Raw genomic sequence first — 109,801 nt, 5'->3', positions numbered from 1 at the left:
CAGTAGCAAAGAAAATCAAATAAAGGAGCAGAGGGGCCCCGGTGCCACCGGAGCGCGCGTTGAATAGGCGCAGGGAATAAATGTGCCGAATCGGAACAATTGTGTGTAGTGGTATGTGGTGGTGTGCTGTGTGTGGTGATATCCTTTTGGAGAGCCGTAGCATGTGGAATGAGCCCGAGAGAAGTTCTCAATCGCCCCACCAGCAAGAGAGCGACGGGGTCCTTTCAGAGTGAGCAGGTAGCAGGAAGGTAGCAGGAAAACAGGCAACGGGCCCCCTTTGCCACCCCGCCGAAACTGCGATGTTGAACTGCGCTCTGGTCCTCATGGAACCCCACCCACTGGAACTCCCTCGAGAGCTCAATTGGGGCTACGGGATTGTCGGCTGATGCAGGATTCCGAATGCCAAAGCCGAAACGGGGACCCGAAACAAAGCCGCCCCCACAACCAGAAGGAAACACCGAAACGACACCGGCTCGGAGCTCGGCTCTTGCCAATGGCTTTTTGAATGTTGCAAATGGGCCAGCACGAAAAGGGGGTTATTGGGTGCGTCGGATATTAGCGAGCCTCCAGCCGCTCGCTCGCAAGGACACCCGTTCGTTCGATCGGCCGCTGATCGTATCGCGAATATCCGTAACAGCGGTGATATCAAATCAAATAAGGCCATAAACGGGCGGGCAACTGGGGTGTTGGGCTGGTGTGCAGTCCGGGGCCGTGTTTCGTAAATATGTAAAGTAAGCCCAACATGATGCTATAAGGTCTCGTTTACGAGCGCCGGAAAAAGTGAGCGACACTCGGTTGGATAAAACGCACTCGACGACTTGCCTCGACTTACGGCAGCCACAAGGACAGAGGGCCACCGGGGGTCCTATAACACGGCTGGAGGAGGGCACTGGTTCCTGGAGGATTTTCGAGACGAGGATTCAAATTCACCCGAGATCTGAAACATAATCCGGACTCTGGTCTATCTGGTCTCCGCACAATCCATGGTGCGGTTTGCAGCACGCTACACGAATTTGTATGCCGATTGAGGAACTCCCCGGGATTCCTCCTTTCGTATTGTTAGGTGGCCGAATCCTCGCCAGCAGCCAGCTACATCAAAGCGAGGGCAGCTAATTGCGCCACCGGACAGGGACCGATGGGGTTTGCGTCACACTCTGTGCTCACTTGAGACTTCCGAGCGGCCGAGTTGACGAGTGCACTTGAGCGGGAACGGTATTTTTCAATCAAACACTACTCACCAACACGAAACGGGGCCCCACCTCGAGGTGTATTCGCCAGTATCGATTGTTTCAGCGCACCGGCGTAGTGTTTATGTCTAATCCGCAAATAATGACGCACCCCGGAAATGGCTGGCCACGCGTGGGCAGGTGAAACAAATTAGGCCGGCCTTTTCCACGGAAACCACCAGCCACACTGGCCGGCACCTCTGATCCGCCACTAATGCGGTGGTGAGATATTAATCCTCGGTGGACGATTGGTCGCCGGCAATCTATCAGATCGATCGGCCAGGAATCGCTTCGTGTTCGTGTTGATTTGCCACCTTTATACTTATTTCCCCGGTGCCCGCCATTTTTCCGATGCCGAAGATCGAATTTTCGGTTGCTGTCCGGTCTCCTTTCGGTCCTTTTTCCCAGGTCCCCCAGAAAAGAAATCCGAAATGCGTTAGATTTAGAGGTTGCGGCGGCCGGGTTGAGGTGTTGGCGTCGTGTTCGGGAGTAGGCAGGTGTTGTTGAGGTTGGTTACGGTCCCCGAGTTGAGTTCATTCTTTCGAATTTCCGCCCGTTTGTTGTTGCGTCGAGGTCACAGTGAGGGGAATCGATAGAAGTCTAGAGAAGCACACAGAGCTCGCTCTCTCGGTGGGTATGAATTTATTACTAGAAACGTCTTCCAAATATGTCGATCGTAAATCAAGGTTTACCGGGGGCCACGGGATAACATAAACACATTTCTCACCGGATGGTCACGGTTCTCTGTTCCTGCTGTGTGTCTGGGTGGGTGTGCTAGGTTGGAAGTTATCTTGTTTCGTGTCACCGACGGCTGGTGGGTGTGCGACGGGCTGTGGTATTTCTTCTGATGGCTAGGCACGAGCTAAGAAGCTCCCGAGGCCGTGTCGGCCGGCAAGGGGTTTCGGGTCGATTCGATGAAATGTTGGCACCGGTCGAGACTTCATTTGTGAGTGTTGCGAGATTGGTCCGCCTGCCGCATCTTGAACGAATTTATTGCGTAAGCTGGACACACTCGCCCTGAACTGGGGACGAGATAAGTTATATTTATTCGTGCGGTTTATGAAAATCAATATTTAATCTGTGCGTGCACTGTATCGCCTCTGCAGCCTGAATCTCCGGATTGGTTTGGTCAACAAACTTAATGCCCGATAGAACTGTTTGTGAGCGTCCACTAAAAGTGTTTCACTTAATTATTTGAAAGTTAGGGCAACGAATTAACTGATTTCGCGATTTGTGCTCGATGGTGTTTGTTCTGCTACTGTTTGTATTCCGAAGATTTCAGGGTCAATTTCACCGAAGAACCAATCGGCCAACATTTCTCGGTAGCGTACGCCATCGACGGTTACGGAGGCTCCATCCTCATTTTCTAAGAAATATGGGTCGATTATTCTGCCAGACCACCAAATCGGTGCGAAACAGTCACTCGGTGTGGGTGCATTGGCTTCTCTTGCAAGACGTGTGGGTTTTCCGCGCGCCAAAAACGACATTTGTGCTTATTAACATAAACACCGAGGTGGAAATGAGCTTTTCAAATTTTGTACAGTTTGAAATGAAGACAAAAGTTTCAAATATTTCCCTAATTTCTGTATGCGTCAAGCGTCCCATTTCGTGAATGTCAAAGTTGTTACAAAATGTTTAAAATTTCCAGAATGAAGTCAAGTTATCGGTATTTTACAATCCAAATAATGTGATGGATCACCCTGTAAAATCAAGCATTGTTCTAAACTCGAATAAAGGGGCACTTAAAACCATTCGGTGCTCGTTTGACTCCTAATCGTTAAATAAACAGTCAACTGAGGAACGGATTAATGAGCGAAACGTGCGCGTGGGCGCATCGTTGGGTTTCGGTTCGACGGTGGAGCACACGCCGTGGATTCATTCTCCTCATTAATAAAACCATCGACTTCCGGTTTTGGGTAAGATAAATATTTGGCGAAACAAATGATGTGTCTGCTGCTCCCATCGACACATGTTTCAAATCAGTGCTGCTGCTGCTGCTGAGCCACGTTTTATTTATTTTTTTATCCCGTTCCGAGCAAGATTCTAATGTTTTTTTCTTCTTCTCTTTTGCTCCCATCTTTAGACTCTCGTTGGCCAAATCACGTTTCGTGCTTCCTGCTCCGTCGTGGACCAATCGAAACAACGCACACAACGCGGCGTTTGTTACTATTTATTGGCTACCCACACACTCACCAATGAAGAACAGTCGTCGCCGTCGCCGTAGTGGATCCGGTTAAAATAAGCAAACTGTTTCAGCAACACCCATAAGCGAGCCGCACGTGGACGTTCCCGGATCACAAGGACAAAGTTCGGTCTCGGGTTGGTTGGTGGTTTGGAAAATTGGGTCCTTCTTCGAGCCGCGCGCGCGCGAGCTGTCCGTCGTCCGGGTGTCAAGGTGAACCAATAGAATGGCTATTGGGTGCAGGCTAGTGGCCCCATGATGGGGTGGCCGTGAAACTTATCCAATCTTCGTCCGGTCCGGCGCGTGTCTGCTAGTTTGGGAGTTTTTTGGTGAGGAAAGTTTCATTGATTGATTAATAATTTAGTGTGTCCCGCCGCGCCCCGTTTGGGGAGTGATAGTGATCCGTGGTGTTGGTGTCTGTGTTCCCCCCACTTGTGTGCGTGTCCTTGTGTGTGCCGCAGTAGTTTATCAAATGTCGAAGCAAGTGGTGCCCGAAGATCTATGGTCCGTGCTGCGGCGTACGGTTCCCGGCTGTTGGTGCCGTCGGTGGTGTTTGTGAATCGAGTTGTGGGTCAGCCCCCAAACCTAGTGTTTCCTGGTGGTGCTGCTTGAGTGTCACGGTGCGTGTGAAGAGTGTGTCACAAAAGAGAGAGAAAGAGCATTCGAAGTGATCCTTCTAGTCGAAGGGAAGCCGGCAGTTTCCGCGCGTGGGGGGTGCTTCGCAAATTAATCGCAAAAGCAAATTAAAAGGAAACCAACCGCAGCCGCCAAAATGGCTGCCGCCGCCAAATCGAAACGATCCAGCCCCGGCGCAGGGCCCCGGCACTGGTGGCAGCTTCCGGTCGCCGTCAGCGGTCAGCTGCTGGTCGGTGCGCTCGTCGTGATGGTGTTTGTTGTTGGTGACTTATGTGCCTGGCAGGAAAACGTTCGGCCGAAGCTCTACGTCTCGCTAGGTGAGTACGCGTGGTGGACATCCGCCGACGACAGACGATTACACGTAACCGAGGCTAAGGGTGTCCGAGTGTCCCGGGCTCCAGGCTCCTGCTGCGCCGGCTCGTTTCAATATAAATTCACGACCCGGGAGTCCCCGGCCCCACGTCAAGTGGTATTAAAGTTTATTGTCCACTGTCCGTGTGGCCGTGGGAAAGAAGTCGTCTATGCTCTCTGCAACATGCTGCAACTGCTGGGCTGGCTTTTGATGCTCTCGTTGCTTGGTACGAGTGTGCAGTAATCGGCGGCTACACATCGTGCCATTATTGACGAGTGCCCTTAAGTGGTCCCAATGGTGGATGAATTGGAATTGCCATATTGTGTAGCGAGTTTGTGGGCCTTGTTTCGTTTTGCTATGGAGTCGCGTAAATTTAGAAACATGCGTTCGTAATTAAATTTGTCTAGACGTGCTGGAGGATACGCGGCAGTGATGGCGAACCTTCGGGCAGGCCCGTGTTAAGTTCAGACTCTATGAACTTTTTCGACTTTTATGATCGATATTATTAGTTCCAGTTTCACGATTTATTTACTAACCAGGGAGCCCCACGAAATAATTTCCTTTTGTGAAGTTAAATGAAATTTAAATGTAATTTAAGGTCTAATGTGTTTCGGTTTCTTTAGCGGCTGCCGGTTGTGCTTTGATTCAATCTGGCTATAAACCTCCAAGCTGTAAGATAATGGAATAAAGTTGATGGCACCACGGCAACATGATAACGACTTCAATTTGATGCGATGATTTAAAGTATCAGGACGGTAAACCACTGCAGCCTTATCCGTTTTAGAATCTCGTGTAATAACCGGGCCCGGAGGTCCTGTGCCCCGGAGGTAGTAACGCCCAGTGGTGAACTAACGTTCGCCAGCACTGGCCGTTCCGAGTCGAGAGCATACCCATGGGCCATGATAGTGCACGGGTCTTCTCTGCGTCCTGCGTCCAACCGTCGCTGTGCAGCGAAGTAGATTTACGTGGATCGCCCGAGCCCCGAACCCCCGACTGTTGTGTTGTGGTGTGCCGTCTGTGCAAACAACATATGGAAAGCGTAATTATTTTTATGTCCACATCAACCGCTCCCGCTTATGGCCGGACGGACGGAGCGGCGCGGGCTTCTGCAAACGGAAACGACTCCGCTGCGTTGGAGGACGATGGGAAATGAGACTTTAAAATAGATCGAAAGGCGAGTCGGCGAGTGAGTCTCCGATGAGAGATAGAGCATAAAATTAAACTGTAAAACTTATGCTGCTGACGCTCCCACTGGTACGCGCGGTGACGGTTGTGTGCCCCTTCACTGGAGCGCGGTGGCCTAGACATGATGATGGGGTTCTTTCTTGTTGGCCGGCCAGCCCCACGCTCTATTTGTCTCTGTCCACGTTGCGGAGGACCGTCTGAAGGGTTGTTTGGGAAGCGTTCTGCGCGCCATCGCAGTCGCTGTGTCCGGGCGCCGAAATGTAAACGAGCTGCCTCGTCTAACATGTAACATATTGCTGCTTATTTAAAGCGAAGGCGTGTGGAACAGCAGGAGCCAAGCCAGCACCCGAAACGGAAATTCGATCTTCGTTTCGTTTTCACAATGGTGGGTCCTATAATCGGTTCTTTGTGTAATGTTTTCGAGTGGAAAAAGTTGTAATTAAACATTACAGTATGTAGAAGACACATTTTTCCATTGCCCGGTGTGCATGTTACCCTGATTCGCGTTGTCCACGACCGGATGGGCAGTTGATCAGGGCAACAATCTAATCTCGCTAAAGGAACGCTCCGATCGAATCGAATCGAATCAAGAATCTTTGATCAGGAAACCCAATCTTGAGGTCACTGCATAATGCAGCCTGTGTAAGTTATAACTTCAATCCGTACGCTAAGCATAAGTAAATATTGGGGCAAGATACGAAACATAAATACCATGAATTGAGCCACTGGCCCCTGTGACCCGTGGCGGCGTAATCTTATCTTATTTATTCGCTCCTTAGCGATCGTAAATGTTGAATAATCATAAATAAACCGTTGGCACACTGGCAACGCTGGCCAGTTTTATCTCCAAGCCTTCGGCTACCCGTTCAAACATGTTGACCGAAACAACTTTTATGCATAATTTTTTGGTTCGGACGAGTTTGGTTTTCGACTATTGAGTGGCTTATAGACACGTATATGGACCATCGCATGTCTGGTAATTATTATGCAAATCCTCTAGCCTTTGAAGTTTTGTCTTGTTAAGAAAAATAATGCTCCAAAAGAACATTAAAGTCACCTATTATTCACCTAGTGGGCGTGTAGGATTACGAGAAGTTTAATCCACCCGCCGGGTGGCGGCTATATTCGCTATTCGGTGGTCAAAAAATGTACCTTTAATTTTATGACCAAAAGTTCCTTGTGACGAGGTTATGGGTGTTTGTGGGGCAGAACATGTTTCACGGCGTCCGTCGTCCGATGTCATCCAATTAGTGATGACTTGAATCGTACGGCTTGCTGTGTCGAAAACACGGTACTTAATGCATCTCGCGTTTTTTACGAGCCCGATAAGACCCGAAGGCCTAAGGCCACGCAGAAAAAAACGGATCAAGAATCAAGTTAACCTAAATTTGTTCGAAACGCTCGCGGGCCCTAACACGTTTAACGACCTCGTTTGGCTTCGGGCCGGTTTCGCTGGTCCACTAGCGCGTAGTATGACGTCCTGTCCCGTCCTGTCCTTAAAACCTGTGGACTCTGTGGTTTGAACCATAAATTAATTTCGGCATTTCTCATTCGGCCACGAAGACGCCTATCAGCATGTAATCAGAGCACATTAAGGCAAAGCATTTCATTTAACTTTCGCGGCGACATTCGTCAGTCGCTCAGCGGGTTTTTGTGGGGCGTTGAATAAAGAAAGAAACAAAAAAAAACCGGAGACACGCGGCTCTCACTTTCAAAGGATGGCGTCCTCGGCGATTTACGAGACATTTAGCATTTTTTCGAGCGTGTTTTATTTTAATTCCCACATCCGCTATCTGATACGCTCCGCGGACGGCGTGGATTATAATTCGGGTCGGCCACGCGCGCACTTTGCGCTTTCTTGCGAACGCTTCGAATTCCAGACCGAGCCGCGGCGGGTTGTGGCTCGGGGCTCGCGGATGGGGAACCGCAAATCTTGGGCGTGTACGGCTCCGGCTGTTCACGGCTGACGTCCTCGACGGTTTTACGACGTTCCATAAGAAAAGGCGTTACTTCTAGGCTTTCGGTGGTTCTCCCGGTTTTTCGGCTTCCGTCTCCAGAGGGATAGGGAGCGCGTCTCTGTGCGATAATTTACTACACTTTATTGCGTGTGCCAGCGAAGTGGTAGCTGTTGGATGCCCTTTTTTTCTTCTCCTGGTTTCCGAGGTGGAATATCCTTGCGTTGTTTGCTTAATTCGCAGATTCGGCCGATTTTGTTCGAGGTCGATCAAAGAAAATAGTGAACTCGAATCATTTAGTTGTAACACTAGTACTTTATAGTTATATTAGTGGCCACAGCTTTGCTTCAGTCATTTTCGATTTGCCTTTTATCGTGGAATATGGTGCTCTAAACAGCTTTTCATATTTTATTGCAACATTTTTTATGTTCGTTTTAGAGATCAGTCTTTGGCGTAAGTGGCCTCCAAAACATTTTATTGACCGGTTCCAGGAAGCTTACGATGGTCCCAGTGATGGGGAAAAATGGTTGCTTCTGTTTTTGAGTTTGTTTTATGAGTTTATTATTATTATTATTTATTATTTATTTATAACAGAATGTTCGCCGTTCAGGCTTAACAAATGCTCAAAAAAAAAAAAAAAATTAAAAATGTGCCCAAAATTAAAAAAATGCCCAAAAAAAAAAAGTGATGTTTTTGAGCCCCTCAACATGAGGAGGTTTTTGAACCGGTGGAAGCTAATGTGGAATCTGCCAGTGACAGCCGCTTTCTGTGTTAGTCTGGGCCTCAGGAAGTCGTTCTCAGAAGTGCTCTCCGAAGGGCTCTCAGTAGTGCTTCGCCTGCCGTGGGACGGTGTGTTCCACCTTCTGCTCGCTCTGCACGGGAATGCTGCGGAATCGGTGACTTTCTTTGGCGGTAAGGATTCACGTTACACCCTGAACAGCCCAGCCCAGACCAGGTACACGGCTTGGTTGTAATTCGTTGAACCGTAAATGAAACAATGTTACAGAGACTTTCACTCTCGAGCTATGGAATTTGTGTGCGTTTTTTCCGTTGCTGAGGATTGAGTGGCAAACGTCACTGCTAGGGATTCGCACGGACCCCTGGGTTAACCGGGCGAATGGCGAACGACAGCGAAGCAACGTACTAATAACACACTTTCCAGGCCAGGTTTCTTCGTCGAAAACTTCTGCGGCACGGTCCAAATTGATGGCGCCGAAACCTTTAAGAATTCATTTTCGTTTCAACGTTCTTTATGTGAGCAGATACGGCGATAAAACCGGTTGCCTGTCAGCCAGCCAGCCTGCGCCTTCTACTTTCTTCTGGGCGCGCATGAAGGGCGGTCAGGTGGGCGTAAAATTATTTATGTTCACGTGAAGTACTACCCCCGCCGGCTGACGGCCGGAGGCTTTCGGTGCGGGGTTTCAGGGCTCGCCAATCACTGGCCCTAGTCGCCCGCTTTCATGTTGTGTGGTGCCCTTTTGAGCGAAGCACACTACCCGCCGGCCCGATGTACCGATGATGCTGCCGACGTACGGTCGCTCTTCGTTTGGCGCTGTGGCACATCCTCCGACCGGTGGGCTGCGGCCACTGTTCAAGGATTCCTGGAAAGCAAGAGGATAACTCGGAGATGTTTTGCAAAGCAGCAGAAAATTAGGACGAAGACAGGAAGTTGGCGCCGCGCCACGACACCGGGGATGTGCCGGGCCTCCGCATGTCTGAAGTGGGGAAAGATGCCTACAGCGCACCGGCAAGTGTCGGCGAAACGTTGTTACTTTCTTCCATTCTTCGTTTAAACGATCAATTGTTAGAGAGTAGCTGTGCTGCTGAGTGGCGTCTTTAGACACATCATTTTCGCCTTTGTGTCTGGAGGCGCTGTACCTATTCTAAAGTATTTTTTCTTGCTTAAACCTAGACTTTATGGAGTACGCTGCCAGCATCCGATTACGCTCGGTGCCGTTCGAAGACGATATTGAATTCAAGGTTCGTCAAGGCATTCTTCAAACTTTTGAACCGCTCCACGTGCCATTAATACGTGACACTGTTTTTCCATTTTTATCCATAGTCTTTTCCATGTTTATCCTTTTCTTTGGTGACTGTTAAGGTTACATTAAATTATTATCTTCTTTCGGGGTTTATGCAAATGAAAGAACAAGTGATGTCAATTTATCTTATATGTACTATTTTTTGAACCTATTGTGCAGAGTGCTAATTGGGTTGAATGTGTCTCGTTTCTGTGTTTTGTTTTGACCTTAAGCAAGTTAGTGTGTTCCATCTGTAGCCAACTCGAAATACTAATATCGGACCGATCCGATGGCTGCGTTACGTTCTGCGTACATTTAATGCCGCCCTAATGCGTGTTGAGTGTTTCTTGGTAAATTTCCAAGAACGTTCACTCCGGTTCGGAGCACGAGATTGATTAAAAAAGTTATTAGACTCTATCTTTTTTTTGTATGTTTTTGTGCGCGTAAAATATCGTTAAAAGTTTTCCACAAAATACTCGACCGGCGTGCTGCCACCGCCAGGGGAAACGTGGACCTGAGGGTGACATGCGGTGCTGCGCGCCGCTTGCTCCGGAGAAATTATGGCGTTCGATGGCACCGAGCGCGCAATTAAGCATCGGTCGGACAGGATAGCATGTTTTATGCTACCCTTTGGTTGCCTTTGGTTTATTATTTTAAGCACGGCAGAGCGGTGGAGAGGTTCAGTGCCCCAGAATGTTAGTTCCGGTCGATGCCCGAGGACTTGCGCGGCCCGCTGCGGACTTTGCCGAGTGCTGCTGTCCCAGAAATCCGTTTCCAGCGGGAGCGAAGTACCGCTGTCGCCGTTGGGCCTCGACCAGCCACCGCGATGGACCTGCAAATTAATTGTTTCATTTAAACGTTCCGCATGGTTTGTTGGCTCGGATGGTTGCTGGTTTTTCCGCGCGAAGTCGTCCGCGAACGGCGTGTCTTTCGGAGCGTATTCGAGCGGACACACTCCAACGGAAGGAAGCATAAGCTTTAATGCGGACAATCGTCCGATCGCCCACCGCACAATGCAATTATTGGGCCAGCTTCGTAGTGCTGGTAATATTCCCTTATGCTCTATGCATTCTGCTGACTTTTTTGGCAAAGTTTTTCAATTAATCCGGGCTGGCCCCGGCAGAATGTCGGTTGAACGTTTTTAATATGAAACTGTTTTTTTTGGGTTCTAAGAACACCAATACTCACCAAGAAAAGCCGTGAGTTGGGTGGTAGATCCGGGTGACCACACATCCTTCGTATATAGCGTTGCCTATTAGGTTCGAGGTTTACATATGCATCGCCTTAGATGTAGCTGCCGTTCTGGGTCCCGCGCACTACTTTCTATGGTAAATGATGTGCATAGTTAGCACGTAGTTCATATGCAGAGTTTCGGGTGTTCTGGCAAGACGAGGTCGCTCCGTATGTGCCGATGCTGCTGCTGCGCTTGGGGAGTACGCCATCGGAACGACGGGGGAACATTTTGATTCGTAAAAGTTCTATCCCACTTTGCAGCGGTTTTCGGGACGAATGTTTTAAAAGCCACTAAAGAGAGCGAGAATGCAGGCGTGATGCTTCGAAAGGACAAAAAAAATAACGTGAAAAACGGGAAAGAAAAGCGCACCACAAAAGGATCTCATAAATATGCAAGTGCCGAGTGTGTGCGGGCAGATTGAACGAGAGAAGCTCGCCGGTCCCGGTGTGTGTGCTCCGTGGTGCATAAACAAATGCATACTTTATGCTGTGTGTATGTGCACCCGCGCCAACCGATTGAAGGATGCTTCGGTTAGTGCCAGCGGTGGTTGGCCGTTAGAAGCACTGGGGTTGCCGAAAGTGTTCGAACAGGTCTAGGAAAATATGTACGATGTACGCGGTTTGGGTAATTTATGAGGATGCGAAAGGATAAGAACATTCGGGAAAATGCGTTACGATAGCTGTTTGAATTGAAAAATTCTATTACGCAAAATTGCCTCAATGTTTAGAAATTATTACTCGAACCGTAATGTACCGGTACCCAAAATGTAATGATTGATGATGACTTTGCTGTCAAACATGTTTGAATCAGATATTTGCTTGGGATATTTAATTGAAAGTGTTAATAAATATACAAAACATTTAAAAATCACTTTCCAATATCAGATCCGTCACTGCTCTTATACTTTTGTCGGTTGGTGTACGATCCACGGAAGACATTAATGTGTGATTAAATTTCGGAACAGACTTTTCTAACGCAGGAGCTGTACTCGTTCTCCGAAAGCACACCGAGAGCTTGCCAAGCGTACGTTCATCTAGGGTTCAGTAGAAAGAAGTTCGCATTTTAAGTAATGAGTGTTTTTGCTTATTTCCACCGTGCAAGCATCACATCATTTATGCTTGCCGCGGCGCCCAAGACACACTTCTTGTGTGTCTTGAGATAAATGCTCTTACGTCTCAGGGCTTTCGGCTCCCGGTTCTTGTGTGTGCTATTCAATGTGTTGTTTCGAGCGCTTGGAAAGTTTTTCTATTTACCCGAAATCAATTATCTGTCGAACTCGTAGAAAGTCGATTTATCTACACCGAGATACGCGAGCGCAGGACGCAAGATAGGCGAGACCCGTACACGCACCGGTGGCCGGCCACTCTGTGCGCTGTGCGGCATCGTTTGCCCGGCACTTGGGAGGGGCCGTTTATCTGTTTCTCGGGTTCAGGACAAATTTATGCCTTTCCGTTCTCGAGCATTTCCGGTGACCATCCCGAGCTGCCGGCGATAAAAGTATCAAAATTAACACCATTATTGTTGTGTTAGCGATAGGAAATCTCCCTCCCGGGAGCATTAATTCTCGCTTAGAACAATATTTCATTCGAGGACGAGCGGTATCTTCGCTCCCTTGAGGGGCCATCGGTATCATTTTTGCCCAATACTTTCCCTTAATGATTGGTTTTGCCAAAGTTTACCGTCCCCGTGTCTGCCGGGAGTAGTGTGTTCTCGCCCCTTCCGGTTCAGGTGGCCCAAGGGCCCACCCGGAAGAGGCTGGCCATTGTTTACGGAGCAGCACCACCCGCTAAGAAGAGGGCTTTTCGGGGCGCTTATGTTTGCTCAAGAAGCACTGCGTGCGCAACGTCCGGAAGGACCCATTTTGGGACGTCCCCTCTCGCGGTCGTCACAATCGCAGCATATTTCAATAATTGTGCCCGGTCGTTCCCAGCTTCCGGTTGCGATAGCTCACGCACAACACCTCCCCCGCCCGGTAATGGGGACTTCCGTTTGGCTGCAGGACACGACACGGCCCGGTTATCATTCCGGTTTGCTTTATGTGGCAGCTTCGGCCGCCGCCCCGGTACCTGGGCTTTTGGAGGCGTTGAGGCGCCTATTCTTTAAGAGGCCCGGTTGCCACAGCAGCCGGAGCAGGAGGAACAAGAAGCCAAGACCGAGGGAGGAGGACCCTTTTGGACCTTGTGCGCCAGGGGTTATTTATTTTTACTAGAGTATATCCCGGCTTACGACGCGGCCAGACACGCCACCGTAGGAATTATATGTCGACGGGCGGTCTCTGCGACATTGGGCGACGAAGCTTTTGTCCGTCCACATGTCTCTTTCTCGCAGGATATTGATGGCTTAATGCGAAACGACGCTGGACGCTGCCGGTCGAATGGGGCCAAAATTTATGTTACAACGCGTGGACAGCAGATTGTTGGTTTCCTATAGTTTCGCGCCCTCCCTAGCAGGTTATGCTGGGGCATTGTTCGTGAGGTTATTAAAATCGTTGAAGATCTTGTTAGTAAATTTTCTAAAACCGTTTTCGATCACGCTTTGTTGGGGAGAAAATGGTGGCACTCTACTGTCATTTCATTCATGTTAACACTTATACACAATAATATTAAGGAATTTTCAAAGAGTCACAATCATCTAATGCAGTGGAAATATTTGAATTCGATGTTGATAGGACTGTACCTGGACGCTGGACCGTTCTCACCGTGCTGTTAAGTTCGCCTTAGAAACACTTTGAACCGATTAATATTGGATTAACATACTTTACTTCGTACTTTACTGAGCGCCATAAACAGTTCAATCGATCGAATTCACGATCGAATATTTTCCATAAATTTGTCTAAAGAAAAAAATCCAATCTCAATGGCAATATGTTGCCTCCCAGGGCATGCAGATTCCGTTCGTGCTAAGTGGGTGACAGAAAGTTTATTAAAAAGTTGCACAATAAAATCGAAGAAACACTTCATTCTGCGCAGGGGCGCAGGCGTGTGTATGGGTGCCTTCGTTCGGCGAACAACAGAAACTAGCCAAAGTATACAATAACATTCATTCAAAGCGTCCACAACACAGTACACTGTGTTCCCGTCTCGAATCCAGGATTCGTCGCTGTGTGGCATCTTCGGCCACAGTGGAATCGAATGCCATTTCTTTGTTTTCCTCTCTTTCCCACCCGCCTTCGCCGCATTCCGGGTGGAAATCGGAGATCCGGCTGCGCCCGTCTATAGGAGTGTATTGCATACTTTTTCTTTTAATTTATTTATGTATTTGTGTTCACTTTTGTGTGGATCGAGCGTGTGATGTGTGTCGTCTCCGCCGCCGCCGCCGTTGGAAGCTTTTCGAACACGATCTTCGAACTTCGTTCCCTTATCGAGCTTACCGAGCTCGTCCTTTGCGCCCATATCCGTGCGGCTGGAGGTGTCGGAGCCGGGTGGTGGAGGTGGAGTACACAAAAATATGATTCTGGAAACGAAATTTATGTTATGAGTTTCCAAACTCAATTTACATTTTCCATCGCCGCCGCCGCACTGGGCTGCAGTTTTTCTCAGGCCCCCCCGCGTCCAGGCGCGTGTTCTGCTTCAACAGCCCAGAGCCCTGCCAGGGGTGTTTCTTTTTTCCTGAACTTCAGAGTATCCTGCAACACCCTGAAGTGAGTTCTATCGGTGTCATTCGTTTTCGATGTTTTGCAAAATACGATATTCATTTTTCTTTCGCGCGTTCCATCCGTGCCCGTGCTGTTCCTTTCGTTCTATTGGTCACAGGCACACACAGGACACACACAGACTTGGGATGTTGTTGACTGCGGCCCGTAGTGTCGTCAGCTTGTGTGGTCGTTCTGGAGACGATCCTCGGCACCAAGAAGCTTCGCTCACACGCCATCGCCTCCCGGCCGCGATGGTGGCTGTGGATGCGATGGTACATTGTAAAAATGCGCGCCGATCACCCGCCCATCGGGGGTCGCCAAAGCGGGTGGCCAAAAGGGCTACCGGCATATCGGCGGAGGTTGCTGGGATGCGGGGCTCGGCAAAATCCCAGCATTAAAATATGCCGTCCGGTGTTGTCGCTTGACAGTTCAATGAATCTGTCACGCCGACGGCCAGCCGGCTGGCCGGCCGGCTCCGAGTGCAATAAGCTCGTCGAGTAGAGCCCTCCAGGCTGTCGTGCTCGTTTGGGTTTCCGTGCTGTTGCCGCTGCTGCTACTGCGGACCAACACCCAACCTACGCGATAAGCTCTCTCGGACGACTAGCGCGCTGGTCCTTCGGTGACCGATGAGCAGCGAGCGAGGGACAGCGATTTGGGACAGATTTGAATACTTGGCGAGCGCAAGATGGCGCCTAGGCGGCCCCGTGCACGACCGGGGCGCATCGTGGCATGTGTCGTAAATATTTATGGTTCGTCGAGTTTTGATGTGCGGGAAATGAATTTACTATTGCTCTCCGATCGTGTCCTTGCCGTCGGAGGGGCGAAAAAGTTTGCAGCACCCACCCCGGTCCGGCAGCGATAGCAAAGCTAATGATGGCAGCTGGTGGGAGCCCTCTGGGGCCGTCTTTTATGCTTCGCTAGGCATACCATAGGATCCTAGGCCCAGAGCGCCGAACTATGCTTTGCGAGCGAAGCGACGGTTTCAGCGTAAAATGTGGTGTGGCTCTTCCGGTTTTGGGTGGAACGATTTTTATGCTTTTTATGCTAATTCTGACACTCTGTTATGCCTCCGCCCGTCTGATGGATGCAAATTATTTTCATTATGTTCGCAGCGAAGCGAAGGGCCCGGGCCCGAAATTGCTTGTCGTCGCCATTTTTGAATAATTGTGTTTTGTGGGGCCAGAATGTCTAAAAATCGGAAACCAGCTCAATTTGGGCTAAGCCAGCGGCTCTCTAAAGTCTCGTCAGGTCAGCAATTTTTTGTTTGAAAACATTCGATTTCGTATTCGAGCTTTGGAGCTTTTTTAAAGCTTTGTGAAGGTGTTGTTTACAAGTCTTTAGGTTGCGCGTGTCGTGACTACAGTTAATCAGTCTTTGTAGAAAGGTTTTGTGTTATCTTCCGAGTCGGGCCATCGTCCTTGAGGCGGTGAAAACCTTCCTCTTGGGTAATTATGTTTTATTTAGCACCTCCAAACTGTGAGTAATGTGCCGACGCATTATGCTCCAAGCGTCGCAGTAGGGCAGGCGCACAGTAAACTAGCGTTCGCCTCGAAAAGTGGGAGCCACTTTTTTCAATTCCACACTTTTCGAGCGACGGAATGGGCCGCACGCCATATCGCGCCCAGAATTATTACACGTTTCGACCGTAGAATGCGGTTAAAAAGCCGTTATAAAAAATAATTGCTTTTCGTTTCCTGCAACGCAATCCACCCGCCGGCGGGCGGCGCTTCTTCGGAGGGCGATCCCAGTGGATTAATTCATTCCTGAACCGCCGCTCCATCATTAACACTTCCGCACGCGAGAGAGAGAGAGAGAGAATTAGACGGGAACCCGGATCGTCTCTGAGTAACTCGGAAAAAGGTTCTTTCCTCAGTATCCCGACCGGGGTGTGACGTGTGGTGTTTTCCCCGAAGAGCCGTTGTGACCTGTTTCAAACTTTTCGGGCTCGGGTTAGCCGAAATTGTTGGCCATGGGCCTTTCGGGTCAGAGAGTGCAAAATAACGAACGAAACACATTGCAGGTAATTTCGTGGAAGGCTTACAGCACGGGGCCGTCCCTGGTCGGCAATATTTTCTGTCCTTGTTTTTTCTTCCATTTTATGTTTCATCTCTTGAACGTGAAGAAGGGGGGCGGCCCGAACATGAATATATTTAGGGAATCGGGAAAAAAAAACTTGTAAAAGATGTGGAAAAACATCCCTTTCGTGAAGGGGAGAACGTAACAAAAATCGAACATGCTGAGGTAGGAGTTATAAAATGAAAATTGAAGGTTTATGTTAGGTGAATAAAAAGCAATAAAATAAAGTAGTGGAAGCAAAGTGGAAAGTAGAGTGACGAGTCACGTACGGCAATACGGCATCAGGTACTATCAATCTTCATCATTATTTCGTATTCTACTCTCGTGTTTCACCGTTTATGTATAAGGGTGGCGCACACTGTGTAGTCTTCAAGATCAGAAATTTCTATTTAAATGCTCTCCAATTTCACGTTAACCGTCGAACGATCGTTCTGCTGGGCCAGGATCGGGTTTTGGAGTTATTGTTCCCTTATTGCCACTTTCCTCAACATTCAGCATCCTCAGCTCCAGCGAGACGGGTGTCTTACGAATAATTTTCCAACAAGCGAGCAAACCGCGGAAAGAACATTTGAATAAATGATTTCGAGATTGGCTCCCCCCCGGTTCCCGAAGCTACTTCCCTGCAGCCGCCGCCGCCGGTGTGCAGCGACTTAGGCGGGAGCTTAGAATGCACATTCAAAAGACTGTACTTTTGGCGCATTTTGCATTGCGGGGTGGTTCTGCTTAGCCTTAGCCCTTTCACTTCCCCCCGAAGCTTAGGTGGTGCTTTCGCTAGATTTCGCACTCGCTCAAGACGCTCTCTTTGTGTCTCGCTCTGCCCTCGGTCGGTTGGCGCAGAGCTCGATAAATACTTGAGAAAGGGTGCGTGAATAAGTGAACAGACTAGCAGGGCTGGCCGACGCCAGCCAGCATGTGAAGAGAGCGACAGCGAATGAGGCTCTGCTGGTTTTCTCCAGGGTTCCTCCAGTCGGCCGACAAAACCCCAATGCTTGGAATGTAAATAATATAACTTGCATAATTTAATAAACGGTACGGTGCTACGGTACGGTTTCTCAATCGAATGAACCGGCTACCCGGCCACCCGTCCGCCCGCCCGGCCTCGACCGGCGGTTAGTTGTTTGCATTGTGGTCCGTGTCTCGGTCTTTGCGCAGCTAGCTGGCACAGAGCACACCGACGGCTCCTCACTTCCGGAGCGATGCGGTCTGCGCCTAAGCTCGCCAAGATGCTTGTCTTTAGAACCATAGCGTATTCCTCCAGCAGAACGCAGAACTACTGCTTCCTGCAGGGGCTCGGGGGGAGCGCACATCGAAAGGGGGAAAGAATCTTCGATTCCGTAGCAGCACTGCCTGTCCCCGGCTTACCCAAGATGCTCCGGGTGCTGCGGAACGTTTTCGCAAATCAAATCGAAACCGAGCTCTCGAATGGGCTTCGGGTGGGCCGGAGCCGGAGAAACACATTCCACCGTATGCTACGCTGCTCTGCTGGTCGGTATTGTGTGGCGCGCGTATGGATTCGGGACGTGCTTTACATATCAACCGGCCCCGGCCGGCGCACGGCGCATTAGAGCGCGGGGTGGATAATTGAATGAATATATTCAAACGGTTTCTCTTCTGTCGGCTTCAAACGTTAATGGGTGTGCGCTGGAATGTGGTGCGGTTCCTACAAATGGGGTGCGACGTTCGTGTTCTTGACCGGTGTAGTGCATCAAACGCATCGTATGGGGCGCGGTATCGCAATTCTAGCAGTTTCGAGCAGTAGCAATTTAAGGCATCAGGGTTCGAACTGTTATACGTTCGAGCCGTTACGTTTGAATACTATTTCTTCGAGCCCGTTTGACACTGCTCGAATTGACAATCAAAGTGACGTTATCAAAGCGTTACCGTGATTATGGACTATGGCTTCCGTTATAAAGATTGTGCGAAGTGCGCTTAAAGGAGCAAGATTCGAGTGATTTCAAAACGTTCCTCAACAAACTGACCCGAAGGAAATTTGATCTCGTGGTTAACACAGTTCCGCTGTTGTTGAATCGATCGAAGAAACCCCTCCGGGATGCGGTGTTTCCCGTTCCCGTGTGGGAAAATTAGGGAAAGTTTCCCCTTTCCGCGGTTGCAATGGAAACTGCAATTCATTGGTCGGTCCCCTCGCCGGCGTTTCTTAAACTTCTTGGCAGGGTTTCGCAACCGGCCGACGTCTTTGAGAGCGAATCAAGATACAACTCTGCATCTCTGCGCGTGGCCGGTGTCTCACGTCCCACGGTCGGTCGGTCCGAAGCACTACCGGCACCCCGGATGATGCATCAATCGCTGCAGCAACGAGTTTCGCGTGGTCGCCATCTTCGTGGCCCCTGCACCGAAGTATGCCCGGGAGTCGGATGGTGGCGATGAATAGGCGACCCATCACTTCCGCCTTGATGCTTTGAAACCGGAACCGGTTTGCTCGTCGGGCTGATACTTAATGCCTTATGACGTCTTTTGTCGATTCGTCAATGGCATCGGAGGCAGGACAAAGTCAGCTGCGAAGCAGCAGCGCCCACCGTCGGACCGTGAAGGTGGTGATGGTCTTCTCCCATCGCAAGCAGCAGTCGGAAGTCAAGATGGAAAAGCGCAACGTGGATAATGTGCACTGTGTGGACCGGGACCGGCGCCGGGCTAGCGATGCATGAAAGGATTGTGCAGTGCGCGAGTGACGAACAAGAAGAAGCCCAACGATTGCCCGGTCCGACGGGCGACAGGCGAGCGAAAGAAAAAGGGTGATTTTCTTCTATCGATGCCGGTGGCGTTTCTGAAACGACCCCTCAATGCAAGAAGTGAAACATGATATAATTCAAAGTCTTTATTTTCTCGTGGCCATGCAGAGATGCGGAGCCCTTCAGAGCAGCTACTATTGCTGTGCTGCTCTTCGATCGGTTCGGTCCCATTGTCGCCACCTTATCGGCCTGGCGGTTGGGGAGGTCCGGACGTCTTCCGGCCAACATATGCTGTTCGGCGCCACTGTCCTTGGCTGCTTTCAACTGTCATGCTTCCATTAAATGAATGTTTTTAAGTTATCAATTTCATTCAACGTCGAATATTGCACTGCTCGCCACTCCGGTGTGATGCGGCACAGTCAGAGAGAGAGAGAGAGAGGAAGCTGTCGGAAAGTCGACCCAAATGGGGCGGTGGCTGGTGGGAGTGGAGACCGGCAAAGGGGTTTACAAAGGGCCGTGATACGGTGGGTACGGTGCATTGTGTTGCAGATGATGAGCGGTTGCGGTGACGGGATGCCCGAAGAAGCTCCAGTGGATGTCCTGGAGGGCTTCCGGGATCGTCGCCATGGAATGGCAGGGTGGCCATAAACGTGACACTTAGGACGGGACCGGTTTATCGGTCGTGTTACAGTTAGTTGCCTTTGACAAAACATTTTTGTGATTACACACCGAATAGCGACACCACAAACATAACTTTGCGCTCGTCGCGTCGGGTGATGCTACAAAAGGACACTGCGGCAGACGAGAGAAGCATGGGAACTAGTATATACGGTATGTTCTCGTTTTATTACATTTCTATTTCGAATTGCACGAAAACGACCTTCAAGTTTAAAACATCGAACTTCTTCCACAATGCGCCTGCAGTTATGCAACCAAAATTTCCCTTCAAGGTGCAAGAAACTCAACTAAAAGATAAGGTGACATGGTAACGGAAAGGAGGGGGTATGGTGATACAGATAAGGTACACTTTTAGGGGCGTGGCAGAGGTTCCGTTTGCGTTTGATAACGATACAAGCAGTGCTGGTGTGAAGGAATTTGCTTTTATTCGTATAGAGAATCATTAGTGTCTTTATTCGTTTTTTTCCAAATACATCTTTCGTAATATTATCTTTTAATAAATTGATCATTCGTTGAGTTATGATCATATGTTGATGAGGCCAGCTCTTATGTTTACCGGATGGTAAAATCATCACTTCAAAGCTCGACGATGGATTTCAACAGCGCCACTGACAAACGCCCATTAGACGTGAAATGTAGACCTTTATTTTATCATCACCTCAACACGGAAATGGCTCGTATAATTCACGATGCGCGATAGTGCACTCTACCGAATGCTGCTCTGACTCCCGGGATGCAACAGCGGAAACGATTTTGTTCCAAATTTGGTCCCGACCCGGAGACATGATGAAATTCAATTAAGCCGACCGCTTGAGCGACCATATTCCATTCACAGTGGTTTTCATAGGAAAGGTTAATCAAAATCATTGCACTGCTGTCACCATTTTTGGGCCCAGTCCCAGTTGTTGAGCAGAGAATGGAGAGCCCTTGCCATGAATGGTGGCCTAGTGTGGGACGGTCGTGATGGACGGCGATCGACGCCTTAATCCAGCCAACGCCGGAATCAAACGGGGTCGTTCCAGCATTTCCAGCACTGGCCCCCGTGACGGGAAGCAATGGCAATTTATTCACTTAGGTTACGGGTTCGATTTGGTCGGCTTCGGTGTTATGTTTTGGGATCGTTTCCGTTTCCGTTCGGTTCGGTGTTGCGGTTTTTTTCCTTCGCTTTGCTTCTTCGCCTGGTAGCATCAACAACCATCAAAGCGCGGGCACGGGCAACACCTGAGCCATGGCAACACCAAATCGGAGTTGAGTAACGAGTTTAGAATACGCAACAACGCCGTCGCCCCCCAACATACGGACTGCGTCGTCGTCATGCTCCTCCGCCTCGGGTCGATGCGGAAGGTGATGCGAAAACAGCGAATCGATCTCTCTCTTTCTCTCGTCGGTGGTCGCCTTTGAAGACACACATAATGTATTTATGATGGGCCGGAATCACACCGCGGTGCGATCGATGTTGTGTGCGCGCGCCTTTTCCGATGCCTTTCCGGTGTGCAGGCGGAAGTTACCGCCTCGCGCCCGTTTCCGTCTGCTGCGTCCGTTGTCGCCACGTCTTCGGTGGGCGTTTGGGTGGTTTGCAAAATAAATAAACGGGAAAACATCCTTTTCAAAAATTGCTTTTTTGTGTGGAAGAAGCCATGTTTCCGTAAGGAGCTCGATTGAATTGTTCGGTGTTACTTGGGATGCTTGGGAATTGAATTGAAGTCGTTTTGGGGTCGCGGTTTTGTGCTAATTTTGCCACGGAGTTGGAGTCCGCAAATGAAAGTGTGCAGCCGTGTATTTTCACAGTTTTTTTTTCTTCGGTTTATGGTCTATGGTGGTAATTTAAGAAGTTTTTTTCAGAAAGTGACAATTTTCATACTTCAATTCAAGCCAACCCCTCTTCAGGGCAAGTTTTTTAGTTATAAACCATGGCTCGAGACAACTCATTTTATGCGCTCTTATCTAGCTCTTGAACTAGCTAAATGAACGTTTCTATAAATGTGATAAGGGTGTGAATTGTTTTATTGATCGATTATTTCATCGTTATTACAATACCGCAATATTTACGAAAAATTCACTATCGTTATCAAGCATTTCCGTAAGCCAAAAGCAAAACTGCCCGAAAGTGCTCGAATCGCGGATTTTCGGTTGTAGTGAGCCGCCGTCACTGGAGTTTTGGAGTTTGCAGCGACTGAAGCGCTGGTGGTGATTTATTAATTTATGCCTCTTGGAAAGTTTCGTAACATATTTTAAGCCCTAATGGGCCACCATACGACCTCCTTTGCTCTCCATGTGCCAAAAAGCCGAGAATGGAAATATAATCCGGAGCGGTGGCGGCGGCGGGTGATGTTGATGGTGTTGTGCCCAGCGATAGATGCCCACTGTCGGCGGTCGGGGATGTGTTAAGCATCCATTTCCGTTTTTAATGCGCCAACTTTCTTACTGGGGACTGGGGACCTCTCTCACACAGACAAGACTAGTACAGGGCTGGGCGTCATCAGCGATAGCAAACAGAGGCGTCCGAAGACTTTACCCGAGACCCGAGCCTGGTCTGGCCGGCTAGCTGACGGAAGCTCCACACGACGGCGTGCGCTATCGCCCCGATGCACGCCAAAAAGGCTCGAGGTTTATGTTTTATGCTTGCTCAAGGGCTCTACCGTTTACACCCTGCAACATGATCCTTCACGGCAGCTTTCGGCCATTATCGGCCGGTGGCATGCACACCTTCGGTGCTTTTATGCCGTGACGTGCGTACACCACTCCGCACCGCTCCACACCGCTCCGGAACCGTGACCGTACGAAAGCCGGCCCTATTCGATGGACCTCACATCCCTGATACACGCAAGCTCCGACGACAGGGCACATCATTTAATGAAGAAACAAGTCGGCAAACAGCAGCGCAGCCCCCTCGTCATCCCCGCGGCAACTTCCGAGCTGAAGATTTGGCCAAGTTTTCGCAACTCTGCGCAACTACCGTCCCACACTTTACTCCGGCAGAATGGTTGCTGGTTGGGTGTTGTCCTTAATGAAAATACTCGCATAGCGAAGCACCTGACGCGGCGGCGCACGGTGCTGCTGCTGTCAGCAGAGGCAACATTCCGTCTGGGGGATTGGATGGAACCGGTTTCGGGATCTCGCGCAGGGGAAGGAAGGTGGAACGCGACGGTACAGCACATATCTGCAGGTGTCATTCGGATGGATTTCTAATGTTTTTTGGTGTGGGGATGTGAGCCGAATTTCGTTCGAAGCACACGTTGCCGTCAGTTTCTCTAGCCTTTTTGTGTGCTATGCTGAGCGTAACACCCACACTGTCCCTGGGCACCACCCAGGGAGCATCCGCGCGCCGCTACATTCCACGGCCGCTGTGCTGTGCTGTGTATGCGTAATTTTCGTAAGCAAATTTGCCGACTGAAGAAAGCAGAACCCTCACCGGTGCTTGTGGCTGTGTGCTGTGTGATCTGTTCGATGTTGCTGCCATTCGTTTCTAGGGCACGTCCTCGGGCGTGCAGGGACGCCGGCTAGGGATACGATGTTTGGTAAACTTTTCACCGGCCGAAAACCCCCTCGTGGACCGATACGCCGAGTGATCCCCGGGTACGGTCGAGAGCGACCGAATGTGATCCTTCGCACGTGGAGGTGCTTGTGGGAGAGCTGTGCGGACCGGACCTGACCAGTGCCATGAAGAGTTATAGCAAGCCCGTGCCGGTCTGGCATTTCGTTAAAAATAGATTAAAGTTCCCAGTTCTCTGGCAACCAGTTTGTGGTGGCGGCACCCCTCTCTTTGGGGTCGGTGTGGGCCAGTCAGCCCACCAGTCAGAGGAATATCAGGCCAGGCTTCTATTTTCGGTCAACCGTGGAATATCGTGAGGGTCGTCGATGGTGCGCGCAACGCCTTTGGCCAGGACCGACTGACGGGGAAGACTGAGTAGTTTTAGGTCCGGTGCAAAGTTTACCGGGTCCGGCTTTTTTTTCTTTTACGGTCTTGGCTGTCTTGGGAGGCGTGGGAGGTAGCACCATCCCCGCCCTGTCGTGACCTAACGCGTTCCTCTGGCTGAACCAATATTTGAGAACTACTTTCGGTGATGATGTATGGTCCGGGAGCTAACAAAAGATGATCCCAAAGTGTTGGAAGAAACATCACAAACTTGTGGCTTTCTATGTGTCTGTGTATGGACGACTCTGGTCGCTTCCTTACGTGCTCAGAAAAACAATAAAAAACCCGGTAATAGATGGGTGCGCCCACCGCTTGTGCGCAAGATACAGTACTACGTATCGAGTGTGTCAAAAGTTGGCGAGTGAGAAACACGTGACAGCCCGACATCGCCAGGCAGCATAATCTATCATTTAATATTCAACACCGTGGCCGACGGGCACCGATGTTTATTGCCCTCGGGCATGCCGTTGGTGGACTATCTTTGATTTTTTTTTGAAGAGTTGAAACAAAAAAACACACAAATGGAGGTGGCCCTCCATATCGCGTCGCTCGTTCCCGTTTTGCTTCATTAGTGGTTGATTGCAGTTGGTCCGAAGTCGTCCGAAGAGAGCGCCGCAGGGGTCGTGTGTCCACTTTTCCCGGCGGAAGGAAAATGGGTTTCCCCGATGCAGCCGGTTAAGAAAAATGGCGAAACGGTGAAAGCCATTTGTCTTCTCTGGCCGCAGCACCGGTGGCAAGAGTGATGCGCTCGGTGGACGGATGCATTTATCGCTGCCGTGAGTGTCTGACAATGTACGGGAATGAGGGAGTTGAGTAAGGGAAAAATATGCTGCAAGCACTTTTGGGTGCTCTCCACCGTTTCGCTTCCGGTTCCATTGAAATGTGAGCAAAGAGTTTCTATTCCGATTCTTGTGATTTAAGTAGTTTTAGTAGTAGCATTTTATACTTCGAAGCTAGTTGTTCTCTGTTCTTCTATTGACTGATTTTTTGTAATTATTTCACAATTGCTTTGTGGTTTTCTGTGACTCTTTTATTTGTTTCGATTTTTTCTGTTTCATTTTTCCGTTTTTCGCATCAATTTACATTATTGTTTTAATTTCGCTCTTGTTTCTGTTTGTGTAGTGTTTTTTTTTTGAAAAAAGCACAGTTTTAGTTGATTAATTTATCATTTTACAGCTTGAATACTACTATGCGCTTCTTTTCATTACCATCTAGGTCACTGTCGGATCTCGCTTTCCAATTGCCGAGATGCATTTCGATGCTGACGGTGTCGTTTTTCATACATCCATCAGAATGCACTTGTTTCGCTCCTTCGCTTCTCCTGCATCTCTCGCCAGCGTTCCTGGAATGGTGCTAAATCTTTGCGCGTTTCCCTTGCTTTCGACAAAACAATTTTCTGTTGGCGAGCTGTGGCATCTACGCGGGAAGACCCGTGTGGCGCGGAGAGGAGTACATTTGTCTTTTGGCACGTCCCGAATGTCTTTGCTTTGCTTTTTTTCGCCCACCAAGAAGCGCACAGCAGGCATTACTTTGCGCGTGGGGGCAAGTCGATTGGTTGGGCTGTAGCCGGCTGGCCACGCCGTCAAGATGACGGCGTCCAGCAAGCAAGAAATAAAACACAAACCACTCCCGCCCGTCTGCCGGCCGCGGGACAAGGATAAACACCGCTCGTGTGCGCCACGGCGCCCACGAGCGGTTCCATTCCGGGGCGTAGATCTGAGAAATGGTTTACTGCGAACGAACGACGAATGGAGCGCTTTAGAAACGCGAAGCCGAAAGCGAAGAAAGCGAACGCCGTGCGCTGAATGGAACGCAGCTAATGGTATGAAAACAGCCCGGCGGTTCCTACGTTCCTTTTGCCGAGTATTAGTAACACTTCTTGGCTGAGAGCTATGCGATGTTATCACGAAACTTATGTGACCGCTATATTTCTCCGCGCGGGACGGGACGAGCTTGGAATTGCATACGAGTTATTCTTTTCTTTGGTTCGGACCGAGCGCACTCGGTCGGATCGCGGCGGGACCTTGGAAGCTCGTTAAAGTTGCTAGAAAATTCAAAGCAATCACCTTCTTCAACAAAGCTTCGCAACTTCCTGTTTGCTTTTTATAGGTCTTACACACAGGCTGTCATAATTTAGCAACTTGGCCAGGTGGAGTACCTGGTCGGAAGTGTACTTTCCGCGGAACTAACATGATCCACAGTTCATTGTTGTTCATGGTTCATGGTTCAGGTTTACCACTTGGCTCTGAAGCTACATTATTGAGTGCTGCTTTGTGGAATCATTTCACTGCTGTATTTGTCTGCAATGGAACTTCTATTACTTCTTCTATTTACGATCAATTTGTTGATAATTCTGATGATAATCAAATCAATGTTAACTTTTCATCGTTCTTTTTAATAAATGAATCACATCAGTCGAGTACGAGTTCACCAAAAAGTAAAAGACGAAAAAAACAAATCATAGGGATCGCTCAGCAAAATAAAGATGATTACAAAGTTTTAGCTACAAAAGGTAACGATTCTGCAATGTTACTACTTTTTGGTTAACCTTTTTTATGCTACCGAACAGTGCGCACAATCTCAGCCAGGTGTTTCTTGATGAAACCTGGAACTTGGGTAAAACAACAGCCAACAAGAAACGAATGCATAAATAAGCAGCGAACCGCTGCTGCTGCTGCTGCTTCTTACCGATTTCTACCTTCCTACTGACACCCGGTGTTGTGTGACCACCGCGCAACTTTCTGCGCGTTCACCCTTCGTTAATCCTGATGGAGGCGCCTGGTGGCCGGTGCTTGTTTTAATTAGTTCAACATCTTTGTCGGCGATGGCCGCTTTTGCATCGAAGCTGTGAAAAGTAAATAGGAATGCCGCAGATATTTCAATGCTAACAAGCTTTTGCTTCTTTGTTTCGTTGCAGGTAAGATAATCCGGCCGTGGCAAGGCATTGATCTACGCTCAAAGCGCGCCCCGAGTGGTGGGCTAGAGTGGGCTTAGGGGCGCGTTTCGTCGGCAAACACCAGGCGCCAGGATATTGCCTATCGCAATCGGGTGCTACCCGGAGCTACCCGGAGAGGTAACGGTGTAAGATAAAAGGCTGCTGTGTGGCATTTCGGATCAGACCGTTCGCCGTAAGCCCACCCCGCCCCGGTGCTGTCTCTTTACATGATGGCTCTTATAAGCTTCGCTCTATTTGCGTTGGATCAGCTAACAAACCGGAGGCTAGTAGAAGCCCGTAACTAGTACGTGTTTGTGGAGTAAAGTCGCACAATAAAGTGTTGCTTTTTTCATGAAAATTCTGCTTGCAAAAGGAAGAACGGTGGCTTACCTTGGCTGGCTGGGAGCAACAAAAAAAAAAGGATGACGCCCCCTGGAGTGGAACCGAACGGCCATGTGAAAGCCAATGCACTTGCCTTCTCGAAGACTGCGGGCTCGTACCGACCCGGTGCTCTCTCTCTCGTGGTACGTATTTTTCGATTTTGAAATTCCGACACCGCGCACCATCGATTGCGGTGAATTGGAACCGCGGCGAATTCTGCCGATGTTGTGCTTTTTCCAATTGGGAAAACGTGACAGCGGAGGAAAATATTAGATTCTGTCGTTTTGATTGCGTTGCAGTGGAGCATCGTCGTTACATGATGTTGCCGCGGCAGGTACGTTCCGTAGAGCGGAACGAACGTTACGTCGGTCCGTCGGTGGAAATGTGTGCCCGGCCGTGGTTCGATCTGGAAAACCCGTTGAGCTCCTTTTAGGTCGCCCTTTTTATAGCCCACGCTGGTTTTCTGAGGGCCTGATTTTAAATGTAAAGCAGCACGTGGGGCTGTAGGTTATAGGGACTACCAATAACATTATTAAAAATCGTTTAGTAGTGTCAGAGTTCCTGCTGCTGCGAGTACTCAAGAGGAGTGCGGTGCTTGAAACAGCGAACGGCAGCTCAAACTTAATCATTTATTAGTTTACGCTAATAAGCTCTTAACCTGGATCCCACGGTCCTTACGTAGCGTGGCGGTACCGGGGTCGGTTATTGGGTGCAACAGGTCTACTAAAAGGATCCACTTACACGTTTCTTAGCACCCATATTCGAGACGCAGATCATGGTAAATCTGCTATAAATTCAATTTACTTAAAAGTTAATCAGAACTTTCTCCAGCGATTTGATCCGTGCGCAGGACGTTACTCTGCACACACAAAATGATACCGTGCGTTGTCAACCGTATCGCCTTTGAAAGGATCACCGAGTCAGGCGAGTCGCTATGTGTCTTGGTGATACGGAAACACGTACCAGAAATGGATCTCAGTTAATCGTTACATAAAGTAATGAACCAACTGTGCGAATAAACTGTACAAAAGTATACCTATACCAGGATTGAACAAACTTGTGTCTTTTATGGCCACTAGCCACTACTCAGCCAACCCAACCAAGAGGTGTGTCATCGTTCTGCACTATTTTCCTGAAACATCCATAGACCATAATGTACCCAGGCGTTGGAAAAGGTAAAAAGTGAGCTATTAATTCCAATTACGTCCACTTTGTTCACCTGATGTCGCTCGGTCGAATCTGTTCTTGCCGGCTCTTGCTGTCGATAACGGGCGCTTGTCGGGAGTAGATTTTTGCACATTAGCAACACATTTTATACTTCATTTAGCACCACCAGCAGAGACATAGGCTGCCGAAGGAGATGTTTACAAAAGTTTAATCTCTCTTTCTCTCGCTCTGTGGCTCTCATGCTGAATCGGTGCTGACGATGATGCTTCTGCTCCTGATGGGCCGTTATTGCTTTTTGTCCGATGTCTCCCAAGGGCTGCTGAAAGTTTCGAGAGCGTGTGTTGGTGTCTTTGATACAAGGCACAGGACGCTGCGAACAATGTTTGCCAATTATGACTCGTTAGCGTCGGCTGCCTTTGCCCTTAAACCCTTCGATATAAAAGTATCGTAACTTCACGACCTTCCGATTGGCAGCACTAGGTGGCTGCTGCGTAACGTTTTTTTGGGTACGATTTTAGTTCTTTTTAGGTTAAATAAATAAAAAGTGTTAGAAATTAGAAAATGTTCCATTTTGAGTTTGACTAAACAAACGTTATCAGAACACGTTCGCAGTGCGTGGGCTTCCGAAAAGTGTGGAAAACGGGTTGGTGCCACGATCCGGATACTTCAACTTTTCAGGAAGGAATCTGATAAACATCACGCAATGAAATGTTTTCCCGATACACTCGATATTTTCCCGCTCGTGCGTCCGGCGTCCAATGGACGGCTTAACGAGCGAAAAAGTTTGCTGGTAAGCTTTTTGTTAAATTGGCTATCTATAAAGGGGGCACTTTTCCTTCGTTTCGCTTTTTCGGCCACGAAGGAAACGTAGAGAGAAAAATCGAATCGCTTATGAACGGTTCATCTTGCGGATGGAAACATGCGCCCTCGCTGCTGAGTGAATATTTTCCCCTAAAAGGGAAAGATTAAATGGAATATTTTTCTCACTTCTTCGTGTCGTCCTGTCTTCCGTCCGGTCCGGAAAAGTGTAGCCTCTTTCGTTTGGCTACCGTCTCAAGAAGGAGGCGACACTCGCCTTGGCGCCTTCGAGTTGGCAGAGGTGCCTGCCCGTCGTCGGCTTCTGTCGCTTCGTCCACCCCACAGACACAAAAAGCATTTCAATAAATATAAATGATAATAAATCGTGCGAATTTATTTGTATCGAATCGATTCTTTGGCCACCGCAGCATAGGACGGTGGCTCCGCTCTCGAGTTGGTGTCCTCTTAATGATGAAAGCATTGCCGCCCCGGGGTTGGCCACACAAGCGCCATAACGTTGGGGCCAAAGTACAGACATCAGTCATGGTGTAACCACACACGGACGATTCCCCCGATGTGAGTTGGCCACATGTGCGCCCGGGGCCACCCATGGCGAGTGTGTGGTTTTTAGTCACATGGTGGGTGTAAACCACAGTAATGGCCGGTTGTGGATGGGTTTGCATTAAACCACAAAAAGAATCCACCCTTAAGCAGAATTTATGCCCATTTATGTAAACAATTTTATGAGGCACTGCAACGAGGCTGGGGAGAACCAACACAAAAAAACACCCGATTTGTGGCCTCACACGAAACCAATACGAGCAACTTTCTAGTGGTTTGCAAAGCATATAAGTTTGATGCAAAATGCCATTCTTGTCCTGAACAATCGTTCGATAATGATTTTGCCCTTCAAAAAAAAAAAAAAAAACGAATAATGTGAGAACAGAACGTCATGCTTCGTTCCCGCTTCGTGTGTCGACGATGATGACTCGACATGTCCCTTTCGAGCGAAGGGGACGCACATGTTCGCCCTTCTGTCAGGGAGCAAATTTATGGTCCGTGATTTATGACTTCGCTCTTTGCGAGGCGCGCGATATCGGCCGTGTCAGTTGTCGCGCAAATGGATTAGCTGGTGATGGCGTACGGCGCTGCAGGTGCATGAAACGACTTTTTTCTTCACAAAATTAATGTGCTAAACCACGTAATCCCTCGGTGTGCGAGTGTGTGCGTGTCTGTGTGCTTTTTATGAGCGAAACCTGACCCGCGTCACTGATCGCGGGCGAGCTAATTGCTACTTGGAACTGCTTTGAAATAGAATAGAAATGTCGGACGCTTTTTGGGTTGTGGAGCTTTTTAACTGCTTTGGGTTGTTTTACTGTTCTTATCCCTGAAAATGTGCCACGAAATGTTCGTAAGGAACTAAAACTACAATATATCGACCGGCCTCACCAGGGAGCTTCAGCTTGAGATATCTCTGAGGTTTCCTCCTATTATTTTTTCCCAACGTTCCAAAGACTAAGGTAGCGTGCTCGCTAACCTTGGTTGACAGTTTAATAGGGCTTAAGTTCACCGTGGCGCAACTCACGATAGTTTTTCAGCCACTAACACCCTGCATGGGCAACAAAAGAGCGACAACGACTAAGCTAAGGCTTACAATTTTAAGAAAAAATTACATCAACGGCCGCACGGCCGGGGAGTTTACAGCCGCACCGCAGGAGCCGCGTCATTGTCGTCATGCTAAACCCCGTCAAAAGTCGTTATCATCCGCACAATTGAACGTCCGCCGGGAACGTCCGTCTGACGAAGATGCGCACAGCGCCAATCGCATAAATGCACAATAACGAAAACATAAGGCGATTTGTGCACCGGAGGCAGTGGCGCATGCTGTTGTTGGTGACCCGCCACCAATACCCTGGCTGGTACCAATCGTGTTCAGGTTATCGTCGATGGCGCGTTCACAAACGTAACGCTTGAACGAGATGATAAAACTTTTTTCAAGCTTAAAATAAAAAAAGGACGCGGCCATAGCGGGCTTCCCGCTCTCGGCTGTATAAACAACGCAGAGCGGCAATAAAATTCTCAACTTTCGGTGCGACGAAGGCTGACTGCGGGTGCGGAAGCGGATGCGGAGCTTGATGTCGAGCTTTTCCAGCTTCCAACTTTTCCAACAAGCGTTCGCTGGAGGTCGCACGGGGTGGCAGCAAGGTCTGAAAGGAGGGCGATGACTTTTGAATGAACTTTTCTTGGCCCATTTCCTTCCCGAGGGTCGGGTGGGGCGCTTCACCACGATGGATCAATAAACGTGATCAGCGGCGGCGGCAGCAGCAGCATCGTCCGTGTCCGGGCGACATCATCGGAAATGAACTGCGATGTTGCGAAAAGCTGCGCTCGGCCGGCCGCCGTGGTTCCCGTAGGCGCCGTAGGTCGCACTTCTTCGTGGAGCGTGGATATTGAAGTGGTGGCCCGGGTCGTGGCCTGACCGGGCGAGGGGGCGGTGCAAAAGTTAAATTACAACATTTTGCCAACTATAGCCGGCGCCGGAGCCGGAGCCGGAGCAATCGGGCCCGCCGGGTGTTGTTTCAGGGCACGAAATGTAAACGCTGTGGCTTCACTTTAAATAATGCGCCATTATCGTATGGTAAACATCCTTTTTGGTTCGGTTTTATGGCATCGCCTTCATCGCAGCGCCACCGTAGCTCGCCTAAATCGGGCCACTTTTGTTGGGCACAGCTTGCCGGGCCGGATGTTGAATTTTAAAGCATCACCATGACATCGTATCGTAATTATTTTACGAGTTATTGTATATGATACAATAATTCGTAAAATAATCATAAATACAACTCATTCTCCGCGAGCTAACGGATGAAAGGCTGTGCGAGGGTGTCCTAAATATCTGCTGTAAGCCCAACGTAGCCAAATGGTTCTGGCGTAATTGAATATCCCAAAAAGGCGATCACGAGCTAACTTTTCAAAAATGGCTTCCACTGGCGCAAGTAAATTTTCCAATAGACGCACGTAATGGTGTATCCATTTTCTGTTTCGGCAATGATTTGACGCTTCTCGTGGTTCGCTTCGATGAGCTTCGTTATTGACCTATTGAATAGGAACCTATGGTTCCTATATTCAGCATATTTTCTAGGAGATCTGTAGAAATAGTCTTATTTATTCAGTTGAATTGTAATTCCGTCTGCGAATGGAAAGGCCACCGTCCGATGTGTGTTGTTCGATAATAGTATGTTGGAGCGGCGTTTCAGCGGCGTTTCAGCGGCGTTTGCGTAACAAATTGCTTCCATAAGGGTTAGAATTCTTCTTCGCAGAATTGTTGTCAACTTCTAGACCCCGCTGAAAGACATGTTGTCATACTCAGTTCGAATGATTCGATCGAACGAACATAGTAATGGGGTTTTTTCTGCCGATCATGCACCGTGATACTGTGTGACGTTCCACTCCATCACGTGGAAGATCATAGAGGGTTGCGTGAAAAGCAGAAGCAGCATCTGCTGTGAAGGGGGGAGGCGAATACAAATTCGTGGTCACCCGAGTGTAGACTATAATCTGAACCGTTCGATCCCGAGGACCATGAAGGTGCCACACAGCAGCGGTACAGCTGATGGTCCTGTGCAGGACGCGCACGGGAGAGGAAGCATTTTTTTGCTCCTTGACACTGTCAGGGCCACTAACCTTTTGCACACGGTGTCGTCGTAGCATATGGCCGCACCACCGAACGCTATCAAAGCCATCGACCCGGAAAATGCGATCCGCGGGCTGCTAGTCACAGCTCTTCTGGGTAGTGCTCCCTGGTCTCTCCAAAGTAGAATAGCGCAAATGTGTGTTCCCTTCTTGAACGTGGAGCTTTGGAACAAAAACTGCTTCTCTCCAACAACCGGTGCCACCATCACCTGGACGGTGAAGAGGAGACGGGTACAGAAGAGCGACAGAGCGGAGCGAACTTACAGAAAAAAAAAGTTTCTCATTAACGCCGCCGGTAACGATGCAACGTGCCGTGGGGTAATGCATATTTCATTCGCCACACAAAGGTCGTCGCCCTTCGTGTGATGGCCTAGTTTTCCGCGAAAGTTATCCCGCCTTTCCGCCCGGACAACAACCCCCGGATCTGTGTCTGATGGTGGTCCGCCGCTGGGGAAGGTCGGCTGGCCCTCGGCTGGTTGCTGGGATGCCGGTGACGGTGCAACCCCTTGACCACGGTACCCCGCGGTCCAACGCCTCCCCCAGTGCGCCATCCTGTCTGGGTCGATTTTTCCACTCCCAATTTCTTTCGGCATCGTTATCGTCTGGTCGTTTCTCCTGGCACGTAAATAGCACCCGACAGGCACGCCGGTGAAAACCTTGTGTTCGTGAATCTGTTTTCTGTTTGCATTTTTCGGTTGACTATTGTGTATTCGTAATGCAATTGCCGAAACTGTTCAAATTTATCTCATAACAATATTCCCCAAACAGTTATTTGTTATCTCGTGATAGTTTACTATGTGATATTTGAATTAACTTATGATGTTTGATTACATTCGCATTTCATGGATTAAGTTCAACTCACTCTGATGACAACAGTCACGCCATAGTTTTTTGCCTCAATTCTTCATAAGCTTCTGATACAGCTTCATACGTTTATTGTTTTTGGTTGTAATTATGCAATGAATTTTTATCGTTTGATTATTTCAGTGGCAGTTTCGTTTTTATATTTTGTCAGTTTTGTTTTTTACAGTTTTATAGTTTCACGCTTTTGATTTTATATTCTTATTGAAATTTTCACAAATTTCGTTTGGTTGGGTTTTGGTTTTCTTTTTCTCATAATAAGTAAGTCGACTTAAGTCCCATAGTGCCAGTTACAAGTAGTTATTTCAAGTTCATGTTTTCAGTGTTGTTTGATCAGCATTTTCCCGACACAGGATTTTTCATTAACTTTGTCGGGCCATTTGTGTTTTCGATAACGGAAATGGTACTCCACTCGTTGCATGTGCAGTGTGTGAATGGACAATGCAATTTTACCCCAAAATAGCTTAATCTCCATAACAAATGGAAAGGGGAAATTTATTCCAGGGCCGCCTCCAAACAACCGATGCTTATCGCGCGGCCATGGAAAGGATAAGGTCCGGCCTGTGGTCGTTCGCCGTCCGTTGTTGGGTTACCTATGCGGAAAATGTTGTATATTTTGATTTCTGCTATCCACCGACAGTCACTTGCGGCCCGCCACTCAGTCGCAGCGGCTCACCTACATGGGCGCCCGGAACGTAGCTAGAAGTGATCATAGTTTTATCGCAACATCGCAGCATCGGTCGTCACAAGGTGCCGGCAAGAAGCCCTGGGAAGCCACGGCCAGCACGAAGCTCGAGGAGGCTTCACTATCGTACTCGCGCAATCGATGCTCATCCAGTTGGTGGAGAGTCAACCGGTCGGTTACGGCGGAGGCTCATGCGGATCCCAGCCCAACCCACTTCGACGGTCCGGTTGCAATCCGAGCTTATCTTCTCCACAACCGGGCCCCTCCCCAGGGGGTGTGAAATGCAGTTCGCACAGCACCCACCACCGGACCGGGGCGGAATGGACCAAACTTTGGTGGCCAAATTTTGGACCCGACTCGAAGGTGAACCTCAAGTAAGGTTCGTTTCCATTTGGCAAACTTTCACTGATAGCCTCCGTAAAGGGTCTCGGTCTGCGTTGTGAATTCCTCTACCCGTTTTCGGTCCGAGTGCTCAGTTCATTGCAAAACTATAACCAACAACGATGCTAGCGATAGCGACCGGGGGTCGTACCTCCGATGGGACTGGGATTGTGGGGGACGCATTGGTACTGGACTGAAGTTCCACTTCATGGCACCGGACACTCTCCGGATGACTCCGGTGCGAGTACTTATTTATTTCGTCCGGACTTTCGGGTCCAGGAATGCTCTCCCTGGTGAACGCGCGCCCTGCGGCCAATTTTTCGGTGCAAAGTAGGCTCAACATAAAATTATCTGCGAACCTAATCCCCGAGGCGGACCGAACGGACACACCGAATACTGGGTGCAAAACCTCTTCGATATTTGCCATCTAGATGCGGGGGAAGGCCCTCCGGCCGATGCCGCCGGTCCACAGACAGCGGCGCGCGGATGTATCAAGTAACTGAGCTGCGGACGTACCTTCACTTCGAAACTTCGCCGGTGTCTGTCGTTGCGCTTCAGAGCGAGGAACGACTTCACCATCTCGCCGTGGACGTGGAATGCTGATTGCATTTCGAGTCGACGGGACTTAGTTCGGAACCGACGGAAGGGTCGGGGCGGATGTATTCTGCAAACATAATCCGCCGAGTTGTGTTTCACCAGATCGGTAGCCGTGCCCCCCGACCCTCGCACATCGAGGGTCGCCGCACCTGACTCTGCAGCAGATTATCGTGTGCACCAGAATTTCTTACACCACACGGATTATGGCCAAAAACCGCGCACGCCAACGACCGAGCAGGCGAGTCCGTCCGCAAGAGGGCGCCACCGGAGACGTGTTGAAGTTAATAATTGAAATGGGTTTCGGATCCGAAGTCCCTCGTGGTGTGCGCCTTCTCCCAGCCAACCAGTGCCCTGAGTGTGGCCGAGATTGGCAATTAATAATGAAAATTTTCATTTCGCTGCATTCGTCGAAGTCGTTCACCGTGCGGCGGGAGGCACTAAATCCTGTGGCCTGGGTGCGCCTGTGTTGTTTGAGTTTGAGTGTTTACCACGCTTCGGATCGGTACAGGTAATAGATATGCTCCATTAGGGTGGTGGTAGTGCGTCGCTCTCCAGGGAGTGGTCAGGTCCATTATGTTATCGTTTCGATGTCCACTATATCACGATACCGGGCCCGGGATCAAAATTGCAGCTGGGCTTCTATTGCCGAGAAGCCATGCGATAGGCATTATGATTATTTTACAAGAAACTTTCGCAAGGTAGAGAAAAGGAAGGATCAATTGTTTACGTACCCAAGCGATGACCAACGGACAGAGATGCTGTGCTGCAAGTGCTGCCAATGAAATGTACCAAGGTTTTAATCACGAACTAATGCGAACAAGCTAACAAAGCAGTGCCAAAGAGTCAGCAAAATTACTGAGATTTTGAATTAATTCATGCGGTGTTTATTCGACGATTACGACCACAACTACACTAACAAAACGTACCATTGTTTTAATGAAAGTACTGATATCGTTAGCTACTACTTTCTCCTATCTTTCAGGTAATTCCAGGATTCAGTGTCGGTCCTTTTTTGACCAAAGTCTTGCTTCAAACGCATTGATTGTTGTCCATAGGGTTATCCATTAATAATTTCATTAGGTTAAAAGCTCACAGTACACCACACCTTTCTTATTCCACCATATGCACAGCATAACAATTGCGGAGGGAATATTTCGGTTTGATTGCGATGAACCTGGATCACCATGGTGTCCCCAGTTTTCTAGCGTTTTGGATTCTCGTAATAACTTCCCTTTTTGCCACCAGTAACGATTCGGTACAAGAAACCCTTTCTTTTCTGCAGCGCAAGCAGTAATTCGCAAATGCTTTTCCTTTTTTCAGTGTATTTTTCTTTCAATTCATGTGGAACCCTATAAGAAATTTTACTGATTATGTTTTTTGGTGGTCCAGGTCGCTCTTGGCCTTGCAAACCAAATTCACCTCTTTTGAACCGCGCAAACCACATCTGACACGTTATCTCAGCATGAGCATGTTCACCATAAACATCCATTTAAATGGAATCCATCGAATGAATTTAAATGGAATCCCGTTATGCTCATTCGTGGGCCACCCAAATGCTCGCTGCTCATCAGTTGTTGTAACTCCACAAAAGAAAGAAATCCGCTGCGATGCATTCTGCACACTGTAAATCGTCCTTCGGTTAACCTTCGCGTGCCACATCGCTTCGTCCTTGAGCGCCACCTTTCTCCCGGGTCGGGAAAAGGACGACGCTGAGCTGCCGTTGTAGGGCGGGCATCGTAAGTGACTCTTGCTCTGTGCAGTGTTGTATTCGTAGAAACACTATCAGCACAACGATTTGCGGACGTGGAAGCCTCATCCACTTTCTCACTCTCTCTCTCTCTTTCTTCCTTTCTTTATTTATTTTTCATCATTGTGTTTCCCTTTGTTTTCGGACATACACCTTTTACTTGCGCCTTTCCGTCGCCGGCGGTGGGTAGCGCAAGGACTAACGCCTTCGACGAGACAACCGAGTAGTGCCCAAGGCGTGCGAAGGTTGTGAAAGCTTTTTGCTGTAAACATGAAATTGAATTTGGCCGGTAGATGATACAGAATGTCACGTCCTCCCTTGCTCGTTTCACTTCCCCTCGGCCGTGCAACCCGACGGCACCGGCGGCACTCGCTTATGCGCTGTCTTATGTTTTATTGTGTTACGGCGCCAAGTTTCGCTTACGTTGGGATAAAATTAGGCGTCCACAAAATTTGTTTTAACACGTTCAGGTGTGCGTTACCTTTTCCCGAGGTAATTCAGATGATTTTGCAACAGAAAAAGCGACCCCATAAGAGGTTGCCATGTCACTCCTTGCCGCATTGTTGCAAAAACGACTACATTGTCGGAAGGTGCCGCAACACCCAACACCGATGCAATTGCACTGAAATGCAGAAGTTGGTAAAAATTGCATTTTTCAAACCCTTGTTGCCCGGGCTCTAGTCGCGCACCCGCCCGCTGCTGGGTGTAGATGACAGGTCCGCTGACAGCCTTCCAGTTGCCTGTCAGCAGCCAACTCGCCTCGTGCAGGCGGAGGGCGAGAAAATGATTTCTTTATCCTCTTAAGCGAACGGGAAACGAGAATGGGCCACAGAACTATTCGGAAAAGATTATTTTTCTTTTCGACGCCAGTCGCGCGAATCGCCGGGACCACCGACCGAACGGACGATGAATACCAAATGACTTGTGTACTTTTGTTCGCCCGCGCACCGTTCGGGAGGGAATTGGAAATTTCTTTTTGTCGAATTTTTCGTTTCTTTTCTGTTTGGTTTTTCTACCGTTTTTTCTGGTCTGTGGTTGTCTGCCTTGCATTTTTCGCTTCTGTTCCTTTTTTCATTTTTCCCCTGTTTTTTTTGTGCATCTCGAGGCGGTAAAACCATTTTGTGCGAATCGCAAAGAAATCAAGTCTTGTTCTGTTGGGTTGATCCGTAGGTACCGAATTGAAGAGCACTTCACCGTTGTGTATTTTGCTACAGATTTGTTTTTTTTTTAAATTAGCTTAAGTTTGATGTGTTCATAAATATTCATTTTTATTTGTTTGTTTTAGAATAATATCCAAATTTATTGATTACTTCTCTCACAATAGATCATAATTTTTATTTTAAAATATTAGCTGCCCATACTAACGACCATTGGCAGTCTGCATGTCGTATGCTTTAAGAAACGGCACATTCGGAAAGGAGTTTCTATGGTTTAATGTGGGAACTAACCATTCAAATTTGGTCCTTCTTTATGTCAAGCCATTAGCAATCTAATCGCCTCAAGCATCTTCACTTTCATCAATTGATTTAGTGATTTGATCTTTAAAATGACTTAATGTGTGGAATTGGAAAGATTTCTTTTAAAAGTTTATTGTTGATAGCATGAGGATCGCATTTTTAATGGAAAAGGTAGTTGATTCTCTAACTTTCGGATTTGCCCAATGCTCAGCTTTTGAACTGTACTGTCACCAACGGCCACCTCCGACATTTTAATGCACAAGCCTCACCGAGCTGGTTGCATACTTGTGTGTGTTCCTTCGCTCCTATGTTATTATCTACACTCCGCCGGCCCATTGCCGAGGGAATTCCGAACTATCCCAATTCTGCAGGCGGCAAAGAATAGTTGCTGGAGACACCATGGCAGAGTGGGCGAGCCGAGGCTCTGCATTGCTTCTTGTTTCACCTGCACAGGACGGACTCGAGACTTGGATGATGATTGGCGCAAATGGTCCGTCGTCGTCGTCCGTCTCGACCGAGAGCAGGGCATCGTGTTTTGTGTATTTTCGTGCTCTGTGTGGGCACGGAACGAATGCTACTTGACCGTGCTGCTGCTGCGGCCCAAAAAGGTAGCAACTGTCGAATGTTCTGCCTGGGGCACTGTCCGCTGGGTAGGGTAATTTTCTCCAGGGATTTCATTTTTCATACTCCTCGGACGGAGAGGTTCTTCTATGGCCACCGGTTTAGCCTCCTGATGAAATCCGCCACGCCGGAGAAGGATATCCTCGCCGGGCAGCAAATAGTGTGCTGCTTATCTGCGGACGATATGATGCATCACGTGCCGACTCGTTGCACCGTCAGCTGCACAATGCCCCTGGACCGTTGGAAGCGTTTTATTTTGTCAGGATCTTGACCCCAGGACTTGGGGACCGTGGGAGTGCCCCGGGCTGTGGGCTGAGCACATCGGAAAGTAACCCATCCTTCTGACCCGGGCACCTGTGCGATGGTCTTTCATCTTACTTCACACCAACATCATGTGACGTTGGTGGCAACCCGATTCAAAGGGGGTCACCTGCGGGCAAGGAATGTTGCGAAGAGCAGAAGGCCCTCTCCAACACCGACAGCAGGTTCTTTTGTCGTCCACTCGCCGTACTGTGTCGGCTTTCCATCTGGCAGCCATTTTGCCTAAATGGCCCAAAATGGACGTCGGTCGCGGGGCCAGGGCACCGAGGAGACTCTGTATTCAAAATGTGAATATCGTTCCTTTCCCTGACAGCTGGGCATTTCAAAAGCCGTTTTTGCATGTCCCCGACTGAAGACTCAGACTGTGGAGGGAGATGGCGTTTTATGTGGCCGCATATATACATGGAAAAAAGATGGCGCGCGCAATGAAATGTGCCAGTTGTTTATTTTCTTATATCCTTTGGCGTCGGCGCTTTCCGCCGTGCAGCCGAACTCGTGGAACTCGAAAGGATTTAGCGAACGAAAAAGGATAAAGTTAATTTGAGTGGCACACAAAAGCGTACGCACGCCACAGAAACCCGGGGTGGTCCGCCGGAGCCAGTTTCTTTCGTCCCCGCCGCCCAATCCCGTCGTCTGCCGAGGCCTGCCGGACGACCAGCCAACAGAAGCAGAAATGGAAAGTGAGCGCTGAACACTGTGCGCCTTAATGCGGAAATCTAGCTGCTAAAGCGGATGTGGCGTTGACAGTTTTGCGTGGGGAATATATTTTTCCATCCTTTCCCCTTTTTGTCCTGTTTTGGTCTTTTTTCTCGCTAACTCTCTATGTCCCTCTCATTGACGTCAAAGCGCCTGGGCGTCGGTTTGAACCAAACTCTGACTGCAGAAAAAAAAACAATCGGGGTTGGGATTGCCAGTTACGAAGGTCCGGCCTTTGTTTGGTGTGGGGTCCTGTGCTATCAAGAGGACACGCGCAAAAGGAAGTTTAATCAAGTTATCCTTTCGGCGGCTGTTCGTGGCAATGATGGTGGCCGCACCGGGCTATGTTGCCGGGGATCAACTGGAATGAATTAGAATCATAAGTACATAAATAATGCTTTAAACGGCGAACCTTAAACTTATCATGTTTCATCATCTTCTCGTTCCAGGTAAGCGCACGACCCACCGGGAGCCGCTCCGTCGGCCGTGCGAAAACTGGCCCGCAGAGGAATGCCAATGATTTATGTCTGAATGGGAAGTTAATTTCAAACTCCGCCCGGCCAGCGGGTGGTACTGCATTGCGCCGCGAACGGTGCGCATAGGAGCGCATTCCTTCACAGCTGGCCGCCTGCTAGTGCTGGCCGAACAGGGCGCGAACACCCGCAGGTGCTGGCCGGAGAATTTCATTTGACACTATTGTGTGTAGAGGGTCGACGTCAACCCGCCACGCGTCCCACGGACCGTTCCTTCTTCTTCTTGCGCTGTGAGCGGCGGCGTGGCTCAAAGGGTTGTTTAACATTCTTCTCCATATTCCCGCAGGACGTTAGGAGGGCGATGGTCACCAACACCATCCGATGCTCGGTTGGCGGCCACTAGCTTCTCAGCGAACGGTCGCGTGTCGACGACGCACATGTCCTTGGGTGGCGGCCGCCCCTTCCGAAGGTTGGGCGTGCGTTTTCGTCCTTGATCCTTGGTGCAGCCCGCACCGGAACTTAATTACAAGCATTGTTGGCATTTTTTGTCCACTCGCGGCGCCGCGCCCGGATCAGTGATTTCCTGCTGCAGTGGAGCGCAGCAGCGTACCATTGCTCAAAATGACTGTGTTTTTTCGCCATTAGCTGTTTCGGGGATTTCATGCGAATGGGAGTGTTTTGTGTGTATGTGTGTTTAATGGTGTAAACGAGAAAATTGCATTCTTCATGCAACGCTTGTTGGGCCGATTGCATACTTCATGCGCCGTTTAGTGCAGCTCCGATGGAGGCGCATGGTGGCTGGTACTTTTTTGCGGCCCCTACAATTCGTTTGATAATTTAGTTCATTCAGCCAATCATCTCAGTGCAGCTCATTTGATGCAACAACCACTTCATTTTAAATTAAATTATCGTAAAACATTCGCGCCATGGTCTGTGCTTAAAAACTCTTCAATGGAGGAACCGTGAGACCAAGTGCAGCTGGTTGGTTGGTTTAATTGTGCGCCAATCTCCATCGGTCTCTCTGGCCGCTTCCATTCGTCCCGTTTGCTGCGTAAGGCACCGTAGAGTGGGCTGCTGCACCCTTGTCTCGACGGATGTACGAATTTTAAATAATTCATCGCTTCCGGTGCGAGTCGGATGGCTGTCGGATTGATAGGGCTCCCCTGATGCATAACGATCCACGGCTGTCTAGACGGTTCCGAAAAGACACAGTCGGTTGCGCTTCGGGATTCCTCTGGGGCGCTAGAGATTTGTCCCGCATCCCCGGGTATTTGTGGACGATGGACCGTGCACCGCGGTCCTGGTTACTGGTACAGCATTTGCAATCTGAATCCGGAATGGTTTGGCCTTTCGAGAAACTCTGTTTGGAGTCCGGCCGTATCTTGCCAGCGAAAACCACACACCCTGGCTGCGGCACTGGCCAATGCAAAGCGGCTGTTATCAGAAGTTTGTCCATGCTGAAGACGCAGTTTGCTTAGCGTGGCCTGAATGGCATAAAACACTGAGCGCTGCTATGCAGAATGTTGACGAAAGCTCAAATGATACCTTTAAAAATGTCCAGCCAGTGTTTCGTTTGCACGACGGTTTCAACTTTTAGAAAAAATACACTTTGTGCGAAGGCTCTGGTGTTGAGAATTAACACTACGTGGAGTGGAGTGGAGTTTTTTTGGAGTTTTTTTTCACTATGTGACATCCTCTGCGCTGCGCCTGCTCATCGAATGTCAATCACTTTTATTTGCATTCCATTTCATTTTTGCGAAGGTCAAGTAAGAGCAAGTTGCACTTTTGCTGTTGATTTATGGGTGTTTCGACCATTAAACGTTTCAGTGCCATCGTGTCCAGAGTCACGGTTGCCGCCTTCGTAATGGTCCTCTTTGGTTGAAGTTTTCCTTTTTCTATCGTTTTTCGCACCATCGTCTGGTTAAAGGTGTCCGACCCAGTTACAATGACCTCAGTTATGTTTTGCAATTTTTATTATTTCTGCACGCTTTCGGATGGACGGTAGGATCGTGCGCCGTTGTACTGTTTTCTAATAACTGGCAGCTTGCACCTTGTACTTGATTTAAAGACGACAGGGAAAGTGTTACGCGCGGTTGGTGTGATGATCGCTTACAGCGACGATTGAACGACCTGAACTCACGTAACGGTAATGGTTCGATCGATCCTTCATCGCCCGTGCCCTTAACGTCCTGACCTTTCTTCGTCTCCGTCGGAAATTGCGGCACTAGAAACGAAAGCAAGGATGGGCACAAAAGCAGCTTCGATCGTATCGCCATTCCGTGCCGGATGTTTGGCTGCCATTTTCGCTAACGACGCTCCACCCGAGAGACAACCGGGTCGTTATGTTTCAATTCGTTTCATTTATTTCACCCAACCGACGGGTGGGTTCCACCCCGGTTACGAGTTGGATGGCTGGCCAAGCGTTCCGGCAAAGCCAGGCCTACTTCCGCTGCCACTGCGTCAGGGCGCCTTCCACGCACTGGTGGCGTTCGATTTCGAGTTGCGGCTCGCAATTTCCATTCTCTGCTCCAGGACTCCGGGAGCCGGGTGTGGAGATTCGAATTTTATCCTTGCCTTTGTGCCGTTCCGAGGCCTCGTTCTTGTGCTCCAGCCTCGGATCCGTTCGGTCGGTTGTTTCATTGCGAATTCAGCACGCAAGACCTAAGAGAGGGGGCCCGTTCAGGCCACTTCAGAATGACAGCCTGGTGGGGACGGTTCCAATTGGATTTGTTGAAAATTTGCTTAGAAAGCATATCTACCGGGTGCGGTGGCTCAACGGGCGATGTTTCCTGCCTTAAGCCCCACCGGTCCTAGTGAGGCGACCCAATCATCCCGTGGGGGCTGTCGAATCTGGAATGAGGCGGTTTTTAATTCCCCTACAACTTTTTCTTGGGCGGTTGCTTGAACCTTCAGGTACCTTGCGTGACTGCAATCGAACTCCGGACGGGTGTTCGGCTTCGGTCAATCCATCAGGTACGGATTCCACATTAGGGATTCTCATTAAAATATAGAGGGTTCGACGGCGATTGATGGGTCCGGTAAAATCGGTGGTGCAGAATTTCAATCAACGATTTCGATCCGCCAATAGAGTCTCGCCGGAGCATCAGCATAACGAAGCCGATCGGATTTATTAAATTTTGAGCACGTTCCGTAATGCTCGCTCGACATAATAACAAGAGAAGATTAAAATCGTCGAGCGATTCTAAGGGTTCAATTAATCGAACCATAGCGAAATGCCTTGAGCCAAAGAGTACTCGGGTTTGGAGCGAATTTGTAAAACTGCAAATAAAATTGATATCTTGCTGTGAAGAGTGGATGCCACCAAATCGTTTGTGTTCAAACTAAGTGCAAGCTCCGTTTGAGAGGATCGTTTTTATTTATTTTAAAACCGTCCCATAGACTGACACTTTTGTGAGCGATTCGGCAGTTGGTCGCACGAGTCCAAATCGTGCTTCTGGGCAGTTGAGCCGCCGGAAGGACATTCCCGGATGTGCCATTTTCGGTGTGCATCTTTGCGGAATTATTCCATCTCCGGGCACATAATCTACTTATTTATAGTCTAATAACTATTTCAAAATTAAATTTCATTCAAACATAATATAAATTGTTCAACCCATCACCGAGGCCAGGCTAGGCTTTTAGTTGCCCCGGGACCGGGCTAACGTCTAGGCTCTTTCTGTGGCTGCCGTGCTGGCAGAGTCGTCCGGCCCCAGAATCCCACACGTACCCAGAACCAAGGCGGGAACACTGGGTCCTTCCGTCCCGCCCACCACCCCAGGCACGTGGCCATCTCCATCATCATTGGCCGTGCGGCCTAGCTGTAGGGAGTGACGACCCTGTTCCCAATTCCATTCGGTGCAACCACACAAAATGTCGTTCGGCCGGCCGTTGTAGTGGATGATAGTTTCGGCATTAAGACACTCTCCCAAGGGGGGTAGCTTCGCTGAGGTGCGTGGAGCTCTTCCCTCTCAAGCCGGTCGTAGGGTATTCGAATAATTTGCCATTCAGTGTGACGTGAGTGGTTTGCAGTTGAGAGTAGCCCCGTATAGGTGTCAGGCGTTGTGCGTCCCAAATAGACCAGAAAACCGAGAAAACCCACAGTTACGACATACGATCGCCGCTTCTTTGCAGAAAGTCAACCATCGTGAAATTCTACTATTGCTCTTCCATCGAACGTTAATCTCTATGTGTTTTGCTTGTTGTGTGTGACTCACGAGTGGCTTGAATGCTAATCGGTAAACATAACACTAGGAACTAACTAGGAATACGTGTCTGTGATGGTGATGGACGTAAAAAAACGTCCTCAACAGTTTCATCTTTTATTTTTAATATCGCTGGAATTTCGCCCCAAAGTCCCATCAGTTTCCGGGACGGTCTCAGTCTGCTTGATATTGCAAATTGAAGCCGAATGATGGGCGCTTCCTCAAGGATTTATTAACTAACGGCAAGTGTCGCACTTACTTTGGCATGCATTTTAAACCGAGCGAAATGTGTCAATAAATCACCAACATCGTGCGTGCGTGGTGAGTAAAATGTTTTATGCTGCGTGAAATGACGCGCCGCGAAATCGGTGTTTCGCACACCCCTAACACGCCTCAAAACCGTGTGCACGTGTTTCGGTAGATAAATGAGTATTAATTCTTCCTGCACCACACACACTCAACAGAATCTCAAGCGAGGCTCGCCCTAAAGAAGTGGAATTTAAGGCTGACCCGGTGAGTGTCGAACCCGAGAAAAAACTTCTAAAATATAAACCTTCGCAGACCGTATACCGACCGTACCGAGGCGTATATTGGCTAAAAAAATGTAGGTCGATGCTTTTATACCGATTGGTGACGCTCGACATTGGCCAGCTCAGAAAGAGAGAGAGAAAAATTTAACGATTTCCATAAAGAAAATCAATGTACCCCGAATGTCTCGTAAATAATCTTTGCGTCCTTTTCCGTTCCGCACCGAAACCGGAACACGATGAATCATTGCGACCGAAAGCGCCGCAGCGCAGTCGCTTATCGGTTGGATGGCTGGTTGGTCACGTTCTGTCCTGGTGGCAGGCTCTGACTGGTTGGTGCTGGGCTCGGTGCAGAAAGATACGAAAGCCACCGAAAGAAGTTACGCCGGAAAAGGGCCACGGAGTCGTCCGGGTGCTGGGCCAAGACAGTTTGCGGAGCCGTGCCGGAAAAGAAAATGTCCAAAGGCGCTCTCAGCAACTCCTTACATGGGGCCAAGGACGACAAGACAATGTGCTTTAAAATGTGCGAGAATATATATAGAGAGAGAGCTGAATGTTAGCGATCGAAGGTAATTGCGGTTAACGAGTCGAAGGTGGATCACCTTCTATTGGATAGAAAATTTATTTTTGGAGGTGTTTTGGAAGGATCTTTTGTATAGTGTCTGTATCCGCCAACTGTTTGGATTTTGATCCACCGAATATTTGACTTTAAAAACGTCAAATTTCATTTTGGAATTTGTAAAAATTTGAATAAAATGTTTGACATTAACGAAATTGGACGCTCCACGCTGACAGAAAATAGGGAAACTTTTGTCTTCGATTCAAACTGTACGAAATTAGGTAAGAGCTTGCTTCATTTAAGCTCATTTCCACCTCGATGGCTTTGTTAATAAGCAGAATTGTTTTTTTGGGGCTCAGAAAACCCACACGTCGTGCAAGAGAAGCCAATGCACCCGAAACGAATGACTGGTGCGGTGCGAATTTTAGTTTGGCGCTTTTTCTTCGACAATGGAGGAAGAGCCCCCGTAACTCTAGGTACCATAAAGCGACAGCCAGAATCGATTGTATGCGCCCCACTTTCGGAATCCAAACACTAGATGGACCTACCTATATTTTAAGGATGCCATATACGAACGCTCCAGCAGCAGCATCCAGTAGTATCCTGACCTCAAATGTTCGATTCAGACGATTCGAGTGCTTAGTTTTTGGCGTTTGCATTTTTTCCACCATCCAATTCACTGGCACGCGCTGCTGATTGATTGCCTTGATTAACTACCTATCATTGCTTTATTGTAAGAAATACATTCAGCGGCTTCGGAAGCAAACATCAATCGAGTCAATAAACTGAGGTAAATAACTGAAAAAGAAGGGATAAATGTTATCGATGTTCGAGCGGCAACATTAACAGCCAGTGATTTAGCTCACTTGTTCAGGTTCAGGTCATGCGATCAAACATACGATTGACATTTCAGCGATAACAGGAAACCAAGCTGCTGCTTCGAGATAAGCGATGGTTGGTTGCGACTCACGACTTCACACCAATATAAGGGTGTTCCCTTGCGTGACGACACATTTTCTATGCCCGGAGCACCGGAAGCCGCAAATAAGAAGAAATGGTACCTTCAATTCGTTGGCTTCAAATTAAAGAAATTAATAAATTTATCACTTCCTGCGTGTACGCGCGGTTCATCCGCGCACGACGACCTACCTGCCGAACGACATTCATTCACCCTTGAGGGGCGGTGGCCCACAACCTCTCACGAAACCGCCGTGCCCGACGTCCGCTTTCGTGCTCCTTCCGTGTCGTGAGTGGGGCGAAGAACCCTCCTAAGAAATGGTTCTTCGATTCGAATTCGCTCAATGAGCGCTAGGCCGTGCTCGCGCCGTGCATACATTACTGCTGGAGTGGAGGGCCGGTGGTTGGTGGTGGCCCGCCAGTGGAGTGGCTGGTGATTGCAATATCTCGTAGCACCGCAGTCTCAAGAAGTTGCGCCAGTAACGAGTCGAATCACGAGTCCGTACGTGCCTTGTCTTGCTCCGGGCGATGCGTCCTTTCTGCCGACGACTGGCTGGCTGGCCGGTCACGTCCGCCGAGAAAGAAGAACGTCTTGGCCCGCAAAGAGATAGGGTCGGCGTGGCGTTGAGATTGTTGAAAAGTTGTTAGGTAAATTAACTTCGGCAACTTTCTGCCGCCACCAGGCCTCGACTCCGATCCAATGCCTCCAGCTATGTGTGTATTGGTTGGTTGGTGACCGAATTAGGAAGGACCTCCAGCAGCAGCAGCAGCAGCAGGAGCCGCCTGGCGTCTTTAGGTTTGCGTGATCATGTCCACGCTTCGTGACACTTCCTCGGGGCGGCGAGATGGTTACTGGCCGCCCGTGGCATTTGCTTGGGGTGCTTCTTGATGGAAATGAAATTTTCTCTCTAATGACTGCTAAGCTGCCACGGTTGACCGGGAAAGTAAATCACTTGCTGCAATGTGGACTCGCCTATCGCCCTGTAAAGCGGCCCGCCGGCCGGCCGGGGCTCTCCGGAACCGTTTATCTTGTCGATGATTTTCAATCAGCTCCACCACCTCCACGGGAGCCACGCGTTGGGTGTTGAAGTGAGTAATCTCCCCACGCGGGGCACTCGGTAGCTTCGAGCAGGCACACATTTTAACGGCCTCGCGCTCCGAGTAGTGCTTCAAATCAATATTTTTAATTGAAAAGGGAAGCGAAAGCATAAAAACTCGATCGCCAATTTGGAAAACGAACGCGTCCTGCTACGTAGGCTCGGAAGTCCCTTATCGCACAGTGTCGACGGATCTGAAAATTCAGTATCTTTTACGAAGGACGCATTTCAAGAGGATACTCAAAACCGGCTTAAAAATATTAATACTTAAAGACAAAATTTGAAAAATATTATTTTTTAATACTGAAAAATATATACTGGGGGGTGATTAATTTTGTCTTTGATCAAGTAAGTTAGATACTATACTCGGTTCTATAATTCTAAACACCCTAATGATTTAATTTACTAATCCCACGGCTAATAAATCATCCAAATAAACAATCCATCTGTCAAAGCATCTGTCAGACATCGATTATTTTAAACCCCATTGTTTCGTGTCCATTCGAGGCGAAAGTGACCGACATAAATCTTGCCCAGTCATACCTAGCCATCAATCTTAGCCTGTCGCACGAGATTCGCCACTGCTCTGCAAACCATGTAGCAGCAGTAGGGGCCATTCTTTCGGAAACTCATCAAAAATTCAACATGCATCATTTTTGAGCCAACATTTAGTACTCAGCCTACCGTGCCGTGGGTCGGCTTTACTCGGGGAGGTGCGTCGAACAAAGCGAAGCGTATTTATGCTGGCGTGACACCGAGACCCACCCAAGGACACGGACAGGAGGATAATGAGGACCTTGGCTGGGCTGGGCTTTCACACCTTTCGCGCTCTCTCCGCGCCCCTTTTCTCTCTATTTCGCGAGGCGCGCTGGTGACAGCGAAAAGACTTGCCGCTGCCGGTAGCATAATTTGACAGTTAGATAAGAATCGGTTCGCAGCAGCAACAGCAGCAGCAGCATCAGCATATATATGTAGGGCCAGCAGCTAGCCTGTGGCGACTGGCCGGTTGGGAGGAACATGCGACGCCCACCTAGATGGCCGACGCCGGGGGCGAGCTTAACTTTCATCCTTCCGGACACGGTTGATTAAGAATGAAAATTTATGCATGGAATTTTTTATCCCAAAAAGCGCCGGACCTGCAACGGCCGGACTCTCACCTCACCGACCGACCGGCCGGCCAGCCGGTTGGCTGGCTGGCTGGTGACCGGGCGCGCTCAATAAGTAATAAGGTAACAAGCCCCGTAGTTTTGGGCCCAGTTTTCCCGGTTCCCGACCGGAACACGGCGGCAGACGACCGAGTGCGGCGCGTAAAATATTGTGTTCCGTTTGGCTGTCAACAACGGGGCGGGTCGAAGGAAACAATGGGCCGTGTGACCGTGGGGGGCAAACGTGTTTACGGTTGCCTTTTTGCTGGGGGGTGATTCGCGTTGGCGTACATTCAAAGAGTGACGCCATCTTTTTGCCAAAAGTTTCCGGTCTTCGGTCGCCCGCCGGGTCAAGTGGGCACCAGGGTTCGTGTCGGGACTCAAATAGATGTCTTCGAATTTGAGGAAATAAATGCCAGAAAGGCTTTTCTAGGCTTCTTCAACTATTTGCCTTGCCTTAACATAGGAAGCAGTGAAAGGTGGTGCTTACTTCTGCATAAATTCATGGGACAGTTCGAAAGTCGGTGGATTTGGAAAATGGGTTTGGAAAATTATTTTCGCTGCACTCACACTACGATGGTGTGCCACCTCAAATCAACCGTGGAGAGACCCTTGTTTTATCGCACCGACCGACCGACCGACGAGGTCTGTTGCAAGGACGCACCCAGTGTTACTACTTCTCGTGGCCAGACACGAAGTGTCAACGCGAGAACCGTTCGTTCCGTGGGTAGTTTTTGTCCGCAGCTGCGATGACACTTCGAATTCGAATCGTAGAATGGCTTCCTCTTGAAAGCTCTCGCTTTTGCGGTTTCGAACCGCACTTGAACCAACCGTCACCGGTTCGGACGATGTTTGTTTTGCGCTCCTGCGAGCTGCCCCGAGCGGTCTTGCAGAATGCAGTAATCTTCTTGCGTGGGATGTGAAAACCCTGATTCCAGCCCTGTTTGGCCGGGACAAAACACGGTCCCGTCCCCGGCCCTGGCCACATAATGATGAAACACTCGTGCGGCTGCCAGACGAGCAGAGACTGATGGCTCTCTTGTTCGCCCTGCATGTGCCGAGAGCCGCCGCACCGACGGTGACGGGTGTCAAAGGATTAAATCTAGAAAAAGTGCCAACTCGGCGCAAAGTCGTCACAGCGGCCCGCGTGATGGGCCGTACCACCGACAGGAGTGGGCCGTTTGTTCTACCGAACGTCGGGAATCTGTGGCGTGGCCATCATCCTGGGACACGGGGAATGCTGGGCGCACGCAAACGCATCTGTCATTATTGCGCACGGAGCCTGCTGCTACGGTGTTGGTTTTTAATTTTTCAGAAACCGACTCGGTTTTCCATTTTTTTTGGCGCGTTCGAACGGAAATGAAAATTCTGCCGAGCAAATCGTGGCGTGACGTGGCGTGGAAACTAATATTTCACAGCCCGTGCCGTGCGCTCGGGATGAAGTGGTTTTTAAATACGGGCCTTTTAATTTGACAGTCGACAGTGGGCGGGTGGCAGCGCGAGCCGTGGTTCATTCATTTGTCAGAAACACATTGGAAGTATGTTGCTTTTGGCATGAGATGAGTTGTTTTAGAAATAACGTTTCGTAAGATAAATGATAAAATCCCTAGACCATTGACCAGTTATTGAAATTCTCCCAAAAGCCCCAATAGCTCTCCCAATAAACATATTTCTTTCATCCCAAAATATGTTATATGTCCCCGTTTTTCCCAACAAATAAGCATTCATTTTTAGTCATTTCAAAGTGACGTCTTCACTTTGAAAGCTCACAAAAAATGTTGCTCGAAACTGCTCGAATTTGCGACGGAAAGTCAGTGATTGGGCAAAGTTAATCACGCCGGTCACGTGTGACGTTGACGGCAATCAGCAGCACATTTGAGGTTTACATTGTTTGTTCGTTTAAATTGCGTAATCTGTATTAAAATCGGTGCATTGTTCAGCGTTTGAGTTTTATTTGCAGACGACGCACCCCTTATTGGCATATCTAATGATTCGAAGCATTAAGCTGATATGCAAATAGCCACACACCTATCTCGCTGTGGTGCTGTGAAAAGGGCACATATTAAAATAATGTTTCATTTTCCACACTGCTACTGTCAGACCAACATACTTTAAGGCACTTTGGCACAAGACTTTTTCAGTCTGCGACACATGCGACTCAATTTCGCAACATTTGGGACTCGGCTACGGTCATTCACCGGAGGCGCAACCGCAATAAAAAGCGTGCAACAATAGTGCATTTATTGTGAGCCTTCGCTCACCGATACAATGTACGCACGAGCAAACGCAATAAGCCCCACAGGCAGGCAGGCAGGCAAGCAGGCAGGCAAATCACGACGGAGCCCCCTCGTAGTGGACTCGTTTTAATATTCCAACCAACACACAGTGAAGCAAAAAAAGGGACAATTCAGGTGCGACACGACACAGCAGCGCCGCCGCTGGTTGCCTTTGCACCGTAGGCGAAACATTTTTTGCTGCCATTTTTGGCTATTTTTTTGTCTCTCACTTTTCCGAATCCTTTCGGGCCACGCTATAGTCGCGCACAAGATTTTCATTGCGCCCCCGGCATAGGCGGTGGGCCTGATGACGACTAATGGCGGTGGGTGGGTTGGTTGATGCAAATTTAATCAATTTTTTCATCCTCGAAACAATTCGGTGCCACCGGTCTACCGGTGGTGCCGAAACGGATACCATAAGCCTTTTCCATTCTGTGTCGTTCGTGGAGGCCGAAGTGGGAATTTTTCGTCCCGAAATTTTCGCTCCCTCTCTCTGAAGTGTGGTGTGGTGTTGCTTTAATAATTTTTGAGCGTTTTCGGTAGCCGTCCAAAAAGGTGATGCCACATGACGTGGCCGTATTGTGCTTTTGTTTTACTTTAGTTAGGGCACTCAACATTGTGGCGCTGCTGGGCTGGGTTTTATCCGGGAGCATATTTTTGTGTGGACCGTCTGTGGCAGTGAATAGTTTCGTGTAGGTTCGATGTGAGCAACTTCATCATTATCGAGTCATGGGTCGATTGCCGCCGGCTCATGATTGATAGGTTTTTGCTGAATGGCGAAAGTGATGTGTAAAGGCTTTTGAATGTCGCTGTATGGAAAAAAGAAAGAACGAAAATTTAAAACATTGGCACAAACTGCGGTTTACAGCTGTTCGGGCTCCCGTTTATTTTCATATCAGACACCATGTTTTGTAGTGGAATTGATTAGGGACGTCAGCAGTTTCGAAGTACAAAGTTTGACAGCTGACTGAAGGAGTGTGACACTAGCGTACAGCATGAGATTTTTAAAAAATTCCACTTCCAATAAGACCACAAAGCTTTTTGGGGGGAGTATTTGGCCACTCTAGTTAGCAGTGCTTCACCAATTCGTATTCAAATATTTATTGTTTCTCTACGTCGAGCCACACTGCACCTAGCAAGACATTCCACAAAAGGTAGAATTCGATAGGCACGATTTTGTTCGTTCTACTTCAACACAAAAAAGTGACTGCTGTAGTTGACAACACTTTCTTTTGCTTCGATTGGCCCTTGACATCCTTCCGATGACATATTGGTGGCTACGGTTTCGTAGGGCTCTCAAAATGTCTATTGATTGAGGGCAAGGAACACAATACCGCACGTAGCCTGAAAAGCCGTAACTCTAGCACATCACCGAAAAAGGGCCGCAGCAGTACGGAAAAGGATGGCCACTCTCCTCCATCGGCGTTTAAGCATATCGGCAAACAGTAGCAGCGAACGAGGAGCCCTTACAGAGATGCGCCCTTCTCGATAGTGTGTCACTCAAATAAATCATTTCCAGAGACGAGTTTTCATCGCTGCGGGTCGGGACGATGCTCCGGGATGCACATGGTGTGCTGCGCTACCCATCCAGAGAGTGTAAGGGTGTGCTGATGCTGCCACAGAGCCGCCATAAGCCAATGAAAGCCAATCAATCGGCAATGTCAATAATCTCCTGTGTGTTTATGTGTGTGCGCGCCATCAATTGACGGCTGAGCGTCCCTCTTTTATGCTCATTATACTGCACGAGGGGCGACCACGATGAGTCACATTGCTTCCTGAGTTATGGAGAAAGATGAACCGTTTATTGGAATTGGAAGACGCAACACGGGTCGGGGGTTTCAGAACTTAAACAATGTACTTTAAGACGTGAAAAAACATGTCTCTTTAAATCGAACAAATGTAGACTCTTGTGAAGTTTCACAATACTAAATTGCTTTCAACTTTGAGATAAAAAAGGCATAGAAATATGTTTGAAAAAGACATCAAACTAAGAAGATAGCACAAAACCAAGGCACAACGATTGTTGGAAACAAAAGAATGTGGCGATAAAGTATCCTACTCATCAAGATTCTTTTTGCCACTGAGAATCACGCCATGTTTCAGCGCGCCTCAGTCCGTGAGCCGGACATTTCTCATTTTCCCGACCATCCTCGTTGCGCACAAAAGGCGGTTCGTTCTCCCACTTAATGCTTCCATTTTCCGGAACCGGCGGAACCGTCGAGATTCACCGTCGATTGAATAAAACGACTGACGCAGTCGCAAAAAAGGTGTGTCTGTCTGTGTGTTTGCTACACTTTATTCCGGTGTTTTGCGTCGGGGAAAAATCTGCGCTTCTTCCTGTGTCGCCACCGTACCGCCGGCTGGACAAACCGGGGAGGGCCGTTCCGGTGGATTCGGAGATGGAAGCCGATGGCTAGGAATTAAGTGGCTGGCTTGTTGGTTCTTCAATTGGCCACCGGACGACGGATACGGGGCGAAACGCTGCCGTGCCATCGGATTCATTTTGCGGCAAGTGGCCGGTTGTTCGGCAGGAGCAACTTTTGATCCGCTACTAATCCCCGAAGAGTGTGTGTCGCCATATCAAACGGAATATGCATTGAATTTCAATACACATTCCGCCGGCCATTGGGGGGCTAGCCGGGCTTGATGATGGTACACGTTCGAGCAAATGACATTACGTACGGACCGGGGAGGCAATCCGGGGCCGCACGGTGGAAGTCGTTGGCGAGTGCGAATTGATGTGCGAGAATGCATCAAAGTGTCTTTCAACGTGCCAATTGCCGGGGAAATGGAATTCATCAAGCGAAGTGACATTCATCTTCTCTTAGCTGCTGCCCTCACCAGAAACCCATCGTTCGAACAGTTTCGAGCAGTTTCAAGCAGATTCCATTTTAGGAATGATGGCTGGAATGATAATCTGGCTTTCTCTATAAACAACCAAAATCGTTGATATGGTCACTTTTAGTACATGTTCGAGTGAATCGTGCAGTACTCTCGAGCAAGGATGCGATATTTCCGATGCACCACTTGAATCTTCCCAATCTAATTTACTGGCTACGCCGTTCTTTGTGGAAAGCCCAATTGAAAACTTGATTTCGTCCCGTGTTGCTGTGCCTTTGTCCGGTACTTTGCTTTGTTGTCGGGAACAAGTTCTTTTTTAATTTCGTTTATTGCAGAACAAAAAGGAACAAATCGAAAAGTCGCAACAACACTTAATTGTTTGCCGTGCACTACATCGTGCAATTCTTTCGAAAGTGATCCTTCTTTTCTTTATTTTCTTTGCCAAAGCAAGGTCCAGAAGCAAGTTTTCGTTGGTACCATCGATCGATCTATGTATGGGTGTGCTGACCATCCAACAATTATAAATTCGTCTCGCTAAAGCTATCGATATTGAATTTAATTCATTATTTGTGGTCTCTGCTTTTTCTCTTTCTAGGTATGCGCTCACATCCGCCGGCATTCCAATTAAGGGATGATAAATGCCCCTCATTATGCCGTAAGTCTGTTCCAATTTCTGCGTTCCCGCCCCGGCCGTTGAGTGTCCTGTGGTTGCAAAGACGAAACTTTGCGAAAGTAAATTAGTATCAATAGCATCGTCCCACGGCGCGTCATGATCGGTGCCCGGGCATACCAGCGAGTTTCTGTGTGACACAGGGTGTGGAACACAATGGCCAAGTTTTTCCTGAGCCACCAAGGACACAGTGTGCTTATTTATTTATCTTTTTTTTCTCCTTGTGGTAACGTTTTCGTCCGCAACCAAAACCGGGGCTCTGTCTCTCTCCCTCTCTCTAATGTAATGCTGCTCCCCGGCTGGCTGCAGCAGCATAACCTACGCCAGCCCCAGCCCCAACCCGTCCCATGCCCTCCGCTTTCCATTAGTCACATTCCACCGAGATTTGGCCCGGGCGTTTTTCCGTGTTGTTCATTTATCTTGATAATGGATTTGGTTGAGGTTCCGGGCTGTCCTCGTTCGGTTCTCGGTCCTTCCCGATCCCGAGAACCGGTTTTCGGGTGCATGGTTTTTTTCTTGCCCGGCTCTGTCAGAATGTCTCCCGCGCGCGCTTTTGGTTTTCTTGTTTCACTTTTCTTCAGTGCGTTCGTGGGGGACACGCCAAACACAGCCACAGCAGACTCCGGGACGCTCCAGGACCTCCGCCGTCACCGCGATAACATGCAAAAACAAATATATACAAGTGTCCTTCGTGTTTTCGTCCTTCTGTATGCCTGCCTGCCTGCCTGCCGTGGGGCGGGGGTGGCGTTACACCCGGACCGTCGGTGTACACCACTCTCGTTTATCATCTTTCGTCCTTGCGGCCACCGCGCCCAGACCACTCCTAGGGTGTCATCATTTTTGCAATTTCGCCCAAGCCTGAACTGGAAAAAGCTGTACGCAGATATCGAACGCGTCCGGTGGAGGAGAGAAGGGGGCGCTTATCCTTATCCATCCAACGACCGATCGACCGTGCGTCGTCGACAAACGGTTCCGAGGGAGTCCGGGAATTCCGAACGCAGAGCCTGCGAGGAGGAATATTTTCGATTACTGGAACATATGTCCGTGAGATCGAAGCGAGGCGACGCAATCCTTATCGCTCCACCGTATCTGTGGTGGATGCAATGGGAAGTCGGTTGGCTGATACTACGCCGTTCGAAAACTTCCGAGTCTCGTGCCTTCCTAAGGGTCGATAAGTGGGTCTCGTGACGGCGGGCTCAAGTCTGTCAAATCATGTCAAGTCTCCTGACGTCTAATGCTTTTTCATGATTACTTCACCTCAACCACGAGATAAGGAGCAGTTTCTCATCACGTTATAAATCAGTTGTAAGATAAGGTCAACGGCGGTCTCAAGGAACTTTCAATATCCAGTCATTGTGTTGAGTATTTGTTATTTACGCTTATCAAATCAATTCACGGTTTAATTAATTATGTCATATTTTATAAATACTTTTTCCAGTCATTAAATCGTTCCTGGTAATCTAATTCGGAAAATAGGTCATTGCAATGGGTGTTGAAAGAAACCTTTTTCTCGTGCATAGACCAAGAAATGATGGACCAACGTAGTGGTCGATTCGGCTGCGTTGGTCAGGCCAGAAAGGTAGTCGGAAAATTTCCAAATTTGTCCCCCAAACCCACCACGATGAGTCACATACGGTTTCCGCTCACAGGGACTCGGTGTGTGCCCGAAGCTACCCATTAGCCTGCGTCCCAACCATTGTTACGTCACATTGATTTTCCTCCCTCGGGCAGGCTGGTGGTGTAATGCATTCGATGGAAACCCCCCCGTGCGGTGTGCCCCGACGATACACGGACAAAGGATTATAGCATTGCGACTCCGAGCTAGGAAGTATTTTCGGAGTTCACCATCCGTTGTCGTGGTCGTTGATTCTGTTTTCCTCCTTCGGGACAGACGGACACGGTACGTCAACAGTACGGTTGGCCCGCGGCAAAATGTTCCATTATCATGAAAATGATGTTTATGCACACACACATAGCGGTGGTTGGTACGAGCCTCTGGAGAACACAGGGAACGATTTCCGAATCAAACTAGTGGAATCGCTCTTCCGGGAAAAATGGCGGTAGTTCCGGGAGAACTACTCGTGAGTCTGGGTCGGGGAATTGTTATTTTAATTCGATTCCAAAAATGCTTCGACACTACTTCTTGGCTCGGTCCCTTGGGTCCCCCCTGGCACCGTGGTTTAATATTAGTTCAACAACTTTTGCATCGAAGCCAGGAACGAAAGTGGAAGAACCGCGCTGCTCAAAAGCGTTGTGTTCCGTGAGCAACTTCGAAATCACGTCAGACGCCAGGCGAAACCGAGCGGAGCGTGATTGATTAGATTTTCCCTGGCACGGCGGAGTGATGTGTTTTTTTTTTCTCCTGGGGGTAGCTAGTCTGGAAAATGAGGGCGGAAGCTTCCGTTCCGTTCCGTCGGGTCCTCAGAATGCCCCAGAGAACGCTCTGGAAAGTGTGCGTGATTTTTCTTCCTGTCAAAAAGTACTCCGGTTTGGCTCCCGGACGTCGATTGTAGCGGCTCGCTCCTGCTGCATGGAGATTCGTGTGGAGCATTGACAAAAGTGGCAGAAGAACGTTCCGTGAGGGGCATCACCGAAACGAGTAGCTTGATTGACTATCGATACGGTGCGGTGTGGCGGCGTAGCGATTTTCCTTGCCAAGATGATCCGTCACCGGCTGATGCAATTCCAATCGCGCTCACAATCGTTGGGAGCTAAAAATGTGACGCTTCGTTTGAAAGTCCGAAGTTGAGCTACGATTAGGCTAAAATGTTTAGAGTTCGTTCGTGTTCATTTGTTCGTTCATTCAACAATTTGCTTATCGATTCAACATCGCTACAACACACAGGGCACTAAGGAAGAAAAGTAACGGACAACTTCTAAAGGTTCTCCAAATCGCTCAAAAGGCAAAAGGTCCTTTGATGGCTCTCTCCTCGAGCCGTAATCGTTGCACGTGTATGTGGTTCAGTCGGCTTCCCTTACGTAGCCCTCACCAGCCCCAGACGAAACAATTGCGTAATCCACTCGAAATCGCCCAATTCGCCAAATCAAGTTCCTTCATGGGTCTAATGAGTTAATTTTCCCATACTTTTCTCACTCACAATCGTATAATTCATTTTGCTCGCCGAAAAGTTGCAAGCTTCCGGCAAACCGAGCACCTCGTTCGCCAAGTCGCCAACTTCCGAAAGTTGGCGGATTCATTCACGATTGTGTTTCGCTCGCAAAACTCGGCACTCGGCAGTTGACGGCGTGGCGCATGCGCACACACCGGCTCTAAGTCTTGCATCGTTGGGCCGAACAAAAAGGAATAGGATTGGAAAAAGGGACGGAAAAGGAAAACTGTGCCTATGCGCCACCGGAAAAGCCTTTCTCATTTGAATTCCTCTTTATGGTGCGCCACCACACGCGCTCTCCAACTGTGCGCCCCCCCGTTGTCGCAGATTCTTAAACGATTTGTCGTCATCTTCTCCCTCTGTGTGTGAGTGTGTGTCCTCGCCGGGAGTCAGACCGAGACGAAGGCAGCCACAGCATGCCAGAGAGACAGGGCCAAGGGGGGGAAGCGGAAGAAAAACCATCTGCCCAAGTTTCCACACGAACGCACGGTCGCTGCTGCTGCTGCCGTCTACCAGTTTTAGGCCGCAGGCGAGCGGAAAACTCGACGATAAACTCCTGGAAATTTCATGCGGCCGCCAGGAAGCAGCCGGCGCTGGAACTGGAGTCTATGCGTGTGTATGTGTGTGATCGCACATAAACTTTTGCACAAATTATTCATGCGATTTGTTGTAGCGCCGAGTGCAGCACCACAGAGAGAGAGAGAGAGAGAGAGAGAGCGAGCGAGCGAGCGAGAGAGGTCACACAGTGTTTGTTTATTGCGACAAAAGCCAGGCCCCGGGCTCACGACTGGGTGACGTGCACATAAAAGCAGCATAACTCGGTATGAAGGGTTCCCCCCGGGCAGCAGCGCTCCGCCGGAAACGCTGCCCACTACTAGCATCAGCACCGTTCGGGCAAATACTTTATTGGATAATCACACAGCAGCAACTTGGGCGAATACGCCATCAAACTGCTTAAAGTAAAGCTTTTGCTCCCATCAGCGCATAATTCATGATTACGCTGCTTCGGGAGCAGCCTGCCCGACATGATGCCGCCTCAGGCGGACGACCTTTAGCTATATTTCTCTAGAATTCCTTTAAAACCTTTGAATACAGGTCGATTCGAGAAAGTTGCAAATTGCTTGACAGGTTTCCGGACAGGTTGCCCTTGCCAATTGGATTGGCTTTGATCGGTTATTTGCTGACCGTTTGTTGATGGGAGGGTTGCAATTAGATGGCTGCCATAGTGAGAAGCCCGTTCTCACTGTGGTCAACGCAGCTCATCTCACTGTTATTGAGCTCATTGAGCTTCGGATTCCCCGCATCGGTGTATTTCAACAACTTTTAATACAACAATCAAGTTCAGTGTTCCTTGGGCACGTTTTACGCTGGAAATCAATCAATCAATCAATTAGTTTTTCAATTGCTCGAATCGAATCACAGCGCCCAGATTTGTCCGTTCCATCCAGACATCCATCAGAATGCTGCGTTTTGCCCTGTCTCCGGTTCGGTCAATTTCGATCGCCAAAGAGTGTCCTTTGGGTGGTGTTTGTAGGCTGCGCGCATAATTACATTCCCGGCCCAAGAACCCAACACACCGTACGACACTTTAACCCAGGAATTTCGGGCAAGCCGGTGTCGGTGGCGGGTCCTGGATCCCGGGTCGGGCGCGCGCTATATATAGAGAGTGATAGTGGATTCTTTCGTCTCGCCGCCATCGTCGCCGTATCTCCGGACGGTGCGCGATGTATCATTTCACCGAAACAAAGGTTCATTTCTTCGGAAAATTGGGCTCACACAACCTATTTCGAGGCTCGGTGCTGCCGACGACGACGACGCTAAGGCTGAGCCTGGGCCCCGCCATGATGAAGTGACTTGGCTTGGTTCTGGTATGCGAGAACTGATTAAATTAGCACAACCTACGACCGCCAGCAGCCCTCGCGTCCCGTGGCTCTACCGCCGGGTAATCAAAAAGAAGAAGACGAAGGTTGGCCGCGGCGACCGGCGGATGTCTTCATGAACACGCGGACGCGACCATTTGTGGCGGAATAGTTTTCGTGCGTGAAATGTAACGAACCTGCCGGGAATAAGTAATGCCCATTCCGGTTGCTGCCTTTCGCGGCCGATGATTGGGCTTAATCTTCGCAACGAAATGGTTAACGATTTTCGGCGAACCCCGAACTAATCAAATAAACCCATCCACGTGCCGTTAGTTAGTAAAATGCGCTGTGCGTTTAGCTGCGAGCGCCCCGTGAGCTGCGGGCGTGTTCCGGATGAGTGTTTAAAATTGTGCCCGGGAACGTGTTTAATTTTGTGACGGTCACAAAAGGCGCACGGAAAGGTTGTTTCACATCCGGAAATTGCCAAAGGACGGTAGCTTCTTTGGAGTGTAGTTCTATGTTAAGAATGGTTCATCTTAAAGCCGCTGTTGAGTGAAATCGTAATATTTCGAAAGTATTATAGTTTTGCGGTTTTGTGGATCAGTCCCAAAGTGGTAATAATTTAGAGCTGTCTGGTTTTGGCTTTCAATCAATTGTCTGCCAATGTGATAGGATGACAACTCAACATACACAGGAAACTGGCTCGTTTGAATGGGGGAACATTTTAAACCAAGATTAAGAAACTTTGAAAGAGCACTAAACTTAACAACAGTAAAGAGCAGACTACGAAGGATAACAGTTTTCTTCACTTTAACCGTTGGTAACTCTTTGATTGGTTTCACTTAATTGCGTGCTCGATTTGCGTTGTTTCACGCAGAACTAACTAACGACCTCCAAGATGCTCTTTCGTGCGGTTTTGCATCCTCGCAATCGATAGCCCACGGCGTCGTTCCGTTTGGCCACCGTTTCTCCCGCGAGGATACACCCAGTCAGTCAGCAAACCGGTCGACTGGCCAGTGCCAGCAGAACAAAATAACGTTGCTTCATTTCTCGATTTGCTCAGCTTCGCTCCGATCACTGCCTTTTTGTTCTTGGGGTGAGGCCTTTTTCTAATTGCATTTGCCAGTGCCGCTTCCGTCCGTCTTGCTGCCTCGTGTGTCACACCGGCCCATCCCGCCAGGATAATCACACGATTCGTAACCAATAATGCACCCAAATTGCATTTCACTGTCCAGAGGTTTCCGGAGATGTGGAAATGAAATTATGCAACAATTCAATTGAACATCATGCTCGGGATCGCTCAGCATTGGTCACTCGCCGGGACCGGCGAGGGTGGTCGGTCCGTCCGAAGCATCACTATGCACCATTTGACGTCCGTGTGGGGGGGGCTTTTGTGTGTTGCGGAGGATAATGTAGGTCACAGATTGAGGGCACGGGACGAGCAGTGGCAGGTTGCGGTTGCGAAAGGAGCATCCTTTCATGTTGCAGCTCACCATGCCTGGATTCCGCTTTGGTCTCGGTTGATGACCCCTGGTTTGGATTGAGTGGGTGACGGTGGACGAGCTGTCGGGAGCATATCTTTTGCATCTCTGCACCCTACCTCGTGCAACAGCGGTATCAATCAAACCAGCAATCAAGCACAATCCTCCGAAGGACTGGCCACATCCTTAAGCCCTAAACTTTGGGAATGAGGGGCCCCTTCATGACGAAACTCTCCATGGACGGATCCGTCGACCGTGTTTCATATCGTCCTCTAAATTACGAGCTTGGTCAATAGGTTGTGCAGTTATAGATTTTCTAATGATTGTTCAATGGATTCATATCATTTAAGAGTTGCCTAGCTTTGGGATGGTTTCATTTTCTGGTTGTGTTGCCGCAAAAGAGTGAGTGAGTGAGTGAGCGAGCGCAAAAGAGAGTTTTCACTCAGAAAAGTAGTTTCAAAACTTTTTCAACAAACAAGGTGCAGCTTCACTACTTATCAACCAACGTCGGCGATGGTCGTTTCGGCATCCACAGCCCTGCGTCTGGCACCCCATCGGTGAAGGGTTTCAGAGTTTTTGGTGAATTTAATTCCCGTTTCTCTCGAAAGCGAGCAGCGCGCTGGACACCGCCATCCACGCCAGGTCGCAGGACGTGAATGTCTGACGTGTATAGGGGTAATTAATGTAATTTCGTACAATTGAACTTCTCCACCGTCGGAAAACTCGGTTCCGCACGACGTCGTTATGTTGCGCAGCCCGCAGCATAAGTACGATGCCCCGATATGCTGCTGCTGGAAGTCAGATGTGTGTAACCAGATGGTTCGCTCTTTTCCCGTTTAGGTCGAGCTGGGTTGGAATGATGTTCCCAGGGAAAGCGGGTTGCTGCCACATTCAATTGCTTCCCTCAGCCGGAGGACGTTGAAGGGGTTGTTGGGTGTTGCTTTTTTGTTTTCGGGAACATTTGCAGTTTTTCGCGCTCCACACAGCGCGCCCGCCGGTGTTGTGTAGTTTCAGTCACGGTTGATAGATAATCCTTGCTAGGGCTGGAACTGCAGCGCAGAGGGTGCTGCTGAAGCGACCGACCGCTAATGGTTGGTGTACGAAGTTTCTGTCCTTTTTAAGGAGACACGGGGAATGTGTGCGAGTGTGTTTGAGAATGTAGCAGTTGTCGGGCGCAGAAGAGTTTCGAATAGTCCTGCAAGACAATTAATCCTCTTTCATTTGTACAGACTCAGACTGCTATCGAGAACAATCGACGACATCAGGGAACGAATGGTAGGTCAACGCGAAAGTTAAGGCGCGTTGGATTCAATCATGGAATAAAAATCAGAAACTCTGTTGCAATAATTTTGAGTTTTGAGCAAACTTCAGAGGAACTCGTTAAAATACACAATAACAATTTAATTTTCAATTTTCTTTCAATTTTAGTATATGCAAATAAAAAGGTAGTGCAAACCCATGGCAGCGTATAGTATCGATCCTCTTCGGATTTAAAATCGATGTTGACAAGAGTGATTCAACAATAGCCCTCGACAAATGCTAGACAATGCTCTTGGATCACCCTGTTGGTCGATGGCCGAAGAAAATAGTTGGCTTGGAATCAATCCCAGGAAATGATTCGTTTGTTTCGTGAACAAACATTTCACTTCACTTCCGTTGGACTTACACCGGAAGTGTACAGGACTGTGTGTAAGGATATCTTAAGATTCCCAGCGAGATGTTGGGTTCCTTTTTCTGCTCGACTCGATTTATTGCAAACTTTCCGCGTACCGCTTCTGGTTTTCCAACCATTTCTTTCCCCTTCTATCCTAACGATTCTATTAGCGTCGCGAATGTAAAGGGCGTAAAAGTACGATGTGACAAATGTGCACAAACCTCCTGTGTAAACACGGACAAGCTCATAAATGTATAAGGGGCAAGTCACCCCTCGGTCGCGGCGCACACTCTTTCTCTAATCAATTACCGCTATCGTCGCCGGCAGCAGCCGAGGGGACCCGAAATAAGGAACTTCCCTGGAAATATGGTCCCTTTTCTAGGATTCGCCCATGGCATCTCGACGCAAAGGGTTTGCCTTTTGCGTCCTCAAGCGGGGAAAACGATAAACCAACATACTGTGGAACGAAGGGGCAAGTGAGTGTTATCCCGTCCCGGGGCGCTAGCGTATCATTTTGCGGCCATTCACCCCGGGCAGGACGAAGAGTCGCTCCCGTGCGGTGTTCGCGTGTGTACGTTACGGCGCAGTTTAGAAAACTCCGGCCCTGCACTTGCCGCAGGAAATGTGCACGCAAATCAGGTCTAGTTCGCTGAAGGATTTGTCCTCGCGACAAAGGCTGTTTGATTTCTACGCTCACGAGGGTTGTTTGCGACGTTGAATTAGCTGCCTATTTGCGTTAGTGTTTCGGAGCTCGTTCTTTAACCGCCTATTGTTCCACTTCTCGATAATCACTTTGAGAAGCACCATTTGTGGCCATTTTATGGAGCAATGCAAGGTACCTGATAATGTGCCCGGGATGCAAGTCAGGGCAGTGGGATAACGGAACCAGTGGCTTTAGTACGTTCGGAGAGCTTACTCCGATGACTTTCGGTAACATGAGACGGGCCGCCACCGGTGTGACTTTAAAGTGCATCCAAGCTGCAGACAGACGATCTTTCCGCGTTTGGAATATTTTAAATCGCTAATCCCTGTGGACTTTGTGACTGTGTGTGCGTGCCAGTTAACTGGGGAGACAGGTTTTTGGTGCCGGGAAATGTCCGGGAAAGGATGATCACCCGACCATTACGGTAACGAACGGCACAAACGTCGTCCATCGCGTCGTTTGCTGATCCGACCGGAGGCGGCCGCTCCTCCGTTCGGTCGGTTGGTCGGTCGGTCCGTCCGGTAGGGGATGAAGGGATCCCGGTGAGCTGTCACCACTGCCGGGACATAATCATCAGTTTTATCTCGCGCTTTATGCTCACCCCGCCTCACTACGCGCTTTGCTTGCTACGTGACTCGACAATCATCGGGCTTGGTCTCTTAAAAACTTGTTCACTTTGAAAACCAAAAATTATTCAACTTTAGCGCAACGTTCTAAATTATTCAACTGTTTCGAATATTTGACATTCAACAAGCCAACGAGCCAACAAAGGTTCGTAGCAAACGATGGTTTTGCTATGCTCGAGATTTATTGGGCCGTGCAGTAAATAGTTTTTGGAAGGCTTACCGAACCACGGAGCTGAAACGGGTCTGCTGAAACAGGCAGACGGATCCAGACCCGCATCATAATCATAATCATCATCCGTTTTCGATGCTTTGTCCGGGCTGTCCTTTCCGTGCTTGTCCCCTTTTCCTCCTCTCTGCCTTAACCATGGGCGCGTTTAAAGTGCAGGACTCTACGATTTCCCAATGGCCCCTCTTCGTCTCTCTCTCGCTCTCGATTCGCGGGTGCCGCCACATAATGCGCGACAGTGCGTGCTTGTCATTTGTTTCGCTGACGCCATTGGGATTTGGTTGGCCCTGTGTGCCAGCAGCCGGCGTCGGTCCTCTCGAGGGACACCGGGAGAGTTCCGAAACGGGAGCCCACAAGTCCGTGAGATATTATGGCAATTTTTAGACCATTGTTTCGTAATGATTATGATTCGAGTTTAATTAATTTTATTCAAATTTATTCGACTAAACGAGTGTGGCTGAGTGGGCCGCCGGTGATTGTAATGGTGGCGTCGGGAAGTGCTGAAAAGCACCAAGCTTTCACCTATTGGCTTCGTGAATGGTGTGGATGTCATGAAAACTCATAGACAGCGTCAAACAAGTAGTGTTCCTGTCGTGACGTTGCGTTAACCGCAACGGCTCCAACAGCCGAATTGTGCACTGTCGCAAGTGTGTGTTGATTTCAGCTATCATTTAAGAAAGAACAATTGTTTCATGACCATGCCAAAAAATTTATCATAAAAATTAAAAAAAGGTTTATGCTATGAGGTAACAAGGTTTCGAAGAGTTGTTGTTATCAAAGAGCTTTTGCGTTTTTTTGCTACTTGTGTCGTGAGTAATTCGGTAATCCATACTAAGATTGAAAATCCCGCGATATTTCGTCATCTATTATAGTCTATCTATTATCTACATTATACACATCGTATGTGGTGGTTCCGGTTCCACGTTTTCAGCGACCCAGATCAACCGAATCTGACGCAAAATTTCTTTCGTTATCCACCCGAGCCCTTTTTGCCTTGTTCGCTTATCTTTCGGGGCTGGTCCCTGCTCACGCCGCTTGACCCTGATCGTTCATGGCTGCGCCATGGTTTCCACCATCGCGTCTTGGATTACAGAAGCGGAAGATTACTCTTGTGACACCAGCACCCACTTCCCTCTTCGCTGAGCCTTATTAGAGTAGATGCTTTATTGCAAATAACATAATTTGCGTGAAACGCACAGTACTGCGTCACGAATTACGGTACACCGCACATCTAGTGCTCTTTTGGACACTCCTGCGTGCCTTCTGTTGTTCTATTCCCTCCAACGCCAGCGCAATCAGTGCCCCAAGAAAGTACATAATTTCCATCAGCGTCTTGATGCGTTGGCATTTGATCGCCTTCATCACATCGATAACCGGCTTCGGGAGAGCCATTGCTTAACTTTCCACACTTCCGTTGTCCTTTAAGTTCTTTACAGTTTTTCCAGAGTGATCGTAAACGGTACAGACAGTCGATGGTGACGAGCCGGGGGTGGTCTTTAGATGAATGTCAGCCGCAACCGCTACCCTTCACTCAAATTGTAGCCTATATCCGGAGGTACGACGCCGTCTTCACAGCACCGCTCGTAGAACACCCGTGCCAAAGAGTTGTGCTTGGATGCTAAACGAGTTTTCTGCAAAGAGAACGCAATAGAAACATGTGTTGCATCAGCTTTTTGAAAAGCATTCACAAGTCACTGGGTTCGTCGCTTGACAACACAAATACACACTTTTACGCTTCGCATTTTTAAATCATCTGTCGTACTGAGTACACCGAAACTTGTATAAACTCACACTCTTTTCACAATCGATAATTAACCACGACGCGCTGCGCAACGTCGGACTGCAGACAGGATTGAACACGGTTCCGCGGCGACGCGGCACGTTGAGCTCACTTACCTCATCGTCCATGTTAGTACGCGACGCTCGTTGAAAGGCTTGTTCGGGTTGCCCGGTCCAGATAAAAATGATATTCACCGGGCAACCCGGCTTTGCTTTTATTGGCTATGCCTTCGCTCTCACGGTATCAATTTTGGAGGTGTGTTTTATTTACTGATAATTCGCGTGATAAATATATTGGAAATGGGCGATTTTTATTGTAACAGGTTACGTGAGCGTTCTGTTATCACAGAAATAGGGGTTTGCAATCGGACCAATCGGCGTTTCCCGTTCGTTGTTTTCCGTATTTCGATTCGATGACTCAAACCAATTCTTACGAGTGCGCTGCGTACGTGGTGTGTTCAAAAAGTTCTGTTTTGTTTGGACGTGTTTTGGCTCATCGACGACGACGACGACGACTATTGTGGCCAAAAATTCGCACAGAAACAACAATGTGTGAGCAGGGGCGCAAAAGCCTTCCCACAAATCCGGGCGATTGTGGCGCATTGCTTCGGTCAAATTGCGCACAACTTGCAGGTAATATTCCTCATTGACCGTTCTACCCTTTGGCAACAGCTCATGATGCAAACGTGGCTCTGGGCCATAATAGCTGCAACATGAGACACAGTCAACATTTCGATTGCGTCCGCGCTCTTAATTTCGTTTTTTCACACAAAATTTGATAAAGATTCTTTGCCACTCTTTTTCCGGAGTAGAATCGACGATGAGTCAAAACTTGTCCAAGCAAAACAGTTGTCAAAAATTGAATGATTACTCAAAATGACCGAACTTGTCACCATAAGTGAGTGACATGAGTAGCAACATAGAGCCATAAAAATCATTAATCGAATAGAGGTAGCCCCCGTCAATACAAAATTAGCAGAACTTTTCGAACACACCACCCATCGCTTCGAAGCCTTTACCCGTTTGCACGGCGCACACCAATACTGGCTTCGCGCAGTTCACGTGACTGGTTGAGCCCCCAACGTCGTCCATCTGCACGGAACAGGTGTGTTCGTCAGTCTCAGCTGTAGATGTGTAGACTTGCGATTTAGAACCCGAAGACGCTCGCGCATGGGCTGGGCGATCGTGATTCGTCGCGAGCCGGCTTTCTGCAGAATTGAGGTCAACGAATGGTGATACTATGAGTCATGCAGCGTGGCAGTCGGTGTGCAGAAAACGGGAAGCGTTCTCCAAACGGCCTTGAGTTGTGTTTTTGTTTCTTCTTCTGGTAAACATCCTTAGACGACTAACGGGTGACGTGAATATCAAATTGTTGAATGAAAAGTCATAGTTGGGCAAAAGTGCACCGTAGCATCTAGTAGCAGTGGTTTTCCAATCGTTTTCCGGCGGTGCGTCCCCCGTCGAGTGAAGGCGTAGTTAGTATGAGTATTACACGCGATTTTGAAGATGAAGATAGAGTTACATGACTCTAGATTCACCACAGTGGCCACAGTTGATAACCTGCTTCATCTGAACAAGTGTTGAAAGTTTGAAAGTGTTGGATCGAAGCTGTTCCCCAATGGAACCAGGCGACAGTGAATTGTTCGAGGCTATGTACACCTACACCCGAGTAGGACCCCACATTGTTGTTACCTAACTTTCTATATGGTTCATTGCAACGCTAATCAACGACAGGTTCTAACACTAATTTATGTCTTTCCTATCGTTCTATTCTCCGTAGCCGACAAGGAGTACCTGCGGTTCCAAGGAAATGAATCAACGAGTGATTACTTCAAGCTAGTGCTGCGCGATCCGAACTCCAACAGTCTGCTTGTGGGCGCGAGGTAAGTTGCCGAACGTCAATATATTCACTTTCGCCCTCGTCCGCACCGACGATGTGTACCAATCTTCCGGTGGGTGCTGCTGAATCGATGATCGGATTGGTTCCTGTGATGGTTTTCCGGGATGCGGGACTCCCAAGGACGGACCGAAAGACCGTTTCGTTCACCGGAACAGATTTTGGTGGCCGCACGGACATTAACGCTTCGCGCCCCTTGTACTCGCTGTTTCATAGAGCTGGCCATCGGTTGGCAACCCAATGGCTGCGGGCCATAGTTTTGTTCAAAACGTTAAATATTTCTTGTCATCCGTGGCTCATGTTGTTTTCCTTGGGTCTCTATCTTTCATGATCGCGGTGGGATCAGCTAGCATAAGCTGCATATGCTATGTGCAAACAATTGTGCATTTCTATATGCAATTATATTCGGAAAAGGTGACACATCTCTGGCTGAAGGATGCGCACCGGACGTACGCGTGGCATAAACGCGGAACGCCTTTTTACCGAAGACGGATGCAAACCATCCAGAGCAGACATCCGGACGTATGATTGCTGCGCTGCGAAGGGAACCGCACAGCCTGATCGTGATTGGATCAATCAGGACCAAAGCAGTTTTCTTCAGCGCCCCGCCATCTGACGCTGATTGGCACGTGTGGGTGAAGCTCCGGCAGAAGCATAATAATGCAATTTGCTCTGCTCCCGGGTACAACAATGTTTGCATACCCGATTGGCTTTCGAGGAAGAAGAGTGCATGGAAAAAGTGGGTGTCGTCCCATTTTTTTGAGTTGCGCTTTCCGCGAAGACTGCAGCATTTTTCGGTGGAAAGTCCTCGTTCCACGCGGATAATAATTCGCGGATAATTCGTTAAAAAGTAAGCTTTCGCTTGAGTCGTTATAAATTAGCTTACAGTCATGCATTATTATAAAAAAATGTATATGTGGAAATGTACGAAATACTGAGGCACCATTTCGCCGCGAGGGGCTTTGAATGTTTCAAAAACGTCGAAATGCAACTCGTAAGCTCGGCTGTACTGAACCATATTTGGCTCTGCCGACAGGCTAGGTTTGGCACTCCGCTTGGGTGCAGCTTAGGTATGCCTTCCCACACGGTAATTTGGCTGATAGGCGTTAAAGTAGACGCAATTAAATCCGGAATGAAACTAATCGTTTGATTCTGTTGACTTGTCTGATAAAGCTTAAAGCTTAAATGAGCCCGAAGCATGGCAAGTTACCAAATAAGCCTGTGTTCAAAGTTTGTGCACACTCGATTCAGTCGTCATCCAACTGTACGGAAAACTGCAGCCACTGGAGGGTTTTTGGCCGCGGATGGACTACTGCTTCTCCTTAACTTTTCCCGCTTTGTACTTTTGAACAATTCGAATCGCCATCCGAGTATTGAGCAAGCTTCGTCGCAAGAGCAGCGTCGCCATCGATGGCTATGCCCCAGGGCCAGCGCGGCATGATCGATGATGACAAATTATTTTAACGTTCCACCCATTTGCCGGAAGAATTTCAATTTAAGTAGGAAAGTAGTTGAGAGATCATTTAGAACATTCATCAACCCTTTGAGAGCTCAACAGCGAATTGCTGTATTTGATAACCACCTCTTGCAGCACGTTGGGGGCCCTGGTTTTTTGCCTCTCCTTTTTTATGCGCTTGGTCCTTGCGTCCTTGTCGCTTCGACATGCTCGCTATCCCTTTATCTTTACTGTCATCGCCTCGTCATCCCTCCGCAAAAGACTAATGACGAGCTGTACGTCTCTTTCAGCGCGCCGCCGAAAACTACACCCTTCCGGAAGATAAACCACCAGAAGACAGGAGCAGGGAGAGTACGGGTCTGGCGTTGTTTTTGCTCTCCTAGAATTCGCTCTAGTTTCACTGGTTCTTACCATGGTGCGAAAGCGGGTTTCTGATGCCTTCCGGTCTTTTTTTATGTGTTGTCCGCCCCGAAACGAAACTGCCTTTGGATGGACCGGAAAAACGAGCACTCTCGGCGTGATTGATGAGCCCTGTCAGCTGGTTACGCCCGTCACGCGGTTACTTTTCCTCTCCGGAAGCTCGATAAAGATGCCCGAAATGAAATATGCTCCGGTTCGCAAACTTTCATGCAAAGCGTAACAATACACTCCGTTCACTACAATTTCTGCTAATCATACTGCGATCGAACGATCCGTTCTGCGTTTTATGATATTTTTTATCAGACCATCAGAGTGTTAGTTGCAACGGACCTGTAAACCTTATATCAATGGATGATTGCATTGTATTGCAGTACGATTTCAATTTTTCCCCGAATTGCGACTGTTTATCACAGGGTAAGCACTAACGCCATTGGTTAGCCACGAATGGCGTTACCGTAAACACTCTAACGCCATTGGTCAACCTTATCTGGTTCAAAACGGTAACGGAAGTTTATTTTCATTCGCCTATGTACTTTGCGCCTCAATTGCTGGATTTTTAGGTGGCCTTTGCTGTGACGTTTCAGACTTTCAGTGCTCGATGTGTCTCCAACAGCAGCCAACGTTTGGAGAAGTAGCTGCCCTATGTAATTTCGCCTATGTAATTGCTGTGCGCTGCTGCTGTGCGCCTCAATTGCTGGATTTTTAGGTGGCCTTTGCTGTGACGTTTCAGACTTTCAGTGCTCGATGTGTCTCCAACAGCAGCCAACGTTTGGAGAAGTAGCTGCCGAGTAACAGCTCCGGATGCCACGGTTTCCCCGACCTCCCGTTGGTTTGCGCACGTGTTGATCCGCTGTATATCAACCATGGGCGTTAGGATCCCAGGGTTGACGTTGTTGCTTCTATTGGGTGCGCATCTGCACCTGCCACGGTTGCTCCTGTTCCAGCTGCGGCGTCGTTTACGATCGCGACAAAAATGTTTTACGAATGGTGTTGCAAAAATGGATGATATGTTAAATCAATAAAAAAAGCGCTCCGCCCGCGAAGTCTGCTTTTCGCTCCATGGAATGACCAGGATTTACAAATGGTGTTGCGTTCCATTTGTTGGGTTGGCTCACTCAGTATAGGTGCGGTCAATAGTGAGGAACACATTCGGTCAGAACTTGTATATCATGAGACTTTAATGGCCCTAGAAACCCATCAGAGGCCCTCCGATAGCTTGGCGCGAATCTTCAAGGGACGTGCTGCGTGTAGGCTCCGGCCGGAGGCAGCGTTCCCCGTGGTCATGCTTGTTCGTTAGCCGGCTCGTCGATCATAATCAACGGTGCAGCATGCATGTGCTTTCGTGCGAAACGCACACCCGACAGCGACGCTTTACGTTCTTCGGTTTGGTTGAAAATCAATACGAGCCCTCATGTCCTGTCGTGCCACGTCGCGGTAGCGGTCCCTGTGGGCCGTCTGTGCGTTTCCGGTGGTTCCGGGTCGTACCTGCACTGCGCTGGCCCCCGGAGTCAGACAGACATAAATAATTCAGCTAAATTATTGATCAAATAACGCACGCTCCCGGGAGGGCTTTGACACATGTGAAATCAGGCCTTAATTTGCTTACGGGGACCATATTAATCATTCAGTCGACGTGCTGCGTGTGTGTGTGTGTTTGCTTTTACCGGAAAAGGTGTGACGATGCTACGGAACGGCAATGGTGACAAGCTCACGACATATTGATCCTTGCATGAGAATAACGAATAACGGCCTCGCCGAGAAACTGGCCCGTTCGCATTTGCATGTTGTTGAGTATTCGAGTATTCTTTCGCCAAGTGTTTAATTAATATCCCTTCTTGAAACCCTTCAGACATATTGTCCACGGGGTGTGTTGTTGTGAATTCAAAAAGATTACAACCCGCCCCTGAGAAGGTTGGCTACGAAATAGTGCCTCGTGTCAAACAAGCTCGTTACTTCCTCCCTATCGCGGCGCTAAACCTCTTTTTGTTGGTTCCAAAGGTTGTGCAACAACGACCACCAACGATTGATTTCTAAAAAGGATATTCATTTCGATAACACAAACCGGCGTCACTTAATTCGATCCTGCTCTTCCTTTCGTTTTCTTCTTTCAAAGAGAAAGACGTTGACGAGAAAATCTTGTTTTTCTTGCGGGGCAGCCTCTTCGCTGACCTCAGCTAATGGTTGGGGAAGCAAAAAGGGGCAAATTTTGAAGGAGTAAGCAGCAGCAAGGAACCTTCTTTGAAAATTTTAATTATCCTGGCCCAAAACCAAAAAAAAAAGGAATAACAATCCGCCTTTTGCGCCTCGGTCTCTCCGGAACGCCGCGCGGTTCGGTTACTAATTAATTTCTGCTGTTTATGTCTCTATTAAAGCAGAGACGAAACCGTGGTGGAAGGGGTCCCACAGTGGACGCCACGGCAAGGTCGTGGTATCAAATTCGGGCGGACGAAGGCGAACACTCAGTTACCGACGCTCACAAAATTGGATTGTAGCGAAAGTTTTGCGATAAATTTAATAACTCCTTAATAATTCGTCGGTTTAGGCTGGGCAGGCCGGGAAAGGCACGCCTGCCCATTAACGGGCGGCCACCGCAGAGCCATTTTTTCTGCCTCGTGAATCGCTGACTCGTGGGCAACGTCTGTGGTGTCTAAGATTGTCAGAGCACAAGAAGAAAGCATCATCCAGCTCGGTTTGGGACGGTGGAACCGTGCTGCGGCGGGAGGAACCACAAGCACCACCACGCGATTGGGAGAATCTTTTGCACATTCCTTGATCGAAAAAGTCAAGATGTAACACGGTCAAACAGAAAAAACATCACGAGCAAATGGTTCAAAGCAATTAATTCCGCGTCAGATGTTTAATTTAAAGTTTCGAGGGGATCCTTCTAACGTTTTTGGAATGGTTCAAATTCGTCATCAATTGTTTCGCGTCTATTTTTTTTTGCAGAAAGGAGTTTGAAGGAGTGTGTTAGACAATCTTCGATCCTGTTAGTGTCATGCGACCCACGAAGTTTTGTTGTTCGATGTTTCACAACGTCAAACTTGACTTCACTCGACGTTTGCGTTATGCTTTGCTATGTATATGGTATGAGCCCAACTACGTAATTTTGATCCTTTTTTATCCTAACTAACGTGACTGTATTCGCGTACATATGAGGGCAGTTGATTTTAATTTAATGATAATCAATACCTGTTGAGCTCGATTCACCTTCTCTCAGTTCCAACACCTCGCGGCCGTCTCTAGATGGTACTTATTGAATTTTCTTTGATTTTGTGGCTCGTTTGGTAAGTTTTTCTAGTGGCTTGTTTCATCACCAGCGTCTGTTCCAGATAAAGGTTTCGTTAGAAAAATCGGTTGACTGGATGTTCGCCTTTACTCTCTGAATCAACGTCGCTTGACAGTACCTAGCAATGTTCACTCGAATAGAGTATTTTGTAATGCTTGTCTTCGTATTTCGCCTTCTGTTTTATTTTTTATTTATGTTCTCGTTTAATTTTGAGGGACTAAATGATGAACAGAAGACTGTCAGAACAGATCATTAGATGTACGCAATAGTTTATTTATTTTAGCAAAGAAACATCAGTTACTGAAAATGCCGCACAAAAGACTATAGTGTATACCCATTGGATTCGTATTTTTAATATAGAAAAATATTGCACTTAATTTGCGGCACATGTTTACTCATTCTCCACCACCCGAAATGTGGTACTCTTTAATGGTGGTTGTAATGAACCGGCACAAAGTGAGCAAACTACACTTTGAACGTGACGCTTTCAGCATCGCTGGCTCGCAACGTGCGTCGCACTAGCCACTCTACCGTTTCACCTCATTACCGACCCGGTCTAGAATTTCTTCCGTCGCGCTTAACTTTACCCGATTACCGGAGGCATCATTAGCGGGGCGCAACACACGCAGCAGCATCGCAAAGATTGTGCATCCAAACGGAACAGCCCACCGAACGGTTGACGAATCATTAGCGCACTGAGGCCTTGACACTCGGGTGGCCCAGGAAAGGGGTCAGCTTTCGTTACCCCTTTCGCAGGATGAGAAGCCAACATCATGGGCATGGGGGATCGTACTCGAAATGGTACCGTGCAGCGCGATGTCAAGAGCATATCGCATGAGCGTAACGGCCTTCGAGCCGCTGCCAAATATCTCGCACGCGCTCGTTCACCGATTTCTTTCGCTTCACGCGCCACCGCTCGGTGCGCTCCAAGAGGGCCGAGGACGGCCTGGAAAACTTTACACCGCAACGCAAGAATTTTATCCGGCAAAGTCTAATTTATTGTCCCGTGATTTATACGCTTTCGTCTTATGTTAATTAAATGAGCGCTGCAATAAATTACCGCCAGTGACTCGCGAGTGCCCCGGGACACCGCGGGATGTGTCCGTGTGGTGCCGAGTCGAGGTCGTGCTAAACTTTCTTGCCGGTCACTTCTCGACCCGGCGAAAAACTGGCGACCGGCAGTCTATCCTTCTCGCGGTGGTGGAGTCTTCGGACGAGTTCCGGTCCGGAGCGGCGAGGTGCGAACGAAGCGCATTAAGCGGCCACCGGCGAAAATGGCAGCTCCTGGTTTGCCGCGTGCCCCGCGAACGGTGGAAATCCCAAACTGTCAGTTACGAGGCAACGGGTTAAGGTGTGTGCGACGTGTAAAAGTGACACACCCGCGGTATGACCAAACCTGGCCAACCTAGAGGTGAGCAGCGCAGCGGATAATTAAAAGTTTCCCTCCTTAAAAGGAGCTCGCCGGGAGCTGAAGTTGTTGGTCAGCCAACGTCCACGATAGCCGAGATAGTTGGAAAACCGGATTCGAAGTACCCGGTAGCCGGTTTGGTGGATGCCTTTTTATTGGTTTAGTTCAAACGTGCCGTTGTCCTGTTTTTGGTCGAATCATTTGCGCGGCTTATTGGTAAGCGTTCACTTGTTTGTAACTAATTCGTTTATGCTGCAGAATTAACATTATGTTAAAAAATCGTTCATATTCAAATTGGAGACCACATTCTGTGAGTCAACGACCAGGCGCCTCCATCGGTTGGTGGGATTTTTCGAATTTTTCCAACCTGGTTTTAAATTTCAACATTTGTTTTGCTAGCCTCATATCATCAAATATTCACCGAAACATTCAATAACCACAACATTCATCGAGCAGTGGAAGAAGGCACCGGCAAAGCGTTCACCGACATGATTCGCCACATACCAGCCGATTCATAAAAATGCTTCCGCGATGCACTACCGCTGCTGGTGCATTGTTTCGTCCGGCTCACCTGGGCCGGCACATGTGGTCCCGTTTCGAAGAACATTTGCTAGAACCAGCTCGAATCGGCAGCATGATGATTGTGGAGCGATCAGTCACGGGAGAGGAAGTACCTTGGAAGTTACTGCACAGCATCGCTCTTGGAATATGCTCTTGAAAAATGTGCAGTACTAGGGCACTTGCCGGTGGTATTCCTTGCGCTAGCGGATGAGCACCGTAGACTCTTCATTTTCTTGGGTGGATGCACCACTACTCCAGTTTCTGTGCATGTGCTTCATGGCATCGAACGGGGAACGCAAGGCTTGTTGCTCAGTTTTATGCTGGTACTGATTAGTTCGTTACCGGACGATGTGCTTGTTAGCATGATGTAGAGTTTCTGACTCTAGGTTAAATCATTCAATTACAACATGTACCTTCAATTATCAACTAATACAGTTCTCTGGGCTTTACGAATTTTTGCTCTATGTCTCTTCATCCTATGTTTTGTACTCTTTGCTCTGGTTGTGTGGTTTGATTTTTCTACCTTTTGCATCACTTGCTACATTAGCTGATGCTTTTTCACCTCTTTACTTAGCACGAGTTTCTAACGAGGTAATAGTATTTGTCACTTCCTTTTTGGATCCTTTTCGTTCTTTAGTTTATTCCTTTTTTCCAATGATTTCCATTTGAATGGTACATAAATAAAAGTTCAAAAATGCACACATAAAATCTATGAATGAATAAAATTGCACTTGAAAAACCATTTTGCTCCCTTGACGGTTGGCTTTCTCGGCCGACGGAAACGGAAATCCACACGTTTCCACGAAGGAGTTCAGATCCATTTTCTACCGGCTTCACTTGCCCTCGAACGTTTTAGATCGTAAAATAAGTATGGCCATCGTTCATGACCGGCATCATCATCGTCATCCTACCGGTGACGGGAAAGAGCTTACTTGTGCGGCCACGGCCCGCAAGTGCATCCTCAACACCGCCATTCCCGCCATCAGCACGTTACCATCAGACGCCCCGTCATCACCGTGTAAGCCCGGCGTCACCGAGAGGCAACAACACGCAACGGGGATACACGTTAGGTTCTGGGGGTCCTGTAAGTGGGCAAAGTTGCAGGGATGAACTTGTTGCCAACGATGGCAGCACTCGGGGCGGCAGGATCGAAACTAGGGCTGTAGAGCAGACGGCCGCCTCCGACGGACGATGCACCGGTAGCGGCAGAAGGCAAGTTTCTTCACTCAGCCCCTTCTGCCGGGTGCTTCATGAGGTATTACTGAGCTGAAGTGATTGATTATTTACCGACAGTGAGCGTCTGTAGTATATGTGTGCTTCTTCGTGGTTGATGGCCGAGTGCCCAGTTTTTGCGTAGCCGGCAGTAGGTAGAAAAATCAAACGAAAGCAGACACACCAGGACACCTTCCAGAGGGTGTGCCAGGACCCACCCGTCTTAGTCGGTCGGTGGTGGCCGTAATTCAGTGTGTGATAAATTAGTTGGCCTTCCGAGGCGAACCCGACGGTGACGTGCTGCGAGTAGCGCATGAAAAATGATTACCGGTCGTTACCGGCCGGTGAGGTGGTCGTTTGGTCGTTACGTCGGTGTCGGAACCACTTTATGACAGTTTGCTTTTGCGGCTTTTAACTCAACGAAACCCGTTGGACATTCAAGAGTGACATTGCCGAACCCGAGCCGAGAGGTGGCCACAAAAGTTGCGGGTGCGCCCTATCATTTGGCATCGTTTTAAGTACCGAATGGAAATGATTAAACCCTGCTACCCTGGCCCCTGGTCGTATGAATAATAAATAGACCGGCGGGCTGGAACACTGGAGCCGTTCCGGGGTTCGGTCGATGATGTTCCCTCGTCCACATATGCTTCAAGCATGCAGCGCGCGCATCGCTAATAAACAGTACATTAAAATTAATATCGCATGCAGAGGAGGTAGATCGTTATTGATTTACAGTTTCGTTGACACCTCAGGTCGTGGACGGGACGGGTCGAACCAGGGGCCACCAGGCCGGGCGGCTGCGCCTCGACTGGTGAAAGATCAGCGGCGCCCCAGCTCCAGCACAGCCCGAGAATTGAGTGGCGCAGATGCTGGCCCCGTAAATTAACATTAATTGTGAAAGTTAAAATTCCTCGCGCGAATAAGACACGCGCGGGCGCACGGTGGGCGACGATTCGGAGTAGTGTGCGTCAAAATTCGGAATGACAGCAATTTGATACGGATGGTGGTTCATTTGAATTCCTGCCTCCGAGCCTCTGTGCAGGGTTTCCGTGATTGGTGAACGCTTTTTGATGGTTGCTAATTGAAATTGAACGACACATTGTGACACAGTGGGGGCCGCATCGTGTGTTATTCACACCAGTACCGGGCACCCTAATGGGAGTTTATGGTACATTGGAACAAAGTTGAAGTTTGCAGCCAACACACACCCGGCCAGAGTACGGTCACACGTGACACACGCTGTCAGTCCCTGATGCTGTGCCGCGTGTAGTGGATTTTCGGCCCTCCCAGCAGCCCAGCCAGCATCATCATCGGCTCCGGGCGACCGAACGGGTGCTTCGACGTTACACCGGAATGGAATATGAAGCCTGATGGCAGTTACAAATTGATGTAATGAATATAAACGTAATTTATGACGACACCTAATTGCTGTCTGTGGGGACTGGTTTCGTGCGGCCGAGGACAAAGTTGGCAGCTTATGAGCTGTTCTGCGTTGTGCAGAACAAGAAGAAGAAGGAGAAGGGCTGCGTGCCGTGTGCCGCGCTCCCGTTCCCTTTGACCCTGGTCCTGGTTCCGTCCGGCAGAACGCGTGGTAGCCATCTTACGGAATGTGACATTATTGTAATGGTTTTGCAAACGTGCTGGCGGGCATATGTGCAGGCGAGTGCTACTAGGGGTCCCTGCTACCGAGCGTTTGTCCCGTATCGGGCAACCTACAATCTGACGGCGTCAAGACGTCGCGCACCAAGACGAACCACTAGCGCTAGCGCTCTCCTTGCGCACACGCGCGTTTTATGCGCAAGGGCAGAAAGTTTATTTGAACACGTTTCGTTCGTTGATTAAAATAGTGCTGGATCTGGAGCCTGTAAAATGCGATGCCGCTCTTATTTATATTACACTCTAGCAGTTATTTACAGGACATTCTGTTTGCTACCCGTGTCGCACGAATCTGCGAAACAATAAACGTTGAAGCGAAACGTTACCGGCCACGAATGCTACGGAGTGTGAAAAAAATTGAAGCCGCCTAGAACATTATGAAGGAGTCATTATTCGAGCAATTTCGAGCAGTTTTAAAGCTCTGCGTAACTTGAGGTGAATGGTCAGAATTAAAACGTTTGAACAATCGGAACATTACTTTAGTCTACGCCGTCGAACTCTTCTAACCAAAAGCTGTTTTATTTTTCTTCCCATCGTTTACAAAAACGAACTCCGAAAAACGAACTAACGCCCTTCCCGGTTTGCTTTCCCGTTCCAGAAACATTGTCTACAATCTCAGCATTTACGACCTCGCCGAGCTGACGCGGCTCTCGTGGTACTCCTCCGACGACGACATCAAGATGTGCATCGTGAAGGGCAAAGACGAGGTAAGCTTTGGGTGGCAGCCCCATATTTGGCGACCGGGCATCGGTTAATGCCGCCTTATCTAGCCGCTGGTCCCGCTTCTGAACCTTGTTCGGCCCACCAGCTCGCTTATCTTGCCAACCGTTGTTCCGGCCGTTTGCTCCAAGTTTGCTTCATAAATGGGCATTTCATTTTTCACTAATCGCTCATAAACATACAGTGGGCTTTTATCCTTCCTTATTGCTACTTTCGGTTCCCACCAGTGGGCTGTCTCTCGGAGATGACATTCGAGAAGGTTTGGGGTCAGCTCTGGGAGTGTGACATTTGCCCGACAGAGAGCGATCGCGCCTAACGGGGTTTGGCTATGCAAATGGCTTCTGATATCGTGTAACACGGTCCCAAACGGCCGTGATGAAACACAGTGTACGCCATGCCGGCGAGCAGACTATCTCCGACAGGGCGTTTCCTCCGTTTTCTACTCGAAAGGGCAACAAACTCCGCGTGGATTTTCCCCGTCAACATTTGGCAAAAACACGCAATACCCTCATCTACTGTCAGCGGTCCTATGTTGCCCCGTTGAATCGTGTGACCGACGGCAATTTGGGCACTTTTGTTTACTTATATACTTGTTGTGTGCCCAAACACTATGCCCAAAGACGCCAGCCGTTTCGGTCGATCCCTACGCTCTCCGGATTAAAACTTTGCTTAATTCTTTTTATGTTCATTATAAAATGGTTTCGATTTCGAGTTCGAGTCCTATTGCGGACCTGATTTACCACGCTCCGATTTTTTGCTGCAGCTGTTCCTCCGTTTACAACTGTTGTTCGAATATTAAGTGGTTCATTGATTAAATTAATAGTACTGTCGTGAGCAGTTGTTGATGCTTTTAACAAAATTAAAAACCCGCAGTATCCTGCACCTGCAACCAACCCCGAATAAAAATGGACACGATAAAAGCCAACCCGAGCCAAGCGAATGGTGGTGGTACATCTAATTGTGTAAATGAGCAATGAAATGAAACGAGCGTTTGCGGCAGGTCCTTTCGGGCCGAGATAGTTCAACCGGCGACCATTTATATCCTCTGCGCCGTACCGTGCCGGAGACGAGTTTTGAAATAACAATTTTGAAGTCTAATGGCGGAGAACTAATTGTGCGCACGTCGATGCTGTTGGTGCCGATGTCTGTCTCCCGTTGGGAACGTGGTCTTCCGCAGTCCCGAAACGGAAGCGGAAGCTTTCAATCTCGGAGTGCCACCAGCTCGTCGGCGGCGGGCAGCAGAGTTGTTTAGATTAACTTTTTAGAGGCTATATTTTCAGTCTTCTTCCCCGGCCGGGGACCCTGTTGGGGTCGCTCGGGCGAGTTACTAGGATTTCTCGGGCATTTGCTGATTTAATGTTTGCTGACGAGCAGGGCGCTTAGACAAGCGCATTTACTTACGGGCACTGTGCACCAGCAAAAAACGGACAGACGCGGGGAACGGTCAAACGTTTTGTTTATTATTAATTTCAATGGAAAACACACACATTGCAAAATATAGCCGTTGGGCACCCGCCCGGGGCGGATTTGAAATTCAAATGGAAAAATAATCCCTCGGATTTCATTTTATTGCTCGCGCTACACACAGGAGTTCGCTTTTATCTTCCCTTTTCTTTTGTCCACCCCAAACGTAAGAATAATATTTTGGTTGTATTTTCAAAATCATACAAACGGGGCGGCGAAAAGTGTCCAACTTATCCCGCATTCTTTCGGGACCTCCCTCCGACCATGCTCTAATCTCGGCTCCACCAGAGACAGCGGTCAAAACGCGGGTCTGTCGGACCGTGGGTGAGACCCATTTTATGTATGCTTTCCACAGCGGCCCCGGCGAAAACCCCTTACGCGCCGTTGACCAAATAATAAACTCGTTTTTTGTTTCTGTTTGTTTCCTTGCGAAATTAAATTTTAGGACGTCTGTCAAAACTACATCCGAGTGCTGGCGGTCCCATCGCAAGGGGCCCTGATGAGCTGCGGGACGAACGCGTTCCGGCCACTCTGCCGGATATACTCCATCAACGGCAACAACTACTCGGTGGAATCGGAAAAACCGGGCCAGGCCATGTGCCCCTACGATCCGACGCACAACTCGACGGCCGTGTTCGTGGGTAAGTGTGTTTCTTCAAATTCAAGAGCTATCTAGTAAATAGAAGAACCTAAACGAAAAGAATCCATCCAAATCCAGAAAAAAATCTATAAAGGATAGGATGTCGATGATTGAACTTTTTTTTGAATTATTCTGAATAAGGCGTTGGATTAGGTGTACGTTTGAATACTTTCCCGTTTTGAAAGGTTCAGCGAACTAACTTTAGTCGCTAGGCTTTAGTCTGCGTTCAGCGATAACTTTTCCACCGACGAAAGCCGACGTCAACTGGATGTTTCCGTCAATCTGCCGCACATCCGTGTAGTGGTCCTTAATTTCAACCATTTCATTTACCTTTGACGAGTTATGCTTTCACCGTCTCTCGCCGTCCATCTGCTATGCAAAAATAGCAAATCCTCATACAAACAGGGCGTCTTCGTAAAACTATAAGCCCCTTGAGACCGACCACACCGTCGTGACCCCAAGCATACCTGTAGAGCTGTAGAGCAGGGAACGGGCAAGAAAATAGCAACTGCATTCCAACTGCGGCACAAGTCACAAGTCGGTGAGATGTGGTCGTCTCCGCCACGGACAAAAGTCTCCGAAAGATGTTTCGGATGCCCCGGGCCAACAGCGCCGCATTCCAGCAACTTCCCACCGGCGGCGGATGGCGCGGCGCAAGTTGGTGGAAAAATATGCATACATTTTCCGTCGAGTTTTTCTTTCACTTTTGTTTCGTTTCGCTCGTCCCCGAAGTTTCACGTCACGAACATATTATCGAGCATCGGTCGGGCACCCCAAAAACTGGGCGGTCCAGTCGCCGGTCCAGGGACAATGGCACTTGGCACAAACTTTGCTTCTGGTGCGGTATGGCGTGTGTGCTGTTGCTCATACATCATTCGCCTTGGATCTTGGTTGATCCGTGGTGTGTCGTCGCCGTCGTCACTGCTCGTCTGCTGGATTGGGCGCGCGCGACGCACGTCCTGCCGTGGCCGGACAAGTATTTTCCACTTGAACTGGCGCTTTTCTTTATGTCCCGCTACGACGAGAGTCCTTCGCGCAAGAAGTAGTTGTCGTCCTTTTAATCCCACGTTCCGGTCGCTTCGTAGCGCGCTCTGCAGGATACAGGGGGCGGTATGTTCGACCTGAAAATATTTCACCCTGTACCGGGACAGCGCATTCCATGTCCACCCGGCAGCCGGGCAGGAAGGATGCCTCTTTTTTCTCGTCCTTCCCTGCCACGGGCAGTGTGACCCGGAGCGAAACTGTATTGACCATCGTTTTTTTTATCCCCCAACCAAACGAAGATGTTCTGGTCCCCGCGCCGTGAAGGTATCATTGCCCTCCGGTTTCACCGGAAGGACGGGAGCTGTGACGGGGAGGGCTGTGAGTGCCAAATGCGACCGGGACACCCAGCTGCTCGCGAAACCATTCCTTCATTAGTCGCTAACCGGAAATCACGTAACCGTTACGTAACGACGGGGCCAAGACACCACACGGACCACCACAGGGAAGCTTTCGGGGTCCTCGTTAAGAGCGAGAAAGGGAGTGTCGGTGGTTACAGGAAACATAAAAAATGTTCCCACACCCTCCCCCCACCAGCACGCCGGGCAACTGCTGCTGCCGAACCGGAAACTGGCAGCATAAATTGGCTTACGAGTAATGACTTGACCGGATGTGTGATGATGTAAAAAAAGGACTCGTTATGTGTGTGCCGGGTGGGAGCAGATGCAAAGTACGAATCGCTATGGCAAACGACACTCGGGCACGCTGCTGACCGTCGTCGTAACGGCGGCACATCGTGCCTCTATTCCGCAAGGAGAAAGAATTTCCGCAATTTCCCTGCTCTGTGCAAAGTGCTGCACTTGTTTTGGTTTTATATTTGCGCTTTCCTCAATTTGCCACGTAACGGGTACCGCCACGGGACTGTTGTTTGTGCCCTTTCCAGTTTCGAGCGAAAAACATAAGATGCCGGGCGCGCGCGGACTTTTGTGAAAAGTGTGCAGAAAATTGGCTGTCAGGAAAAGGAGATTTCTCATCCGTTTCGCGGCTGCTTTCCGCTTTTTTCCATTTCTTCTTGCTGCATGTTGTTTGCTTAAATTGCAAATGCACTGCACCGCTAAGCCACACACAACACTCTTGGGAGGCAGTCGGCCATGTGTGTGCTTCCGTTGGACACCAGTGGACAACCGTGCACCGTGATGAAAATTCCGCTCCGCTTCTTTACGGCTGAAACACTGGCAAGAGTCCGGGGAGGTCCCAATTTTTTCGGGAGAACAACCTAGAGAGTCATTTTACGGATCCCCAGCACGGCACGAGGAGGATCATGGCTTTTTGGCCACAGCGCGGTTATGAATGAATAAACGCGCACACCTAACGAGGCTAGATTCCGTTCGGTTTCGATCGTAACTAGAATTTATGGCTTTAGTTTGGCGGATTGCTTTGCGATTGTTTTTCATTCATTTGTTTCTATCTTTACTTCCTGTTCTTTCTGTTCTTTGTTTTCTTTCTATGTTCTCCGTTGATTGATTTGGATTTTTACATATTTGGCCTTTCGTTAGAACATTACTATAGATAGAACAAAAAGGTAAAGGCAGAGGGGTGCTTCGAAAATGGCAAACGTATCGTCGGGGATCGCTGATAACAGCGAAAATCACCCTAAAAGAACAATCGATACCAAGGACCTAACTGTGCACTGAATACTAAGGAATGTGCACTGAACAAACGAATCCTGCTTCAAGAGCCCATCCATAAACTCCCCGTAAAGTGTAAAGTTGATAAACGGAGCACGGGTGAGTTAAATTCTTGTTTACCCTGGCCACCGCTAGTTGTGGTGAGCTCTTCTGTTCCCGCCGGAATCTCATTATCCGCGCGCGGAGCGGATTGATTTCCCTTTGATGGGCACCACCGGAGCAAGTCCCTCCGGTGGTGGTGGTGGCTTATGGTGGGTGCGGTGTATCGCGTATCCCGTAAGCGTATCATTCGGGGCGCAGAAGTTTACGACACTTGAACTCTCTCCCGTCGGGATGTCTCGGCATAATCCGCGTGGCAGCGTCTTCAGCAGCGTGCGGTGGGGAAGGTTTTTCTCCCGTTCCCAATCGGTTCCCAATCATTATCCTTACCGTGCCGTGCCGTTTCGTGTCGAGGGTGTGTGTGGCTCTGCCTCGGGACGCCATTGATTTTGCTGTGCACTGGCTGGCCGGGCTGGGCTGGTTTGCGGGTGGGTAGGTTTAATAAAATCTATCGTTTCGTCGAAAATTTTCTTTTGATGTTGCATCGACGACCCGCAGCGGAAAAAGTCAATTTAGCCCGGCTCGGCGGCAGCAGCAGCAGCAGCAGCACCACGTCAGCACCTTGATGAGTTCTTGCGGCTTGGGCGATGCTTTATCGTGCGTAAAAGCAATAAAGCAACGACTTCACCGTGCCACTGCGTGTGTGGCTTGTACGTGGAAAACTTTATTACCGGAGGATAGCAAACGAGATAAAAAGAGGACTGCATGAAAGAGAGCCCCACACGCTCTCGTTTGCTATTGTTCTTGAACAAAACAATATTATGCTTCGAGAGTGGTACATACATATTTCCGACCAATATTATTCATGAGACGTTTCGAGCACATTCTGCGCGCAATCCCCGCAAACGTGAACGTTAATCAATTTTGCAAATCCTTTGTACCGCATTCAGTTCTCATTGTTCTCGTGTGTGGTGTGCATTGTTTCTGTCGTCACCAAAAAAAAGGAGCTTCCATTTAAAAACTACTGTTTGTGTCTGCCTTCCATTTTATCACTCACAGATAATGAACTCTACTCGGGAACCGTGGCCGATTTCAGCGGGCTGGACCCCATCATCTATCGGGAGCATCTGCAAACGGAACAGCACGACAGCCTCAGCTTGAACGGTGAGTAGCGCCCGGGAGGGAGGTCACACCCAGGTGAAGGTTTCTGTAATTTATAATTCCAATCAAGTAATCCATCGTCTTATACGACGGCCAGAGGGGGACCGGACACGGGAAGGCACTAGAGGGGTGCACACATAGACAACGCAATTTTTCTCGCAAATTTCTACTTATGAGCCCTTTGATCTCTCATAAGTCTTCACCCTCCATATAGGAGCATGCCATCGTATCGGACGACACTGGATAATTGTGGGTTGGTCTTCGAACATCGTGTCTCGAGTGGATGATGCTACGAGGTTTGATGAGTCCCGAGAAAACTCTTTCGTAGTTGCTAGTTCAATAAAAAAAATTGTTAGAAAATTGATTCGAATCGCTCGAATGTTCACTCGAATTTACTTATTTGTTTATGATGCTGACCGTAAGCAACAGTGCTTAGTTGGGGACTTACTTTTATTTGAAGTTAGAGTGCTAAGCCTGATGAAACCTCGAGAAGACCTGACCGAAGGGCACAACCGAGACCTTAAGTAATGAGCAGGTTAAATCTTAACTTTAGTGCAATACTTTCTTGGCGTTTCAGCGTAAATTCAAAGTAAGTTTGATCACTTTTTGATATTGAACCTCTAAGGAATGGCCATTCCACTCGCCAGCGGCTTAGTTGGAGTTGGCTCATTCGCCATGCGAGGTTCGCCACTTTGCCAATCATGTTAGGTGTATGCTGCGTAGCATCGGCGCCATTGGTGGACCGTTTGAATAATTTAGCAAATTGTTAGGATTAGAGGCGTTGGGTTGCGTCAGGGAAGAGGTCAGTGTCGGTCGGAAATATGTAAATAATAATTCCCATAACGCCCCCCCCCCCCCTGGAGTGCTGTGGGGTCCAACTGTCAACACGCGCCCAATGACCGGTTTAACCGGGGGCGGGACCATTGCGCTGACCCACCACGGGGTGGTAGGCAAATAGTGGCCGCTGTGTTGTCGGGGAGGTATCAAACTGAATAATTAATCGCCAAATGAGTGGGGACGAAAGGTGTAAATTGATCATTATCGCTTTCATAAATATTTCAGCGCCCAACTTCGTCGGCTCGTTCACCCAGGGCGACTTCGTGTACTTCTTCTTCCGCGAGACGGCTGTCGAGTTTATCAACTGTGGCAAGGTAAGGCTCATGGCTTGGTTGTAGTACCGTGTTCATTTTTTCCTTTCCGGCTATGTTTATGGCCCGCGATCCACCCACCGAAGGTGGACACGAGCTGTAGTATTTCATTTCACGGACAATTTCTTCCATTCTAACCACGCGCTCCCGATCAGCCGGCATCAGCAGCAGCAGGAGGAAGTTGTCATCGCTGGCCATGTCGAACGATAATGAAATAACTTTAATTAAAGTGCCGGGCGCTCCGTTCGGCGCGGCTAATTTTTCCGTGGGACGTCATTAGGTTTTCCTTATTATCAACCGGTGTTGTAGGCCACACTGGGGCTGGCTGGTGGGGCGCGTGTGTTGTCCCCCCGCCCCGGGACAACAGGACCCCCCGCGTTATGATGCTCTCGTTCCGCTTATTGCATTTCTTCGGGTCTAGTTTTTCGCGCTGTTCGCTGCCTGCCGCTTCTTTCTCCGTCACTAGTACGGCCACGGTGACAGCGGCCGTCAGGACGACGTCCTTTTTAACTTTGTGGAGAATAATTTCATTACCCGCCGCCCGCGCATGTATTTCATATTCCTCTTGGCGCACTGGCACTTCAAACGACGCGCCCGTAGCTCGTTATTTTATTTGTTCTCAAATTCCCTTTGGCCCGACTATTTTTTCATGCATATTACCCAAAACTTATCGTGTCCTTTTTCTCTCTCTTTCTTTCTCTTTCTTTCTCTCGCTGTCTACAGGCCATATTTAGTCGGGTGGCACGCGTCTGCAAGTGGGATAAAGGTGGCCCGAGCCGGCTGAAGAATCGCTGGACGTCCTACCTGAAGTCGCGCCTTAACTGCTCCATGCCAGGGGACTTCCCGTTCTATTTCGACGAAATTCGTAAGTATTCGTGGGGCTTATGCCATTTTCCGGGACTTTTCTTTCTGTTGTTGCCTTCAATCGTCTGTTCGTGCAATCAAATAGTGAAGCCATTCGTAGTTCACCTTTTGCTGCATTCCCGTCGACATGGGAGCTTAGTTTTGGGCATTCATTTTATGAGACTTCCAATGGCAATTCCACTTTCCGATTCCGACTTTTCTATTTCCAATTAAAATTCGATCACAAAAATGCCTTCTCCGTGGCCTCAGCTTTATGGGTTTCATTTCTAGAACGAACTTAAAAAATCTCCCAAACTTTGTTTATCTGCCGCACGAAATAACTTACTGCACTTTTTGGTAAAATTTTACCATTTTATGTAGTTGTCCCAGCGGTTTAATAAATAGAACCCGGGGCAAACTTTTCCGACCGCCGCGGCAAGAGATTTCCATTGGCTGGCGCGAGAACTTTAAACAGCAATCTATTCGGCCCCGTGGCCATGTCTCCGTGGTGTTGCTAACGCAAAAGCCATTTGTGGCCCAAACGAGTTGCCTTCTGGCTGCTGTGCACATTTCACCACCGCACCACCACCGTCGCCGCGGCCACGGCTCCCCTCACGGGTTGAACGTGAGAGGAAAAGTTTCTCCGCCGACCGACCGACCGAAAGCGGGGCGAAAATAAGACGTATTCCCGTTCGAAATTCGATGGCGCACAGCATGATGCAGCCCAGCATGATGCGCGATGCACCCGATGATTGCATCTGCACCGGCCGGCCCCCGGGAAAGAGCGGGGCACTGTGGCCGCTCCCGAACGGGGGAAGGAAATTGAATCAACAGCAGTTGAAAAATAGTTAGCTAGGAAAATATTGAAAAGTCAGCAAAAGTGAAAAGAAAGTCAAAAGGAAGGTGGGAAAAAAGGGACGATTGGTTCGTGGCGGGCTGGCTCGCTGGTTGGAGGTTGAGATAGTGGCCGCTGATGTTGCCGCATCATCCGGCAGAAGACGCCACGGAATAGAACCGAACGGGAAAAAAGCAACCGGACGGCATTAACGTGTTGTGTGAGGTTCGCACCGCTGCAGGCCCACCGCTGAACGTCATCAATTCTCGCAACAACTTTGGCCGCCGGGGGGCAGCCACGGCACGGCCTCCACCCTTTTCTCTCCCGGCCGGCCATACAAATGGCCCACCGGGAGGGGTGCAACTCTTTTGCGATGTGGCTTGTGGGTGAAAAGACTGCGAAACTTTTGCGAAAGCCACCCGTCGACGATGTCCTTTTTCCAGCCGAAGCTCATTTGAGTTGTTTTCCCAACAGAGTGTTTCGGCACTGTGTCTGTATCTGTGTGTTGGGATTTCTTTTTTCGGATTCCCAGTCGGAACAGCCGAAAGAATGTGTGCTTCTCTGATTGAACTGCACCATTTTCCACAAAACCACTATCCTGGCCGGCGATGGGCCTTTCAGGCAAAATGGCCGCGGAAAAGTGTGCACTCAACAGGACGGCCGACCATTAATTGATGCCGACCGCAGATAAATAATTTAAGAACTGTAAAAATGAGAAAACTTCTGTATCACTTAAAAAATAAAGTGTTGTTGAGCCTGACTGAACATGAAAACCATAAATTAATTATTAAACAAGATTGGGAATAATTTTCTCACATATTACAACCACGTACTAGGCAGATCAATCTTTAATAACGCCAGTATGTATTGTATGTAATAAATACTTCAACTCTCAAATGGTCGATCAAAGTATTTTTTAATCAGGTGCCAAAAGCAGGAAATTACTAATGGAACAAAATGGTGGAAAAATGAAGAAATTTTCCCCATTTTTAAGCACAGCTGGTGTGCCGAATGATGAACAGAATGAATGATGTACAGACGCTGGCTTCGTCTATGGATACGTACGTTGCCATAGAAACCAGACAAAGAGTGCTGCTATCCAAAGTTTCTGACGGAGTTGAAGTTATCGCCTTGTATCCGCCAAATGTGTGCCACAGTGCTTAATTCCAAAGTCTTTCGGATTTCGGCACAATCCTTGGTCCTTGATCGTCCGCGAGTTACATGTTGGGAGTGCTCTAAGTCATTTAATTTTGCAATGTCTACTGAATTTTACACACCTCCTACTAATTGATGGCACTCTCAGCATTCTCATTCGATGGACCGATTTTCACCTTCTTTTTTCTCACTTTCAGAATCCACCAGCAATCTCGTCGAAGGCCGGTACGGGCATGCCAACTCCAAGCTGATCTACGGCGTGTTCTCCACGTCACCCAACGCCATTGCCGGTTCAGCGATTTGTGCATTTTCACTGCAGGTAGGTCACCAGCCGACCGACAAACGCCGACGGATTGGGGGGAAAAAGCGCGGCCCGCAAAACCCAGCGCCTACCTCGCGCTACACCACACCAATGTGCTGGCTGCCGAGCGAGCATAACCTAAATATTCGATGCGCTACGGCTGTCTGCCACTCCCTGGCGGACTTCGCTTGTTCGCGGGCGACCGAATAAAACAATTTGGCGAATTGCGATTTTCATTTCGTGCATTTAATAATTCGGTTGCCCTCCACCAGTCAGACCAGCGTGGCTAGCCGACCGTGTGCTGGTGGTCGGCAGCATATTCTAGCCTCCAGTAGCCGGGCAGAGAAGTGCGCACTCGTGTAAAGCGCGAGCAACATTTTTGGACCACCGCGCACGGTGCATATCAAATATTTGATGCACCGTGCCGAGCCCGGACACACTACTACGAACCATCGAACATCCGTTTTGCGCCGAGCGGAGAGTTATGTTCGTTGGTGGGCCCGCGCTGTCCATGCCGTAATTGAATGTTGCTCCCACCTGGATTGGCAAAATGGAGTGGTCCGAATATTAGACATCGATAGGTACCAGAAATCGGTAATGAAATACCTATCTGGTCACCTGGGGTGGGGTTCGGGTTTTGAGCGAGACAGACAGAGTCTGGTCTTTCCAAATGAAGCCACTTACTGGCGAGCGCAAGAAATTAATGGTGGAGCCAGGTTTGGAAACATAGTCCTTGTCGCTTCAATCTCAACATCTCGCTTCAATCATCATTAGCGCACCGTGAACCGGGTAGCGCTGCGCGGGTTCGGACTCGTTGGACGTGTCCTGCCGTTTTTCGGCATGATTTTAAGTTTCCCATCCCGTGCTCCGGCTCCCGCTCGGGGACGGAACATTATCAAAGATGATTGATTTCGATCGCGCCCACAGGTCCTTTCGCTTTTATTGCGTCGATTTTCTTCGGGGCACGACGCGTGCCCCAGCGCTCAAGACGCGCCCCACTAATGAGACCTGTCGCTCGTTTAGACGATTGATGGACGGGATTTAAAATTTTATTGCCAAACCATCTGTGATGGATGGCCAGGGAGGGATGTGCCGTTTCCACCCGGGATTTTCGATCCCAGAAACGGAGCGGCCCAGAATGGTGAATCAAAAATAAGGAAGCCGCGCTTTCGTTGATTACGGTTTGCTTTTCAATTACGTGAAAAGTGGGTGCCCAATTCCGTGCTCAGGCAATTGATGAAACAAACCAGGATTACGTCGTCTCATGGTTGTTTTCGGTTAAACTAATCAAAAGCTTATCTGGATCCGATTGCGAGAAACGATGACGACAGCGCCTCGGCCAGCCGTGTGTGCGTGTTAATGCTACTGATATCCCACTGAATTCATTTGTGGACACTTACTAGCAACTCTCTGACGTTTACTGGGCACCGAAATGCACTTTGACACACTTTCGTATCGAGTGGAAGGGCCGAATGTTTTCAAGATTAGAACTTCAAGATACGGAACGGGCCCCCTTTGTCCTGCTAACTTCTCATTGCCCCCATCTAGCTAACCCCCACGATGTACTCGCGCGAAACAATCATCACCAGGGAATTCGGGTTCGCCTCGAAAACCCCCCCAAACGGCACACAACGCAATCTACTTAATTTTTTCGCGCCACATTGCGACGCGCGTTGTGTTCTTTTCCATTTTGAGCGCTCCAAGTTTTGCAGTAGAAAGTTTCAGTCGCTTCCGGGGTTTCCGGTTTTTTCTTCTAATCTACCAACGGTCCACTTAGCGACGGGAAAAGGCTAATCCCTAAGCGGACTCGGAAAATTCTTGCGGCGGGTCCCCCAAACAAGGAAACAAAAAACCAAATAAGATGATATTACGAAATATTCCGCCCAGCAAGCAATATTGGGTTCAAAAACCGTGGAGGGGCATATGGCGCTCCGGGCGCCTCACTTCGCTGACGAGTGTAAAAATTAATCTGATTTGAATTTTATTTCTGCTGCAACGAGGGTCGGTTCCAGTTGTGATAACGGTGTTTTGTGTTTTATTTTTCGTTCCGTCCTTTCCGACAGGATATCTCCGATACGTTCGAGGGCAACTTTAAGGAGCAAAGCGGACTGAACTCGAACTGGCTGCCGGTTAACCCGCTCAATGTAAGTATCCAGTAGGCTCGGTTGTGGTTGTATGTGTGCGTGATGGAGTTTCATAGAAAAAAAAGGGATAATGATGTTGAATTATCCTTTTGGTGCCGTGTCTTTGCTTCCTTACGAAGCATTCCGATTCGATAGCATCTCACGCCCAACTCATGGACTGGTTTCTCGTCCAAGTCCCAACCTGATAATTACTGCCAGTAGTTGTGAGATTAGCATAAACAAGAGCGCAGTGCACACGAAAGAGTCGCTGCTGTGCATATGCAGCCCCATGTTGGCATGGGCCAACGCCAAGCCAACCCGCATTCCCCAGCACTGGGGCACCGGAATTTGGCGCTAATTGGATCAAATCTCGGTCATGTAAATCCTTGCAGCAGCACCACCACTGGCAGTACGCCGTTTGTTGTCACTTGGCAGCGTGTCTCTCTCTCTGAGAATCGCTGATGCTGCTGCGGCTGCCGGCCGGGTTGGATAACTAATTAGCGCTAACGTGTGCTGATCCGCTTCTAATTAAAATAAAACGAAATATCCTTTCCGGCCCGTTGGTCACTTGCCGTTTGCACGGCACGGCGTGTATGTGATTGTGCATATTTATCCTGTCGATTGCGGAGAAGCGAGAACCGGTGCTACGGGCACTCGATGCTTCCCGTTTCAAAAGCTGCAAACCGATCTCATCCGGTGGTGTTCCGTTTTTTCACTTCTCTATTTTCTGTCCGTCGCACCAGGTACCGGATCCGAGGCCCGGCTCCTGCCACAACGACTCCCGGACGCTGCCCGATCTGACGCTCAACTTCAAAAAGACCCATTCGCTAATGGACGAGACCGTGCCCGCATTTTTCGGATCACCTCTCCTGACGCGCGTCAGTACGATGTAAGTGTTTAACATAATATGCTCCATTTCCCCGACGTATGTGTAGTACCTGGGGCGCGCGTTAAATAGCCACCCCGGGCGGTAAAGGGTGGAGTCTCCTGCCAGGAGCGGACAGACCGCAGACCGCGCCCCTTGACCACGGATTTGCTCACTTTTTTGCCGACGAACGCGGTTTGTGTCCGGTGTCGTGTGATAATCTGGCGACAGGCGGCAAAGCGGCGGCGCCTGGCAGAGCGGAACTGTTTACGAACTAGTTTACCGAATGCGAGCGCGCCCGAATACTGCGAGTCCATTTCACTAAAAGGTACACCTCTTATGCCACTTCCCGTTTACCGTTCGGCGAACTTGCAGGTATCGGTTCACCACCATCGCCGTTGATCCGCAAATAAAAACACCCGGCGGCAAGACGTACGACGTCGTTTTCGTTGGCACAGGTAAGCTGGGAACGTGCTGCGTTCGAACCGAGCATATGGTGTTGGCCTTAATTATTAGCATAGAATTGTTTTCTTTTCCTACGCGTTTGGTTTTTATATTGTTTATCGCAGTTGGTTTTCTCTTTGCATTTTGTTTTCTTTGTTTTAACGTACATTGTTTGTTCGTTTCTCTCTCTTGTACACACTTTACACCGGTTCATTTGAGTACTTTAAAACTTGTTTTCTACGTATTGTTTTTGTGTTTATCATTGTTAGTAGTTGGTTTTCGCGTTTCTTGTTCGAGATCTCTCATTTACTGTCAGTTTATGTTTCATTTTTTTAAGGTTTACAAAGTTTGCTTCTTTTAAGTTTGCTTCCTTTCGTTCAACCGCAACACTCTGCATCTGCTTTCTTGTTTTGGTCAATGTGTTTCTCTTGGCTTATCGATTTATTTCACCTCAAACTAATGATTAATGTGTACCTGTGTTAAACACACGCCGACACGGCTAACGAGCTTCGGATCTGACTGGCCAACACCATTCATCACGGTTAGAAAACCTCATCGATCATTCTCACTTTCATGTTTTTCGTCTCGTTCACGGCAGATCACGGTAAAATCCTGAAAACGGTCAACGCAGAGTCGGCCGACTCGAACAAGAAGGTTACGTCGGTGGTCATCGAGGAAATCGATGCACTGCAGACGAACGAGCCGATCCGGACGCTGGAAATCGTCCGCACCATGCAGTACGGTAAGGACCGTCAGCCCACCCCACGCCGTTGTTGTCCTCTCGCAGGGTTGGCACTTTCGATGGCAAAAAAGCTGTCCGAACTACTACTCCCCATCGGGGAGAGGTCTCTGTTTGATCTGGGGGCTGTTTGAACTGGGCTCTGGCACTGTTTAAAAGTGGATCACCACCAGCTCTCGCCATTGGCTGAAGGGCATCGGATTGACCATCATCATCATCATCATCATCGCCATCAGCATGTGCAAACTCCTGGGCGCCCGGTGACCGGTGGATCGGGTCACGACCCTTTCTCGGTAGCAGCCGTTCGCCCTGTGTGCTATTTGCATTTTTCCAATTTATTTTCCTCCCTTTTCCGAACTCTCTCGAGGGTCGTCGAGTGGTCCGGACTTCTTCGGCGGCCCCGGACGGAATTGTTTTCTCTGTTGTGCCTCTTTGCGAATTGAAATTTTCACGCTATGCTAACCAGCGGGGCGAGCCCATCCGCCCGGTTAAATCCGATCGCTCGGAAGAAACATCGGGGCCCGATCCGGTAAACGGTTCGCCGTTCTCCGGCACGAGGCAGTAGTGTGCCCGTTGGCTAGCGGCGAAACCCCCTGGGGGGGTTGTGTGAGTTTTCAAGGTAGTTTTTGGTGGAAAATTCCTACCGACCCTTGCGCCGCTGTGTTGCTCATTTTCCCGCTGTTGTTTTTTGCAGTTAATTCGATTCTTGCGCACAAACAGTCCCGACATCGGATCAGAGGCCCCGGGGACTGGTGGGAAACAGTTCCGATGCCTAACCGGCTTGGCACACAATAATGGCACCAATGTGCCACTCGATCACAATGCAACGGAGGGGGACGTACACAAACACATACCTACACTCGCAACCGATCGGACTGCTCCACCGACGATGAGCCGTCTTTTTGTGGTGGAAAATTGTTTCCGGCAAAATGCAAGCCCAACATCCTGGCCTGGCCGACGGCCGGACCACCATCATCATCGCCATGATGATTGTTCTCGATGCTGGGGCTGTCGGACCGATGCCAACAACCTAATCATCGTGGTGGACGGCCAATACCCGGACCACGCATTATGCTCACGTCCGGCGCACATTAGAACAAAATTCCTGCCACCGCCCCCAGGAGGAAGGATAATGATTATCCGTCGCTTACCCGGATATGACTGTGGCCCTGGCCCGGCGAAAAGAAACCCAGCACCGGCGGCAGATGGAGCATTGCCTGTGATTAAATCGAGAAACAATCGATCGATCCGAACACTTGCCTCGGGGCACGGACTCACGTGTCGCACATGTGTGCGTTTATGCTCTCTCTCTCTCTCGAGAGAGAGAGTAGTTGAAAACACATTAACCGGGAAAAAGTGCGCGTGCGATAGAGACACAGCCCTTTTTTTGGCCAACGCGGAAAGATGAACGCCTTTTTCTAATTTTAGTTCGCCCCGGTTAGTCCCGGAGGTCCTTTTTCTGTGCACACGCTCCAATCTAATGATGTGTATCATCCGTTATGCTCCCAGGTACCTGGGGCCGGGTTTGACAGTGACGCAGTGAGACGTGCCCGGTAATGATGCTGCTGCTGCTGCTGCTGCTGCGGGTGACAAATGGAATGGAAAGCCGGCGGTGGTCGGTCGATCGGTTCGATCGGGCTGGAGTTTGTCTTTCATTACCGTTGATTGGGCCGCAGAGTGACAGAACGGCCGCAGTGTGCAGCTCTTAGGGCCGTGCCCCGGTCCGGAGCTCGATTTGGGTTTATCGATTACCCATCCTGCGGTTCACGTAGTGATAAAAACAGGGACACAACGCCCCATACGACACACAGAGGACTCGTGTTGACCGAGATGGTACCGTGGAAGGTGGATGAGCGGATTCGAATCTCGGCCGCACTTCTGTCGCCACCTGCGTGACAAATTCTAATTACTACTACACAGCACTCGAATCGGGCAAATAAATATTTGTAAACATGCAATAGAAACTTTCACATTCGAAGCCCTCTCCCGAGGGGACACCAAGCAAAAGTCCTGCTTGTGCGCCACTACCATTGCGCCCTTTGTGTTGTGCTGTAGTCTCAGTTTGGTATCGAAACTTTTCGGAAAGAAACATGCACTTTCCGCTGATCGTTCCCGTTTCGCTCAAGATCAAAGGCGCACCCCGGGCTCTCGGGGATAGAGTTTCGCTTCTGCTGCAAGTTTGCAGAGCCAGTGCGCTATAACGCGGCACGGCACAACTAGCAACCAAGAGCTGCGCTTACGGTTCCTGTCATTACGCGACGGCCACCGTCGCCAGCGAACAGTTCCAACGGGAGAGAAGGACCGAAGTAATTACCGCTTCGGTCAAACAAAACTTTAGTTTATAATTTAATTGATGTTTGGCTAAGAAACTGAAACATTTCTTCCATTTGGGAGTTTAATTTCTATTTTTTGCCAGCCTTCGACAGTGTTCGACGCTGGCGCCACCACCAGCCCAGCGTCGGCTAAGCTCCCGAGTAACCCGAGAAGAAAAGTGCTGCGCCGGTCGGACCTCCAGGCGCTTGTCGTTGGGCCAGTCTTGGCGAAGGGGGGCTCCTTGCAGAGCAGCATTACCGAGAACGGTAAAGCAATACCGGATGGCCTGGTAGTCGACTGGCCGGGCTGGCTGACAGAAAGAAGGACGGTGCTCTGCGGGAGCCAACTTTTCGGTTTTTCGTACAAACACGCCACGCACCATTAGCGGGATTTTCTTGTCAGCGCGTCCGGAGGGGCCAGCCTGACAAACGAACTCATAATTAGCTAGTAATTGGAGCAAAGTTGGGTAGCGCAGTGCCCGAGCACTTGATGGCAGATATAGCGGGGATCCGTTTTTTCCTGATCCGTTCGTTATTTCCTCGTTTTCGTCGTTCGTCCGGGTGTGTGGGCCAATGTGCGCATGTGATTATGCTAAGTTCGTTAGCAAAAGTTGCGCTGGCTAAACAGGGCACACTCATACACACTCCGAGACAGCACACAGAGCGGCGCAGACACAGAGCAAACGTCCTGAAGCCAGAGGCTCAGGGCGATGGAAGTTTTAGGTTCTTGCGCGTTTAAGAAAGCTTCCCAACTTGCCCCGGCCCCGGAGATGCATGTTTTAAAACAGTTTACGGAGGAAGTTCGGTGCGCTATCGGGGGTAGCTTCGGGACCTGCCACAGTTCCTGCAAAATCGATCGAAGTTCTTTTCTTGTGTGTTTCCTTTTTCCTTCTTGAATGGGGCAATGAGAATGTAAACGAGTTTTGTATCTCTGAATACTTTACGCTCTTTTGTAGAAATTGGTACTTTTGCACTTAGTTCGGTAACGTTAACACTCATGGGCGCGCATTAGAAGAAACGTCGGGTTTGGGAACCAAGTTTTTTGGTCAAAGTTATTAGTGGGTTAAATGGCACTCCCTTCCGTGGCACGCGCACATCACAATCTTTATTACCCTTCTACGCATTACCTTTAGGGTGCTATCAATTCATGTGAATCAATCTGTTCAAAGTTCGTGTCGCTGGCGATGATTTCATCGATGATTGGATTTATTTGATCCTCGAGCGCTAAGAGTCTTTATCATGATACAATTGACGTATCACCTCAGATAAGGTTCCAGACAGTTATCCGAGCCGTTCGTCTGTCTATGGTTAGCTTTTAATCTGGCTCCGATGTACGGAAGCCGTACATCGAACCGCCGAACAAGCCGTATCCGAACGGAAGCGTGACCAAATACCGTGACGCGTGACCAAATCTTATCATCAAGGCAAACAGCCATCTCTAGTAAACAAACGTTCCTCTAGTATTTTTGGCAATCTTTTGCCAAAAATAGGCCAGTGGCCAACTTCGAGCTACACCGCATATTTCGGTGCAGGTGTTTTGGACGGTTCGGTGCATTTTGGACCAGGCTAAGTGCAAACTAATGTGCACGTACAGCCATTAAAGAAAAATCACTGGTCTGATGAAAAGCTATGGCTATTTATATGGTGTCGTACATAAATTATTACTGATTTTGTATTTTTCTTTCAATCTTTGTCTCCCTTTTTCCCTATTTTCGTGCACCACCCGGCGATGGTCTCAAATACGTTCATTCGTTTTGGGCGGGTCCATCATCGGTCGACGCGCGCGATCAAACGCCAAACTGCAATCAACACCCGCACAATGGACGACAACAAACCAAATCAAACCACGACGCGCAACACCAACGGAAAATGCGCCCGCACTCGCGCCACGCGCAGACACGGCAAAGGACGGAAGTTATGATGACGGAAAATTAATTATAGTCACCGATACGACCGTGCTGGCGATTAAATTACACCGCTGCAGCAGCGAGAAGATAACAAGCTGCAGGTAATTAATGGTTCATGCGGCGACTGTTCCCCCACTGGCGCTTAATGTGGGGTGCATCCTGGCCATTCGCGAGCCCCATTTTAGAGTGAGCTTAGTGTGTCGTAAACATTTGCCTACATAATTACTGTTAAATAATGTTTGTAATTGTTAAATGTACCCCACAGTATTGTGAAACGGATATAGAGGCGGCGGAGCACGTTTTGATGTTTTGTTTCCTTTTTCCAGCGAGTGCGTGGCACTGCAGGACCCGTACTGCGCCTGGGACAAAATCGGAGGCAAGTGCCGGTCGCACGGCGCACCCCGGTGGTCGGAGGAGAACATGTTCTACCAGAGTGTGGCCACCGGCGACCACGCAGCGTGCCCGTCGGGCAAGATGGCAAAGGATCCCGGAAGCCCGGTGGAACGGCAAGGATACCGAGGAGGAGGTACGTGTAACCGCCCGCGCGCGTGTACAGTCGCCGAGAAGGAGCAACTTGTCACCGAAGCCTTAATTGGATTAGTGGCCGCAGCACCGCTCGGTTCAGTGTCGGGATGGGTCGGCACAGGACAGGACATAAGCGCCCTTCCGGCGGCTGCACTGCAGCTCTCGGGAGGGTGGTAGACGGCCAGTGGTTCGTGGACGGTCACTTAACTCGCTTGTAAACGAGACACACACGATGCATTAACGGCGGGGACCCGATACAAGCTGGCTCGTTGTCGTGTGCAACCACCAACGGGGCCAGCAGCTAATCGAAGTTTCGCACAAGTTTTTCGAGCTGAAACTGGAATCAGTATCCTGCGGCCGAATCCCACACCAGCAGCCCTAAGTGACTGGAAGAAATGCCCACCGGAAGCGGTTTCGGTTTCTCGTTTTTGGACCCCTTTATGTCTGGGCCTCTGGTTTTAGATTCAATTGCTTCACAATTACAATAAGCATAACAGTTCAACTGGATTAGCACAAAACGGCTCCCCCAGACGACCACGTGCCACTTGTTTGCCATGGTTCCACTGTTTCGATAATTGATTTACATTGGGCCACCCCACTGTGTTGTCCCTCGGGCTGCGCGGCAGTAAAACTAATGATGAAATAACATTTCGTGCGTCGTTTTTTTATGTTTGCTTCCCAATTTCTTCCTAGATTTCGAGTACGATCCGCAGCGACCGTACCGTGATCAGCCGGCCGATAAGATACAGTTCAACTCGGAAAACTATAACGACAAGGGGCCCCAGATTACGCCCGATCTGATAAACGCCCAGTACACGGTGGAGACGCTCGTGATGGCCGTGCTGGCGGGGGCCATCTTTGCGCTGCTGGTCGGCTTCATTACCGGCTACTTCTGTGGCCGCCGGTGCCACAAGGACGAGGACGACAATCTGCCCTACCCGGACACCGAGTACGAGTACTTCGAACAGCGTCAGAATGTTAATCGGTATGTGGACACACCCTTTGGACGAAGCGATGCGGCGGCGAAGTATAATGGGTCCCCGTTTCTTGATTTCACATTCCAGAATACAAGCCGAACCGAAGCTGCTGCCGCAGGTCGAAGAAGTGACGTACGCCGAGCCGGTGCTATTACCTCAACCGTCTAGTCAGAACAAGATGCAGCATTCACCAAAAAATACGCTAAGAAAGCCGATGGGTCACCACCATGGCGTCAACTCGGAAACCCTGTTCCAGGTGAGACGCGTCTCAATGGCCTGAGCCTGGCCAGTGAAACGGCCTAGGCAACTGTACTGACTGTGTGCTTCTTTCTCACGCCCTTCTAGTTCCAGCCGGACAGCTACAACAACGCGCGGGATAATTATCGAGGCCGGGACAACTTCGGCACGCTACGATCGCACCAGGTAAGTCGGACAGCGCGGACGGACACCCCAAGGGCACTTGCGGCGTCCCTCTGTCGTTAAGAATCGATGCTCCATTCGAGGGGTGCTTGCGCTCCGAAGGTACCTCCAAGCACCGCACGCTCCGCTCGCTTCCTCGCCGCTAACATTCACTCGCGCCCACTCCGCGCGTCTCATCGTCCTTTCGAGTCCGCGGCGGTCTGTTTAACGGGTGCCCTCTAGGGGCCTAGGGAACAGTCGACAGAGGTACGGCCAAATCGAGCGACGAGATGTGGAGCCAAAATGCAAAACAGTTTCACTCCTTGGGAGCAGAAAACAACGACACGCAAACGAACAGACACATTGCTGCCGCCGCCACCACCATTAGCATTAGATGCTGAACTTATCCTAACTTTTCTCTCTTTCTCTCTCTCTCTCTCTCTTTCTCTCTTCTCTCTTCTCTCTTTCTCTCTTGATCACGCTCTACTTTCTGTTTTCCATCCGCCCACTTTCCACCCCATCGGTGTGTCCTGCTTTCTCCTTGCGCGCCCGTCATCATTTCCAACAGGGTGATAATTATCGTCGCGGTGACGGATTTTCAACGACAAGAAGTGTCAAAAAAGTAGGTTCCAACGCGCCAACGAGTGGTTCCGTTTTTTGTCACGTTTCATGTGCTCCGTGAGGCGTGTTCTCGCGAAACAAAGAGAAACGCGTCACAGTTCCTTTTTTATATATCTTCATGAATGATACCTTAAATCACCATCATCGTCATCGGCGTGTTCTCATCATCGCTTCCACCCGTGCTTGGACACTCGTGTCACTAACACTGGTTCTGCTTCTTGAATTGCACCAAAACCAAACACTCACATTCCACTGTTCGTATTCCTTTTTTTGTGAGTCGTAACCAATGGTGGAACCATTGTTTGGTGGTTCTTTAATAAACTTCGATGGATTTGTCACCCCTTGTGTTGTTTCTAAGCTCTTGTTTCTCTGTTTTTGCTCTTGTTATCTCTTTTTTCTATTCCTTATTTACTGTCGATAATTCGTGAAATGGCCAGAAGAAGATGATAATTTCGTTTCGCGGCTTGATCGTTAGCCAGTTTTTATCGCTTCATGCATGATTGTTTCATCACCTTCCAACATTCAATCTCACGTTCATTCGCTTCCGCACTTTATTGTCCGCCTTTGTCCGAATTTTGGTTTTGTCCACCATCATCCGCCTCTTTGCCAATTGCCAAACGGTTAAAGTTCACTTCGTGCTTCTTCGGTTCATTCGATCCTCCGTTCCGTCTGTGATATCCTTTTGTTGGGCATTTGAACATTATAAAAATCATTCAATAAACTCAAGATTCTATTTTATTTATCTTTCTCTTTTTAAAACTGGTCAATGTATTATTTTACAGTATAAGAGTTTAGTTTGCTAAAGTGTCCAAATTCGTCCTTTTTTAATTCAAATTTAATCCAACCTTCCCAATCGTGCTCGTGATTTTGGTTTTTTTGTTTTGCTGTTCAATGTACTCTGCTTCATTCTATCTGCTCCTCCATACCATTTCGCTCACCGAGCCCAGCCACCATCGCATATGAGCCGCATTCCCGCTCCCAGCGCCGCCAATCTGACGAAAAAACCCTGGCCTCCGTGTGCAATGTCGCCTAAACAAAAATCGCCCAAACTATTCGTGTGCGGGTCTTTAGTTTTGAGCATGGACATACCAGTGACACGCACGTTTCGCTTTACCCTCTTCGTTGCAGGTGTACCTTTGAGACGGAAACGGGGCGGCTGAGACCAGCCAGGGACTAATCAATCAAAATATGGTAAATATTTATTACCTTCCTGGGTCCGGTTCGAGTAAAAGTTGCACGATTGGCCACCAGTACCTCGCCTGAATGTGAAAAGATAATGAAAGAGTAATTAAAAAATAGCATTTTTATATAGGTCCTTAACTCAAACACTCGTAACAGAAGTCTCGGTCGCATGAAACGGCAGCCGCCCCGACATGGCATGGGTAAAGTATAGCAACGGCAGTGTCCGTCACTGGGCTCCAACTTCGTGTCCATGACTGAACCTCTTTCTTTCTCTGCCGTTTTAGTAACTCAACATCGTTCCGACAGTCCGCACCATTCCAGCTCCGGTTCTTCCCCTGTCATGTCCAACAGCAGCTCGAGTCCTGCCCCTCCATCCAGCAGTCCCAGCCCGCAGGAGAGCCCCAAGAACTGCAGCTACATTTACCGGGATTGATTAAGAAACAGGCCCCAGCAGCAGCAGCAGCAACAGCAGCAGCAACAACACCCAGCTACGAGCGCATCTTATCCGGCGCTCGTCGACAGTGGCGCAGCAGCTGGTGGCGGCGATGGTGTTATACTACACACAGCAACTGGCAGCAGCAACAACGGCGGCACGGACGCCTCCGGTCGCCCTGCCAATCAGCGACACAACTACACTCTCTGCTATCCTAATCTCACCTCTTCGGGTGCTGGTAGCTCGCACGGAATCGGTCCAGCAGGTGACCCGATCGTTTTACGTGCCCACCAGCCACACTCGGCCCTAGTGCCCCGTTCCGCGTCTCCGCTGGCCTACGGTGGTGGTCGCAGCCAGCCAACTCATCTGCTGCACAGCACCAACAGCAGTGGCAACGATACCACCCACAAACTGAACCGTCTGTCAACTTCGTCCTCGCTTTCAATCATTACACCACCGACGACACCGAAGCGGCCACCGTTCGCGGGAGGACCGGCGAGTAGTGGCGGCGGCAGCGGCGGCAGTGGCTCAACCGGTCGGTTGAAGATGGCACTCGGCATCTCGTTGGCACAGAACTTCAACCAGAAGCTCGCGAATCTGAACGACAAATGGAACGATTTCAGCTTTCTTCTGCTCAAATCCGGTGGTGGCGGTGGTGCCGCTGGTGGTGCCGCCGGAAGCAGTAGCGGCGCTGGTGGAGACGGTGGCAGTAGAGCCACGAGTGCGGCCTGCGGCGTACGGCCGAATGCACGCAACGACTCGTACCACTCGATCGAATCGGCCGTCACGTGCACGGCTGCCGATTTTGAGGCGGGCAATTTTTTACAACACGAAAGTGACACCGAGTGTCACGATCGGAAGGATGAGGGCCACGGGAACCGGCGCAGCAACCGAGGCTCGTCGTCTCACGCAAAGTCGACCGATCGTCGGAGGCGACAGCGACGTCAACTGTTATCGTCCCGGCGTAACAGTGCCAGCGGGGACCCGAAGGAGTTCGATATGCTCGTCCTTAAAACCCTCGACACGGGGGAAGATGATAACGAGAGTTTCTAAAGCAAAACATGGATTGTGGTTGGGTTGGTGGATGCACGATCTTCACCAATGGGGCGAGTGGACAAATGATGGTGGGGAAATGACTGGGTTAGATGCGGAATTGTACATAGAAGTTTGCTTGCTAAGTGTTCCCGAAAGCCAACAGTAGGTTAGGATTAGTTCAATTTCCTTCAGCCAACCGCCAGACACTTATTCTATCATACACACGGTCGTACACACAAGGAGTAGTGCTTTGTGTGCTTAATTTTACTATAACGTACATGCACCCATCACGATCAGGTTTAGTTCAGTAGCCATTACATTCTCTAGGTAACATGCTTTCTGGTGGACCTGTCCTTTGCACCAGTTTCATCACCAGAGATTAGCTTAATAGTTCAGCCCAACATACCAAATATCGGAGACTGACGTGGGCATACCTACAGCATACTCAATAGCATCGAGAAAGATTTCACGTGACTGCGCGTTGCAGTTTTCGGTTTTGTAAACGTTTCAGAGCTGAAATTCAGGTGATCCGTCCTCATACTGCTCTCACGTTGGGCCATCGTTTGTACCTTTTCTCGTTTGTATTTACCGTACTGATTTCGAATATTGGTTGCCACGTTGCTGGATTGCTCCGCGTTCTAAAGAATCTCACAAATTTGTCCAACGGTGACCAGCCAGAGTCCCCAGTTATAGGCAGAGTTCCCCGATAGGCTTCGACGACGGAGGCAAAAACAGATTTAGGCATTATCGGTTAAAATATACAAAAGCCGTGAGTTTGTTTTCGGATGTGATGTTTAGTGCGTTTATTTTCTTATTATAATACTTTTGTTCGTTAAAAAGGGCTTTTCATAAGAGCCTTCTTTTGTTTATCGTGCACGGTGAGCGAACGAATTGATAGGTCAATGCGAGGCACACAGCCAGACGGAGGATGTTTTTAGCAATCATTTCAATTTATAAACCATCGGTTGAGTATATTATGGGAGGAATAAACATTATTTCATGCATTTTTTTATAAATCAGCCCTTTTTTATTGCCGCGGCTTAGGAATAGTTTCTTATTTTGAAAACAGATTTCGTTCGGTTCTTTTCTTTCTTTTTTGTTTTGTTTTCAGATTACTTGTTTTTCTTTTGATCCAGCACCGGGGCCCGTTTGGTCAATTCGTCCGCGGGGAAGGAACAAGCTCAACAACACCTGGACACAGTTAGGCGACTATAAGCTGATCGATGTACTTTTGTGCAGCTATACGTATTAGATTAAGTTATCCAAAGTGTTCAATTTAGTTGTTTGTTTCGCTAGGAGCTGTGTCATCAGTATTCATTCACAAAGCAAAGCTCAGTCATTTCCCCATCGTCATTACCATCACCACCATTATCCGGAATATCCCTTCCATCGCGGGCTTCGTTGCAGTGTGGTGTATACTCAGAAAACATGAAACAAACAAAACATAAAGTCAATTCCTCAAACAAAAAGCACAAGTCTGTCACAATGACAGGGGTCGGACCGGGGTGCTGAACCCAGGTGTAATTCAGCAGTCCGTAGTTTGCAGTAAGTTAAGGACGCGCGCCTTGGAGGCTCGGATAGGGCGCAGGGGGCTAGGCAGGACTAGGACTTGGACTAGGCAGGATGCGCACTGCATTTTCATTCTTCACCATTATACACACGCGCACACAGTCACACAGGAAGTATAAACTCACGTTTACATACATATACGGATAGGTAGTTACTAGTAAATAGCCTCTCCATAGCTCTAGTCACATTCGAACGTTATATCTTTTGCTCGAGTAGAACAACTTCAATACAAAAAAAAGCATACAACAAATAGGTAGTGTGTAAATAAGCAAAAAAATCTCTAAACCTGACGGCCAAAGCGGAATGTGCGCGCAGATTAGCGAACTTGGTCAACAGTAGACGAGGGCTCCAAAATTGAGGATCAACACTGAGACGATCTGTTGCTACCGGAAGAGAACCTGGTGCGCTAGGGGGATGGTGGAGCAACAGATCGACAGCCAAGTGTACATAAAACTCACTTCCTTCCGGCGCTGCTCGCCGCTGGTCGACGCGCCTCTGGCCCGGGACTGTAATGCGTCATGCAATGTAACACGTTAAGCAAACACTACTCAACCTTAGACGCGCTCGATGGAACGGTAAAGAAAAAGAACTATAAAAGACTGACATTATAAGCGAAACATGCTAATTATTATCAATATAACGTGCAACCCACAACCACACAAAGGCCACAAAGGGGGGGCCTGCAGAACAACGGAACGGTAGAGTTCGGGTTGTTGGCCAACTCGTATATCACCACCACCATTTCCATCACCTCCATCAGAAGAGGGCACACACGCCTCGGCCGATTCCGAAACAAGGATTGTACATAGACTAGTTTCCGTTATGCAGGCGCATAAGTTGTAGGAACTTTCGGTGAACTGTGAGCCAGCTTGAGGGGAAATCTTGAGACGGCACCACTCGAGCCCAACCGACAGAGATCCGAGTTTGTATGTGAGATTTGAGTTTGCAATTCCAGTAACAGTGAGAAGGCGCGGTCGTTTCCGTGTCGGTGGGATCTTAGAGTGGCGCAAGAGTCGCAAGCAAAATATTGAGTTGAGCGACCGCAAAGTGTGTATACCTTACGAAACATTACGAAAAATGAACATTCTTTCGAGCGGCCAGTTTATTCCGTTAACACCATTGTTAGTGAAATCGTTTCGAATATCATTCCGGTGGGGCGTCGCCAGCAACAAAAAAAAAAACGGCTGCGAGTGAAGCTGAGAAGTTGTAAAAAGTACAAAAATCAATCGTAAGACAAAACACTAAACATTCGAATTAGGGACGTTGCGCAGCGCACGGCACGGCACAGTGGCGAAAGCGGAAAAGGGAACGCAAACCGAACCGAAACCAATTGACTTCCGGTTTGACCCAAACAATCTAAAGTCTAGTTCAGTTTAGTTGCCTTTCGAACGAATCTCTGTGGTGGGATAGAACCAAATATGAAAGTAAGGACGATCGTCACTACTGAACATTTTCTCTTTGGCACTGGACCACGACGATTGCTTAGATCGACACAGCTATTGCGGCAGGGTTTGCTCTCGGATGGAGTCTGCGTTGCTACCTAGCAACGGTTGCGTTTGTTTTGGAAATTCCAGCGTTTACTGCGTGTGCTGCACTCTGTGTAACCGATGCGACTCGAAAAAGCCTCAAATTGCTTCCGCTTGTGTTGGCCGCATGGAAATGCGCGCATTTAAAGGCTTGTACGAATTTGTTTGGAAGCGAAGAATGGGAAAAAGGCTTGATACGTAGTTAACGTTTGCTTATGATAGATTGTTTATTTAAACCTTCGCTCTGTTTGGACACACTACGGTACGTTGTAGATGCTGAAAACCAACGTGTGCCAGAGCCAGGCCTGGCAGAGAATGGCTCAACGGGACTAACATACTATGCACACACTACAAACAGGGTCGCTGCGGACCGCTGTGGAGGACAAGCCAAACTTACACTTAGTTCGTGAACCAGAGAGACAGAGAGACAGAGAGAGAGCAGCTTTCTTGATGCATATATTCATATACATAGGCAAATTACTTTAAGGGTCGGGGACAGACAAAATGGCAGGCGCTTTAGGGCACGTAGCACGGCGAGGCGGGCAGCTACGTTGCAATCGACACTTCAGCAATATCTCCAGCTCCAACTTCTTCCGGCAACTCCCAAGAAAGCTGGCCCCTGTTTTCCGCTTCAAAATCTTTCCGAAAATCTCGTGCGCAGTGCGCACAACAACCAGAACTCTTGTGCTCTTGTTTTAATGCCCCATCCGTTTATGGTGGAGGCAACGGGCAAAGGAACCGGTACGGAACGCGGAGAGAATACAAACAAATCTATTTACTACACTTGCTAACGAACTACTACTAACAAGCTACTGTACTCCTTAATATACTACTATTTATATAATAGTACTATTGCTACTGCTAACAAGTCACTAGAACAGGGAACTGACCGTACCGGCAATGTGAAAGCGACACAGTTCACCCACAGAGAGACAGAGAGACGGGGGGGGGGAGGCTCATGTTACGACGATCGATACCCCCGTATTGCGTTCGAATATTGATCCGTTCCGTTCCATTCCATTGTCACCTAGTGCTTAGTCATCTGTAGATTATATGATAATGATATTGTAAAAACACAGGATTACAGGACGGTGTGTGGCGACGGATTCGGACGGACTAGAAAGGACAAGAGTCCCTGCCTGCCAGCTACAATACAAATATCGCAATCATCCTGCGGGCAGAGTGAAGGGCAGAAGCAACACTTCGGCAAATACCAGTCTCAAGAAGCGTAGCGCAGTTACTTATTAGAAAGAATATAATATAAACCACTGTAGAAAGTGTAGGAATTTACCTTAAACGAAGCGGCCCACACGCTGGTGGTGGGCAGATTAGGGAGCTCTCATTATGGAACAGAAATCATACTCGGTACGGGCCAACGGCAGGACAGATTGTGCTTACCCATATTAGGTTTTTCGGTTTGTTGATCTCGAATTAGGGGGGTGGTGACTCAGTGAGAAGGTCCGCCGGGATCTCTACTCAACCGTTCAACTGGCAACTATTGTCGCAACACGAGACGAGAAGGAGGATCGTTTTGGTGTGGCGGAGGCTGTGGAACGGATACGAATTATAAAAGCCTGGCTGCAAATATTAGCACATTCACGCACGCACAACCACCACACACTCCACTCACCACGTACAAGTCGTTAAGTAGGAGGACGTTAAATTTTCTTCTTGTTTCCGGGTGGGGCGCGATACACGCGTGTGTCGCGGGCTCGTGGCTGACAGATTGAAGTAGAGTTTTTATGCTGACCGGTGGCAGGACAAGCAGACATATAATAAGAATAATAACAGTTTAAAATCAACTTCTCCAGTAGTAGCGTTATTGATCCTTAGATAAGTTGAACGGTAGAGGGAAGGATGTGGCCCGCTGGGGACACAGAGCGGCCGCGCGAGATAGAAGCTTAATTAGTATTAAAGACAGAAATGCAACGCACACGCCTCCAAGCCCTCCCTGTCCTTCCTTTTCACACACGTCCTCACGTCACCTTCACTCACTTATTCCCTACACGCGACACGCTACAAAGAGAAAATTATGAATAAAGTAAAAAAACAAGAAAAGAAAGTCTTATATACATTAACTTAGCATTTGACTAATGGTTACGAGACCAACAGAACAATTTAAGTTTTCGCTTTATTGCTTGTAAAGAAGATAAAACGAAGAAGAAAGCTACAAACCAGATAAGAAACGTAATTAAACCGAGGAGAAGCGGCACGATGATAACGGGAAGGAACCACGGGGAAACAGAAAGAGAGAGAGAGAGAGAGAAAGAGGACGCTTTTGAACTGTGATCGCCGCCTTACACGCGGGGCCATTCGCTTTTTCCTCGGTCGCGTTGTTGTGTTGTGTTGTGATTGGTTGGGTTTGCATCCATCCACCAAAAACAGGAAAGAAACAATCGGGCTCCTCCGTCTCACAACAACAATGAAGCAAGCGCACATCACCACAACACACACATACGTAAAGCTGTTATAAAATTGTAGAAAGAGTGGAACAGTGCCCAAGCCCAATCCATCAAACTGAACACAGTAAGCTGTGCGCCACGCTTTGTTTATTGTTTCCTTCTTTTTGTGGCTTTTGTGCCGAAGCGGATGGATTGTACTAAAAACGTGTGTACTAAAAGTAAGATAAGTGCTATCAAAAGGCGCGTGTGATCGAGAGCTTCATTCGCTTCGCGACTTGTGCGGCTCGGCGCAACTCATTTGCCGAAAAAGTTACGGTTCTCTCGTTTGCATGTCCCACGGATGGATTATTAATTATTGGGGAAACATTCTGACACAAACGGCGCGATAGGGAATCAGAACAAAGTGAGAGAACGGAAAGGGAGTAAAACACAAGACAAAATAGGAGTGACACGTGTTGTCGAACGTGTTCAAGAAATGCTGAGAAACCTACTACACAGAAAAAAACACTTGGAAAACACACCCAACCAAACAGGCAACAGGCAGCAGGCGGACGACGAACGATTCGCGCCTCGAAGTCCTCGACGAAGGATTCGTCCCCGTTCGTGTGTGGGTGTGTGTAGGAAACGAAGCGAAGTAGGAGCGAAAACATATGTGAAAAGACAAAAAAAGTATCGCTACAAAGCAAAAAACAAGCAAACTAGAAAAATGTAAACATCTTTGAAATTTAGAAATAAAAGAAAAGAGAAATGAAAAATGAACCACAAACTCGATCAATCATTTAAACAATGGGCCACCCTGTTCTGGGATCCGAAATGCACAACATTTTGTGGCGACAATTTTCGTCAAAATCCGCCACTCCGAGCTGCGCTGTCCGATACCAGCTATCGTAACAGGGATTCATGACGATCAGGAGGCGGTAGCAGATCGGTGCTTGATCGGAGGGGAAATTTGTTCGATGTCGCACAAAACCACCGTTCGTCTCTTTCCATCTACTGGCGAAATTTTTTCTTCGAACGATCGGCAAGCACCGATGAGATTCGGCCAAATCCTCCCCAATAGCCAGAGCCATTATCGATCCTCTATTTGCGTTATCAGCGAACATCATTTATCCCGCTCGATCCACCGTCACCAGCGATCCGGGGTGCTGCTGCCCGCCAGTGGTTCTTAAACCGGTGTGATATAAAAATATGGACAATTTCACGGACAAATCAGTTTGGTTTTAATTATTTTATTTCGATCGCTTAAATCTTTCACTTTTCGACAGGAGACGCGCGTTGACGGGGGCGCCATTTTCGTGGTGAAATCCACCCGAGCCGGGGGAGATTCTGCAGCCAGTGGTTCTCAGTGATTACCGGTTATTGCCTACAAGAGATTTGTTGTAAAAAATATCTTGGGATTTCGCTGGCAACGTTTGTAAATTTTGTTGACAATGATTCATAATTTGACGCTGGCTTAGGCATTCGAATGCGAACATTAAGCGGCATTAGGGGGCTAAAGGACCGAAATATGAGTTACTTTCGAAAAGAAAGAAGCTTCCGGTGGTCTACCATGGCACAAGTAGCAGTC

The 109,801-nt window shown here is 48.9% G+C and overlaps 1 protein-coding gene across 1 annotated transcript; it reads left to right on the top strand.

The window, feature by feature from the left end:
- Positions 1–4,228: 4,228 nt before the first annotated feature.
- On the top strand, positions 4,229–101,814 carry LOC131212169 (semaphorin-1A). Its single transcript, XM_058205932.1, has 20 exons — positions 4,229–4,361; positions 68,085–68,187; positions 78,799–78,907; positions 80,830–81,025; positions 84,792–84,896; positions 85,956–86,044; positions 86,765–86,906; positions 89,072–89,193; positions 91,239–91,319; positions 92,042–92,187; positions 92,539–92,621; positions 93,206–93,349; positions 97,555–97,666; positions 97,892–98,091; positions 98,784–99,075; positions 99,155–99,323; positions 99,413–99,490; positions 100,035–100,088; positions 101,400–101,469; positions 101,554–101,814. Exons 1-20 carry the CDS (start codon positions 4,292–4,294, stop codon positions 101,700–101,702), a joined length of 2,514 nt encoding a protein of 837 aa, XP_058061915.1. The 5' UTR covers positions 4,229–4,291; the 3' UTR covers positions 101,703–101,814.
- Positions 101,815–109,801: the final 7,987 nt, after the last annotated feature.

Source organism: Anopheles bellator, chromosome 2 (assembly GCF_943735745.2).
Source record: "Anopheles bellator chromosome 2, idAnoBellAS_SP24_06.2, whole genome shotgun sequence".
Taxonomy (NCBI): Eukaryota; Metazoa; Arthropoda; class Insecta; order Diptera; family Culicidae; genus Anopheles; species Anopheles bellator.
Note: the sequence above shows the minus strand (reverse complement) of the source record. Positions and strands in the feature narration are given on the sequence as shown.

Bases quoted from the DNA above. Each gene is read 5' to 3' on its own strand.
- LOC131212169 (XM_058205932.1), top strand. From the start codon at position 4,292: ATGGTGTTTGTTGTTGGTGACTTATGTGCCTGGCAGGAAAACGTTCGG. The intron at 81,026-84,791 runs GTAAGTGTGTTT...TATCACTCACAG, and splicing joins CTCGACGGCCGTGTTCGTGG to ATAATGAACTCTACTCGGGA. The intron at 93,350-97,554 runs GTAAGGACCGTC...CGCCACGCGCAG, and splicing joins CGTCCGCACCATGCAGTACG to ACACGGCAAAGGACGGAAGT.